We start from the raw sequence: 144179 nt of genomic DNA, 5'->3' as shown, positions 1-144179 counted from the left end.
ATACTGACACACTCCCGGGGTCCCTCTGCAAATACTGACAAACCCCCGGCGACCCTATGCAAATATTGACACACTCCCGGGTCCCTCCTTAAATACTGACACATGCCTGTGGACCCTCTGTAAATAATGACACACTCCTGGGGACACTCTAATTACTGACACACTCCCAAGGTACCCCTGTAAATACTGACACACTCCCTGGGACCCTCTGTAAATACTGACACAATCCTGTGGACACTCTAATTACTGACACATTCCCAAGGTCCCCCTGTAAATACTGACACACTCCCCGGGACCCTCTGTAAATACTGACACAATCCCGTGGACACTCTAATTACTGACACACTCCCAAGGTCCCCCTGTAAATACTGACACACTCCCTGGGACACTCTGTAAATAATGACACACTCCCCGGGACACCCTATAAATACTGACACACTCCCCTGGACACTCTGTAAATACTGACAGACTCCCGGGGACACTCTAATTACTGACACACTCCCAAGGCCCCTCCTGTAAATACTGACACACTCCCCTGGACACTGTATATAATGACACACTCCCCTGGACCCTCTGTAAATACTGACACACTCCCGTGGACACCCTGTAAATACTGACACACTTCCGGTTTGCAATGCTTTCTTCTCAGTCTGTCAGCATCATCTGACAAACATTACATCATAGAATGCTGGAATGATACAGCACAGAAGGAGGCGATTCGACCCATCGGGCCTGTGCTGGATCTTTGAAAGCGCTGTCCCGTTAATTCCACTCACCTGCTCTTCCTGCATAGATCTTGAAATCATATCCAATCAAACATTTATCCAATTGCCTTTTGAAAGTTACTATTGAATCTGCTTCCACCGCTCTTCCAGGCAGCACATTCCAGATCACAACAACTCGCTGTGCAGAAAAATGTTTCGTCATGTCGCCTCTGGTTCTGTTTTTTCCAATCAACTTAAATCTGGGTCCTCTGGTTACTGACCCTTCAGCCACTGGAATCAGTTTCTCCTCATTCACTCTATCGAAACCAGTCATGATTTTGAACTACTCTATCAAATCTCCCATAATTCTCTGTGCTCTAAGCAGACACATCCCAGCATCTCCAGTCCCTCCACATAACTGAATTCCCTCATCCATGGCACAATTCTGCTTCTGCCCGATTCCATTACCAAAAAATTCCCTCTCAGCATCACTTCAACACAGACAGCTTACTGACACGGGAGGGATTCAACCTGTAAATATTATACCGCTTGAAGTGTATGTACCCGTCTACCTTTAAGGGAACTATTGAATGTAACCGTTCACCTTTAAGGGAACTACTTTAGGTGTGGCACTATTTGTTTGGCTTCTGTATACTGTAATACCGATAGTGACCACACCAGTATATAAGTGTTGTGGCAGGATTGCTGGGGCAGATTCGCCCTGACCTTCGAATAGTAAAGACCTGTTTGTTACTCCTGAAGTCTGTGTCGTTATTAACCGTACAACCCACAGACTTTACAGTGGCGACGAGTCCGATCGTACCCTGTGGCAAGACTACCAAAGCAACGAAGAGCGTCGAAGAGAGGCAACCGCCCTCGTCGTGCTGCTGAAAGAAAACACGAGGCTGCAGCAGGAGGAAGGAGGAAGACTTTAGCAATAAAAGCTTCCATCTGCAACAGGCACTGACTACCCTTCTACCACGGTGCGGAGTGAGCCGATCAGCTGGAAACAAGGCGGCCGCAGAGACTGTGAGTAGGGGAAGGTGTAGAGCACATCCGGAGGATAAGGGCTATGCACTCGACCACGGTCGAGGGGGAACGGAGCCAGTCAGAAAGTCGGGTCCAACGGCGTCGTGAGACAGTCAGACCTCGATCGGCGGGAAAAGCCGGGCAGTGACCGCAGCCATGAAGCGCTGAGACTGGGAGTAGGCGCGGGAAGAGAAACCCAGCTGCAGCCGGGGAGGGAAACACCGGTCTGCGAGAGGGCTGGGAGGCGAACAGGAACCGTGCGGGTGGGAGAGAGAGACAGAGCCGAGCAAGGGGAGAGTGACTGTGCGAGAGCCAGTCCAGCGGCTGAGCTGTTCTCCACCAACGGGGTACCCAGAGCCAGTAGAACTGAACGTGCGGGAGAGGGAGAGACAGAGCCGAGCAAGGGGAGAGAGACTGTGCGAGAGCCAGTCCAGCGGCTGAACTGTTCTCCACCAACGGGGTACCCAGGGCCGGTAGAACTGAATGTGCGGGAGAGAGAGCGACAGAGCCAGGTACGGAGAGAGAGACTGCGCGAGAGCCAGTCCAGCGGCTGAACTGTCCTCCGTTAACGGGGTGTACCCAGCGCCGGTAGAGCCGTGCGGGCGGGAGGAAAAGACAGAGCCGAGTAAGGGGAGCTGTGCGAGAGCCAGCCAGCGGCTGAACCTGTCCGCTGTGGGGAAAGCGTACCCCTTCCACCAGGAAGAAACGCGGGAAGCCGCCATTAGGCGGAGGAGACGACAGAAGCGGGAAACCGCCATTGAAGTGGGCGGGGAGAGAACGGAAGAGCGGGAAACCGCCACTTTCGCGGGAAAACCGCCATCTTAACGGACATACCGCCATTGAAGTGAGCGGGGAGAGAAGGAAAGAGCGGGAAACCGCCGATTTCGCGGGAAAACCGCCATCTTAGAAATAAACAAATAAATAAGAATACTTAAAGAAATACTGGTGCTGCTCCCAAGGGAAGAAAGATGCCTAAGTGAGGGAATATTAAAGACTTTAATTCTGAAATAGAAGACTGGGCCACGTACGTGGAAAGCATAGAGATCTATTGTGAAGCCAAAAAAATAGAGGAAGATGACAAGGCGATAACATTGCTAAACTCGATGGGGGCAAAAACATACGGGCTCTTGAAGCATCTAATAGCACCAGATAAACCAGCGGATCAGACCTTCAAAGAGATTGTGGCTGTGCTGAAGGACCAATTGAACCCCACACCGTTGATGCTGGCTGAACGATTCAAATTCTACGCAAGAACGCAGAGGAAAGACGAAAGCAATGCGGTGTACTTGGTCGAACTGCGTAGGCTAGCGAAATACTGCCAGTTCGGAGGGAATCTGACAGGAGCACTGCGGGACAAGTTGTATTGCGGATTGTCCAAAGAAGGGATGCAGAAGCGACTACTGGAAGAGAACGGCCTCACACTGGACAGGGCTGTCTTTATAGCTGCATTGCACGAAGCCGCAGTGAAAGGAACGGCGGAAATGCAACTAAAGGCGGCAGCACTAGGGGTGGACCAAATTACTTTAAGCACAACAAAATGCTACCGTTGTGGGAAGACAACGCATGACCAGAATCAATGCTGGTTTAAGAACCAAGAGTGTAGGAAATGTGGCAAACTGGGTCACATCGCGAAGGTATGCCGGTCAGGGAAGAAGACCAACAATCAAAGGAAGCCACCACAAGAAAAGTACGACAAGGTACACAAGGCGGCTGAGAAGAGTTCAGACGAACAGAATTCAGACTCAGACCCAAACAACCAGGAGCTGGGTTGTCTGAGAATCCACAATGTGGGCAAAGAAACGGATCTACAAACCATCTGGGTCATACTAAAAATAGCTGGAGTCCAAGTAAGGATGGAGCTGGACACTGGATCAGCTCATTAATCATCAACCGAAGGGACTACCACCGGCTATTCTCTCACATACCTTTAAGAAATATCAAGTTCGTATTACAGACATACACGGGGCATAACGTATACCCCATGGGGAAAATAAGAGTCAAGGTGAGAGATGGGGTAAAGAACACCCAAGAATGAACTTGTACGTATTACCTGAAGGAGGACCACCACTTCTAGGACGGGAGTGGATTAAGAAAATAGATATGGAATGGCACTACCTAAAAGCCATAATGAGGGAGGACTCGGTGCAAGCTATCAGCTCAGATTCTGAAATGGATGACGATAAGACCAATTCAAATATGGAAGACAAGGCTAAAAGGGACTTGCCGACGATGGGGAAGGAAACGAAGACATGCAGAAGGACTTATGTTACCAAGAAGAATAAAGCTGCAGAGCAGAACTCCAGGTTGACAGAGAATTCTGAGCCTGTTCAAGCAAAGGATTCATCCACGACGGAAGAACACCGAGTTCGGACTCAAACTTATGTCAAAGTACGACAACAATTAGAACAGTTGAGTGACCGTCTCGTGCAAGAGATGAAAAATATGGAAAAGTTCTGGGACACCGAATGGGATAACCTGGAAAGACAACAGAGACAGCTAGAATATTTACAGAACGAACCAAAGGAAGAGGAATCTTCAGGAAGCCAGGATTCTATCCCAGTTCATCTCTACGACTCGTTGCAAGCAGAGTGTAACAAGTTGAAAGAACAGTATGAACAGGCCCAGACTACAATCCTGGAAGGGGTTAACTCGGCAACCTCCGAAAAGCTAGTTTTAGTGAAAGCATCTGAACAGCTAAAGGTTGAACATGAGCGAGAATTACAAAGGCTGCAGGAAATGTTTGATGAGCTCCAGGCCAAGACAGACTCATCGGTAGAGATTCCATCCATCGATGAAAAATTAGAGGTGGAAGACATAGCAGAACATGAAATTCAAGATGTCCAAGAACTCATTAAATTATTGAAGGCAACCCAGGACAAATATGAGGCGGCAATGGCCGAGGTTCAACAACTTGAAGAACATATTCAGCTAGGAATCCGGGCATTGGAAGGAAAGGCAACTGGAAGGATCACAGAGACTGTAGGAATGGCCCCTGAACAGGAGTTAGAGAACATCAAGGCGCATCTTCTTCGAGCGCTTAAAACCAAAGTACCGGAGGAAAGGAAGGTGAAAACATTGGAGGGAAAGGTGGATGAAGTGGAGAAGACTCTAATCCACAGTGTCCCCATAGAAGAGTTAACGGCCAGCCAACTCTTACACACGCTGAGGGACAAGACTCCAAAATGGGAACACGAGTTTCAGGGTTCAAAGGGAAAGAATTCGGAGCTTCCAAAAGTCACGAAGATAGCTGAGGGGGCAACACAGCTTTTACAAGGATGCCAAAAGTACGCTGAATTGCGTCAAGGGGAACAGAAGGGGGTGGAAACAGATACTCCAGTAAAAGGATTAAATAGCCTGACAACGAAATCCCCGATGGAAGGGAAGGTATTGAACTCACAAATGAGGCCAGTAGTGAAGGAATGGCAGACATCCCCGGAAGAGCGGAATGAATATGAATGTTTGAAGAAGTCTTTTCAAGAAAGATGGTTAGGGAAGGAACCACCGTCGGCTAACGTCCAGATGGATAAGAAGGAAGTAGAAGGGCCTCTCACTGGCCTAACTCAGACGACCCCGAATATTACCATGACCTGTTGAGTGACACTGAATATTACGAGGATCTGGTCTGCTCAGTTTGTGATGAATACTCCCAAAGTGCTGAAATCCGGATGAAGCACTTAAGGTCTAAGGAACATAGAGAGTTGGTGGCGCTACAGCTGGCAGCCGAGAAAGGAGCTCCGAGAGTGTCAAAAAGGCAGAAAAGGAAAAGAAGAAGCAGAAGATAATAACTGTCTAAAATATTAGCACTTCTACCATCTCAGGCGGGACACTCCGAAAGGAACTAAATTAGTTGAAAAACTGGAAAATATCAAGACAGCCAGTTGGTTGTAAAAGTCCGCACTGCTGGTTCAACAGGACGAAAGTTCAAGCTGTTACGTCAAGAAAAAGGCTATGGAGGAGTCACGCTAGCCATGTGAACTGGCTACACCAAAGAGATGTTGCTTGGAACGAGTCAAGATCAGAGACTGAATCTATGAACTGTTTCCGCAGAGACTGAACCTGTGAACTGTTCCCACCAAGATTATATCTGTAAATTGTTTTATATGACATTGACTCCACCGAGATTATATCTGTAATTTGTTTTATAGGAAGTTGAAGATATGTATGTTTAACGGGGACTCTGTAAGTAATAAGCTAAAAAGGGAGGATTGTAGTGTATGTACCCGTCTACCCTTAAGGGAACTATTGAATGTAACCATTCACCTTTAAGAGAACTACTTTAGGTGTGGCACTATTTGTTTGGCTTCTGTATAATGTAATACCGATAGTGACCACACCAGTATATAAGTGTTGTGGCAGGATTGCTGGGGCAGATTCGCCCTGACCTTCGAATAGTAAAGACCTCTTTGTTTGTTACTCCTGAAGTCTGTGTCGTTATTAACCGTACAACCCACAGACTTTACACCGCTAACACTCAGTGCCCATTAAAGTTCCAGCCTTGTTGATGCTTGATATATATTTTCAATACAGAGACCATAGCAGTCACTTTACTGCCCCAGTGTTAATGGGTGAGCAGCAGTCAGTGTCTGGGACATTGATATTCGGTCAGCGGCCTCACAGTGCCCGGTGTCCTGTTTCCACAAACACTCTCCCAGTAAGGCCCCATCTGGAGTAACTGTGTTCAGTTCTGGGCCCCGCTCCTCAGGAAGGAGATATTGGCCTTGGAGGGAGTGCAGCGCAGATTCACCAGAATGATACCGGGTCTAAAAGGGTTAAATTATGAGGACAGGTTGTATGGACTATGTTGGAACTCCCTTGTGTATAGAAGGTTAAGGAGTGAACGAATTGCAGTGTTTCAGATGATTAATGAATAGATATGGTAGATAGAGGGAAACTGTTTTCTCTGGTGGGGTGAGTCCAGAACAAGGGGCAAAATCCTTACCATTAGAGCTCGGCTGTTCAGTGGTGCTGTCAGGAAGCACTTCTTCACACAAAGGGTAGTGGAAATCGGGAATACTATCTCCCCCAAAACGCTGTTGAGGCTGGGGGTCAATTAAAAGTTTGAATACTGAGATTGATATATTTTGTTATTGTGTAAGTGTATTAAGCTTACTGAAACAAGGCAGCTAAAAGGAATTAAGGTGCAGACCAGCCATGATCTGATTGAATGCTGGAGCAGGCCTGAGGGCTGAATTCCCTCTTACTGTTCCTATATTTCCATGTTTTTATGACCCAGAAATCCTCTCCATCTCTCCTCACTCGAGTTTGCATTTGTTGTAAAATGAGCAGCGCTGAGCTTCAGCAGATCTTAACGGTGATTTTGATCTGGACATTTCATTGTTCTCAGTCTCTGAGCAGCCTCTGAAAAACAACAAGCTCTCACCTTTTGAAGGCTGAGATTATCTTGCCTACGACACACAGCGTACAACATTCAAATCCGTTAGACACAGGGGATGGAAAGATCAGGCAGACTCAGAGTGACAGTTGGTCCAGATTGGCAGCGAGTAACTTCCTGGTATGCTGGAATTAACCCATGGGGATTCACAGATTCGTCAACGGGGGGAGAATGGAGATTGATGAAACTATCGGGGAACAGCGCTTAACATGAGCTGGTTGGAAGTGAGATGGGAAGTCAGTCAGCTCTTTTAATGCAGACTGTAACACTGAGCAATCAGGTGCGATAAAAAGATTGAGATCACTGAGGGTACGGTGGTATAGTGGTTATATCGCTGGAATAATGATCCCGAGAACGATAGTTCAAATCCCCCCCCGGAAGTTTGAGAATTTGAATTCAAGTTTAAAAATCTGGGTATGAAAAGCCCGGTATCAGTGAATGTGGCTGACACATGGAGTGGGTTTATCCTGTGAATATTGTCTCGCTAACACTCAGTGTTCATTAATGTTCAAATAGACATGGGGGGCATGTGTTACTGATTTAGGTGGGATTTGTCTCTGATATGGGAACGATTTGTGTACATGGATCCCTGAATCACTTGGCTCCACCACAGTTCCTAGATTCTCACCATTTAGAAGATATTCTGATCTTTCTTTCTCAGGTCTGGAGTGGATGAACTCACACGTTCATGCGCAGTGAGTGTTAGAAAGAGCAGCAGTCAGGGTCTGGGACATTGATATCTGGCCAGGGGCCTCACAGTGTCGCGTTTCCTGGTTACACAAACACTCTCCCAGCTCTCGCTCTCTCTCTTCACTCTAGTTTGCATATGTTGCGAAATTATCTCCTGTGCTCTTTAAAAGACCTTTTCCGTGCTTCTGATGTGAACAAGCTATTGTTCTCAGTCTGTCAACATCATCTGACAAACATTACATCACAGGATCATCGAATCATACAACACAGAATGAGGCCATTTGGCCCACCGTGGCTGTTCCGGCTCTTTGAAAGGGCTGTCCAATTAATCCCACTCCCCTGCTCTTTCCACATAGACCTGTAAATCATATCCCGTCTAAAATGTATCCAATTCCCTTTTTAAATTTCCTATTGCATTTGCTTCCAGTGCCCTTTCAGGCAGTGCATTCCAGATCACAACAATTCGCTGTGTAACAAATAGTTTTTCTTCATATCACCTCTGATTCTTTTGCCAATCACCTTAAATCTGTGTCCTCTGTCCACTGACCGTTCTGCCACTGGAAACAGCTTATCCTTATTTACTCTATCAAAGCGATTTATGGTTTTGAACACCTCAATCAAATTTCCTCGTAATCTTCTCTGCTCTAAGTAGAACAACCCCAGCTTCTCCAGTCTGTCAACAGAACTGAAGTACCTCATTCCCGGTGCCAGTCTAATAAATCTCCTCTGCACCCTCTCCAAGGCCTTGACAACCTGCCTACAATGTGCTGCCCAGAATTGGACGCAATGCTCCAGCTGAGGCCTAACCTGTGTTTATAAAGTTTTAGCGATAACTTCCTCTGTGCCGCTATTAATAAAGCTCAGGATCCGGAATGCTTTTTTCACAGCCTTCTCAACTTGTCCTTCCAAGATTTGTGTACATAAACCACAGGACTCTTTGTTGCTGCATCACCTTTAACATTGCACCATGTTGTTCACATTGCCTCTCCTCATGCCTCCTACCAAAATGCATCACCTCACAACAAACGCCCACTTTTTACAGGCTGACATTGCCTTACTCTCTGATGTGTAAAGAAAACAAAGATGGCTCCCCTTCCATTTGCCTCTCTGGATGATTCTGCCTCTGCCCGTTTCTATGAACCTTTAATGACCCTCAGCTTCACCTCAACACTGATAGATTACTGACACGGGAGGGATTCAAACTGAAAATATTCTCTCGCTAACACTCAGTGTCCATTAAAGTTACAGCACTGGCGATGCTTGACTTTCAATGTAAATACAGAGACCATCGCAGTCCCGTTTCTGCCCCAGTGTAAGCGGAATAGAGGCAGCAGCGGGATAACCTTGGTGGCCCTGGTAATAAAATACCTGGACTGAGGCAGGAGCTGGTTAATCTAGGCAGCCCTGGGAATAAAATTCCCGGACTGAGGTGGGAGCCATGAAACCAGGCGGCCCTGCGAAGGAAATTCCTGGACTGAGGCGGGAGCTGTGAAACCAGGCGGCCCTGGGAATGAATTTCCTGGACTGAGGCAGGAAAAGTGTATTTAACCTGTGCTGTACCTGCCCTGGGAGTGTTTGATGGGGATAGTGTAGAGGGAACTTTACTCTGTATCTAACCCGTGCTGTACCAGCCCTGGGAGTGTTTGGTGGGACAGTGCAGAGGGAACTTCTCTATGTATTAAACTGTGCTGTACCAGCCCTGGGAGTGTTTGGTGGGACAGTGTAGACGGAGCTTTACTCTGTATCTAACCCGTGCTGTACCTGCCCTGGGAGTGTTTGATGTGACATTGTAGAGGGAGCTTTGCTCTGTATCTAACCCCGTGCTGTACCTGACCTGGGAGTGTTTGATGGCACAGTGTAGAGGGAGCTTTACTCTGTATCTAACCCGTGCTGTACCTGCCCATGAGTGTTTGATGGGGCAGTGCAGAGGGAACTTTACTCTGTATTAACCAGTGCTGTACCTGCCCTGGGAGTGTTTGATGGGACAGTGTAGAGGGAGCTTTACTCTGCATCTAACCCGTGCTGTACCTGCTCTAGGAGTGTTTGGTTGGACAGTGTAGATGGAACTTTACTCCATATTAACCAGTGCTGGACCTGCCCTGGGGGTGTTTGATGGGAAAGTGTAGAGGGAGCTTTACTCTGTAACCAACACATGATGGACCTGACCTGGGAGTGTTGGATGGGAAAGTGTAGAGGGAGCTTTACTCTGTATCGAACCTGTGCTATACCAGCCCTGGGAGTGTTTGATGGGACAGTGTCGAGAGAGCTTTACTCTGTATCTTACCCGTGCTGTATGTGATCTGGGACTGTTTAATGGGACAGTATAGAGGGAGCTTTACTCTGTAAATTATCCCTGCTGTATCTGTCCTGGGAATGTATAATGGGATTGTGTAGAGGGAGCTTTTCTCTGTATCTTACCCCTTCTCTATCTGTCCTGGGAGTGCTTGATGGGACAATGTAGAGGGACCTTTACTCTGTATCTAACCCGTGCTGTCGCTGGCCTGCGAGTATTTGATGGGACTGTGTAGAGGGACTTTTACTCTGTGCCTAACCCGCGTACCTGCCCTGGTGTGTTTGAAGAGGCAGAGAAAAGAGAGCTTTACTCTGTATCTAACCCATGCTGTCCCTGCCCTGGGAGCACTTGATGGGACTGTGTAGAGGGACTTTTACTCTGTACCTAACCCGCGTACCTGCCCTGGTGTGTTTGAAGAGGCAGTGTAAAGAGAGCTTTACTCTGTATCTAACCCATGCTGTACCAGCCCTGGGAGTGTTTGATGGGACAGTGTAGAGCGAGCTTTACTCTGTATCTAACCCCGTGCTGTACCTGCCCTGGAAATGTTTGATGGGACAGTGTAGAGGGAGCTTTACTCTATTTCTAACCCAGACTGTACATGCCCTGGGAGTGTTTGATGGGACAGTGTAGAGGGAGCTTTACTCTGTATCTAACCCGTGCTGTACTTGCCCTGGGCGTGTTTGATGGGACAGTGTAGAGGGAGCTTTACTCTGTATCTAACCCATGCTGTACCTGCCCTGGGAGTGTTTGATGGGACAGTGTAGAGGGAGCTTTACTCTCTATCTAACCCGTTCTTTACCTGCCCTGGGAGTGTATGATGGGAAAGTTTTGAGGGTGCTTTACTCTGTATTAAGCAGGGCTGTACCTACTCTGGGAGTGTTTGATGGGGCTGTGTAGGCGGAGTTTTACCCTGTATCTAAACCGTGCTTTACCTGCCCTGGGAGTGTTTAATTGTACAGTGTAAATGGTGGTTTACTCTATAACTTCCTTCCAATCATTTCTCCCTCATATACTTATCTAGCTTCCCGTAAAATGCACCTATGCTATTTGCCACAACTAATCCATTTGGGAGCCAGTTCCACATTCTAACCAGTCTCTGGATGAAGATGTTTCTCCTTATTGGATTTATTAGTGACTATCTTATATTGATGAATATTAAATAATCTAACCACTGTACCTGCCCTGGGAGTGTTTGTGGAGACAGAGAAGAGAGAGATTTACCCTATAGCTAACTCGTAGTGTCCCTGCCTTGGGAGTCTTTGATGCGACAGTGTAGAGGGAGATTTACTCTGCAGCTAACACATTCAGCACCTGCCCTGGGAGTGTTTGATGCAACTGTGTAGAGGGAGATTTACTCTGTAGCTATCTCGTTCAGTACCTGCCCTGGCAGTGTTTGATGGGACAGTGTAGAGGGAGATTTACTTTGTATCTAACCCGTGCAGTCCCTGCCCTGGGAGTGTTTGGAGGGCCAGTGTAGAGGCAGCTTTACTTTGTATCTAACCCATATTGTAATGCCCTGGGAGTGTTTGATGGGACAGTGTAGAGGAAGCTTTATTCCGTATCCAACCCGTGCTCTACCTGCTTTGGTGTGCTTCACCGGACAGTGTAGAGGAAGCTATATTCTCCATCTAACCAGTGACGTATCTGCCCGGGGAGTGTTTCATGGGACCGTGCAGAGGGACCTTTACTCTGTATCCAACCCGTGCTGTCCCTGGCCTGCAAGTATTTGATGGGATATTGTAGAGGGAGTTTTACTCTGTATCTAACCTGTGCTGTACCTGCCCTGGGAGTGTTTGAATGGACATTGTAGAGGGAGTTTTACTCTGTACCTAACCCATGTACCTGCCCTGGGAGTGTTTGAAGAGGCTGTGTAAAGAGAGCTTTACTCTGTATCTAACCCTTGCTGTACCTGCCCTGGGAGTGTTTGAATGGACAGTGTAGAGGGAGCTTTACTCTGTATCTAACCCATGCTCTACCTGCCCTGGGAGTGTTTGAATGGACAGTGTAGAGGGAGCTTTACTCTGTACTAACCCATTCTGTACCTGCCCTGGGATTGCATGACGGGACAATTTAGAGGGTGCTTTACTCTGTATTAAGCAGGGCTGTACCTACTCTGAGAGTGTTTGATGGGGCTGTGTAGGCGGAGTTTTACTTTGTATCTAAACCGGGCTTTACCTGCACTGGGTGTGCATGACGGGACAGTTTAGAGGGTGCTTTACTCTGTATTAAGCAGGGCTGTACCGACTCTGGGAGTGTTCGATGGGGCTGTGTAGACGGAGTTTTACCCTGTATCTAAACCGGTCTTTACCTGCCCTGGGAGTGTTTAATTGTACAGTGTAAAGGGAGGTTCACTCTATAACTTCCTTCTAATCATTTCTCCCTCGTATACTTATCTAGCTTCCCGTAAAATGCATCTATGCTACATGCCACATCTAATCCATGTGGGAGCCAGTTCCACATTCTAACCAGTCTCTGGATGAAGATGTTTCTCCTGAATACCTTATTGGATTTATTAGTGACTATCTTATATTGATGAATCTTGAACAATTTAACCACTGTACCTGCCCTGGGAATGTTTGTGGAGACAGAGAAGAGAGAGATTTACCCTATAGCTAACTCGTAGTATCCCTGCCTTGGGAGTCTTGGATGCGACAGTGTAGAGGGAGATTTACTCTGTAGCTAACACATTCAGCACCTGCCCTGGGAGTGTTTGATGGGACAGTGTAGAGGGAGCTTTACGCTGTATCTAACCCGTACTGTACCTGCCCTGGGAATGTTTGATGGGACAGTGTAGATGGGGCTTTACACTGTATCTAACCCGTGCTGTACCTGCACTGGGAGTGTTTGATGGGACAGTGTAGAGGGAGCTTTACGCTGTATCTAGCCCGTGCTGTACCTGCCCTGGGAGTGTTTGATGGGACAGTGTATAGGGAGCTTTACGCTGTATCTAACCCGTGCTGTACATGCACTGGGAGTGTTTGATGGGACAGTGTAGAGGGAGCTTTACTCTGTATCTAACCCGTGCTGTACTTGCCCTGGGAGTGTTTGATGGGACAGTGTAGAGGGGGCTTTACGCTGTATCTAACCCGTGCTGTACCTGCCCTGGGCGTGTTTGATGGGACAGTGTAGAGGGGGCTATACTCTGTATCTAACCCGTGCTGTACCTGCCCTGGGAGTGTTTGATGGGACAGTGTAGAGGGAGCTTTACGCTGTATCTAGCCTGTGCTGTACCTGCACTGGGCGTGTTTGATGCGACAGTGTATAGGGAGCTTAACGCTATATCTAGCCCGTAATGTACCTGCCCTGGGAATGTTTGATGGGACAGTGTAGAGGGGGCTTTACGCTGTATCTTACCCGTGCTGTACCTGCACTGGGAATGTTTGATGGGACAGTGTAGAGGGGGCTTTACGCTGTATCTAACCCGTGCTGTACCTGCACTGGGAGTGTTTGATGGGACAGTGTAGAGGGAGCTTTACGCTGTATCTAACCCGTGCTGTACCTGCCCTGGGAATGTTTGATGGGACAATGTAGAGGGAGCTTTACGCTGTATCTAACCCGTGCTGTACCTGCCCTGGGAATGTTTGATGGGACAATGTAGAGGGAGCTTTACGCTGTATCTAACCCGTGCTGTACCTGCCCCGGGAGTGTTTGATGGGACAGTGTAGAGGGAGCTTTACGCTGTCTCTAACCCGTGCTGTACCTGCCCTGGGAGTGTTTGATGGGACAGTGTAGAGGGAGCTTTACGCTGTATCTAGCCCGTGCTGTACCTGCACTGGGAATGTTTGATGGGACAGTGTACAGGGAGCTTTACGCTGTATCTAACCCATGCTGTACCTGCCCTGGGAGTGTTTGATTGGACAGTGTAGAGGGGGCTTTGCACTGTATCTAACCCGGACTGTACCTGCCCTGGGAGTGTTTGATGGGACAGTATAGAGGGGGCTTTACTCTCTATCTAACCCGTGCTCTCCCTGCCCTGGGAGTGTTTGATGGGACAGTGTAGAGGCAGCTTTACGCTCTATCTAGCCCGTGCTGTACCTGCCCTGGGAGTGTTTGATGCGACAGTGTATAGGGGGCTTTACTCTGTATCTAACCCTTGCTGTACCTGCCCTTGGAGTGTTTGATGGGACAGTGTACATAAGAACATAAGGAATAGGAACAGGAGTAGGCCAATCGGCCCCTCGAGCCTGCTCCACCATTCAATAAGATCATGGCTGATCTGATCCTAACCTCAAATCTTCTATCACTCTGCATCCACCCGAACCCATGTGATCTCCCGGGAGAGGCGAACAACCAGATAAAGACCCAATTGCCAATTTGGGAGAAAAAAATCTGGGAAATTCCTCTCCGACCCATCTAGGCGATCGAAATTCTTCCAGGAGATCACTCTGTCCCTATATTTTCTACAGTACTTACCTTCTGTAAAGGCGATCTCCACCCCAGCCAGGAACAGGAATAAAACCATCTCCTGAAATCTAACAGAATTAGAACACAGTAGGAGCAGAACAAGGCTACACGGCCCCTGGGCCCACTCCACTACCCACAGGGCCATGACCATTCCGAAACCAGACTCATGTCCAATTTCCTGCCCGCTCCCCGTAATCCTTAATTCACTTTACTTCTAGGAAACTATCTATTTCTGTTTTAAATTTATTTAATGATGTAGCTTCCACAGCTTTCTGGGGCAGCAAATTCCACAAACCTACCACCCTCTGAGTGAAGAAGTTTCTCCTCATCTCAGTTTTGAATGAGCAGCCCCTTATTTTAAGATTATGCCCCCTAGTTCTAGTTTCACCCATCATTGGGAACATGCTCACCGCATCCACCCGATCAAGCCCCTTCACAATCTTATATGTTTCAATAAGATCGCCTCTCATTCTTCTGAACTCCAATGAGTAGAGTCCCAATCTACTCAACCTCTCCTCATATGACCACCCCCTCATCCCCGGGATTAACCGAGTGAACCTTCTTTGTACTGACTCGAGAGCAAGTGTGTCTTTTCTTAAGTATGGACACCAAAACTGTATGCAGTATTCCAGGTGCGGCCTCACCAATACCTTGTACAACTGCAGCAATACCTCCCTGTTTTTATATTCCAACCCCCTAGCAATAAAAGCCAACATTCCATTGGCTTTCTTAATCACTTGCTTCACCTGCACACTAACTTTTTGAGTTTCGTGCACCAGGACCCCCAGATCCCTTTGTACTACAGTACTTTCCAGTTTCTTGCCATTAAGATAATAACTTGCTCTATGATTTTTCCTGCCAAAGTGCATAACCTCACACTTTCCAGTATTGTATTCCATCTGCCAAATCTCTGCCCACTTACTTAGCCTGTCTATGTCCCTTTGCAGGTTTTTTATGTCCTCCTCACTCACTACTTTCCGTCCCATCTTTGTATCATCTGCAAACTTTGATATGTTACACTCGGTCCCCTCCGCCAAATCGTTAATATAGATTGTAAAGAGTTGGGGACCCAGCACTGACCCCTGCGGAACACCACTAGTTACTGGTTGCCAATCTGAGAACGAACCATTTATCCCAACTCTCTGCTTTCTGTTAGAGAGCCAATCCTCCACCCACGCCAGAATATTACCCCCAATCCCGTGATTTTTTATCTTGAGCAATAATCTTTTGTGTGGCACCTTGTCAAATGCCTTTTGGAAGTCTAAATACACTACGTCCACTGGTTCCCCTTTATCCACCCTGTATGTTACTTCCTCAAAAAACTCAAGCAAATTTGTTAAACATGACTTCCCCTTCATGAAACCATGCTGAGTTTGCCCTATTAAATTATGTTTATTCAAATGTCCCGTTACTGTCTCCTTAATAATGGACTCTAACATTTTACCAACCACAGATGTTAGGCTAACAGGTCTATAGTTTCCAGCCTTCTGCCTACTACCCTTTTTAAATAAGGGTGTTACATTAGCAGTTTTCCAATCTGCCGGGGCCTTTGCTGAGTCCAGTGAGTTTTGGAAAATTATTACCAATGCATCCACAATCCCTACCGCTACTTCCCTCAAGACCCTGGGATGCAAGCCATCAGGTCCAGGGGATTTATCCGCCTTGAGTCCCATTATTTTACCAAGTACCACTTCCTTAGTGATTTTAATTGTATTTAGTTCCTCCCCCCCTAGAGCCCCCTGTTTGTCCAGTGTTGGGATATTCTTAGTGTCCTCTACTGTAAAGACTGATACAAAATAATTGTTCAGTGTTTTTGCCATCTCCATGTTTCCCACCATTAATTTCCCGGTCTCATCCTCTAAGGGACCAACATTTACTTTAGCCACCCTTTTGCTTTTTATATAACTATAGAAACTTTTACTGTCTGTTTTTATATTTTTTGCTAATTTACTTTCATAATCTATCTTCCCTTTCTTAATCAATCTTTTTGTTATTTTTTGCTGTCTTTTAAAGACTTCCCAATCTTCCATCCTCCCACTAGATTTGGCTACCTTATATGCCCTTGTTTTTAGTCGGATACTATCCTTAATTACTTTACTTAGCCACGGATGGCTATCTTTTCTTTTACACCCTTTTTTCCTCAGTGGAATATATTTTTTTTGGAATAACTCCTTAAATGTACACCACTGGTCATGTACCGTCTTACCCTTTAATCTATTTTCCCAGTCCACTCTAATTAATTCCGCTCTCATACCTTCATAGTCTCCTTTATTCAAGCTCAGCACGCTTGTTTGAGATCCAACCTTCTCACCCTCTAATTGAATATGGAACTCAACCATGTTATGGTCACTCATTCCAAGGGGATCCTTGTAGAGGGGGCTTTACGCTGTATCTAACCCGTGCTGTACCTGCACTGGAAATGTTTGATGGGACAGTGTAGAGGGAGCTTTACGCTGTATCTAACCCTTGCTGTACCTGCACTTGGAGTGTTTGTTGGGACAGTGTAGAGGGGGCTTTACGCTGTATCTAACCCCGTGCTGTACCTGCACTGGGAATGTTTGATGGGACAGTGTAGAGGGAGCTTTACGCTGTATCTAACCCGTGCTGTACCTGCACTGGGAATGTTTGATGGGACAGTGTATTGGGAGATTTACTCTGTGTTGTATCCTGAAAGTGGGCCTGGTGTTGTGCCAGGTCGACACTTAACCTTTTGCCCCTCAGAGCAGACTAAATGATATCCAAAGTCGATGCTTAGCTTTGGTACAGATGACAGACTTCGAGTGAAGGCAGATTCAAAACGTTCTTTATTCACAGGTCTGGGGAGAACCTTCTGAGACCTCTCTCAGAACCGACTCCACCGGTTCCCTAGCAACAATCACAGTTATACAAAAATCAAACCCCTGCCCTAGGGGCGGGGGCAAATCTTATCAGCATATACAGAGCTTTAGCTAAATGGCAATTATAAACCATTACATTTCATCTTCTTGCCGCCCACAAATCCCACATTTCTGTTATCCTCCTGTCACCTCCTGTGACTGTGGGCCTCATCTTAATTGCTTTACAACCATCCATTTGCCCGTAGCCAGGTAGTTTGCTTGTTATATGTTTTCTTAAGATAACAGTCCTCGCTAAGTCTGTTCAAAGCACAGGCTTTTGGCCGCGTCTCAGGTTACTTCTGCAAAGCAAGCACATTCTGATTAGTCACACCATACTTTGAAGAATGGAACCCTGTTGTGATTTACATCAAACTAATTCTTAGGTGCGTTATCTCGCATATGTGTTGCCTCACCTGGCCGAACAGGCATCCTCCCCAATCTTCCCATGAGTTGTTCTGCAGTTTAATTTCTCAGCATTTGAAGTCAATTAATCATGTTTTAAAGCTTAGCTGGGTAAATGCAATATACAGACCTCTATATCGTTTAACTCAGGGTATGGTATATCCCATTATCTCCACCTTGTACATTGGTGCTACATTATACATATTCTAACATAAAAACTAAGGTATAATAGTAATTTGTTTACTTCAGCCCCCCCTTATGGCCCATTGGTCACTTTGACCCAATATGGCCAATATGCTACAGTTTAAGATTGTATTCTATGAGTACCGTCGCCCTAGTGGTACCAAGCCAGGGTGTCTAGTACTCATACTTCCACAATCCTAAACACAGTTTTCATTATAATTCTCCTCACGCCCTACCCCTTGTTTGTTGGTGGTTAGCAACAGTGTTTCCTTCTCTCCTTCCTTCGTTATTCATTTGGTTATGGCCTGTGCTAGGTTGTGGTTCTTTCGCCATCGGCAATATCCACAAAGTAAGAACAAAAGGATCATTAATACGGCGCCTTGCACCACTACGAACACGTGTGACATGCTCCTTATCCAGGGGTGTATATCGACATTTAGCCCCCAATTCCAGATGTTATTGTACCAGGGATTTTCCACGTGCCATAACTTCTTCCAAGCTTCCTCTTCTTCTAACTTAGGAATTGCCTTGGGCTCTGGTATGACATAAGCATCAACCTCTTTATTAAGTACCATACTATCAATTGACCATGTTTTCGTTTCCTGCGGTCTTGGTGGGTGTATATATTGATGTCCTATCTGTGTGATAATTTTGGATCAAAACAAAGTTTGGTTGGGGAATGGGACAAATGAGATCTTGATATTCATATTTCTGTTCAGTCGTGGTGACACAACATGTCCCGTTGTTCCTTGGTGCTCCCCTTGTCTGGTGTATCCCCCTTGGGTGTATCTCAAGGGTGCAATTGGTGGTTTTTGTGAATCTGCACTCGGCTGTGTCTCCCTCGGTGGGGGGGCGGGTGTGGTGTGCACGTCCATGTCCTTCCCTTGTGGTGGTACCCATCTATTACCACCCTCCTTATGGTTCCATTCTTCTGGTTATTGTCTTCATCCCTTTCCCAAAGTGCCTTGATAAGGACATCATGATATTTAACCCGACTCTCCCTTTGTATCGCTCCTATATTAATCACGTCGTATAGGGGCTGTCCCTCTTCTGGGAATTGTGGGATGGCCAGTACAAAGCCAATCATCTTAGCCCATGGGGTCAGACAATTGCCTGCCCGGTATACTTGTTCCATTTTACGCCCCTTACATAGGCTTTTATTTGTGTCAATCCAAGGTTCCAGGTCCTCATTAGTAATCCAATCAGGGATCTGTCCATTATTTATTTGCCTCATGTTATGCTGAGCATTCGACAATAGCCATGAGCCATACATGGCACATACTAGTTCCTTATGGGTTTGGCGAGAAGCATTGTTAAGTCGATCAATAACTGTATTGATTGTTTCTGCATGGGGGGCTACTACCTCTTCCACCCCCAACAATTGCATTATTGTTTGTTTTCCTGCCGGTGCCAATTGCTGGCTATTTCCAGTGGCTTGTTTTAGTAACTTCTTTATTTTTGCTTGTAGTTCTTCTACTCCTTCGTTTACTCCTTCTATGTCCAAGCTATTAACTGTTTCTAACCCGGCCGCATACCCTGCTCTGGACATTTCCAATACTCCCCGTTTCTTACATCTTTGTGAGAGAGATTTTCCCTGTGGACCCTCTAATTGTTTTACCCACAGGGAGTTCCATATTTGTTTTGTATGATTGTTACACATCGTGGGCATCTCTAGAGTACTCATATTAATGGCGACCTTAATAATTCTATGTGTTACCCTAAAGTGCACCTCATCTTGTGTTTTCCTTGTTATTAAACCCCCGGGTGCCCCTTTTCCCATTGGTGGGCAAGTTAGTGCAGTGAGGGTGTTTTTATGCTTGCTGCTTTTCCTTTGTAACCCTATCCCCTCCTTCCTTTCCCTGATTTCCATCTGTAATATTTGTCCTCAACTAGATCCCTTTTTGCGTTCTGCATTATAAAATCCAATCATTCCCCTTCGTTTTTTTACCTATTTTGGGCCAGCTTAGTGTATTCGAACTCTGCCCCAGATATGGGATCCCGATATAATTTGGTGTAACCTCAACTGCCTTATTGAATCCGAATCCTGTGTCCTAGAAATTCAGTATAGCCACTTTTGGGGCGGTAAAGTCGGGCGGGCGCTAAAGTTTGCGCCCGCCGGAAAGTGGAGGCCACTTTGCCGATATTCAGTAGCTTTGGCCAAGGAGTTTGCTCGAGCGCTAAAACTGGCGTTGCACCCCTATCTTTAGGCGCTAAGCCGGCAGAGCAGACTGATACCGCCGAGGCCGGGCGCAGCGCAGGTGCGGTCATGTTTTGATTGACAGCAGACACCCTGGCGCCGGCCAGCTCTTAAAGGGGGAAGGGTCGATTGGTCTGCTGCCACGCCCTGGATACTGCAGCCCTCCAGCTAGGCCTAAACACTGCTGCTGGAGAGAAATAGCACCAGCAACGATGCAGAGGGCCCGTGAGCGAGCGCAGCGCTTCTCTGCCCATGATTTGAAGGTGCTGCTTAGGGGTTTGGAGAAGAGAAGAGATATCTTGTGCCCGGACAGTGGCAAGAAGGCTCCCAAGAGGCTGTACAGGCGAGCCTGGAGGGAAATCGCCCAGAGGGTCACAGCCACCTGCGATGTCCCCAGGACTGGTGACCAATGCCGGAAAAAGTTTAACGACCTCACTCGGTTGGTCAGGGTGAGTACCCTTTCCATTGTCCTCCTCATCCTTGCATGTGCACCTCACATTATGGGCAAAGGGACCTCAAAGGCCTAATGGCCATCCCTCCTCCAGCAGCTATGGCACTGGCATGAACATCAATAGCAATTTCTGCACTTTACACACTGGCCAAGCTATTCGACCATGGGAGGCAGTGCACACAATAACAGGGCACCACACTGGCCAAGCTATTCCACCATGGGAGGCAGTGCACACAACAACAGGGCACCACACTGGCCAAGCTATTCGACCATGGGAGGCAGTGCACACAACAACAGGGCACCACACTGGCCAAGCTATTCGACCATGGGAGGCAGTGCACACAACAACAGGGCACCACACTGTACTTAGAGGCCGTCCTTTCTCTTGCAGGCCAAGCTGGCCCAGAACCTGAAGAGCCGGACTGTCACCGGGGGAGGCCGTGCCCAGTTCCAGGAGCTCAGTGACCTGGAGGAGCGCGTGGGTCGACTCATGGGTGCCCGGGTGATTGGCCCCGTTGCAATTGGAGATGCCGACCCTGTGCTGGGCCCCAATGGTAAGGACATGAGCATTTGGACATCTCTCGTTCCCCTTGTGCTTCAGATCTACATCCTTTGCCACTGTCCGACCAATGCGCATAATGCCACCACTCATGCCTCCCTCGCTGACGCCCTGTCCTCACTCTAAAGCTACTCTTGTGCCTTCCTGCTTTCAGCTGGTGAGGAGGAGGTCCCTGAGGCTGTGAGTGTCAGTCCGTCGGAAGAGGAGGATGACGAGGAGCAAGAGGAAGGCGGCACATCAAGGGAACCCTCATCCGCACCAGGGGATGGCAATGGAGGGGACACATCTTGCCTGGAGGAGAGCCAGGGGGAAGTGTTGCAGGGGGGTGTAGCTCCTGTGCCCAGTGGCGTCCAGCCACGCGGGAAGGGTCGGGCAGCACGGCTGCCTTCTCCCCAGAGGGGGGAAGTGTTGCAGGGGAGTGTAGCTCCTGTGCCCAGTGGCATCCTGCCACGCGGGAAGGGTCGGCCAGCTCGGCGGCCTTCTCCCCAGAGGGAGAGTCCGGCCTGCAGTCCGGAGACGGTCCTCGCCCAGGAGGTGCGCCTCCTTGATCAAATGTCCACGGACTCGGATCGTCGGCACACCGAGTTCATGGGGGTTGTGGGACGGTTGCCTGAGGCCATTGAGTCCCTGGCTCATAGTGTGGCCGATTTCGGGGCCTCACATGCCAGGGGTTTAGAAGAACTCGCGGCAGCACAGGCCAGGGGTCACGAACAATTCGGGACAGCACAGGTCAGGGGTCACGAAGAATTCAGGGCATCACAGGACGCGAGTCGGGCCGATTTCAGGGCAGCACAGGCAGCGAGTGCAGAGTTGATGAGTGGTGCCGTGCAGTAACTGGCTGGTCTGATGCGGGCACAGACCAGGGCAGTACGGGCACTCACTGCTGCCACACTCACTGTGTCACGCACGCATCGCCAGTGCACCCGCCGCGCTGCTGCAGCACAGCGGTCTGGGCTTCACCAGATTGCTGCGCTTGCTGCAGTGCCAGCCCAGCCGACTGCCAGTGTCTCTGGCGACCAGCGAGCGCCTGGCATCAGCCAGCTTGCCCCCATTGCTGCAGCCGCCACTGCCACTCCCACAGCAAAGCTGCGACGAGCTGCTGGAGAGACTGATGCTGCCCAGCCACAGCTGCAGCAGTCAGCAGCCGGCCCCTCCAGGGCCGGAGCTCGTCTAGGCCGACCCCCAAGGGCATCTGCCGTCACGCATTGTGCCTCTCAGGAGCCTTCCCCCAGCCTTGCAACACCCACGGGTCCCAGGTTGAGGCGGAGCAGCAGGTCGGCCAGGGGCCGGAAAAGCCTGGACAAGGACTCGCCCTCTCGGCACACAAAGTAGAGTGTGTTGCCAAATGTTTTATTATATGGGGGTGTTTGTGTTCTATATGGGGGGGGGGGTTATATTGGTAAGGCCGAAGATGAAGGCAAATGTTTTTTTATATGGGGGTGTTTGTGTTCTATATGGGGGGGGGTTTATATTGGTAAGGCCGAAGATGAAGACAAATGTTTTTTTATATGGGGGTGTATGTGTTCTGTATGGGGGGGTTTGTCTTGGTAAGGCCGAGGATGAAGGTCATTTGGATGGACAAGTTTTGTTATTCCTCCCCAGGTTGTGGGAGTGAGATATGTTTTTGACTGTTTTTTGGGGGTCTTGTCTGTTTTTGGGTTTCATGTGGGAAAGGCCCTGAGTTTGTTAAATAAAGCTTTTTATTTATTCAGCTTGTCCATGTGTGATGTTTCAAGTGGTTGTTGCGTTAACCGGCTGAGGGCTTGCGGAGCGGCTGCATTCAGGTGCGTTCATTGCCACAAGCCATTCCCTGACAGGGGGCCTAGAAGTGTCGTTCAATAAGCCGCCGACGGACGGCCCTTGGACCTTGTGGCTCCCTCCTGGGCTGGTACTCCTCCTCCTCCTCCTCCTCCTCCTCATGGTCCTCCTGCTCATCCTCCTGAGGTGGTGGTCCAACGTGAGGTGGCAGTGCCTGAGTCCTGCGGATAGCCAGGTTGTGCAGCATGCAGCAAACGACGACGAACTGGGAGACTCTATCCGGCGAATACTGTAGAGGTCCACCGGAATGATCCAGGCAGCGGAACCGTTGCTTGAGGACGCCAATCATTTGCTCTATGATGTTCCTTGTGGCTTGATGGCTTTCATTGTATGCCTCCTCAGCCGGGGTCCTGGGCGCGCGGAGCGGGGTCATGAGCCATGTACACAAAGGATAGCCTTTGTCCCCAATAGGCCATCCTCTTGGGGGAGGCTGTGCCTGGAACATGTCAGCCACAGTAGTCTGGCGCAGGATAAATGCATCGTGGCTGCTTCCTGGAAAGCGGGCATTAACAGCTAGGATGCGCTGCCTGTGGTCACACACCAGCTGTACATTGAGGGAATGGTAGCCCTTCCGGTTGCGGTAATCCTCGGCTTTGTCGATAGGTGCCCGCATAGCCACATGCATGCAGTCAATGGCGCCCTGCACCATGGGGAAGTCGGCGACCCTCGCAAATCCGACTGCACGCTGCTCCTGCCTCTCTAGGGCCATGGGGAAGGAGATGAATTGGTGTCTCCTTGTGAAAAGGGCATCGGTGACCTGCCAGATGCAGCGATGCATGGCAAACTGGGAGATGTTCGCTATATCCCCAGCAGCGGCTTGGAAGGAGCCGCTTGCATAAAAGTTCAGAGCCACCGTGACCTTCACTTCCACCGACAGAGACGTCCTGCACATCAGCTGTGGACGCAGATCTCTGTGAAGCAGCTGGCAGGTCTCTGCAACCACCTCCCTTCTGAAGCACAGCCTCTTAACACAATGCGCAGCAGTCATGGTGAGATAGGACACCTGCTGGCGGTATTCCCTGAGTGGGTAAGGCCTACGTTGCCGACGCCTGATGGCCCCTCTGCGTCTAGGCATGGCTGCCCCTCTCACACAGCGTCTGCGAGCCCTTAGCACATAATGCTGGAACTGAGGGTTGGAACCCCATGCGGCCCCCATAATATACTTGCAAACAGTGAAATCACAATGAGACAAATTTGCAAGCTCTGGCCAGAAGCCAAAAATACCTCTCCTATGTTGGCCCAATTCAGTAAGGTCTCTTCCTTGGTTTCTGTCCAGAAATCCGTAGCACTAAAGTTATTGCAGCAAAATGGCTGCCATTTTTAGTTCAGCCTAAGTGCACTTTAATTAGAGCTCCCCGAGGCCCGCAGGGCCTCTGCTGCGTTCCACTTCACAGTTCTTAACAGCGCCACGCCCACATTGGGCGGGCGCCACTGAAGTTCCGGTTTGGGGCGCACAAACGGCGTTGCACGACGAAATGACGTCATAAGCTGCGCGCGCAGCTGAGCGCGCGCAAACACTTTGCGCCGGCACTAAATGTCAACTGAAGTTGGGCGTAGGCGCAGATCAGTCTGCCCCCGGGCGCTAAGTGCCTAGCGCTCGAAATCTACCCATCTTATGGCGCTAACTGCTGGCGAACGCAACTGAATTTCTAGGCCTGTATCTACAAAATATCCCTTTCCTACTTGAAACTTCGGGGTTATTTGAACATTGTCCTCAGTACATAGGCATTCTATTTTAACCCTTCGCCCTCCGTGACCCGGAAAATCAAAGTCCCGTTAGCTGTACTTTCGTATTCGCAATAATCACAGTACACAGTCATATCACATCCGTTTCCCGAAGCCACCCCCCGTTCTAATGGCGGCGTATTTTTGGTGAGCATCTTGATTCCATTCTGGATGATGATTATGTTTGAAGTCGGGTCGATACCAAAGAGCATAAGAAGTCTCATTTCAGACTCAGGGCATATATTTAACCATAAACTCCCGAGTTGCTCGCGCCTCCCACTAGTCTCAGCGCTTGTACTTAGCCATAGAATCGCGATAAGAGCGCGAATGATGCTCCACTTAATTTTTCTATGTTGTTATCATTCCTGTAAAGATAAATAAAGGGGGCCAGTCGTCACCAGCCAATTAGAATTATGCCATTCTTATCCATTCTTTCCGTTCAAACTGCTGTACGTCTTCTTCATTTCTTGGTCTGTGGCTCTGTCTCCAGACATACCTGAGGATGCAAACTATGGCATATAACATTATCATCATACACAGCCCTATCATTGATACATGTAGAAACTCCCCTTCCCATTCTTTATATCTTCTAGCATACTCCTCACTCTCCTCAAAAGGCACCATCTCTGGCTTACTCATTGTCTTTGTTATATATTTTTAACTGAGTCCAGTGCTTCCATCTTCCTTTACCCTTCCGGACTCATCTATACAAGCGCATGTGTCACTGTTCATCAATACCTCGTAGGCTCCTGACCAGCTGGGTGCTAGCCCTGGTTTGGCTAGTATTATTTTTGCCATCACCTTGCTACCTATTGCTGGGACCTCCTTCTGGTCGTCCCGTGTATCCTGTTCTAGATCCCGTATAATCTGTTGCTCTTTGGCCTCATGTCTGAGAGCGTGTAATTGCAGACTCAATAGTTTAAAAAGTCTCCTAATTCTATCCTTCAGGGGCCCTACATCCTCAGCCCGGTCGTGACTCCTTCCGGCAGTGTCATTGCTTGTCCGGTCATTAGTTCGAAAGGTGTCAGCCCCGTGGTTCTATTCGGAGTTGCTCTAAGTCTCATCAGTATACTTGGGAGTAACTCTGCCCATCCCTTCCCCGTGTCTTCTATTGCTTTAGCTAAGGATAATTTCAGAGTCTGGTTCATTCTTTCCACCATCCCTGAACTCGGAGGGTGGTATGGTATGTGGAACCTTTGTCTGATACCTAATAATGCACATGTTTCCTTTATAACCTTCCCTGTAAAGTGTGTTCCCTGGTCTGAATTAATCTGCAGCGTGACCCCCCATCGTGGTACTACCTCCTCTGCCATTATTCGTGCTACGGTTGTTCCCGTGAAATCTCTAGTGGCGAATGCTTCAACCCATCCTGTGAATTGATCTATTATTACCAAACAGTGCATTTTCCCCTTTGATTTCGGTAGAGGTCCAGTAAAGTCTATCTGCACCTTCTCCCATGGGCCTCTTGGTCTCGGCTGATGTCCCCACTTTACCTTGACAGGTTTCCCTATGTTATACTGTTCACATATGGGGCAGTGTCTACAGAATCTGTCCACAGCTTGTTTCATTCCGGGCCACCACCAGCATCGCTGGAGCTTGTTGAACATATTGGATATGCCGGTGTGTTGCCTACCATGGTACATTATCCTTAATTCCTGTTGTATACAGCCTGGTGCACATATCTGCTGCTCTTTCCTCCATATTCCCCCGCTCTTTCTCCTGCTCCCCCTCGTTCCCATAGCTGCTTCTGCTCCTGGGGTACTTCCTTATGTAATTTGGATATATCTATATCTTCTGGCAATGCAGCTATAGCAGCTATGTCTATCTGTGTTTCTGGTTCGGTGCTGCTCTTGTTTGCTGCTGCAATCTGTTACTCTACCACTATTCCGGCTGCACGATCGGCGGCGCTGTTTCCCCTTTCTGTGGGGGAGTTCCCCCTCTGGTGGGCTTTTACCTTCACTACAGCTGTTTCAGTGGGTAGCCCCGAGGCGGCGACCAATTCCTTTACTAATTCCTCATGCTGTATGGGTTTGCCACCTGAGGCAATATACCCCCCTCTACTCCAAGCTGCCATATAATCATGTACTATGCCAAAGGCACAGCGACTATCGGTATAGATATTCACCCGTTTCCCTGCTGCCAATTTTAATGCTTCTGTCAATGCTGTCAACTCGGCGACCTGTGCTGAACCTGGTAATCTTCCTTCCCTCTGGATGGTGCCATCTCCGGTCACCACGGCCCAACCTGTTCCTGGTGTTCCATTAACATATTTACGGGACCCATCCACATATAGCTCTAGGTCTGCCTGTGTCAATAGTAATTCCCTGATTCTGTCTACATATTCTGATTCTTCCTCACTGGTGCAACAGTGTTCCTCTCCCTCCATTCCCATCATAGCTGCGGGGTTCTGGCTCATGTCTCTAACTATCTGTATGGATTTATCTTTAGGCAACAGGACAGCCTCCCAAGCAGCCTTCCGGCCGTTTGAGATGGTTTTTAATCGTCCGGTGTTTAACAATTGCACTAGGGTGTGTTGTGTATGTAACACAATATCCCCTGCCATTACTACAGGTTCACTCACTTTGACTGCCATCTGTGCGCAATCAATCGCGGCAACGCATCTTGGCATACCGGCTACTATTGGGGATCTCCGTGTCGAATAGTAGGCGACGGGTCTCATGTAATCCCCATGCTTTTGTGCTACCACTGCACTGTAATGTCCCCCGTGATTGTGGCAGAAGATATGATATGGCCTCCCAAGGCTGGTGCGGCAGTCAGTCCCTTTTTTAATTTAGTGAGGGCTTCCGCCTGTAACTCTGTCCATTCAATGGGTTCTTCTGCAGCTTTTCCCCCTTTGGTCTGTTCATACAGAGGTGCAGCTAGTTGTGAGAATCCTTCAATAAAGTTTCTGCTATAATTAAATAGTCCCATTACTTGTCGCACTCCCCTTATATTCACAGGTTTGGGCATATCATTTATAGCCCACTTTCGATCCTCTGGCATGGCTCTCTTGCCCATGCTGATGTTATATCCCAGATAGGTGACCTCTGATTTTGCTACTTGAGCTTTGGTGGGCTTTACTTTAAAGCCTGCATCCCGACGAGCTTTCAGAATTTTAGACAAGGCTTTAACATGCCCCTGAGTGTTTGTGGAAGCTATGAGTAGATTGTCGACATATTGCAACACAGTGCTGCCGCCCTCCTCTAATTCTCCTTCCTCCAGGTCCTTGGCCATGTGTCGCTGGAATATCGCTGGGCTATTATGGAACCCTTGAGCGACCCTCGTCCAAGTATATTGTTTCCCATCTAGTGTGAAAGCAAATTTCTCTTGCGAGTCTTTGTCCAATGGTATGGACCAGAATCCATTCACAATGTCTAATACAGTAAAAATGTTGTGTTCAGGCTTTAGTCCATTAAAAATTTGTAGCAGGGCTTGCTACTATCGTGTATTCCTTTGGGGTCATCTTATTTAGTTCTGTATAATCTATTGTCAGTCGAAATTATGCATCTGGTTTCCTTACTGGCCATACCGGGGAATTCGTTTCAGATATAGTTTCTGGTAAGATTCCCTGTTTGGTTAATTCCAACACTATGTCCCGTATTGCTGCTTTGACTTCCTCCTTTAAAGGATATTGTTTATGTGGGCGATGCATTGGTCCTGGTATTTTCACCAGGGGGGTTTGGACTAATCCACAATCGTGTTTATGTTTTGTCCACACCCCAATATACTCTTTGCATGGGATTGCCCATGATCCCTCCTTATCCCATTCTGGGTCTCTAACTTTAGTTGCCCCTACTCGATCTGCTTTGTTTCCCGGGGCTGCCTGTTTGTTTGACTTATAATCTGGTGGCCAGTACACTTCATTCGCTTTAGGGTCGACTAAAGCTCCTACTTCTCGCAGTATGTCTATCCCTAGGATTGTTCCTTCGGTATTCTCGCATACCCACAACTGTATAGGGATTATTATACATCCAATTTCTAGTAAAACTGTTTCGCTCTTATAAGCCCTGATTTTTCGTCCACCGATTCCTGCTACATTAATTGAAAGTTTCGTTTGGGACAAGGGTAAGTCTGTCAATGAGATTGTGGCTCCTGTGTCTATTAACATTTTGCACTGCCGGCCCCCTACCAATGCGTTAACAAACATCCTTGGATCCCCCTCCCATTTTCCCCGAGGGCCGCTACCTTTCATTTAATATTCAACTTCTTCATCATGTCTCTCATTTGCCTCACATTGCAAGCGTCGCCTTCTTCCCCGTCCTCTGAATCAGACCCATGCCGCCTCTCACTTCGGGTATTTTTCCAGTTACTATATTCCCTAAGCTCCCTTTCTTCCCTATCACTTTGTCGCTGTCTTTCCCTATCTCTGTCTCTATCCCTTTCCTCCTGTTCCTCTCTTTCTTCCCTCATCCATCTTTTAAAATCCTCTCTTCGCCCGTCTCCTCCTGGCTGTCCTCTTTGGGGTCCCCGCTTTGGTTTGGCCCCTGGTTTTCCCTTCCTTCCCCTTTCTTCCAGCAGTCTATTCTCTTATGTCCTGGCTTGTTACAATTATAGCAAATTAGTTTTGTATCCGATGCTGATCTGGCAGCCCTTCTCTGCTTCTGTTTGCATTCTTTAACGAAATGTCCCTCCTCTCTGCAAGTATAACAGCTCGTTATTCCCACTGTTTCCTCCTGTTCCCCCAATTCCTCTGCAGCAGCTATCTTAGCCTTTTGCATGTTATCCACTTCTGTCGCCCACCAATTAAATCCTCATAGTTGTTCATTGTAACAACTCCTAATCGTATGGCTGCCTGATGTGCGGGACCCAGTCCGGCTTCAAATGACTGCAGGAAACATTGGTTCTCTGTGGTGGGGTTTCGGATGCCGGAACATCCCACAAACCTTTCCCATTTCTGTTTACTATAGTCTACGGCAGATTCCCCCTTCTCCTGAGTTATATTGGTTATGGCTGCCTAATTTACCGGGGCCTGTCCCATAACCTCTTCCACTGCTCGCTTGAATAACTGGTCGTTTTGGTCTGACTGTTGCGGGGTGAGATTACAATCCAGGCACCAAGTTCCCTCCCTGAAATTCACGGGCAATTGGTCCCAACGGTCATCCGAAATTTTTGCTCGCACCAACTGGTTTACATTTTTATTGTGTAAACTATGACTGATCCTCAATTCCCTCATCTTTTGCCAAAATGGGTAGTTGTTCCCCCGATGTTGCAGCTGGGGCAATTGACCCACCAGCATTTGTCTCTCTAATGGTTTGAAGGGCTGGGAGGTGGTTCGAATTATCTGGGGTCTTGCCGGAACTGCGGGGACCGCTGGAATTTCCGGTTTTCCTCCTACCGCGGGGATCATGGCGGTACCGGGAATCTCTGGGTGTCCTGGGATTACTTCAGTTTTTACCGGGGCCACTTTTACCGTGCGGTCCACCGGATTATAGGGTGGTGGGAAATTATTTTCTTCTGGCCAAGGCAGTGGCTCCGGCCAGTCCCTTTCCTTACTGTCTCCTGCTGTTTCCTCTTCTAACCCACCCCCATCTATATTACCTTTTCCCAGTAGGTTTGGGGAGAGGGACCTACTGCTGGAACTGGCTGCTGCCACCAGGTGTCCCTTTCCTCCTGGTTTGGGAGTTGTAACATCTTTCTCTTCCCTTTCTCCCTTTTCCTTCTGTTTCAACTCATTACATAGTTTCTGGTAACAAGCGAAAACTACCATTCCCCCTTTCCCCCCTTTGTCTTTGGTTTGCCCTCTCCACCAAGCCCGTTGGCTCTCTGCACTGTTTTCGGGATCCCATCCTTTCTTTTTCATATTTTTGATAAGTGTTCGATTCTTGTCCGCTAAATAGCGGGTGACGGAGCCGGGATCTCCCCAAGGGGACGGTCCCTTCTCCTGTATCTCTGCATTCGCTTTAGGCATTCTATATAGCTTCCGACTTACTGCTCAATGGTTCTTATATTACCCTGTCACTCACTCACACACACTTATTTTGTGCACACTCGTTCGTCACGGGGTCACGATCCTGTGGTGTTTCGTTACCTACACCTACTTGGTCCTGGCCGTAAAGTGGGACTACGTCCTCTTAATTCGGGCACAGGCTAGGCGTTTAGGATAGACAACCACCCTTGTCCATGTTGGTCACCCCATGACTCCCAAGGATCCGCTATTCATAGGAGTTACCGCCCACTTAACCACCTCTTTACCCTAGGGGCCTTGCCGTCGTAACGGCTCTGAGGATTTGGTTTGCCGCCTCCCGGCTTCCTCGTAGGTCTTTATAGCCCAGTTATCTGCCTCTCTGTCCTAGAGGCTTTGCCACCTTCCGGCTCACCAGACCGCACCCCCTTTCTCGAGTCTGTCTCTGCCAACTTTAGTTCTTTTAATCACAGCCTTACCGGATCACACAGTACATTCTGAGCTTTCTAATTTATGGGTGGTAATATAAAACGTACTCACCCTTCTTAGCTGGTCGTTCCTGTGGACCGGTCAGAGTCTGTGATCCTGTTCGTGACGCCAATTGTTCTATCCTGAAAAGTGGACCTGGTGTTGTGCCAGGTCAATACTTAACCCTTTCCCCCTCCGAGTGAACTAAGTGATATACAAAGTCGACGCTTAGCTTTGGTACAGATGACAGACTTCGAGTGAAGGATGGTTCAAAAGGGTCTTTATTCACAGGCCTGGGGAGAACCTTCTGAGACCCCTCTCAGATCTGACTCCACCGATTCCCTAGCAACAATCACAGTTATACAAAAATCAAAACCCTGCCCTAGGGGCGGGGATAAAGCTTATCAGCATATACAGAGTTATAGCTAAATGCCAATTATAAACCATGACATTTCATCTTCTTGGCCCACAAATCCCACATTTCTGTTGTCAGTTGGTCCCGTCACCTCCTGTGACTGTGGGCCTCATCTTAATTGCTCTACAACCATCCATTTGCCCATAGCCAGGTGGTTTTGCTTGTTAGATGTTCTCTTAAGGTAACAGTCCTCGTTAAGGCGTGCAAAGCACAGACTTTTGGCCTCATCATGGGTTACCTCTGCAAAGCAAGCACATTCTGATTAGTCCCACCATACTTTGAAGAATGGAAACAGGTTGTGATTTACAACAAACAAATTCTTAGGTGCGTTATCTCGCATATGCGTTGCCTCGGCTGGCCAAACAGACAACCTCCTGAACCTTCCCATGAGTTGTTCTGCAGGTTAATCTCTCAGCATTTGATGTCAATTAATCATGTTTTAAAACTTAGCTAGGTGAATGCAATATACAGACCTCTATATCGTTTAATTCAGGGTAGGGATTAGCCCATTATCTCCACCTTGTACATTGGTGCTGCATTATACATATTCTAACATAAAAACTAAATTATACATATTCTAACATAAAAACTAATGTATAATAGTAATTTGGCTACTTCAATTTACGAGGGAGAATGAATAGGTGGACATTGGAAAATGAGACTGGTAATGAGACAAGTGCATTTAAAACAAAAGGAGATGTATTAAGTAAATGAATCAAACTGAAAGACGTGAACAACCCTGGTCTGTTTGGATTGCATCCACGCATTTTAAAATAATCTAGGGAAGAGATAGTACAGGCATTAATACACATATTTTATAATTCGTTAGAAAATGGTTTAGTGCCAGACGACTGGCGGACAGCTAACATAATACCGAAATTTAAGAAGGGGGATGGGACCGTACATGTTCATTGATTTATAGACCAGTCAGCTTAACATCAGTGGTAGGAAAAATCATTGAATTCCTTTTAAAGGAGAAAAGAGAAGGACATCTAGAAACCATAAATATAGTAATTAATAGTCAGCATGGATTTCAAAAGGGAAAGTCTTGCTTGATCAACCTCGTTGAATTTTTTGAAGAGGTAACAGTGGGTAGACAAGGGTAATGTGATAGATGTAATTTACCTACATTTTCTAAAAGGGTTTAGATAAGTTCATAGAGAAATAGTATCATAGAGTCATAACGGCACAGAAGCAGGCCATTCGGCCCATCGAGTCAGCGCCAGCTCTCTGCAGAGTAATCCAGCCAACCCCATTCCCCCGCTCTATCCCCGCAGCCCTGCAAGTTTATTTCCCTCAAGTGCCTATCCAGTCTCCCCTTGAAAACATTGAGTGTCTCCGCTTCCACCACTTCCGTCTGCAGCGAGTTCCAGGTCCTCACCACTCGCAGTATAAAAATGTTCTTCCTCAAATTACCCCGTAACTCTTCCCCAAAACCTTAAATCTCTGTCCCCGACTCCTTGTACCATTAAAAGTGGGGACAGCCTTTCCACATCCAGCCTACCCAAACCCGTCATAATCTGGTGCACCTGTATGAAAACAGCCCTCAACCTCCTTTGCTCTAATGAAAACAAATCCAGCTTCTCCAACTTGTCCTTGTAGCTAAGATCCCCCAATCCCGGAACCATTCTGGTAAATCTCCTCTGCACCCTCTCAAGGGCCTTCACTTCATTCCTAAAGTGTGGTGATTAAAACTGGATGCAATATTCCAGTTGTGGCCTAACCAGCACTTTATAAATGTTCAGCATAACTTCTCTACTTTTGTAGTCAATACCTCTAATTATGAAGCCCAAGATCCCATATGCTTTGCTAACCACTCCCTCAATAGCTCCGGCCATTTCCAGGGACCTATGCACATTAATCGCAGGTCCCTCTGTCACTATAATATAGTTCTGCCTATGTAGAGGACTGAATGTCAGAAGTGGATTTCGAACCCCAGGGAGCCTGCGATCTGAATGTACAACCTTTGCCCGCATGGCCATCCTGTAGACTAATAAATAAGGTCAAAGGCGGCGGAGTCAGGCGAAAATTAGCAGAAAGGATAGCTAGTATTATGTCCGTGTATAATTGAGACACGGATTGCAGGAGTTGATTATAACAAGTCTTTACTAAATGGAGACAACCTGGAAACTGAAACTACAGAAGCCTGCTAGGGTCTTTTATACAGGGGTGGTCACTGCCGGTACTGCAGTCTGAGACCAGTTATTCCCTTAAAGGTACTTACACAACAATTCCTCCCCTTTTAGATAAACATTCATTTAACAACTAAATAATAACTAATTACAATTACAATTACGGTTGCTAGATACATTGGTTGAAGTTAAGCAATTATAAGTTCAGTCTTTGAGGAGGCTTCCTGATTCTGTCTGGATAATGCCTCTTTGGGATATCAGGTTCTTCTGGCAAGGTTGAGTCGGGATCAATGTCGTTGTTTGGTTAGTCTGCTTCCAATATCACCGATTCTGCGGTAGATGCAATTGGTACTCTGGTTTCATCGCCAGGTGTATCAGATCGTGGTGTGGAGTTGACGTTTTCCAGTGACTCTAGAATCTGGTCAGCATGGCGTTTTACAATGCTCTCCCCAACGTCCACTGTATACATTAGAGGTCCTTGCCGTGTACAGATCGTTCCTGGCTGCCATTTCTCTGTGCGGTAGTCCCGGGCCAAAACTGGTTGACCTATCTTAAAACTCCTGGTCGGCCTATCATTCATATTCTGAAACTGCCTGTTCTCCACATCTCTTCTGATGTTTGGCTAAACCAAATCCAAGCGGCATCGTAGTCTTCGATTGAAGAACATCATGGCTGGAGTTTGGTTGGTAACCGCATGTGTCACATTCCGGTAGGCAAACAAGAAGTTATCCACCTTGTGTTGTAGGGGTATGTCTTCATTACACATTGCCTTGATAGCCTTCTTGAATGTTTGAACAAACCTCTCGGCCAATCCATTAGTGGCTGGATGACATGGGGCAGATGTGTAATGCTTAACACCATTGTTCTTTAAGAACCTCCGGAACTCTTCAGTCACAAACTGTTGTCCATTGTCAGAGCAAATCTATTCAGGCAGTCCATTCCTGGCGAATATGGTTCGTAAGACTGTGTTAGTTTTTTCTGTGGTGGTTGAGGATATTTTTATTACCACTGGCTACTTTGAATGTGCATCCACCGCAATTAAAAACATCGAGTTCATAAAGGGACCAGCAAAGACAATGTGCACCCTTTGCCATTGAGATGAGGGCCACTCCCATGGATGTAGAGGGGCTTGTGGTGGGGCGTTTTGGACCTTCTGGTATCCTGTACAGCTCTTGGCCATCTCTTCGATTTCTCTATCGATTCCTGGCCACCACACAAACGCTCTGGCTAAGTTCTTCATTTTTACCCCTCCCAGATGACCCTCATGAAGCTGATTGAGCACTTTATCCTTCAATTTAGGTGGAATTACTACTCTGGATCCACACATCAAGGTTCCTCTGCACACTGACAGCTGTGCTCTTCTCGGCGAGAATGCTGGCAGCAGTGGTTCGCCATGTGCTGGCCATCCCTTCACCGTTAAATCGTAGACCCAGGAGAGTGTCGGGTCATTTCGTGTTTCCTTTTCTATGTTTGCATTCGTCACAGGGTGACATTCGACTATAGTCGAGTGGAATAACTCCACTGGATCCACTTCCAGTTCTTCTTCCACCGTCGGCAATGGTAGGTGCGACAATCCATCAGCATTCCCATGCTGTTTAGTTCCTTTGTACTCGATGCCATATTGGTGTGCCCCTAGGAAAAAGGCACACCTCTGTAGCCGTCATTATCGGTACGCCCTTCTGAGTGTTGAAAATGGAGTTGAGAGGTTGATGATCAGTTAGTAGAGCAAATTTCTGACCGTGCAGGTAATGATTGAACTTCTTCACCCCCCACACAAGGCTGAGGGCCTCTCTGTCAATCTGGGCGTAGTTACGCTCGGCTGAAGTTAACGAGCGTGACGCAAAAGCTATCGGCCTCTCTGAACCATCAAGGAATTTATGTGACAGTACGGCCCCAATGCCGCAGGGAGACGCATCACATGCCAGTCTTATCGGTAGTGATGGGTTGAAGTGAGCCAATACTTCTCTTGAAGTGATTAGGTCCTTACTCTTCTGAAAGGCCCGCTTACATTCATCGCTCCATTTCCATGCTACTCCCGTTTGTAGTAGGGCATTCAGTGGATGCAGAATTGTGGACAAATTCGGCAAAAACTTATGGTAGTAATTCACCAATCTGAGGAATGACCTCAGTTGCGACACATTTTCAGGCGCTGGAGCCTTAACTACCGCTTCAATTTTGTCAGGGGACTTATGCAACCCCTCTTCATCAATCACGTGGCCACAATACGATATCCGTTTCTTAAAAAACTCGCACCTGGGGCGATTGGCTCATAGCCCATGTTCACGTAGTCTAGTCAGCACCTGCTCTAGGTTGGCCAGGTGTTCACTGTCACCTTCACCTGTCACTAGGATGTCGTCCAAGTAACACTGAGTCCCCGGAATCCCTTGCAGGACTGGTTCCATCACTCTTTGCCATATTGCCGGAGCTGATGCTACTCCGAATACCAGTAGATTATACTGGTAAAGACCTTTGTGAGTGTTTATCGTGAGATACTTCCTAGAGGATCCTTCAACCTCCATCTGCAAATATGCCTGTGCTAGGTTAATTTTTGTAAAACGCTTCCCTGCAGATAGTGAGGCGAAGATATCTTCTATCCTTGGAAGAGGATATTGTACTGTGTGAAGGACTGGGTTCACTGTCACCTTGAAGTCCCCACAGATGCGAACCTTCCTTGGCTCCTCAGACTTATTATTTAACGGTTTCTTCATGACAGGAACGATGGCTGTCACCCACTCGCTCCAGTCTACCTTAGATAACACGCCTGCATTCTCCAGATTCTCCAGCTCTGCCTCGACGGCTGGGCGAATTCCATATGGTACCGGTCTTGCTTTGAAAAACTTGGGAATTGCAATCTCTTCTATTTTTATTGAGGCGGCTACGCCTTTAAGAGTGCCCAGTTCTTGTTGAAATACCTCTTTAGCGTCAGCTAAGATTGTTGACAATCGTCCAGGAGTGACGTCGTCATCCTTTTTACCAGCCACCGTCAGTGCCTGAATGGAGTGCCAGTCTAAACTTATCTTTCTGATCCATTCACGTGCCAATAATGGTGGTACACCATCTTGCAGAATGTAGAGATACAACTTCCGTATTTTCTTGCCGTTGTATTCGACAGGCACCCTTATTTTTCCTCTGAGTTATACTTTTTGCCCCGTATATATCCTCAAGACAATGGATGTCTCTCTCAAGGGTATGTATGAGAATAGCCGCTCATAGTCTCGTCGATTCATGATGGTTAGAGCTGATCCTGTATCCAATTCCATTTTGACTTGGGACCCTGCTATCGTGAGGGTGACCCAAATGGTTCGGTGATCCTCTTTTGCGATTACGTTGTGAAGTTTGAGACAGCTTAGTCTCTTGTTCCCGGATTCACTATCGTTCATCTGGTCTTCGGAACTACTGTCCGTCATCTTTTGTACTTTCCTGTACGGTTCCTTAGTAGCCTTTTTGTTGTCATTGGTCTTCTTCCCAGACCTGCAAACTCGTGCAATGTGTCCCATCTTTGCGCATTGCCTGCATATTGTGTCCTTGGACCAGCAGTCCTTCTGGTCATGGTTTGTTCTGCCGCAGCGATAACATTTTGCAAATCCCCGTGTCATTTCGTGGGTGCCGTATTCCTGTGGCTTTTGTTGTATTTCCGCAGCTCCCCTTGCTGCTGCTTCGTACGATACTGCCACACTGAAAGCCTTATCTAGCGTCAGCTCTTTCTCTGAGAGTAACCTCTTCTGGGTTCCTTCACTCAGGAGTCCACAGACAAATTTGTCCCGTAAGGTATCTGCCAGTCCTGCTCCGAACTGGCAGTGCTTTGATGGCTTGCGTAGTTCCGTAAGGTAATCAGCATTGCTCTCATTTTTATGCTGATTTCTCCTGTGGAATTTAAATCTTTCTGCTATCAGCAGCGGTGTAGGATTTAGGTGTTTCTGTAGGATAGCAGCAATTTCGTTAAAACTCGTCGCCTTCGGTTTGGCTGGAGTAATCAGGTCCCGCAATAGGCCGTACGTTCTTTTGCCCATTAAATTTAGCAATACCGATGTCTTTTTCTCATCGACTATTTTGTTTGCCTCGCAATATACCTCGAATCTTTCCACATACGTGGTCCAGTCTTCTATTGCATTATTGAAGGCAGTGATATCGCCAGTCTTTGGCATCTTGAAAATCTAAGATGGCGCCTCCCGCACTTTTCCTTCGTCCCCGATGGATCAAAATGGTGCCTCCCGCGCTTTTCCTTCTTCCCTACCGAGTTAAGATGGCGCCTCCCGCGCTTTCCCGCCGCTGCTGCTGCTGCCAACGCTGTTGCTGGTGATTATATTTATTTTACTATCCTGTAATGGCGACGCCCTATGGTCTTCGTGCCTCCCTGATCGCTGCTGCCAACGCCGCTCTCCGAGGTATTTTTATTTTTCTATCGCGCTTCAATATTTGCTCCGTTAATTGAAGAACCATTCCCGTCATGGAGCGGACCATTTGGGACACTTCCCTCCCTCTTCTTAGGTCCGAATGCTGCCCGGCTTCGAAGCACCAGCCGCGCCCTGTGTGCTCCACCCTCTCTCTCTCTCTTTGCTTCCCGACTCGCTGCCCAGCCCCGTTGCAGAGCCACCCGATCGAGCTCTAGCCCGCCGCAGCCCAGGAAGGATCAGTGCACTTCCTGCCACCAGCTCGATTAGCTGGGAAACCACAGACTGGAGAACCAAGCCTGGCTCTCGAGAGTCTCTCCTGCAACTTTTCAATCCGATGATTTGGAAGGCGGTTGCCCACGGTCGACGCCCGTTTCTCGAGTTTCTTTGGATTATTTATTTTTTTTCTTCTGGCTTTGACCTTCAATAACGTCGTCTGAGGTGCTGCGGAGTTGCAGGTAAGTTTGTTTCTTACTCGTCACCAGTATTATGTCCGTGTATAATTGAGACACGGACTGCAGGAGTTGATTATAGCAAGTCTTCACTGAATGGAGACAACCTGGAAACTGAAACTACAGAAGCCTGCTAGGGCCTTTTATACAGGGGTGGTCACTGCCGGTACTGCAGTCTGAGACCAGTTATTCCCTTAAAGGTACATACAAAACAGCTAGCTGGGTTGAAGACAGAAAGCAGAGAGTAGATGTAAAAGTAACTATTCACAGTGCCAGAAGGTGGGGTGTAGTGTTTCACAATGATCAGTGCTGGGATCACTGCTGTTCACAACTTACATTAACAATTTAGACTTTGGAACCAGAAACACAATTTCTAAATTTGTGGATGACACCAAATTGGGGTGGAGAAGAATTACTGAGGAGGACTGCAACAAATTACAGGAGTCCATTAATCAACTTGCAGAATGGGCATATAATTGGCAAATGAAGTTCAACACAGATAAATGTGAGGTATTACATTTTGGTAGGAAGAATAGGGTGGTCACCTATTACTTGGAGGGTGCGAGTTTAGGTGTGGTAGAGGACCAAATGAATCTCGGAGTCCAAGTAAACAAATCACTAAAAGTTCCGTCACAGGTTAGCAAGGCCATAATAAAAGCAAACCAAGCACTAGAGCATAACATAAGAAGAAAAGGAATAGGAGCAGGAGTAGGCCATTTGGCCCTTCGAGCCTGCTCCGACATTCAATAAGATCGTGGCTAATCTTCTACCTTATCTCAATTTCCTGCATTCTCCCCATATCCCTTGATTCCCTTAACATTCAAAAATATATCGATCTCTGCCTTGAATAAACTCAACGACTGAGCCACTCTCTCTCTCTTTGTCTACTGCGTGCTTCCCCGCGACTGTCTCCCTGCATCTATGCCCCATCATCTGTCTTCACGTCTGCCACTCTCCCATCTGACGGCAGAGCTTGTCTCTGTCTCTCTCTCTCTCTCTGTCTTCCCTGACAGGCTTCCCCGTTCTGTTTCCAGGTCTGTCTCTCTCATCCATCTCTCTCTTATTCTATCTCACCCCATCTCTGTCACCATCATCTGCCTCACTTTCTGTCTCCACCAGGTCTGTCTCTCTCTGTCTCTCCCCACGTCTGTCTACCATCTGTCTCCATCCTTCTGCCTTCCCTGTCCAGCTCTCTTTCACTGTGAATCCTGTCGTCTGTCTCCCCAGATTGTCTCCCCACCATCTCTGATTCTGTCTCCGTATCTGTCTCCCTGCCTGCTTACCTTCTTTCTCACACTCTCTTTATCTATCCCCTGGCCCAGTTGTCTCCCCATTTAACTCCCATGTCTGTCTCTTTCTCAGTCACCTGCATTATTCTCTCTCTCTCTCTGTCTTCCCCGTCTTTCTCCTCAACTTTCTCCCAGTCTGTCTCCCCCATCCGTCTCCCCGCTATCTGTCTCACAAGCTGTCTCTCTATCTTTTTCACCCCATCTCACTCTCACTCTATGTCCCTCCAGTCTGTCTCCCCGTCTGACTCACACTGCCTTTCTCTTTATCTGTCTCCATTTTTTGTTTCTCTCTCTCTCTCTGTCACACCCGACTGTCTCCCCATGTTTCCCCACGTCTCCCTCTCTCACTCTCTCCCCACCATGCTCCCTGCTTCCCGCCGCTTCAGTATATCCCCATTTATCACCACCAGTCTCCCTGCCCCGTCCATATCAATCCGCCCACTGGTCTGTCTCTCACTCTATCGGTCTCTTCCCCATCAGCAAACCACGTCTGTCTCTGTCTCTCTATCTGAGTCTCCCGCGACTGTCTGCACATTCTGTCTCTTTCTGTCTCTCCCTCTTTCTCACGTCTTCTGTCAGCCCAGCTTCAGTCTCCCCTGCCAGTCTGTCTCTCCTTCTGTCAATCCAGCATCTGTCACCCCATCTAAGTTCCTGTCTGTCTATCTCATTCTGTCTCAATCCAGTCTGGTCTATTTCTGTCTCCCTGTCAGTCTCTTCACTCTCTCTTTGTCTCACTTCCGTCATTCTCTCCCTTCTGCCTCCTCCCGTCTGCTTGCACAATCTTTCTCCCTGTGTCACCTACCATTTGTGGTCGCCCAGACTGTCTTCATCTGTCTCTCACCCCCATCGGTCTGTCTCTCCCACCGAGCCTGGGGCTGTTGCTCTCTCTCTAACTCCCACCATCTTTCTCTCTATCTGTCTCCCACAGCTTACAACACTGGCAGCTACCCGACAATGTCGAAAACTGCCCAGGTGTGTCCTGTCCACAAAAAGCATGACAAATCCAAACCTGCCAATTACTGCCCCATCATTCTACTCTCAATCATTCAAAGTGATGGAAGGTCTCATCGATAGTGCTAGGAAGTAGCACTTACTCACCAATAACCTGCTCACCGACGCTCAGTTTAGGTACCGACAGGTCCACTCGGTTCCAGGCCTCATTTCAGCCTAAGTACAAATGTGGACAAAGGAGTTGAATTCCAGCGGTGAGGTGAGAGTGACTACCCCTGAAATCAACGTCGCACTTGACTGAGTGTGGCATCAAGGAGCACCAGTAAACATGAAGTCAATGGGATTCGGGAAGAAAAATCTTCCCTTGCTGGAGTCATAACTAGCACAAAGGAAGATGGTTGTGGTGGTTGGAGGTCAATCATCACAGCCTCAGGACATCACTGCAGGAGTTCCTCATGGCAGTGTCCTAGGCCAAACCATCTTCAGCTGTGAAGGTGTAATAGGGTTCGTGCGAAATTGCTGTGCTTAAGAAAAACAGTTCTTGAAACCATATCAATCTAAAACAGTTTTTGAAACTACATCAATCTAAAACAACATTGTGTGCAAATTATGTATATGAACAGCCACCCCCGGACAATTGAATAATGTGTAACCTTTAAATTGATTGGATCTCCGAGGAGATGTGGCAGCTAAAGGGTGTGTATAAACATGTGGGCCTAGAAATTCAGTATAGCCACTTTTGGGGCGGTAAAGTCGGGCGGCCGCTAAAGATTGCGCCCGCCGGAAAGTGGAGGGCAGTTCACCGAAATTCATTAGCTTTGGCCAAGGAGTTTGCTCGAGCGCTAAAACTGGCGATGCACGGCTATCCTTAGGCGCTAAGCCGGCGGTGCAGACTGATACCGCCTGATTGACAGCAGACACTCTGGCGCCGGCCAGCTCTTAAAGGGGGAAGGGTCGACTTGGTCTGCTGCCATGCCCTGGATACTGCAGCCCTCCAGCTAGGCCTAAACACTGCTGCTGGAGAGAAATAGCGCCAGGAAGGATGCAGAGGGCCCGTGAGCGAGCGCAGCACTTCTCTGGCCATGATTTAAAGGTGCTGGTTAGGGCTTTGGAGAAGAGAAGCCATATCTTGTTCCCGGACAGTGGCAAGAAGCCTCCCAACAGGGTGTACAGGAGAGCCTGGAGGGATATCGCCCAGAGGGTCACAGCCACCTGCGATGTCCCCCGGACTGTTGTCCAATGCCGGAAAAAGTTTAACGACCTCACTCGGATTGTCAGGGTGAGTACCCTTTCCAGTGTCCTCCTCATCCTTGCATGTGCACCTCACATTATGGGCAAAGGGACCTCAAAGGCCTAATAGCCAGCCCTCATCCAGCAGCTATGGCACTGGCATGAACAGCAATTGCACTTTCTGCACTTTACACACTGGCTAAGCTATTCGACCATGGGAGGCAGTGCACACAACAACAGGGCACCACACTGGCCAAGCTATTCGACCATGGGAGGCAGTGCACACAACAACAGGGCACCACACTGTACTTAGAGGCCGTCCTTTCTCTTGCAGGCCAAGCTGGCCCAGAGTCTGAAGAGCCGGACTGTCACCGGGGGAGGCCATCCCCAGTTCCAGCAGCTCAGTGACCTGGAGGAGCACGTGGGTCGACTCATGGGTGCCCGGGTGATTGGCCCCATTGCAATTGGAGATGCCGATCCTGTGCTGGGCCCCAATGGTAAGGACATGACCTTTTGGACCTCTCTCGTTCCCCTTGCGCTTCAGATCTACATCCTTTGCCACTGTCCGACAAATGCGCAGAATGCCAGCACTCATGCCTCCCTCGCTGATGCCCTCTCCTCACTCTAAAGCTACTCTTGTGCCTTCCTGCTTTCAGCTGGTGAGGAAGAGGTCCCTGAAGCTGCCAGTGAGAGTCCCTCGGAAGAGGAGGACGAGGAGGAGCAAGAGGAAGGCGGCCCATCGGGGGAACCCTCATCCGCACCAGGGAATGGCAACGGAGGGGACACGCCTTCCCTGGAGGAGAGCCAGGGGGAAGCGTTGCAGGGGGTGTAGCTCCTGTGCCCAGTGGCGTCCAGCCATGCGGGAAGGGTCGGGCAGCACGGCTGCCTTCTCCCCAGAGGGGGGAAGTGATGCAGGGGAGTGTAGCTCCTGTGCCCAGTGGCGTCCAGCCACGCGGGAAGGGTCGGGCAGCAAGGCTGCCTTCTCCCCAGAGGGGGGAAGTGTTGCAGCGGAGTGTAGCTCCTGTGCCCAGTGGCGTCCAGCCACGCGGGAATGGTCGGGCAGCACGGCTGCCTTCTCCCCAGAGGGGGGAAGTGTTGCAGGGGAGTGTAGCTCCTGTGCCCAGTGGCGTCCAGCCACGCGGGAAGGGTCGGGCAGCTCGGCTGCCTTCTCCCCAGAGGGGGGAAGTGTTGCAGGGTAGTGTAGTTGCCGGGCCCAATGGCGTGCAGCCACGCAGGAAGGGTTGGGCAGCTCGGCTGCCTTCTCCCCAGAGGGGGGAAGTGTTGCAGGGGAGTCTAGTTGCTGGGCCCAGTGGCGTGCAGCCATGCAGGAAGGGTCGGGCAGCTCGGCGGCCTTCTCCCCAGAGGGAGAGTCCGGCCTCCAGTCCGGAGACGGCCCTCGCCCAGGAGGTGCGCCTCCTTGACCAAATATCCGTGGACTCGGATCGTCGGCACACCGAGTTCATGGGGGTTGTTGCACGGTTGCCTGAGGCCATTGAGTCCCTGGCTCATAGTGTGTCCGATTTCGGGGCCTCACAGGCCAGGGGTTTCGAACAACTCGTGGCAGCACAGGCCAGGGGTCTCGAACAATTAGGGGCATCACAGGACGCGAGTCGGGCCAAATTGAGGGCAGCACAGGACGCGAGTCGGGCTGAATTCAGGGCAGCACAGGACGCGAGTCGGGATGAATTCAGGGCAGCACAGGCAGCGAGTGGACAGTTGATCAGTGGTGCCGTGCAGTCACTGGCTGGTCTGATGCGGGCACAGACCAGGGCAGTACGGGCACTCACTGCTGCCACACTCGCTGTGCCAGGCAGGCATCGCCAGGGCACCCGCCGCGCTGCAGCAGCACAGCGGTCTGGCCTTCACCAGATTGCTGCACTTGCTGCAGTGCCAGCCCGGCCGAGTGCCAGTGTCTCAGGTGAGCAGCGAGCACCTGGCATCAGCCAGCTTGCCCCCATTGCTGCAGCCGCCACTGCCACTCCCCCAGCGAAGCTGCGACGAGCTGCTGGAGGGACTGATGCTGCCCAGCCACAGCTGCAGCAGTCAGCAGCCGGCAGCCGGCCCCTCGAGGGCCAGAGTTCGTCTAGGCCGACCCCCAAGGGCATCTGCCGACACGCAATGTGCCCCTCAGGAGCCTTCCCCCAGCCTTGCAGCACCCACAGGGCCCAGGTTGAGGCAGAGCAGCAGGTCGGCCAGGGGCCGGAAAAGCCTGGACAAGGACTTGCCCTCTCGGCACACAAAGTAGAGTGTGTTGGCAAATGTTTTTTTATATGGGGGTGGTTGTGTTGTCTATGGGGGGGTTCTTTTGGTAAGGCTGAGGATGAAGGCCATTTGGATGGACAAGTTTTGTTATTCCTCCCCAGGTTGTGGGAGTGAGATATGTTTTTGACTGTTTTTTGGGGGTGTTGTCTGTTTTTGGGTTTCATGTGGGAAGGGCCCTGAGTTTGTTCAATAAAGCATTTTCTTTATTCAGCTTGTCCATGTGTGATGTTTCAAGTGGTTGTTGCATTAACCGGCTGAGGGCTTGCGGAGCGGCTGCATTCATGTGCCTTCATTGCCACAAGCCATCCCCACACAGGGGGCCTAGAAGTGTCGTTCAATAAGCCGCCGACGGACGGCCCTTGCACCTTGTGGCTCCCTCCTGGGCTGGTACTCCTCCTCCTCCTCCTCCTCCTCCTCATGGTCCTCCTGCTCGTCCTCCTGAGGTGGTGGTCCAACGTTAGGTGGCAGTTCCTGAGTCCTGCGGATAGCCAGGTTGTGCAGCATGCAGCAAACGACGACGAACTGGGAGACTTATCCGGCGAATACTGCAGAGATCCGCCGGAGCGATCTAGGCAGCGGAACCGTTGCTTGAGGATGCCAATCGTTTGCTCTATGATGTTCCTTGTGGCTTGATGGCTTTCATTGTATGCCTCCTCAGCCGGGGTCCTGGGTGCGCGGAGCGGGGTCATGAGCCATGTACACAAAGAATAGCCTTTGTCCCCAATAAGCCATCCTCTTGGGGGAGGCTGTGCCTGGAACATGTCAGCCACAGTAGTCTGGCGCAGGATAAATGCATCGTGGCTGCTGCCTGGAAAGCGGGCATTGACAGCTAGGATACGCTGCCTGTGGTCACACACCAGCTGTACATTGAGGGAATGGTAGCCCTTCCGGTTGTGGTAATCTTCAGCATTGTCGATAGGTGCCCGCAAAGCCACATGCGTGCAGTCAATGGCGCCCTGCACCATGGGGAAGTTGGCGATCCTCGCAAATCCGACTGCACGCTGCTCCTGCCTCTCTATGGTCATGGGGAAGGAGATGAATTGGTGTCTCCTTGTGAAAAGGGCATCGGTGACCTGCCGGAAGCAGCGATGCATGGCGAACTGGGAGATGTTAGATATGTCCCCAGCAGCGGCTTGGAAGGTGCCGCTTGCATAAAAGTTCAGAGCCACCGTGACCTTCATTTCCACCGACAGAGACGTCCTGCACATCAGCTGTGGACGCAGATCTCTGTGAAGCAGCTGGCAGATCTCTGCAAACACCTCCCTTCTGAAGCACAGCCTCTTAACACACTGCGCGGCAGTCATGGTGAGATAGGACACCTGCTGGCGGTATTCCCTGAGTGGGTAAGGCCTACGTTGCCGATGCCTGATGCCCCCTCTGCTTCTAGGCATGGCTGCCCCTCTCACACAGCGTCTGCGAGCCCTTCGCACATAATGCTGGAACTGAGGGTTGGAACCCCATGCAGCCCCCATAATATACTTGGAAACAATGAAATCACAATGAGGCAAATTTCCAAGCTCTGGCCAGAAGCCAAAACTACCTCTCCTATGTTGGGCCAAATCAGTAAGGTCTCTTCCTTGGTCTCTGTCCAGAAATCCGTTGCAGAAAAGTCATTGCAGCAAAATGGCTGGCCTTTATAGTTCAGTGTAAGTGCCCTTTAATTAGCGCTCCCCGAGGCCCGCAGGGCCTCTGCTGCGTTCCAGATCACAGTTCTTAACACCGCCACGCCCCCATTGGGCGGGCATGACTGAAGTTCCGGTTTGGGGTGCACAAAGGGCGTTGCACAACGAAATGACGTCATAAGTTGCGCGCGCAGCTGAGCGCGCGCATACACTTTGCGCCGGCGCTAAATGTCTACTGAAGTTGGGCGTAGGCGCAGATCATCCTGCACCCGGGCGCTAAGTGCCTAGCGCTCGAGATCTACCCCTCCTAAGGTGCTAACGGCTGGCAAACGCAACTAAATTTCTAGGCCGTGATCTCTGCGGTCCCGCAGATGATTGAATTATGTGTAAGTGGTGACAAGTGACGTCTGCGGCCCCGCAGATGATTGAATTATGTGGAAGTGGTGACATGTGACCTCTGTGGATGGAAGGAATAAACACTGAACATTCGAAGCATTCGGGTGAGCCAACCATGCACGAGCGGCCGGAGCTCTAAGTTGTCTCCCTGATCAGCCCAATTTGTTTGTCTGTAACTGTTGGTCAATCAAAACTGTTCATAGGTGTGTAGGAAACCGTTGGAATCTTAATAAACTGTTTGATTCTTTACCCTTGACAGGCTAGTGTGCGAAATTAACTGAAGTGATATTTTTCACCACAACAAGCTGTTACATCAATGACCTTCCCTCCAACATAAGGTCATAAGTGGGGACGTTCGCTGATGACTGCACAGTGTCGAGTATCATTTTACAACTCTTCAGATGTTGAAGCAGTCCATTCCCGCATGCAACAAGACCTGGACATCATTCAGGCTTGGGCTGATAAACTGCAGGTAACATTCGCGACACACAAATAACAGGCAATGACTACCTCCAACAAGGGCAGCACGGTGGCATAGTGGTTAGCACTGTTGCCTCACAGCGCCAGGGACCCAGGTTCGAATCCGGCCTCGGGCGACTGTCTGTGTGGAGTTTGCACATTCTCCCCGTGTTTGCGTGGGTTTACTCCGGGTGCTCCGGTTTCCTCCCACAGTCCAAAGATGTGCAGGTTAGGTTGATTGGCTATGATAAATTGACCCTTAGTTTTAGGGGGAGTAAATACGTGGGGTTACGGGGATAGGGTGGGATATGTGTTGGTGTAGGGATTACGGGGTTTGGGTGGGATATGTGTCGGTGCAGGCTCGATGGGCCGAAATGGCCTCTATCTGCACTGTGGGGTTTCTGTGATTCTGTGATTCTGTGAAAAGTGAGTTTAACCACCATCCCTTCTAGAATGCTGAAGAGAAAAGATGAGGAAACAGTGCAGGAAACTGATTGGGGTAAGGATAACCAGATTCTGTCAGGAAGGGGCACTGCATACAAACAAAAGAATGCACTAATAATAGGGTCCAGGTTAGAATAAATGGTAATAAGACAAATAGGGCAATAATAAAAAAAAAGTAAAAATGTTAAAAAGACCAAGCTAAGGGAATTGTATCTCAATGCACGAAGCACACCTAATAAGGTAGATGAATTAACAGCGCAAATAGATGTAAATGTATATGATACCATTGCGATTACCGAGACATGGCTGCAGGGTGACTGAGGCTGGGAGCTGAATACCCAAGGATATTCAATATTTAGGAAGAACAGGAAAAAAGGAAAAGGAGGTGGGGTGGCGTTGTTAGTAAAGGACCGGTGAGCAGTCGGCAGCAGCAGCGAGGAGGCAGATACAAATCCGGCGAATTCCACAAGAACAGCAAAATGAAGGAGTGATGTCACAGGACTGCAGGAAAGAATCCGAGAGTGGGTGCAGCCAAACAACAACAACTGCGAAACCGCTAAATTGATGTCACAACCAGGGAAGGAGCTGATTGGTAAGAAGGACCTGTTGAGTCTTTCTACAGTCCAGTCTTTAAAGTAAAAGTAAGGTCTCTAGTTCAAGAGTAAGTAGTTTTTCAAGGGAAGTCAGGATACTAATGTATATAATATTCTTTAATTTAAAGGAAGTAAAGGGATTAAATTAAGGGTATGATATGGCAGGGCAGCTCGGCAGCATGGAGTGGTCCTCCTGTGCTATGTGGGAAGTCAGGGACACTTTCGGTGTCCAGGGTGAACACATACGCAGGAAGTGTCTCCAGCTGCAGCTACTCGAAATCCATGTTTCGGAGCTGGAGCTGCGGCTGGAGTCACTGTGGCACATCCGCGAAGCTGAGATCTTTGTTGATAGCACTTTTAACGAGGTGGTCACACCGCAGTTAAAGAGTGCAAAGGCAGACAGGGAATGGGTGACCGCCAGACAGAGTAAAAGAACTAGGAAGGTAGTTCAGGAGTCCCCTGGTTCCATCACCCTCTCCAACAGGTTTTTTGTTTTGTATACTGCTGGGCGAGATGGTTTCTCAGGGGAATGCAGCACGAGCCAAGTCCGTGGCACTACACATGGCTCAGCTGCACAGAAGGGGCAGAAAAAGAGTGGGAGAGCAATAGTGATAGGGGACTCTATCATAGGGGGAACAGATAAACGTTTCTGTGGCCGCAGACGTGACTCCAAGATGATATGTTGCCTCCCTGGTGCCAGGGTCAAGGATGTCACTGAACAGCGGCAGGGCATTCTGAAGGGGGAGAGTGGTCAGTCAGAGGTCGTGGTTCATATTGGTACCAACGACATAGGTAGAAAGAGGGATGAGGTGCTGCAGCAAGAATTTAGGGAGCTAGGTAGCAGATTTAAAAGCAGGACCTCAAAAGTTGTAAATTCTGGATTATTCCCGGTGCCACATGCTAGTGAGTATAGGAATAGCAGGATAGTGCAGATGAATGTGTGGTGAAAGATTTGGTGCAGGAGGGCTGGTTTTCGTTTCCTGGATCATTGGGTCTTCTTCTGTGGAAGGTGGAAACTGTACTAGTTGGCCGGCTTTAATCTGACCCGGAACGGGACCAACATCCTTGCAGGGAGGTTTACTAATACTGTTGCAGTGGTGGTTTAAACTAACCTGGCAATGGGATGGGATACCGTGTGGAGCTATAGTAGAGGGTGATGCACAGTCAAACATATAGGAAACAACGTGTCAGCCTGGATGGCAGTGCAAATATCTAACGGCACAAGCAAGTATAGCAAGGTTGGATGGCATTTATTTTAATGCAAGGATTCTTGCGAGTAAGGCAGAGGAATTGAACGTGTTGATAAATTAATGGGAGTAAGATATTTTTGCTATCACAGAGACATGGTTGAGGGAGGGGCAGGACTGGTAGCTCAACATTCTGGAGTGTAGAATTTTCAGGTGAGACAGAGGGGTGTGTAAAAGAGGAGGGGGTGTCGCAAAATTAATCAAGGCGTCAATTACTGCTGTAAGGAGGGATGATATCTTAGCAGTTTCATCTAATGAGGCCATATGGGTAGAACGTAAAAAAAAAAGTCGGCAAGCACTTTGCTGGGAGTGTACTATAGGCCGCCAAACAGTCAAGGAATAGATATGTATGCAAATCTCAGAGAAGTGTAGAAATAATAGGGTAATAATAGTAGGGGATTTCAAATTCCCCAATATTAACTGGGGTAGTCAGAGTGTGAAAGGCTTAGAGGCTGTGGAATTCTTAAAGTGCATCCAGGAGAGCTTTTTGTGCCAGCATGTAGAAAGTCCTACAAGAGAGAGGGTGGTACTGGACTTAATTATAGTGAATGTAGCCGGGCAAGTGGTAGATGTGTCAGTAGGAGAGCATTTTGGTGACAGTGACCATAATGCGGTGAGATTTAATGTAGTCATGAAAAAGTACATTGATTCACCGGAAATAAAGGTTCTAAATTGGGGGAAGGCCAATTTTAATAGGATAAGGCAGGATCAGGCCAAAATGGACCGAGATCAGCTACTTGGAGGAATATCCACATCAGAGCAGCGGGAGTCTTTCAGAAAGGAAATAGAGAGAGAACAACGCCAATATGTTCCCGTAAAGGTCAAGGGTGGGACCAACAAACCCAGGGAAACCTGGATGACAATGGCTATACAAGAATGGATTAGGAAAAAGGGAAGCTTTTGGCAGATACAAAGGACTAAAAACAGTGGATGCCCTAGCGGAGTATAGAAATTGAAGGGCGGTACTTAAAAAAGAAATTAGGAGAGCGAATATGGGGCATGAAAAAACACTGGTGGGCAAAATAATGGAAAATCCCAAGGTGTGTATAAGTATATTAAGGGCAAGAGGATAACCAGGGAAAGAGTAGTGCCCATTAGGGACCAAAGTGGCAATCTGTGTGTAGACCTGGTAGATGCAGGTGAGGTTTTAAACGAATATTTTACATCTGTGATCACTATGGAGAAGGACAATGTAGGCATAGAAATCAGGCAGGGGGATTGTGATATACTTGAACAAATTAGTATAGAGAGGGAGGAGGTACTAGCGGTTTTATTGGGCTTAAAAGTGGATAAATCCCCAGGTCCAGACGAGATGTACCCCAGGCTGCTGTGTGAGGAAAGGGAGGAGATTGCAGGGGCTCTGACACAAATTTTCAGAACCTCTCTGGCCACACGGGACAGGCCAGAGGATTGGAGGACAGCCAACGTAGTACCATTACTCAACAAGGGTAGCGGGGAAAATCCAGGTTATTACAGGCCAGTGAGCCTAAAATCAGTGGTAGGGAAATTATTGGAAAAAATTCTGAGGGACAGAATTATTCTCCACTTGGAGAGGCAAGGATTAATCAAGGAAAGTCAGCATGGCTTTGATAGGAGGAGATCATGTCTAACCAATCTGAATGAATATTTCGAGGGGGTGACTAGATGTGTGGTTGAGGATAGTGCAGTTGATGTAGTCCACATGGACATCAGTAACACAATTGCAAAGTCCCGCATGGGAGACTGGTCAAGAAGTTAAGAGCCCATGGGATCCAGGGGAATTTGGCACATGGGATACAAAATTGACTTAGTTGCAAACGGCAGAGAGTGATGGTCAAAGGTTGTTTTTGTGACTGGAAGCATGTGTCCAGTGGTGTGACACAGAGTTCTGTGTTGGGTCCTTTGCTATTTGTAGTGTGCATTAATGATTTAGAAATGAATGTAGGAGGTATGATCAGTAAGTTTGCAGATGACACGAAAATTGATGGAGTGATTAATAGTGAGGAGGGAAGCCTCAGTCTACAGGACGATATAGACAGGTTGTTCAAATGGGCAGAAAAGTGGCAAATGGAATTTAACCCTGAAAAGTGTAAGGTGATGGATTTTGGGAGGACTAACTAAGCAAGGGAATACACATTGCATGGTAGGACCCTAAGAAGGACAGAAAATCAGAGCGACCTTGGTGTGCATGTACATAGATCCCTGAAGGCAGATAACGTGGTTAAAAAGGCATATGGGATACTTGCCTTCATTAGCCGAGGCATAGTGTATAAGAGCAGGGAGGTTATGATGGAGTTGTACAAAATGCACGTTAGGCCACAGCTGGAATACTGTGTGCAGTTCTGGTCGCCACACTATAGGAAGGGTGTGATTGCTTTGGAGAGGGTGCAGAGGAGATTAACCAGGATGTTACCTGGGCTGGAGCTCTTCAGCTATGAAGAGAGACTGGACAGGCTGGGGTTGTTTTGCATAGAGCAGAGAAGGCTGAGGGGGGACAAATTTATGAGGGGCATAGATAGTGTAGATAGAAAGGAACTTTTCCCCTTAGTAGAGGGGTCAATAACCAGGGGACATAGATTCAAGGTAAGGGACAGGAGGTTTAGAGGGGATTTGAGGAAAAAGTTTTTCAACTAGAGGGTGTTTGGAATCTGGAAATCACTGCCTGAAAGGGTGGTAAAGGCAGGAACCATCACAACATGCAAGAAGCATTTAGATGAGCACTTGAAACGAAATAGAATACAAGGCTACGGAACAAATGCTGGAAAATGGAATTTGAATAGACAGGGCTTGATGGCCGGCGTGCTAACGATGGGCCGAAGGGCCTCTTTCTGTACTGTAAAACTCTATGATTCCAGCACTCTATGCCTATGAAATCAGAGCAATAGGGAGAAAGGATATTGGCTCAGACAATCAAGATGTAGAATCAGTCTGGGTGGAGCTAAGAAGCACCAAAGGGCAGAATATATGTGTGGGAGTTGTATATATGCCTTCAAACAGTAGTAGTAACGTAGATGATGGCATCATACAGGAAATTAGAGATGCATGTAACACGGGTACTACAGTAATCATGGGTGACTTTAATGTACATATAGACTGGCCAACACAAATTAGCAATAATACTGTGGAGGATGAATTCCTGGACTGTGAACGAGATGGTTTTTTAGACCAGTACATTGAGGAGCCAACTAGGGAACAGGCTATCCTAGATTGGGTTCTGTGTAATGAGAAGGGGTTAATTCATAATCTTGCTGTGCGGGGGCCTTTAGGGAAGAGTGACCATAACATGAAGAATTCTTCAGTAAGATGGAAAGTGAAGACGTCCAATTAGAAACTAGGGTCCTAAATCTAAACAAAGGAAACTACGAACATTTGAGGAGTGAGTTGGCTATGATAGATTGGGGAGCTTCATTAAAAGCCAAGAGGATGGATAGGCAATGGCTAACACTTAAGGAACAGAATGCATGAAATGTAACAGTTATGCATTCCTTTCTGGTGCAAAAACACAAAAGGATAAACGGTGAAATCATGGCCAATAAAATATATTTAGTGTAGTATTAGAACCAAAGTTGAGTCATATAAAGTTGCCAGAAACAGTGGCAAGCCTGAGGATTGGGAGCAGTATAGAGTTCAGCAAAAAAGGACCAAGAGATTGGTTAAGCGGGGAAAAATAGAGCATGAGAGTAAACTTGCAAGGAACATAAAAGCAGACTGTAAAGGCTTCCAGACAAGAAAAAGATTAGTGAAGAAATATGTAGGTCACTTACAGTCAGAAAGGGGAGAATTTATAATGGAGAACCAGGAGATGGTGAACAATTAATCAAGTACTTTGTTTCTGTCTTCATGGAAGCAGACACAAATACTTTCCTAGAAATGCTAGGGAACCAAGGGTCTAGTGAGAAGGAGGGTTTAAAGGAAATTATTATTAGTAATAAAAAGTGCTGGAGAAATTAATGGGCCTGAATGCTGATAAATCACCAGGGCCTGATAATCTGCATCCCAGAGTACTAGAAGAGGTAGACATGGAAATAATGGATGCATTGGTTGTCATCATCCAAAATTCTATAGATTATGGAACAGTTCCTGCAGATTGGAGGGTGATAAATGTAACCCCACTATTTATAAAAGGAGAGAGAAAACAGGGAACTACAGACCGGTTAGCATAAAATCAGTAGTAGGGCAAATGCAAGAGTCTATTATAAAGGATGTGCTGAAAGGACACTTAGAAAATCTCAACGGGATTAGACAAAGTCAACATGGATTTATGAAAGGGAAATCGTGTTTGACAAACCAACTGGAGTTTTTGAGGTTGTAACTGGTAAAATAGATAAGCGATAACCAGTGGATGTGGTGTGTTTGGATTTTGAGAAGGCCTTTGATAAAGTCCCACATAAGAGGATAGTGTGCAAAATTAAAGCACCAGTGATTGGGGGTAATATACTGGCATGGATTGAATACTGGTTAACAGACAGGTAACAGAGAGTAAGAATAAATGGGTGTTTGCGGGGAGGCAGGCGGTGACTGGTAGGATACCGCGGGGATTACTGCTTGCGCCTCAGCTATTCACAATATATATCAATGATTTGGATGAGGCAACCAAATGTATCATTTCCACGTTCGCTGACGACACGTAACTAGGTGGGATTGTGACTTGTGAGGAGGATGCAAAGAGGCTTCAAGTCGATATAGACAAGTTGAGTGAGTGGGCAAATACATGGCAGAACGTGGATAAATGTGAATTTATTTAAATGGTGATAGATTGGGAAATGTTGATGTACAAAGGGTCATGGGTATCCTTGTACACCAGTCACTGAAAGCAACCATGCAGGTGCAGCAAGCAGTAATGAACGCAAATTTTATGTTGGCCTTCAGTGGAAGATGATTTGAGTACAGGAGCAAGGATGTTTTCTGCAGTTATTCAGGGCCTTGGTGTGACCACACCTGGAGTGCTGTGTGGAGTTTTGGTCGCCTTACCTAATAAAGGTTAAACTAGCAATAGAGGGAGTGCAGCAAAGGTTCACCAGACTGCTTCCTGGAATGGTAGGACTGTTGTATGAAGAGAGATTGGGTCAACTAGGCCTGTATTCACTAGAGTTTACAAGAATGAGAGGGTTCTCATTGGAACATACAAACTTCTGACAGGGCTAGACAGACTGAATGCAGGGAGGATGCTTGCCTTTGCTTGGGTGTCTAAATATAGGGGTCATAGTCTTAGGATATGGGATTAGGACATTTAGGACTGAGATCAGGAGAAATTTCTTCACTCAGAGGGTGGTGAACCTGTGGAATTCTCTACCACAGAAGGCTGTGGAGCCCAAGTCAATGAGTATATTTAAGAAGGAGATAGATAGATTTCTAGACACAAAAGGCATCAAGGTGTATGGGGAGACAGTGAGAATACGGTATTGTGATAGAGGATCAGCCATGATCATATTGAATGGTGGAGCAGGCTCAATGGGCCGAATGGTCTATTCCTGTTACAATTTTTCTATTCCCTCTTTCTATTGACATTCAACGACATTACTTTCGTCGAATCCCCCACCATCAACATCCTGGGGGTTCACCATTGGCCACAAACTGAAATGGACCAGCCACATAAATACTGTGGCAACAGGGGCAGGTCAGGGGCTATGTATTCTGCGTCGAATGTCTCACCTCCTGACTCGCCAAACCTTTCCACTATCTACAAGACACAAGTAAGGAGTGTGATGGTATAATTTCCACTTGCCTGGATGAGTGCAGTTCCAGCAACACTCAAGAAGCTGGACCCCATCCAGTACAAAGGAGCCCGCTTGCTTGGCACCACATCCACCATCTTAAACATTCACTCCCTCCAACACTGGTGTACAGTGGATGCCGTGTGTACCATCTAAAAGATACACTGCAGCAACTCACCAAGGCTTCTTCGCAGCACCTTCAAAATCTGCGAAATCTTCCACCTAGAAGGACAAGGGCAGCAGACGCTTGGGAACACCACCAACTCCAAGTTCCCCTCCAATGGAACACCATCCTGACTTAGAAGTATATCGCCGTTCCTTCATTGCCGCAGGGTTTAAATCCTTGAACTCGCTCACTAACAGCACTTTGGGAGTATCTTCAAAACACGGACTGCAGCGATTGAAGAAGCCGGCTCACCACAACCTTCACAAGGGCAATTAGTGATGGGCAATAAATGCTGGAATACCAGCAATGCCCAAGTCCCAGGAACGAATAAAGCTATTTTTTCATGACACTCGATTGAAATCCCATGAATAAGGCGGGATCAGTGAAATCCACGCTGTCGAGGGAATGACATTCCTGGATTGAGGCGGGAGCAGTGTTTTCTACGCTGTCCAGGGGATGAAATTCCTGCATTGTGGCAGGAGCGGTGTAATCTACGCTGCCCAGGGGATGAAATTCCTGTATTGAGGTGGGAGCGGTGTAATCTACGCTGTCCAGGGGATGAAATTCCTGTATTGAGGTGGGAGCGGTGTAATCTACGCTGTCCAGGGGATGAAATTCCTGCATTGAGGTGGGAGCGGTGTAATCTACGCTGTCCAGGGGATGAAATTCCTGCATTGATGTGGGAGCGGTGTAATCTACACTGTCCAGGGGATGAAATTCCGGCATTGAGGTGGGAGCGGTGTAATCTATGTTGTCCAGGGGATGAAATTCCTGCATTGTGGCGGGAGCAGTGTAATCTACGTTGTCCAGGGGATGAAATTCCTGCAATGTGGCGGTAGCAGTGTAATCTAGGCCGTCCAGGGGATGAAATTCCTGCATTGTGGCGGGAGCAGTGTAATCTACGTAGTCCAGGGGATGATATTCCTGTGTTGAAGCGGGAGCAGTGTAATCCAGGCCATCCAGGGAATTAAATATTTGGATGCAGAATGGAGTAATTTAATCTGGACTGCGGTGGGAGATTTGTAATGTAGGCGGACGTGGGAATGTAAGCCCTTGATTGATGCGGCAGCACTATGATCTAGGCTGCCATTTGAATGCAATTCCGGGACTGAGGCATCGGCCGTGTAATCTTTCAAGCCCTGGGAATACAATTCCTGGATTGTGGTGGGAGCAGTGTAATCTAGTTGGCCGTGAAAATGATAATCCTCGACTGAATAGGAGCAATGGAATCGAGGCATCCCTGGAAAAGAGTTTCTCAGATGGAGGCACGTGCAGTGCAACCTAGGCATCACGGGAAGGAAATACCTGGACTGAGGAAGTAGCAGTGTAATCTCCATGATTCTGGGAGTGGAATTCCTGAATTGAGCCGAGAGCAATGTAATCGATGCGGCCGTAGGGATCAAATTAATGAAATGAGACGGGAGCAGTGAAATCTACTATGCACTGGAAATTAAATTGCTGGAGTGAGTGGGGAGCAATGTAATCTAGGTGGCCCTGGGAATGGTATTCGTGGACTGAGGCGTGAGCAGTGAAAAATAGGCCGTCCATGGAATTACATTCCAGGAATGAGTCGGTAGTGATGCACTATCAATTGCTACAAAAGACTGGAGATTGAGTAAGTAATAAACAGGCTTTTATTACCAAAGAACAGAGCATGCCTCTTGGGGTTGCCTGGTATCCAAAAGGGCCGGAGGCTTCTGAGCAGCGACCTTTATACCCAGCCATGAGGGTGGAGCCAGGGGCGGAGTCAGCTGAGGCATGCACAGACAAGTACAACAATACTAACAACAGTGGTTTACCACATTCACCCCTTGTTTAGAATTGAGTCCGGCGGGGTGAAGTGCACTAAAAATTCGTGTACTGAAGTCTATCAGGAGGCCTTGTAAGCCGTCCTGAGCGTCGCAGCAGCGGCGGTGATGGTGCAGCATCCAACGGTGAACCCGGTGTCTCGTTCAGAGGAGGTGTAGCAGGTGGCGGACCCTGGGGCTGCTGCATGCCGTCTACAGGGGTCAGAGCATGGGTAATGGGAGGTAGCGATGGTGGTCTCTCAGAGGCACCCGAAGGTGCGAGGTCTCGTGCGGGGACTGTGTCCTGGGGGTAGGCAGGAGTAGCGGTGGGTGGCGAAGAGGGTGTTTCAGGAGCACCTGCAGGTGCGAGGTCTCGAATGGAGACTGTGTCCTCCCGCCCGTCCGGGTACACCACGTAAGCATACTGCGGGTTAGCGTGGAGGAGGCTCACCCTCTCGACCAGGGGGTCCGCCTTATGGGTCCTCACGTGCTTCCGCAGTAGGACGGGACCTGGAGAAGTCAGCCATGTTGGTAGCGAAATCCCCGACGTGGACTTCCTGGGGAAGGAGAACATTCTCTCGTGAGGAGTGGCATTGGTGGGTGTACAGAGCAGCGACCGAATGGAATGGAGCGCCGCAGGGAGGACCTCCTGCCAGCGGGAGGTCGGAAGGCCCTTAGATTTTAAGTTTAAAAGGACTGCCTTCCAGACTGTCGCATTCTCCCTTTCCACCTGGCCGTTACCCCGGGGGTTGTAGCTGGTGGTCCTGCTTGTAGCAATGCCTCTCGCGAGCAGGTACTGCCGAAGTTCGTCGCTCATAAAAGATGAGCCCCTGTTGCTATGGATATAGCTAGGGAAACCGAACAAGGCGAAGAGGTCATTCAGACATTTAATGACCGTGGTACTGGTCATGTCCGAGCAAGGGATGGCAAACGGGAAACGGGAGTACTCATCAATTATATTGAGGAAGTACACATTGCGGTCAGAGGAGGGGAGGGGCCCTTTAAAATCGATGCTCAGCCGCTCGAAGGGGCGCGTGGCTTTGATCAGGCTCGCTCTGTCTGGCCTATAAAAATGCGGCTTGCACTCGGCACAGATCTGGCAGTTCCTGGTCATGGTCCTGACCTCCTCGATGGAGTAGGGCAGGTTACGGGATTTGATAAAATGGAAGAACCTGGTGACCCCCGGGTGGCAGAGGTCATTGTGGAGGGTCTGTAGCCTATCAACCTGCGCGTTGGCGCACGTACCACGTGATAGGGCATCTGGGGGCTCATTGAGTTTCCCGGGCCGGTACAAGATATCGTAATTGTAGGTGGAGAGTTCGATTCTCCACCTTAAGATCTTGTCATTCTTGATTTTGCCCCGCTGCTTATTATGAAACATAAAAGCCACTGAACGCTGGTCAGTGAGCAGGGTAAATCGTTTTCCGGCCAGGTAATGCCGCCAATGTCGCACGGCTTCCACAATGGCCTGGGCCTCCTTTTCGACAGAGGAGTGTCGAATCTCGGGGCCCTGGAGGGTCCTTGAGAAAAAGGCCACGGGTCTCCCCGCCTGGTTAAGGGTTGCAGCTAGGGCAAAGTCGGATGCATCGCTCTCCACTTGAAAAGGAAGGGACTCATCCACAGCGTGCATTGTGGCCTTCGCAATGTCTCCTTTTATGAGAGTGAAGGCTGCACAGGCCTCTGCTGTCAGGGGGAAGGAGGCGGACTTGATGAGGGGTCGGGCTTTATCTGCATAGTTGGGCACCCACTGCGCATAGTAAGAGATAAACCCCAGGCATCTCTTCAGTGCTTTCTGGCAGTGGGGGAGGGGGAGCTCCATAAGGGGGTGCATTCTATCGGGGTCTGGGCCGATTACTCCGTTCTCCACTACGCAGCCAAGAATAGCAAGGCGCGTAGTACGAAACATACATTTGTCTTTGTTGTATGTGAGATTCAGCCGCTGGGCCGTCCGGAGGAATTTCTCTAGATTAACGTCGTGGTCCTGCTGGTCATGGCCGCAGATGGTGACGTTGTCTAGATATGGGAAAGTGGCCTGGAGCGCGTTCTGGTCAACCATCCGGTCCATCTCCCGTTGGAAGACAGAAACTCCGTTGGTGACGCCGAAGGGAACTCTGAGAAAGTGATAGAGCCGACCGTCAGCTTCAAAAGCTGTGTACTGGCGGTCCTCAGCCCTGATGGGGAGCTGGTGGTATGCCGACTTCAGATCAATCGTCGAGAACACCCGGTATTGTGCTATCTGATTGACCATGTCAGATATGCGGGGGAGTGGATATGCATCCAGCTGGGTGTAGCAGTTGATCGTCTGGCTGTAGTCAATAACTAGGCGCTGTTTGCCGCCAGCCTTCACCACCACCACTTGTGCTCGCCATGGGCTATTGCTGCTCTCGATAATCCCTTCCTTCAGGAGTCTCGCTACCTCGGATTTAATGAAACCCCTATCCCCGGCACTGTAACGCCTACTTTTGGTAGCGATGGGCTTACAGTCGCGGGTGAGGTTAGCGAACAAGGAGGGGGGGGAGACTTTACGGGTGGAGAGGCTGCAAATGGCGCGCGGCGGGCGATTTAAAAACTGCTGGCTGCAGACTGTGAGAGGGGGGAGGGGTCCACCATACGCTAAAGTGACACTCTTAAGGTGGCACTGAAAATCCAACCCCAGTAGGACGGCAGCGCAGAGATGGGGCAGGACCAGAAGTTTAAAATTTTTGTATTCAGTACCCCGCACTGAAAGAGTCACCATACAGTAGCCACCGACGTCCGCTGACTGGGCTTTGGAAGCCATAGAGATGCGATGACGCGTCGGCAGGACCGGGAGAGAGTAACTGCGCACCGTGTCGGGGTGTATAAAACTCTCCGTGCTCCCGCTGTCAAAAAGGCAGGTAGTGGCGCAGCCGTTTACCGTAATGTCCATCATGGACCTGGACAGTTGATGCGGGAGAGATTGATCCAGCGTCACGGAAGCCAGCGTATGTTCAAGCGTGTCGATGCGGTCGTCCGATGAGGCGGTGGTGGAGTCCGGGTCCCCCGTAACCAAAGTCGGAGGCGTCCAAGATGGCGGACAAAATGGCGGCGCCCACGGTCCCCACGCGGCTGGGGGAGCCCAAGATGGCGGACAAGATGGCTGCGCCCACGGTTCGCACGCAGCGCTGCTGGCGTTAGCGGTCTTCCCTTTGCAGGCGCTAACGTAGTGACCTTTCTTCCCGCAGCCGGAGCAGGTAGCATTCTTCGCGGGGCAGCGTGCTCTAGGGTGTTTAGCTTGGCCACAAAAATAGCATTTTTGTGCCTTGGACATCGCTGCAGCAGTTGGAGGTGGCGGTCCCATGGCCCAAGATTGCGGCGTCCACGGCGCGGGGCGATGAGGGGAGAAAGCGTCCATATTTCTGTGGGCCGCGTCGAGCGAGAGCGCGAGGGACACTGCCTTTGTCAGGTCTATTTCACCCTTCTCCAGCAGCCTCTGCCGGGAGTAGTCGGACCTTAGACCCGCAACGAAAGCGTCTCGTATCAGTCCCTCCGCATGTGCCGCGGCCGATACTTCCTTGCAGTCGCAGCCGCGTCCGAGTACCCGCAGTGCCCGTAGGAAGGCTTCCACCGATTCCCTGGGCTGCTGTCTGCGAGATCTTAAAAGGTGCCTGGCATAGACCGTGTTAACCGGGCGTGCATACTGCCCTTTCAGTAGGTCGATAGCCGCCGCGTAGGTCGTCGCATCTTGGATTAAAGTATAGACTTGGTGGCTCACCTTCGAGGCCAGGATTTTCAGTTTATTTTCATCAAGAGTCACGGTCGAGGCTTCCAGATACGCCTCAAAGCAACGCAGCCATTGTGCGAATTTAGTCGACAAACCCGCTTCTTGGGGGTCTAGGTCCAGGCATGTTGGTCTGAGGGCTCGCAGCAGCGCCTGCTGCTCAGCGTTTTGCGCCATCGGTTGATCAGCATCCGCAGCCAACATTTAACTTTGGTAATAAAATTGATGCACTATCAATTGCTACAAAAGACTGGAGATTGAGTAAGTAATAAACAGGCTTTTATTACCAAAGAACAGAGCATGCCTCTTGGGGTTGCCTGGTATCCAAAAGGGCCGGAGGCTTCTGAGCAGCGACCTTTATACCCAGCCATGAGGGTGGAGCCAGGGGCGGAGTCAGCTGAGGCATGCACAGACAAGTACAACAATACTAACAACAGTGGTTTACCACAGGTAGCACTGTAATCTATGTGAGACTCGGGATTAAATTCCTGGCTGAGGTGGGAGCAGTGTAATACACGCGGTCCTCAGACTGCAATTCCTGGACTGAGGCGGGAGCAATGTAATACACGGGGTCCTCAGATTGCAATTCCTGGACAGAGGCGGGAGCAGTGTAATACACGGGGTCCTCAGACTGCAATTCCTGGACTGAGGTGGGAGCAGTGTAATACACGGGGTCCTCAGACTGCATTTCCTGGACTGAGGCGGGAGCAGTGTAATACACGGGGTCCTCAGGCTGCAATTCCTGGACTGAGGCGGGAGAAGTGTAATACGCGGGGTCCTCAGACTGCATTTCCTGGACTGAGGCGGGAGCAGTGTAATACACGGGGTCCTCAGACTGCAATTCGTGGACTGAGGTGGGAGCAGTGTAATACACGAGGTCCTCAGACTGCATTTCCTGGACTGAGGCGGGAGCAGTGTAATACACGGGGTCCTCAGGCTGCAATTCCTGGACTGAGGCGGGAGCAGTGTAATACGCGGGGTCCTCAGACTGCAATTCCTGGACTGAGGAGGGAGCAGTGTAATACACGGGGTCCTCAGACTGCAATTCCTGGACTGAGGCGGGAGCAGTGTAATACACGGGGTCCTCAGACTGCAATTCCTGGACTGAGGCGGGAGCAGTGTAATACACACGGTCCTCAGACTGCAATTCCTGGACTGAGGCGGGAGCACTGTAATACACGGGGTCCTCAGACTACAATTCCTGGACTGAGGCGGGAGCAGGGTAATACACGGGGTCCTCAGACTGCAATTCCTGGACTGAGGTGGGAGCAGTGTAATACACGCGGTCCTCAGACTGCAATTCCTGGACTGAGGCGGGAGCAGTGTAATACACGGGGTCCTCAGACTGCAATTCCTGGACTGAGGCGGGAGCAGTGTAATACACGGGGCCCTCAGACTGCAATTCCTGGACTGAGGCGGGAGCAGTGTAATACACGGTGTCCTCAGACTGCAATTCCTGGACAGAGGCGGGAGCAGTGTAATACACGGGGTCCTCAGACTGCAATTCCTGGACTGAGGTAGGAGCAGTGTAATACACGGGGTCCTCAGACTGCAATTCCTGGACTGAGGCGGGTGCAGTGTAATACACGGGGTCCTCAGACTGCAATTCCTGGACTGAGGCGGGAGCAGTGTAATACACGCGGTCCTCAGACTGCAATTCCTGGACTGAGGTGGGAGCAGTGTAATACACGGGGTCCTCAGACTGCAATTCCTGGACTGAGGCAGGAGCAGTGTAATACACACGGTCCTGAGACTGCAATTCCTGGACTGAGGCGGGAGCAGTGTAATACACGCGGTCCTCAGACTGCAATTCCTGGACTGAGGCGGGAGCTGTGTAATACACACGGTCCTCAGACTGCAATTCCTGGACTGAGGCGGGAGCAGTGTAATACACGGGGCCCTCAGACTGCAATTCCTGGACTGAGATGGGAGCAGTGTAATACACGCGGTCCTCAGACTGCAATTCCTGGACTGAGGCGGGAGCAGTGTAATACACGCGGTCCTCAGACTGCAATTCCTGGACTGAGGCGGGAGCTGTGTAATACACGGGGTCCTCAGACTGCAATTCCTGGACTGAGGCGGGAGCAGTGTAATACACGGGGTCCTCAGACTGCAATTCCTGGACTGAGGCGGGAGCAGTGTAATACACGGGGTCCTCAGACTGCAATTCCTGGACTGAGGCGGGAGCAGTGTAATACACGGGGTCCTCAGACTGCAATTCCTGGACTGAGGCGGGAGCAGTGTAATACACACGGTCCTCAGACTGCAATTCCTGGACTGATGCGGGAGCAGTGTAATACACGGGGTCCTCAGACTGCAATTCCTGGACTGAGGCGGGAGCAGTGTAATACACACGGTCCTCAGACTGCAATTCCTGGACTGAGGCGGGAGCAGGGTAATACACGGAGTCCTCAGACTGCAATTCCTGGACTGAGGCGGGAGCAGTGTAATACACGCAGTCCTCAGACTGCAATTCCTGGACTGAGGCGGTAGCAATGTAATACACGGGGTCCTCAGACTGCAATTCCTGGACTGAGGCGGGAGCAGTGTAATACACGGTGTCCTCAGCCTGCAATTCCTGGACTGAGGCGGGAGCAGTGTAATACACGCGGTCCTCAGACTGCAATTCCTGGACTGAGGCGGGAGCAATGTAAAACACGGGGTCCTCAGACTGCAATTCCTGGACTGAGGCGGGAGCAGTGTAATACACGGTGTCCTCAGACTGCAATTCCTGGACTGAGGCGGGAGCAGTGTAATACACGCGGTCCTCAGACTGCAATTCCTGGACTGAAGCGGGAGCAGTGTAATACATGGTGTCCTCAGCCTGCAATTCCTGGACTGAGGCGGGAACAGTGTAATACACACGGTCCTCAGGCTGCAATTCCTGGACTGAGGCGGGAGCAGTGTCATCCACACAGTCCTCAGACTGAAATTCCCGGACTGACGCGGGAGCAGTGTAATACACGGGGTCCTCAGACTGCAATTCCTGGACTGAGGCGGGAGCAGTGTAATACACGGGGTCCTCAGACTGCAATTCATGGACTGATGCGGGAGCAGTGTAATACACGGGGTCCTCAGACTGCAATTCCTGGACTGAGACGGGAACAGTGTAATACACGGTGTCCTCAGACTGCAATTCATGTACTGATGCGGGAGCAGTGTAATACACGGGGTCCTCAGGCTGCAATTCCTGGACTGAGGCGGGAGCAGTGTAATACACGCGGTCCTCACACTGCAATTCCTGGACTGAGGCGGGAGCAGTGTAATACACGCGGTCCTCAGACTGCAATTCCTGGACTGAGGTGGGAGCAGTGTAATACACGGGGTCCTCAGACTGCAATTCCTGGACTGAGGCGGGAGCAGTGTAATACACGCGTTCCTCACACTGCAATTCCTGGACTGAGGCGGGAGCAGATTAATACACGGGGTCCTCAGACTGCAATTCCTGGACTGAGGCGGGAGCAGTGTAATACACGGGGTCCTCAGACTGCAATTCCTGGACTGAGGTGGGAGCAGTGTAATACACGGGGTCCTCAGGCTGCAATCCCTGGACGGAGGCGGGAGCAGTGTAATACACGGGGTCCTCAGACTGCAATTCCTGGACTGAGGCGGGAGCAGTGTAATACACGGGGTCATCAGACTGCAATTCATGTACTGAGGCGGGAGCAGTGTAATACACGCGGTCCTCAGACTGCAATTCCTGGACTGAGGCGGGAGCAGTGTAATACACGGGGTCCACAGATTGCAATTCCTGGACTGAGGTGGGAGCAGTGTAATACACGCGGTCCTCAGACTGCAATTCCTGGACTGAGGCGGGAGCAGTGTAATTCACGGGGTCCTCAGACTGCAATTCCTGGACTGAGGCGGGAGCAATGTAATACACGGGGTCCTCAGACTGCAATTCCTGGACTGAGGCGGGAGCAGTGTAATACACGGGGTCCTCAGACTGCAATCCCTGGACTGAGGCGGGAGCAGTGTAATACACGGGGTCCTCAGACTGCAATTCCTGGACTGGGGCGGGAGCAGTGTAATACACGGGGTCCTCAGACTGCAATCCCTGGACTGAGGCGGGAGCAGTGTAATACACGGGGTCCTCAGACTGCAATCCCTAGACTGAGGCGGGAGCAGTGTAATACACGGGGTCTTCAGACTGCAATTCCTGGACTGAGGCGGGAGCAGTTTAATACACGGGGTCTTCAGACTGCAATTCCTGGACTGAGGCGGGAGCAGTTTAATACACGGGGTCTTCAGACTGCAATTCCTGGACTGAGGTGGGAGCAGTGTAATACACGGGGTCCTCAGACTGCAATTCCTGGACTGAGGCGGGAGCAGTGTAATACACGGGGTCCTCAGACTGCAATTCCTGGACTGAGGCGGGAGCAGTGTAATACACGGGGTCCTCAGACTGCAATTCCTGGACTGAGGCGGGAGCAGTGTAATACACGTGGTCCTCAGGCTGCAATTCCTGGACTGAGGCGGGAGCAGTGTAATACACGGGGTCCTCAGACTGCAATTCCTGGACTGAGGTGGGAGCAGTGTAATACACGGGGTCCTCAGACTGCAATTCCTGGACTGAGGCGGGAGCAGTTTAATACACGGGGTCCTCAGACTGCAATTCCTGGACTGAGGCGGGAGCAGTGTAATACACGTGGTCCTCAGACTGCAATTCCTGGACTGAGGTGGGAGCAGTGTAATACACGGGGTCCTCAGACTGCAATTCATGGACTGAGGCGGGAGCAGTGTAATACATGGGGTCCTCAGACTGCAATTCCTGGACTGAGGCGGGAGCAGTGTAATACACGGGGTCCTCAGACTGCAATTCCTGGACTGAGGCGGGAGCTGTGTAATACACACGGTCCTCAGACTGCAATTCCTGGACTGAGGCGGGAGCAGTGTAATGCACGGGGTCATCAGACTGCAATTCCTGGACTGAGGCGGGAGCAGTGTAATACACGGGGTCCTCAGACTGCAATTCCTGGACTGAGGCGGGAGCAGTGTAATACACGCGGTCCTCACACTGCAATTCCTGGACTGAGGCGGGAGCAGATTAATACACGGGGTCCTCAGACTGCAATTCCTGGACTGAGGCGGGAGCAGTGTAATACACGGGGTCCTCAGACTGCAATTCCTGGACTGAGGTGGGAGCAGTGTAATACACGGGGTCCTCAGGCTGCAATCCCTGGACTGAGGCGGGAGCAGTGTAATACACGGGGTCCTCAGACTGCAATTCCTGGACTGAGGCGGGAGCAGTGTAATACACGGGGTCATCAGACTGCAATTCATGTACTGAGGCGGGAGCAGTGTAATACACGCGGTCCTCAGACTGCAATTCCTGGACTGAGGCGGGAGCAGTGTAATACACGGGGTCCACAGATTGCAATTCCTGGACTGAGGTGGGAGCAGTGTAATACACGCGGTCCTCAGACTGCAATTCCTGGACTGAGGCGGGAGCAGTGTAATACACGGGGTCCTCAGACTGCAATTACTGGACTGAGGCGGGAGCAGTGTAATACACGGGGTCCTCAGACTGCAATACCTGGACTGAGGCGGGAGCAGTGTAATACACGCGGTCCTCAGACTGCAATTCCTGGACTGGGGCGGGAGCAGTGTAATACACGGGGTCCTCAGACTGCAATTCCTGGACTGAGGCGGGAGCAGTGTAATACACGGGGTCCTCAGACTGCAATTCCTGGACTGAGGCGGGAGCAGTGTAATACACGTGGTCCTCAGACTGCAATTCCTGGACTGAGGTGGGAGCAGTGTAATACACGGGGTCCTCAGACTGCAATTCCTGGACTGAGGCGGGAGCAGTGTAATACACGGGGTCCTCAGACTGCAATTCCTGGACTGAGGCGGGAGCAGTGTAATACACGTGGTCCTCAGACTGCAATTCCTGGACTGAGGTGGGAGCAGTGTATTGCACGGGGTCCTCAGACTGCAATTCCTGGACTGAGGCGGGAGCAGTGTAATACACGGGGTCCTCAGACTGCAATTCCTGGACTGAGGCGGGAGCAGTGTAATACACGGGGTCCTCAGACTGCAATTCATGGACTGAGGCGGGAGCAGTGTAATACACGGGGTCCTCAGACTGCAATTCCTGGACTGAGGCGGGAGCAGTGTAATACACGGGGTCCTCAGGCTGCAATTCCTGGACTGAGGCGGGAGCAGTGTAATACACGGTGTCCTCAGACTGCAATTCCAGGACTGAGGCGGGAGCAGTGTAATACACGGGGTCCTCAGGCTGCAATTCCTGGACTGAGGCGGGAGCAGTGTAATACACGGGGTCCTCAGACTGCAATTCCTGGACTGATCCGGGAGCAGTGTAATACACGCGGTCCTCACACTGCAATTCCTGGACTGAGGCGGGAGCAGTTTAATACACGGGGTCCTCAGACTGAAATTCCTGGACTGAGGCGGGAGCAGTGTAATACACGGGGTCCTCAGACTGCAATTCCTGGACTGAGGTGGGAGCAGTGTAATACACGGGGTCCTCAGGCTGCAATTCCTGGACTGAGGCGGGAGCAGTGTAATACACGGGGTCCTCAGACTGCAATTCCTGGACTGAGGCGGGAGCAGTGTAATACACGGGGTCATCAGACTGCAATTCCTGTACTGAGGCGGGAGCAGTGTAATACACGGGGTCCTCAGACTGCAATTCCTGGACTGAGGCGGGAGCAGTGTAATACACGGGGTCCTCAGACTGCAATTCCTGGACTGAGGTGGGAGCAGTGTAATACACGCGGTCCTCAGATTGCAATTCCTGGACTGAGGAGGGAGCAGTGTAATACACGGGGTCCTCAGACTGCAATTCCTGGACTGAGGCAGGAGCAGTGTAATACACGGGGTCCTCAGACTGCAATTCCTGGACTGAGGTGGGAGCAGTGTAATACACGGGGTCCTCAGACTGCAATTCCTGGACTGAGGCGGGAGCAGTGTAATACACGGGGTCCTGAGACTGCAATTCCTGGACTGAGGCGGGAGCAGTGTAATACACGGGGTCCTCAGGCTGCAATTCGTGGACTGAGGCGGGAGCAGTGTAATACACGGGGTCCTCAGACTGCAATTCCTGGACTGAGGCGGGAGCAGTGTAATACACGCGGTCCTCAGACTGCAATTCCTGGACTGAGGCGGGAGCAGTGTAATACACGGGGTCCTCAGACTGCAATTCCTGGACTGAGGCGGGAGCAGTGTAATACACGGGGTCCTCAGACTGCAATTCGTGGACTGAGGCGGGAGCAGTGTAATACAAGGGGTCCTCAGACTGCAATTCCTGGACTGAGGCGGGAGCAGTGTAATACACGGGGTCCTCAGACTGCAATTCGTGGACTGAGGCGGGAGCAGTGTAATACACGGGGTCCTCAGACTGCAATTCCTGGACTGAGGTGGGAGCAGTGTAATACACGGGGTCCTCATACTGCAATTTCTGGACTGAGGCGGGTGCAGTGTAATACACGCGGTCCTCAGACTGCAATTCCTGGACTGAGGCGGGAGCACTGTAATTCCCACGGTCCTCAGACTGCAATTCCTGGACTGAGGCGGGAGCAGTGTAATACACGGGGTCCTCAGACTGCAATTCCTGGACTGAGGCGGGAGCAGTGTAATACACGAAGTCCTCAGACTGCAATTCCTGGACTGAGGCGGGTGCAGTGTAATACACGCGGTCCTCAGACTGCAATTCCTGGACTGAGGCGGGAGCAGTGTAATACACGAGATCCTCAGACTGCAATTCGTGGACTGAGGCGGGAGCAGTGTAATACACATGGTCCGCAGACTGCAATTCCTGGACTGAGGTGGGAGCAGTGTAATACACGGGGTCCTCAGACTGCAATTCCTGGACTGAGGCGGGAGCAGTGTAAAACATGGGGTCCTCAGACTGCAATTCCTGGACTGAGGCGGGAGCAGTGTAATACACAGGGTCATCAGACTTCAATTCCTGGACTTAGGTGGGAGCAGTCTAATACACGGGGTCCTCAGACTGCAATTCCTGGACTGAGGCGGGAGCAGTGTAATACACGGGGTCCTCAGACTGCAATTCATGGACTGATGCGGGAGCAGTGTAATACACGGGGTCCTCAGACTGCAATTCCTGGACTGAGGCGGGAGCAGTGTAATACACGGGGTCCTCAGACTGCAATTCCTGGACTGAGGTGGGAGCAGTGTATTACACGGGGTCCTCAGACTGCAATTCATGGACTGATGCGGGAGTAGTGTAATACACGGTGTCCTCAGACTGCAATTCCTGGACTGAGGCGGGAGCAGTGTAATACACGGGGTCCTCAGGCTGCAATTCCTGGACTGAGGCGGGAGCAGTGTAATACACGCGGTCCTCAGACTGCAATTCCTGGACTGAGGTGGGAGCAGTGTAATACATGGGGTCCTCAGACTGCAATTCCTGGACTGAGGCGGGAGCAGTGTAATACACGGGGTCCTCAGACTGCAATTCCCGGACTGACGCGGGAGCAGTGTAATACACGAGGTCCTCAGACTGCAATTCCTGGACTGAGGCGGGAGCAGTGTAATACACGCGGTCCTCACACTGCAATTACTGGACTGAGGCGGGAGCAGTTAAATACACGGGGTCCTCAGACTGCAATTCCTGGACTGAGGCGGGAGCAGTGTAATACACGGGGTCCTCAGACTGCAATTCCTGGACTGAGGCGGGAGCAGTGTAATACACGGGGTCCTCAGACTGCAATTCCTGGACTGAGGCGGGAGCAGTGTAATACACGGTGTCCTCAGGCTGCAATTCCTGGACTGAGGCGGGAGCAGTGTAATACACGGGGTCCTCAGACTGCAATTCCTGGACTGAGGCGGGAGCAGTGTAATACACACGGTCCTCAGAATGAAATTCATGGACTGAGGCAGGAGCAGTGTAATACACGGGGTCCTCAGACTGCAATTCCTGGACTGAGGCGGGAGCAGTGTAATATACACGGTCCTCAGACTGCAATTCCTGGACTGAGGTGGGAGCAGTGTAATACACGGGGTCCTCAGACTGCAATTCCTGGACTGAGGCGGGAGCAGTGTAATACACGGGGTCCTCAGACTGCAATTCCTGGACTGAGGTGGGAGCAGTGTAATACACGGGGTCCTCAGACTGCAATTCCTGGACTGAGGCGGGAGCAGTGTAATACACGGGGTCCTGAGACTGCAATTCCTGGACTGAGGCGGGAGCAGTGTAATACACGGGGTCCTCAGGCTGCAATTCCTGGACTGAGGCGGGAGCAGTGTAATACACGGGGTCCTCAGACTGCAATTCCTGGACTGAGGCGGGAGCAGTGTAATACACGCGGTCCTCAGACTGCAATTCCTGGACTGAGGCGGGAGCAGTGTAAAACACGGGGTCCTCAGACTGCAATTCCTGGACTGAGGCAGGAGCAGTGTAATACACGGAGTCCTCAGACTGAAATTCCCAGACTGAGGCAGGAGCAGTGTAATACACGGGGTCCTCAGACTGCAATTCCTGGACTGAGGCGGGAGCAGTGTAATTCACGGGGTCCTCAGACTGCACTTCGTGGACTGAGGCGGGAGCAGTGTAATACACGGGGTCCTCAGACTGCAATTCCTGGACTGAGGTGGGAGCAGTGTAATACACGGGGTCATCAGACTGCAATTTCTGGACCGAGGCGGGAGCAGTGTAATACACAGGGTCCTCAGACTGCAATTCCCGGACTGAGGCGGGAGCAGTGTAATACACGCGGTCCTCAGACTGCAATTCCTGGACTGAGGCGGGAGCAGTGTAATACACGGGGTCCTCAGCCTGCAATTCCTGGACTGAGGCGGGAGCACTGTAATTCCCACGGTCCTCAGACTGCAATTCCTGGACTGAGGCGGGAGCAGTGTAATACACGGGGTCCTCAGACTGCAATTCCTGGACTGAGGCGGGAGCAGTGTAATACACGAGGTCCTCAGACTGCAATTCCTGGACTGAGGCGGGTGCAGTGTAATACACGCGGTCCTCAGACTGCAATTCCTGGACTGAGGAGGGAGCAGTGTAATACACGAGGTCCTCAGACTGCAATTCCTGGACTGAGGCGGGAGCAGTGTAATACACATGGTCCGCAGACTGCAATTCCTGGACTGAGGTGGGAGCAGTGTAATACACGGGGTCCTCAGACTGCAATTCCTGGACTGAGGCGGGAGCAGTGTAAAACATGGGGTCCTCAGACTGCAATTCCTGGACTGAAGCGGGAGCAGTGTAATACACAAGGTCCTCAGACTGCAATTCCTGGACTGAGACGGGAGCAGTGTAATAGACGGGGTCCTCAGACTGCAATTCCTGGACTGAGGCGGGAGCAGTGTAATACACGCGGTCCTCAGACTGCAATTCCTGGACTTAGGTGGGAGCAGTGTAATACACGCGGTCCTGAGACTGCAATTCCTGGACTGAGGTGGGAGCAGTGTAATGCACACGGTCCTCAGACTGCAATTCCTGGCTGAGGTGGGAGCAGTGTAATACACGGGGTCCTCAGACTGCAATTCCTGGACTGAGGCGGGAGCAGTGTAATACACGGAGTCCTCAGACTGCAATTCCTGGACTGAGGCAGGAGCAGTGTAATACACGCGGTCCTCAGACTGCAATTCCTGGACTGAGGCGGGAGCAGTGTAATACACGTTGTCCTCAGACTGCAATTCCTGGACTGAGGCAGGAGCAGTGTAACACACGCGGTCCTCAGACTGCAATTCCTGGACTGAGGCGGGAGCAGTGTAATACACGGGTCCTCAGACTGCAATTCCTGGACTGAGGCGGGAGCAGTGTAATACACTGGGTCCTCAGACTGCAATTCCTGGACAGAGGCGGGAGCACTGTAATTCCCAAGGTCCTCAGACTGCAATTCCTGGACCGAGGCGGGAGCAGTGTAATACACGCGGTCCTCAGACTGCAATTCCTGGACTGAAGCGGGAGCAGTGTAATACACGGTGTCCTCAGACTGCAATTCCTGGACTGAGGCGGGAGCAGTGTAATACACGGGGTCCTCAGACTGCAATTCCTGGACTGAGGTGGGAACAGTGTAATACACTGGGTCCTCAGACTGCAATTCCTGGACTGAGGCGGGAGCAGTGTAATACACGCGGTCCTCAGACTGCAATTCCTGGAATGAGGCAGGAGCAGTGTAATACACGGGGTCCTCAGACTGCAATTCCTGGACTGAGGCGGGAGCAGTGTAATACACGGGGTCCTCAGACTGCAATTCCTGGACTGAGGCGGGAGCAGTGTAATACACACGGTCCTCAGACTGCAATTCCTGGACTGAGGCGGGAGCAGTGTAATACACGCGGTCCTCAGACTGCAATTCCTGGAATGAGGCAGGAGCAGTGTAATACACGGGGTCCTCAGACTGCAATTCCTGGACTGAGGTAGGAGCAGTGTAATACACGGTGTCCTCAGACTGCAATTAATCCGTGGTCAGGGACAGGACGGTGTGACTACGAGTGAGGAAGGTACAGGGATCCAGGATGTAGTGTTGAAGGAGACGCAGCCCTTGTTCTTGTCCAGCAGGATCGAGGTTCTTACTCCCTGTGAGGGCGGGAGCGGGGACTGCAGGGAGGATGAGCAACCTGGCCACAGCACCGTGGTACAGGGGGCCATTCAAGTGGAGGGAGTAAAAGAAATGTTGTAGTGGTAGGGGATAGTATCATTAGGGGGATAGATAGGGTTCTCTGCAGTCAAGAGCGGGAGTCCCGAAGGCTGTGTTGCCTGCCTGGTGCCAGGGTTAAGGACATCTCTTCTGGGCTGGAAAGAAACTTGCAGTGGGAGGGGGAGGATCCAGTTGTCGTGGTCCATGTTGGTACAAACGACGTAGATAGGACAAGGAAGACGGTTCTGTTAAAGGAGTATGAGCAGCTAGGGGTCAAATTAAAAAACAGAACCTCAAGGGTAATAATCTCTGGGTTATTACCTGAGCCACGAGCGAATTTGGCTAGGATAAATAAAATTAAAGAGTTAAATGCGTGGCTCAAAGACTGGTGTGGGAGAAATGGGTTTTGCTTCTTGGGACACTGGCACCAGTACTGGGACAGGAGGGAGCTGTTCTGTTGGGACGGACTCCACTTGGCCAGTGCTGGGACTAGAGTCCTGGCGAATCATATAACTAGGGCTGTAGAGAGGGCTTTAAACTAATTAGTTGGGGGGAGGTTTCTAGAGAGCAAATAATAGAAATGACAACAGAGAAGGTCATAGACTTAGGTAGCAGTGGGGGAATTAAAAAACAGAATGTGTCAGGAAGGGACAGAAGGTATGGAGTAAATAGTAAAGTACTAAAAAGGGAAAAAACAGGAACTAAGTGTTACAAAACATATTTGAAAGTTCTTTATCTGAATGCACGTAGCATTCGTAACAAAATGAATGAGTTAACGGCACAAATAATGACATATGGGTATGATCTTGTGGCCATTACAGAAACATGGCTGCAGGGTGACCATGACTGGGAATTAAACATACCAGGTTATTTAACAATCAGGAAGGACAGGCAGGAAGGGAGAGGAGGTGGGGTGGCTATGTTAATAAAGGAAGGAATCACTATAATACAGAGAAATGATATTGGGTCAAAGGAGCAGGATAGTGAAACAGTTTGGGTGGAGGTAAGGAATAACAAGGGGAAAAAAACACTAGTGGGTGTAGTCTATAGGCCTCCGAACAGTTGCAACTCTGTTGGACGGAGTATTAATCAGGAAATAGTTGAGGCTTGTAATAAGGGAACAGCTATAATTATGAGGGATTTTAATTATCATATTAACTGGACAAATCAAATTGGGCAGAGCAGCCTTGAGGAAGAGTTCATTGAGTGTATTAGGGATGGGTTTCTTGAGCAGTATGTAACTGAAACGACCAGGGGGCAAGCAACCTTAGATTTGGTCCTGTGTAATGAGACAGGATTAATTAAAAATGTCCTAGTAAAGGATCCCCTTGGAATGAGTGACCATAACATGGTTGAGTTCCATATTCAATTAGAGGGTGAGAAGGTTGGATCTCAAATAAGCGTGCTGAGCTTGAATAAAGGAGACTATGAAGGTATGAGAGCGGAATTAATTAGAGTGGACTGGGAAAATAGATTAAAGGGTAAGACGGTACATGACCAGTGGTGTACATTTAAGGAGTTATTTTACAACTTCCAAAAAAAATATATTCCACTGAGGAAAAAAGGGTGTAAAAGAAAAGATAGCCATCCGTGGCTAAGTAAAGTAATTAAGGATAGTATCCGACTAAAAACAAGGGCATATAAGGTAGCCAAATCTAGTGGGAGGATGGAAGATTGGGAAGTCTTTAAAAGACAGCAAAAAATAACAAAAAGATTGATTAAGAAAGGGAAGATAGATTATGAAATTAAATTAGCAAAAAATATAAAAACAGACAGTAAAAGTTTCTATAGTTATATAAAAAGAAAAAGGGTGGCTAAAGTAAATGTTGGTCTCTTAGAGGATGAGACCGGGAAATTAATGGTGGGAAACATGGAGATGGCAAAAACACTGAACAATTATTTTGTATCAGTCTTTACAGTAGAGGACACTAAGAATATCCCAACACTGGACAAACAGGGGGCTCTAGGGGGGGGAGGAACTAAATACGATTAAAATCACTAAGGAAGTGGTACTTGGTAAAATAATGGGACTCAAGGCGGATAAATCCCCTGGACCTGATGGCTTGCATCCCAGGGTCTTGAGGGAAGTAGCGGTAGGGATTGTGGATGCATTGGTAATAATTTTCCAAAACTCACTGGACTCAGCAAAGGTCCCAGCAGATTGGAAAACTGCTAATGTAACACCCTTATTTAAAAAGGGTAGTAGGCAGAAGGCTGGAAACTATAGACCTGTTAGCCTAACATCTGTGGTTGGTAAAATGTTAGAGTCCATTATTAAGGAGACAGTAATGGGACATTTGGATAAACATAATTTAATAGGGCAAACTCAGCATGGTTTCATGAAGGGGAAGTCATGTTTAACAAATTTGCTTGAGTTTTTTGAGGAAGTAACATACAGGGTGGATAAAGGGGAACCAGTGGACGTAGTGTATTTAGACTTCCAAAAGGCATTTGACAAGGTGCCACACGAAAGATTATTGCTCAAGATAAAAAATCACGGGATTGGGGGTAATATTCTGGCGTGGGTGGAGGATTGGCTCTCTAACAGAAAGCAGAGAGTTGGGATAAATGGTTCGTTCTCAGATTGGCAACCAGTAACTAGTGGTGTTCCGCAGGGGTCAGTGCTGGGTCCCCAACTCTTTACAATCTATATTAACGATTTGGAGGAGGGGACCAAGTGTAACATATCAAAGTTTGCAGATGATACAAAGATGGGAGGGAAAGTAGTGAGTGAGGAGGACATAAAAAACCTGCAAAGGGACATAGACAGGCTAAGTAAGTGGGCAGAGATTTGGCAGATGGAATACAATACTGGAAAGTGTGAGGTTATGCACTTTGGCAGGAAAAATCATAGAGCAAGTTATTATCTTAATGGCAAGAAACTGGAAAGTACTGTAGTACAAAGGGATCTGGGGGTCCTGGTGCACGAAACTCAAAAAGTTAGTATGCAGGTGCAGCAAATGATTAAGAAGGCCAATGGAATGTTGGCTTTTATTGCTAGCGGGTTGGAATATAAAAACAGGGCGGTATTGCTGCAGTTGTACAAGGTATTGGTGAGGCCGCACCTGGAATACTGCATACAGTTTTGGTGTCCATACTTAAGAAAAGACATACTTGCTCTCGAGTCAGTACAAAGAAGGTTCACTCGGTTAATCCCGGGGATGAGGGGGTGGTCATATGAGGAGAGGTTGAGTAGATTGGGACTCTACTCATTGGAGTTCAGAAGAATGAGAGGCGATCTTATTGAAACATATAAGATTGTGAAGGGGCTTGATCGGGTGGATGCGGTGAGGATGTTCCCAATGATGGGTGAAACTAGAACTAGGGGGCATAATCTTAAAATAAGGGGCTGCTCATTCAAAACTGAGATGAGGAGAAACTTCTTCACTCAGAGGGTGGTAGGTTTGTGGAATTTGCTGCCCCAGAAAGCTGTGGAAGCTACATCATTAAATAAATTTAAAACAGAAATAGATAGTTTCCTAGAAGTAAAGGGAATAAAGGGTTACGGGGAGCGGGCAGGAAATTGGACATGAGTCTGGGTTCGGAATGGTCATGGCCCTGTGGGTAGTGGAGCGGGCCCAGGGGCCGTGTAGACTTGTTCTGCTCCTACTGTGTTCTAATTCTGTTAGATTTCAGGAGATGGTTTTATTCCTGTTCCTGGCTGGGGTGGAGATCGCCTTTACAGAAGGTAAGTACTGTAGAAAATATAGGGACAGAGTGATCTCCTGGAAGAATTTCGATCGCCTAGATGGGTCGGAGAGGAATTTCCCAGATTTTTTTCTCCCAAATTGGCCATTGGGTCTTTAACTGGTTTTTCGCCTCTCCCGGGAGATCACATGGGTTCGGGTGGATGCAGAGTGATAGAAGATTTGAGGTTAGGATCAGATCAGCCATGATCTTATTGAATGGTGGAGCAGGCTCGAGGGGCCGATTGGCCTACTCCTGCTCCTATTTCTTATGTTCTTATGTTCTTATTCCTGGACTGAGGCGGGAGCAGTGTAATACACTCGGTCCTCAGACTGCAATTCCTGGACTGAGGCGGGAGCAGTGTAATACACTCGGTCCTCAGACTGCAATTCCTAGACTGAGGCGGGAGCAGTGTAATACACGCGGTCCTCAGACTGCAATTCCTGGCTGAGGCGGGAGCAGTGTAATACACGGGGTCCTCAGACAGCAATTCCTGGCTAAGGTGGGAGCAGTGTAATACACGAGGTCCTCAGACTGCAATTCCTGGACTGAGGCGGGAGCAGTGTAATACACGGGGTCCTCAGACTGCAATTCCTGGACTGAGGTGGGAGCAGTGTAACATTGGCAGCCCTGGGCATTACATTGTTTGACTGAAGCAATAACAGTATAAAATGGTCGACCCTAGAATTGCATTTCCTGGACTGAGGCATGAGCAGTGTAATCTTGCCTGCCAAGGGAATGATATTCCCGTTTTGAGACTGGAGCTAAGTAAACTGGTCTGCCGTAGGGATGTAATTCCTGAACTGAGGCGGGAGCAGTGTAATCTTGGTGGCCCTGCAATTAATTCCCTGATTGAGGCGGGGGAAGTGAAATCCAGGCGGTCATGGACTGAAAATCTTAGTCAGAATCAGGTGCAGACTAACCTTGGCCTCCCTGGAAGGAAATACTTGGACTGAGGCATAAGCAAGCTAATCTAGGTGGTCCAGGGAATTAAATTCCTGGACTGAGGCCGGGCCATTATAATCTTGCCTGCCCTGGGAATTAAAGTGCTGCACTGAGGGAGGGGCAGTGTAATCTCGGTGGCCCTGGGAATAGAATTCTTGGATTTAGGTTGGCACAGTGTAATTTAGGGGTCCCTGGATATGAAATTCCTGAGCTGAGGTGGGAGCCGCGTAATCAATAAGGCCCAGCGATTGAATTTTCAGGATTTTGATGGGAGCAGTGTAATCTAGGTGTCACTGGTTGTGAAAGTCCTGAGCTGAGGCGGGTGCAGTGTAATCTAGGTGTCCCTGGTTGTGAAATTCCTGAGCTGAGGAAGGAGCAGTGTAATAAAGGTGTCCCTGGTTGTGAAATTCCTGATCTGAGGCGGGAGCAGTGTAATCTATGTGTCGCTGGTTGTGAAATTCCTGAGCTGAGGTGGGAGCAGTGTAATCTAGGTGTCCCTGGTTGTGAAATTCCTGAGCTGAGTTGGGAGCAGTGTAATCTAGGTGTCGTTGGTTGTGAAGTTCCTGAGCTGAGGCGGGAGCAGTGTAATCTAGCTGTCGCTGGTTGTGAAAATCCTGAGCTGAGGCGGGAGCAGTGTAATCTAGGTGTCGCTGGTTGTGAAAATCCTGAGCTGAGGCGGGAGCAGTGTAATCTAGGTGTCGCTGGTTGTGAAAATCCTGAGCTGAGGCGGGAGCAGTGTAATCTAGGTGTCGCTGGTTGTGAAAATCCTGAGCTGCGGCGGGAGCAGTGTAATCTAGGTGGCCCTGGTTGTGAAATTCCTGAGCTGAGGCAGGAGCAGTGTAATCTAGGTGTCGCTGGTTGTGAAATTCCTGAGCTGAGGCGGGAGCAGTGTAATCTAGGTGTCCCTGGTTGTGAAATTCCTGAGCTGAGGCGGGAGCAGTGTAATCTAGGTGTCCCTGGTTGTGAAATTCCTGAGCTGAGGTGGGGGCAGTGTAATCTAGGTGTCGCTGGTTGTGAAAATCCTGAGCTGAGGCGGGAGCAGTGTAATCTAGGTGTCGCTGGTTGTGAAATTCCTGAGCTGAGGTGGGGGCAGTGTAATCTAGGTGTCCCTGGTTGTGAAAATCCTGAGCTGAGGCGGGAGCAGTGTAATCTAGGTGTCCCTGGTTGTGAAATTCCTGAGCTGAGGTGGGGGCAGTGTAATCTAGGTGTCGCTGGTTGTGAAAATCCTGAGCTGAGGCGGGAGCAGTGTAATCTAGGTGTCGCTGGTTGTGAAATTCCTGAGCTGAGGTGGGGGCAGTGTAATCTAGGTGTCCTTGGTTGTGAAAATCCTGAGCTGAGGCGGGAGCAGTGTAATCTAGGTGTCGCTGGTTGTGAAATTCCTGAGCTGCGGCGGGAGCAGTGTAATCTAGGTGTCGCTGGTTGTGAAATTCCTGAGCTGAGGCGGGAGCAGTGTAATCTAGGTGTCCCTGGTTGTGAAATTCCTGAGCTGAGGCGGGAGCAGTGTAATCTAGGTGTAACTGGTTGTGAAATTCCTGAGCTGAGGTGGGAGCAGTGTAATCTAGGTGTCCCTGGTTGTGAAATTCCTGAGCTGAGGTGGGGGCAGTGTAATCTAGGTGTCGTTGGTTGTGAAATTCCTGAGCTGCGGCGGGAGCAGTGTAATCTAGGTGTCGCTGGTTGTGAAATTCCTGAGCTGAGGCGGGAGCAGTGTAATCTATGTGTCGCTGGTTGTGAAATTCCTGAGCTGAGTTGGGAGCAGTGTAATCTAGGTGGCCCTGGTTGTGAAATTCCTGAGCTGAGTTGGGAGCAGTGTAATCTAGGTGTCGCTGGTTGTGAAATTCCTGAGCTGAGGCGGGAGCAGTGTAATCTAGGTGTCGCTGGTTGTGAAATTCCTGAGCTGAGGCGGGAGCAGTGTAATCTAGGTGTCCCTGGTTGTGAAATTCTGCAGCTGAGGCGGGAGCAGTGTAATCTATGTGTCGCTGGTTGTGAAATTCCTGAGCTGAGGCGGGAGCAGTGTAATCTAGGTGTCCCTGGTTGTGAAATTCTGGAGCTGAGGCTGGAGCAGTGTAATCTAGGTGTCGCTGGTTGTGAAATTCCTGAGCTGAGGCGGGAGCAGTGTAATCTATGTGTCACTGGGTATGACATTCCTGGAATGAGGAAGAAGCATTTTGTGCATGCAGCCCTGGGAATGGAACTCATGGGCTGAGGCGGGAGCAGTCTAATCAAGGTCTCGCTGGAAGGAAACATTTGTAATGAGGCGGGAATAGTGCAATGTGGGCTTCGCTGGGAATAAAATTCCTGGACTGAGGTGGGAGCACTGCAAACTTGGTGACCGTCGCAATGAATGTCAAGGAATGCGGCGTGAGGGATGTAATCTAGGCAGCCGAAGGAATGGAATTACTGAACTGAGGCGGGAGCAGTGTAATCTAGTTGGCCTGTGAATGCCTTTCCTGGACTGAGGCCTCAACAGTGCAATCTAGGCTTAGCTGGGAATGACATTCCTCAACTGAGGGAGCAGCAGTTAAATGTAAGTGGCCCTGGTGATGACATTCCTGAAATGAGGCGCGGGCATTGCAATCTTGCTGAACCTGGGAATTAAATTATTTTTCTAAAGCGGGGACAGCGTAATGTAGGCGGCCCTGGGAATAAAATGTCTGAAATAAGAAGGGAGCTGTTTAAGGTGGGCAACCCTGGGAATGAAATTACTGGATTGAAGCGGGAACAGCTCAATTTAGGCTGCCCTGGGAATGCCTTTCCTGGACTGAGGCCTCAACAGTGCAATCTAGGCTTAGCTGGGAATGACGTTCCTCAACTGAGGGAGGAGCAGTTAAATGTAGGTGGCCCTGGTGATGACATTCCTGAAATGAATTGCAATCTTGCTTAACCTGCGAATTAAATTATTTTTCTAATGCGGGAACAGCTTAATGACCCTGGGAATAAAATGCCTGAAATAAGAAGGGAGCTGTTTAAGGTGGGCGACCCTGGGAATGAAATTACTGGATTGAAGCGGGAACAGCGCAAATTAGGCTGCCCTGGGGAAGAAATCCTGGACTGAGGTTGGAACAGTGCAATTTAGGCTGCACTAGGGGTGAAATTCCTGGACTGAGTTTGGAACCGTGCAATTTAGGCTGCACTAGGGGTGAAATTCCTGGACTGAGGTTGGAACCGTGCAATTTAGGCTGCACTAGGGATAAAATTCCTGGACTGAGGTGGAACAGTGCAATTTAGGCTGCCCTACGGATGAAATTCCTGGACTGAGTTGGAACAGTGCAATGTAGGCTGCCCTGGGGATGAAATTCCTGGACTGAAGCATTAGCAGTGTATTCGAGGCAGCCCTGGGAATGAACTTCCTTGTCTGGGGTGGGAGAGTGAATTCAAGGCTGCCTGTGAAGGAAATTTCTGAACTCAGGGAGGAGCATTATAATATAGGCAGCTCTCGGAATTAAATTCTTGGATTGACACGGGAGCAGACTTATCCGGGCTGCCGAGGGAATTATGTGCGCGGACAGAGGTGGGCGCAGTGTAATTAAGGCAGACCAGGAAATGGAATTTCTGGACTAAGGCAGGAGCGGTGAAATCTGCATGACATTCAGGCCTGGCCTGATAAGTAGCAAGTAACATTCGCACCACACAAGGGCCAGGCAATGGCTATCACCAACAAGAAAGTGTTTAACCAGAGCAACTTGACATTCAACAGAATTACCATCGCCGAATCCCCCACCATCAATATCCTGAGGTTTCAGCATTTACCAGAAACTTTACTGGACCAGCCACATAAATACTGTGGCTACAACAGCGGTCATAGGCTGGGTATTCTGCGAGAACTGTCTCACCCCTTGACCCCCCAAAGCCTTCCCACCATCTGCAAGGCACAAGTCATGTATATGATGAAAAATTCTACACTTTGCTGGGTGAGGGCAGCTTCATCAACACTCAAGAAGCTCGACACCAGACAGAATAAAGCAGCCCATATAACTGCCACCCCATCCAACATTTTAAGCATTCCTTCCCTCCACCACCGGCGCACCGTGGCTGCAGTGTCTATCAAGTACAAGATGCCCTTCAGCAACTTGCCAAGGCTTCTTCGACAGCACCTCCCAAACCTGCGACCTCTTCCCCTGAGAAGGACAAGAGCAGTAGGCTCATGGGAGCAATAACTAGGGCTGTAGAGAGGGCTTTAAACTAATTAGTGAGGGGGAAATTTTAAGAGAGCGAAAAATATAAATGACAGCGGAGAAGGCAATATAGCAAGGTAGCAGAGGGGGAATTAAAAACCAGAGCGTGTCAGGAAGGGACAGAATGTATAATGATAAAGGTAAAGTAGTAAAAGGGGTAAAAGCAGGAATAAATTGTAAGTAAACATGTTTTAAAGTTCTTTATCTGAATGCACGCAGCATTCGTAACAAAATTGATGAGTTGACGGTGCAAATAACTACACATGGGTATGATCTGGTGGCCATTAGAGAAACATGGCTGCAAGATAATCATGATTGGGAACTAAACATACAAGGGTATTTGACAATTAGGAAGGACAGACAGGAAGGAAAGGGAGGTGGGGTTGCTATGTTAATCAAGGATGGAATCACTGCAATAGTCAGAAATGATATTGGGTCAAAGGATTAGGAGAGTGAAACAGTTTGGGTGGAGATAAGGAATAATAAGGGGAACAAGTCACTAGTGGGCGTAGTCTATAGGCCTCCTAACAGTTGCAACTCTGTTGGTCGGAGTATAAATCAGGAAATAGTTGGGGCTTGTTGTTGTGTATGTACCTTTAAGAGAGTAACTGATCTCAGACTGCAGTACCGGCAGTGACCGCCCCTGTATAAAAGGCGCTAGAGAGCCTCTGTTGGTTAGATTCGCTTATGCCTTTCACCAGTAAACATCTCTTTGTTTCTCTCCTGCTAGTCCGTGTCTCAAACATTCACGGACTTAACACTGGCGACAAGTTAGAAACGAACTTACCTGCAACTCAGCAGCAGCTCCGACGACGTGTTGAAGGTCGGAGCCAGATAAAAAAAAAAAGGCCATTGAAACTCGAGAAACGTGCGTCGACCGTCAATCATCGATTTCAAAACTTGCAGGAGAGACTGCCCAGAGCCAGGCTGGGTTCCTCGGTCCGTGGTTTCCCAGCTAATCGGGCTGGTGGCAGGTAGTGCTCTGATCCTTCCTGGGCTGCGGCGGGCTGAAGCTCGATCGGGTGGCCTTTCAACAGGGCCGGGCAGCGAGTCGGGAAGCAATGAGAGAGAGAGAGAGGGTGGAGCATACAAGGCATGGCCGGTGTTTCGAAGCTGGGCAGCGTTCGGACCTCAGAAGAGGGAGGGAAGTGTTCCAGAGGGTCCGCTCCATGACGGGAAGATAATAAAAGAAAATGAATTAATATTTAACGCGCAGGAAACCGTGGAAAGCAGCGCTAACAACAGCAGGGAAGAAGGAAAAGCGCGGGAGGCGCCATTTTGTTAAATCGGAGAAGAAGGCAAAGCACGGGAGGCGCCATTTTAGATTTGCAAGATGCCGAAGACTGGCTGTATCACTGCTTTTGATAATACATTAGAGGACTGGACCACGTATGTGGAAAGAGTCGAGGTATATTTCGAGGCAAATGAAATAGCGGAGGGAAAAAATGCATCAACATTGCTAAACGTAATGGGCGCTGGAATGTACGGCCTATTGCGGGATCTGATTACTCCAGCCAAACCGATGGTGAAGAGTTTTAACGAAATTGTTGCTGTTCTACAGGAGCACTTAAACCCTGCACCGCTGTTGATAGCAGAAAGATTTAAATTCCACAGGAGAACTCAGTACAAAGATGAGAGCAATGCTGAGTATCTTACGGAGCTACGCAAGCTATCAAAGCACTGCCAGTTCGGAGCAGGACTGGCAGATACACTACGGGACAAATTTGTCTGTGGACTCCTGAGTGAAGGAACACAGAAGAAGTTACTCACAGAAAAAGAGCTGACGCTAGATAAGGCTTTCAGCGTGGCAGTATCGTATGAAGCAGCAGCCAGGGCAGCTGCAGAAATTCAACAAAATCCACAGGAATACGGCACCCACGAAATGACATGGGGATTTGGAAAAAGGTTATCGCTGCGGCAGAACTAACCATGACCAGAAGGACTGCTGGTCCAAAGACAAAATATGCAGACGATGCGGGAAGATTGGACACATTGCACGAGTTTGTAGGTCTGGGAAGAAGACCAGCGACAACAAAAAGTCTACTAAGGAACCGTACAAGAATGTACTAAAGATGACGGACAGTAGTTCCGAAGACCAGATGAGCGATAGTGAATCCGAGAACAGGAGATTAAGCTGTCTCAAATTTCACAATGTAATCGCAAAAGAGGATCACCGAACCATTTGGGTCACCCTCACGATAGCAGGGTCCCAAGTTAAAATGGAATTGGATACAGGATCAGCGCTAACCATCATGAATCGACGAGACTATGAGCGGCTATTTTCACACATACCCTTGAGAGAGACATCCATCGTCTTGTTGACGTATACAGGGCAAAAAGTATACCCCAGAGGAAAAATAAGGGTGCCTGTCGAATACAATGGCAAGAAAATACAGAAATTGTATCTCTACATACTGCCAAATGGTGGACCACCGTTATTGGGATGGGAATGGATCAGGAAGATAAACTTAGATTGGCATTCCATTCATGCAATGACGGTGGATGGTAAAAAAGATGAAGACGTCACTCCTGGACGATTGTCAACAATCTTAGCTAACGCCAAAGAGGTATTTCAACAAGAACTGGGCACGCTTAAAGGCGTAACCGCCTCATTAAAAATAGAAGAGAATGCAGTTCCCAAGGTTTTCAAAGCGAGACCGGTACCATATGAAATTCGTCCAGCCGTCGAGGCAGAGCTGGAGAATCTGGAGAAGGCGGGCGTGTTGTCTTAGGTCGACTGGAGCGAGTGGGCGACACCCATCGTTCCTGTCATGAAGAAAATGTTAAGCAATATGTCCGGAGAGCCAAGGAAGATTCGCATCTGTGGGGATTTCAAGGTGACGGTGAACCCTATCCTTCACACAGTACAATATCCTCTTCCAAGGATAGAAGACATCTTCGCCTCACTGTCTGGAGGGAAGCGTTTTACAAAAATTGACCTAGCACAAGCATATTTGCAGATGGATGTTGAAGAATCCGCTAGAAAGTATCTCATGATAAACACTCACAAAGGTCTTTACCAGTATCATCGATTGGTATTCGGAGTAGCATCGGCTCCGGCGATATGGCAAAGAGCGATGGAACAAGTCCTGCAAGGGATTCCGGGGACTCAGTGTTACTTGGACGACATCCTTGTAACAGTTGAAGATGACAGTGAACACCTTAACAACCTAGAACAGGTGCTCACTAGACTACGGGAACATGGGCTGCGAGCCAACCGCCCCAAGTGCGAATTTTTTAAGAAACAGGTATCGTATTGTGGCCACGTGATTGATGAAGAGGGATTATATAAGTCCCCTGACAAAATTGAAGCGGTTGTTAAGGCCCCAGCGCCTGAAAATGTGTCGCAACTGAGGTCATTCCTCGAGTTGGTGAATTACTATCATAAGTTTTTGCCGAATTTGTCGACAATTCTGCATCCACTGAACACGTTGCTACGAACGGGGGTAGCATGGAAATGGAGCGATGATTGTAAACGTGCTTTTCAGAAGAGTAAGGACTTAATCACTTCGAAGGAAGTATTGGCTCACTACAACCCAGCACTGCCAATCAGGCTGGCATGTGATGCGTCTCCCTACGGCATTGGGGCAGTACTGTCACATAAATTCCTTGATGGGTTGGAGAGGCCGATAGCTATTGCGTCACGCTCGTTAACTTCTGCCGAGCGTAACTACGCCCAGATTGACAGAGAGGCCCTCAGCCTAGTGTGGGGAGTGAAGAAGTTCAATCACTATGTGCACGGTCAAAAATTTACTCTACTAACCGATCATCAACCTCTTGTCTCCATTTTCAACCCTCAGAAGGGCGTACCGATAATGACAGCACAATGGCTGCAGAGATGGTCCCTTTTCCTAGGGGCACACCAATATTACATCGAGTACAAAGGAACTAAACAGCATGGAAATGCTGATGGATTGTCACGTCTACCGTTGCCGACGGTGGAAGAAGAATACCTTGCAGTGGATCCAATGGAGATATTCCACTCGACCATAGTCGAATGTCTCCCTGTGACGAATGCAAACATAGAAAAGGAAACACGGAATGACCCGACACTATTACGGGTCTATGATTTAACGGTGAAGGGATGGCCAACACATGGCGTGCCACTGCTGCCAGCATTCTCGCCAAGAAGAGAACACCTGTCAGTGTGCAGAGGAACCTTGATGTGTGGATCCAGAGTAGTAATTCCACCTAAGTTGATGGATAGAGTGCTCAATGAGCTTCATGAGGGTCATCTGGGTGGGGTAAAAATGAAGAGCTTAGCCAGAGCGTTTGTGTGGTGGCCGGGAATCGATAGAGAAATTGAAGAGATGACCAAGAGCTGTGCAGGATGCCAGAAGGTCCAAAACGCCCCACCACAAGCTCCTCTGCATCCATGGGAGTGGCCCTCACCTCCATGGCAAAGGGTGCACGTTGATTTTGCTGGTCCCTTCATGGACTCGATGTTTTTAATTGCAGTGGATGCACATTCAAAGTGGCCAGAGGTAATAAAAATGGCCTCAACCACCACGGAAAAAACTATCGCAGTTTTACAAACCATATTCGCCAGGAACGGGCTGCCTGAACAGATTTGCTCTGACAATGGACCACAGTTTGTGTCTGAAGAGTTCCGGAGGTTCTTAAAGAACAATGGTGTTAAGCATTACACATCTGCTCCATATCATCCAGCCACTAATGGATTGGCCGAGAGGTTTGTCCAAACATTCAAGAAGGCTATCAAGGCAATGTGTAATGAAGATATACCCCTACAACACAAGGTGGACAACTTCTTGTTTGCCTACCGGAATGCGACACATGCGGTTACCAACCAAACTCCAGCCATGATGTTCTTCAATCGAAGACTACGATGCCGCTTGGATTTGGTTAAGCCAAACGTCCGAAGAGATGCGGAGAACAGGCAGTTTTAGAATATGAATGAAAGGCCGACCAGGAGTTTTAAGGTAGGTCAACCAGTTTTGGCCCGGGACTACCACACTGAGAAATGGCAGCCAGGAACGATTTGTACACGACAAGGACCTCTCATATATACCGTGGATGTTGGGGAGAGCATTGCAAGACGCCATGCTGACCAGATTCTAGAGTCACTGGAAAACGTCAACTCCACACCACGATCTGATACACCTGGTAATGAAATCGACGTTCCAATTGCAGCTACCGCAGAACCGGTAATATTGGAAGCAGAGGAAACAAACGACGACATAGATTCCGGCTCAACATTGCCAGCAGAACCTGATACTCCAAAGAGGCGTTATCCAGACAGAATTAGGAAGCCTCCTCAAAGACGGAACTTATAATTGCTTAAACTTAACCAATGTATCTAGCAACAGTAATTGTGATTGTAATTCGTTATCATTAGTTGTTAAATGAATGTTATGTACTGTTTATCTAAAAGGGGAGGAATTGTTGTGTATGTACCTTTAAGAGAATAATTGGTCTCAGACTGCAGTACCGGCAGTGACCACCCCTGTATAAAAGGTGCTAGAGAGCCTCTGTTGGTTAGATTCGTTTATGCCTTTCACCAGTAAACATCTCTTTGTTTCTCTCCTGCTAGTCCGTTTCTCAATCATTCACGGACTTAACACTTGTAATAAGGGAACAGCTATAATCATGGGGAATTTTAACTTTCTTATTGACTGGACTAATCAAATTGTGCATGGCAGCATTGAGGTAGAGTTCATAGAGTGTATTAGGAACGGGTTCCTTTAGCAGTATCTAACTGAACCAACCAGGGGGCAGGCAATCTTAGATCTAGTCCTGTGTAATGAGACAGGATTAATAAAAAATGTCCTATAAAGGATCCCCTTGGAATGAATGGCCATAATATGGTTGAATTCCAAATTCAGTTTGAGGGTGAGAGAGTTGGACCTCAAACCAGCGTACGAAGCTTAAATAAAGGAGACTATGAAGGTATGAGAGTAGAATTGACTAAAGTGGACTGGGAAAACAGATTAAAGTGTAAGATGGTACAAGAGCAGTGGTCTACATTCAAGGAGATATTTCACATCTTTCAAGATAAATATATTCCACTGAGGGGAAAGGGGAGTAAAAGAAAAGACAGCCATCCGTGGCTTAGTAAAGTAATAAAGGATAGTATTCGACTGAAAACAAGGGCATATAAATTAGCCAAATCTAGTGGGAGGAGAGAAGATTGGGAAGCATTTAAAAGCCAGCAAACAATAACTAAAAGATTAATTAAGAAAGGGAAGATAGATTATGAAAGTAAACTAGCAAAAAATATAAAAACAGATAGCAAGATTTTCTACAGCTATATAAAAAGAAAAAGGGTGGCAAAAGTGAACGTTGGTCACTTAGAGGATGGGACCGGGAAACTAGTGGTGGGGAACATGGAGATGGCAAAGACGCTGAACAAATATTTTGTATCAATCTTTACAGTAGAGGACACTAAAAATATCCCAACACTGGACAAACAGGGGGCAATTGGGGGGGAGGAGCTAAACACGATTAAAATCACAAAACAGATGGCACTCAGTAAAATAATGGGACTTAAGGCGGATAAATCCGCCAGACCTGATGGCCTACATCCTAGGGTCTTGAGAAAAGTTGCGGTAGGGATTGTGGGTGCATTGTTGATCATTTTCCAGAACTCCCTGGACTCAGGAATGGTCCCGGCAGATTGGAAAACTGCTAATGTAACACCCTTATTTAAGAAGGGAAGTAGACAAAAAGCTGGAAACTATAGACCAGTTAGCCTAACATCTGTGGTTGGCAAAATGTTGGAGTCCATTATTTAGGAAACAGTATCAGAGCATTTGGATAAACATAATTTAATAGGACAGAGTCAGCATGGTTTTACGAAGGGGAAGTCATGTTTGACAAATTTGCTCGAATTCTTTGAGGATGTAACATACAGGGTGGATAAAGAGGAACCAGTGGATGTAGTGTATTTGGGCTTCCAAAAGGCATTTGACAAGGTTCCACACAAAAGATCACTGATCAAGATAAAAAATCACGGGATTGGGGGTAATATACTGGCATGGGTGGAAGATTGGCTATCTAATAGAAAACATGGTTTTACGAAGGGGAAGTCATGCTTGACAAATTTGCTCGAATTCTTTGAGGATGTAACATACAGGGTGGATAACGGTGAACCAGTGGATGTAGTGTATTTGGACTTCCAAAAGGCATTTGACAAGGTTCCACACAAAAGATTACTGATCAAGATAAAAAATCACGGGATTGGGGGTAACATACTGGCATGGGTGGAAGATTGGCTATCTAACAGAAAACAAAGAGTTGGGATAAGTGGTTCGTTCTCGGGCTGGCAATCAGTAACTAGTGGTGTCCCACAGGGATCAGTGCTGGGACCCCAACTCTCTACAATCTATATTAATGATTTGGAGGAAGGGACCGAGTGCAAGATATTCAAGTTTGCCGACGATACAAAGATGGGAGGGAAAGCAGTGAGTGAGGAGGACATAAAAAACCTGCAAAAGGACATAGACAGGCTAAGTGAGTGGGCTGAGATTTGGCAGATGCAATATAATGTTGGAAAGTGTGAGTTTATGCACTTTGGCAGAAAAAATCAAAGAGCAAGTTATTATCTGAATGGAGAGAAACTGCAAAGTGCTACAGTACAAAGGGATCTGGGGGTCCTGGTACATGAAACACAAAAAGTTAGTATGCAGGTGCAGCAGGTGATCGGGAAGGCCAATGGAATCTTGGCTTTTATTGCAAGGGGGTGGAGTATAAAAACAGGGAAGTCTTGCTGCAGTTATACAGGGTATTGGTGAGGCCACACCTGGAATACTGCATGCAGTTTTGGTTTCCATATTTAAGAAATGATATACTTGCTCTCGAGGCGGTTCAGAGAAGGTTCACTCGGTTGATTGCAGAGATGAGGGGGTTGACGTATGAGGAAAGGTTGAATAGGTTGGGACTCTACTCATTGGAGTTCAGAAGAATGAGAGGCGATCTTATCGAAACATATAAGATTGTGAGGGGGCTTTATCGGGTGGATGCGGTGAGGATGTTTCCACTGATGGGTGAGACTAGAACTAGGGGGCATAATCTTAGAATAAGGGGCTGCCCTTTCAAAACTGAGATGAGGAGAAACTTCTTCACTCAGAGGGTAGTAAATATATGGAAATTGCTACCCCAGAGAGCTGTGGAAGCTGCAACATTAAATAAATTTAAAATGGAGATAGACATTGTCCTTGCAGATAAGGGAATTAGGGGTTACGGGGAGAGGGCAGGGAAGTGGACGTGAGTCTAGATTCAGATCAACCATGATCCTATTGAATGGCGGAGCAGGCCCGAGTGGCCATATGGCCTACTCCTGCTCCTATTTCATATGTTCTTATCACCTCCAAGCTCCCCTCCAAGGCACACACCATTCTTACTTGGAAATATATCATCGTTCATTCATCGCCACTGGGTAAAATTCCTGGAACTCACTCTCTAACAGCATTGTGGTAGTCCGTTCAATACATGGACTGCAGTAGTTCAAGAAGGTGGCTCACCACCACCTTCTCCTGGGAAATTAGGAATGGGCAATAAATGCAGGCGTTGTCAGCGAAGACCATATCCCATGAACAAATTAAACAAAATCTTAGTGAGCCTCGGATGAAATTCTTGGATAGATGCGGAAGCAGTTTGACCCACTCCGCCTATGGTTTGAAGTTCATGGACAGAGACAGGAGCAATGTAAACTAGGTGGCCCAGAGAATACAATTCCTGGACTCAGATAGGAACAGTGTAATATGGCATCCCTGTCAATGAAAATTCCAGATTGAGGCGGGGGAGTGGAAATCTAGGCGGTCCAGGGAACCTAATTCCTGGACTAATGGATGGTGAATGTAATCAATCCGGCCCTCTAATTCGAATGAGGTGTGAGTAGAGCAATCTGCGTGGACATGTGAATTTAATGCCTAGACTGAGGGAGGAACAGTGCAATCCAGGTGGAACTGCGAATGAAATACCTGGAGAGTGCCATCAGCAGTTTAATCTTGGTGGCCCTGGGAATTAAATTCCTGGACTGAGGGAGGAACAGTGTAACCTAATCTGCTCTGGGAATGAAATTGCTGGACTGAGGGAGGAGCAGCAAATCTTGGTAATCTGGGAATAAAATTCCTGGACTGAGGCGAGAGCAGTATTCACTAGGCAGCCCTACGATTCATTTTCCTGAAGTGAGGCGGGAGCAGTGAAATCAGTACGCCCCTGGGAATATAATCCATGGACTGAGGGAGGAGCAGTGTAATGCAGGTGGCTCTGGGAATGTCATTACTGGACTGAGGCTGGAGCAGTGTAATCTAAGCAGCACTGGGAACGAGAATTCCTGGACTGAGATGGAAGCAGATTACTGCAGGTTGCCCTTGCCATGGAATTAATGGTTTGAGGCGGGATCAGTGTATTCTAGGCTGTCCTGGGAAATAAATTCATGGTCTGTTGCGGGAGCAAAGCAATATAGGATGCAACTAGATTTACATTACCGGATTGAGGCCGGATTAGTGTAATCTAGACAGACCTGGGAATGCAATTTCTGGACTGAGGCGGGAGCAGTGCAATCTGGACGAGATTCAGGATGGGCTGATAAGGGACAAGTTAAATTTGCAACACACAAGTGCCAGGCAATGATTTTCACACAAAAGAGAGAGCCTAACAACCGCCCCTAGATAGTCAACAGCATTACCATCGCCGAATCCCCCACCAGCAAAATCCTGGATACCACCATTGACCAGAAACACAACTGGACCAGCTTCATAAATACTATGGCTGCAAGAACAGGTCAGATGCTGAGTTTTCTGCGTCGAGTGACTCACCTTTTGATTCACCAGAGCCTTCCGCCATCGACAAGGCACAAGTAAGGAGTGTGCTGGAATACTCTGCAGTTGCCTGGATGAGTGTAGCATCAACAACACTCAATAGGCTCGACACCATCCTGGACATAGTAGACCGTTTGGTTGGCACCCCACCATAAACATTCACTCCCTCCACCTTCGGCGTACCGTGGCTGCAGTGTGTACCATGTACAAGATGTACTGCAGCAACTTGCCAAGGCTTCTTCAACAACACCTCTGGAACACTCGACCTCTACCACCTGGAAGGACTAGGGCAGCAGGCTCATGGTAACACCTTCACCTCCAAATTCCCCTCAACACCATCCTGAATTGGAAATATATCGCCGTTCCTTCATTGTCGATAGGTCAAAATCCTGGAACTCCCTTTCTAACAGCACTGTGGGAGTACTTTCACCACACTGACTGCAGCGGTTCAATAAGGCGGCTCACCACCACGGTCTCATGGACAATTAGGTATGGGCAATATATGCTGGCATTGCCAGCGATACCCAAATCCCAGGATCAAATAAAATAAATCTTAGTGACCCTGGAATTGAAATTCCAGGATTACGGCGGGAGCAGCGAAATCTACACTGTCCAGGGGATGAAATTTCTGGATAGAGGCAGGAGTAGTGTAATATAGTCAGCCCTATGGTTGAAATTGCTTGACTCAGGCAGGAGCAGTGAAAAATAGACTGTTCATGGAATTACATTTCTGGATTCAAATGTGAAATGTATAATCTGGGCGGCCTTGAGACTGAAATAACTGGAATGAGGCGGGAGCAGTGTAAAGTAGGCTGCCCTGGGAATTGAATTCCTTGATTGACGAGGTTCCTGTGTAATCTTGGCGGCCCAGAGAATTAAGCTCCTGGATTGAAGTGGGAGCAGTGAATTCTAGCTAGTCCAGAGAACAAAATTCCTGAACTCAGATAGGAGCAGTATATGTAGGCCTCCTACATTATTGGACTGAGGCGGGGACAGTGTAATCTAGGCAGTGCAAGGGATTTAAAATGCTGGACTGAAGCAAAAGCAGAGTAATCTAGGCGGCCCAGGGAATAACATTCTTGGACTGAGGAGGACGCAATGTATTCTAGCCAGCCCTCGGAATGGAATTACTGAACTGAGGTGGGAGCTGTGTAATCTAGCCAGCCTGGGAATGACATTCCTGTACTGAGGAAGCAACAATGCAATCCCGGCGGTCCAGGGAATAAATGTCCTGGACTGAAGCCGGAACAGTGGAAACGCGTCAGCCCAGTGAACACCATTCCTGGACTCAGGCCAGTGTGTCATGTGTGATTACAATCTTTCCATCACTGTGTCCATCTCTAAGTTCCTGCCGTTTAGGAATATTTATTGATGGTGACTATTTTTGCCTTGTTAGTCTGGGTTTGAATACATCAGATAACAAGATTAGGGGAATCCAGCCTCCTCTCTTCTTTTATTCATATTGTTTCTGTCACTTTCTCCTCTTTTGTTCACTGGTTGTGTTTAATTCAGGAAGAGAAACTCCATTCTCTTTGATCAATCTCGGTATTTTATGCTCGGCTGAAATATTCCACATTCGGTCACTTTTAATTTAAAACTGTGTACAACATGCTAACCTAGGTTGTGTTGCAATAACGTGTTGATTTGACATTGGGTCACTGAGTGTGTTTGTTCAATGTCTGTAATTAATGCTATTTACAGTGAGGCCTAATTATATCACTCAGGGATTTTGCTCTGCTATAAAGAAGGAGCTCCCTTCACTGTCTCACCTCACACAGTCAGCGCGCTGCCTCCAGCATAAAGACCACCAGCGACTCACAGACTGGAAGATATGGCTGTGCCACCTCCACTGCCCCCTCCGCCTCCCCCGCCCCTTCCTGATAATTGGCTTGAAAATGTGCGGATAGCTAACTTATTTAATGAAATACAAAAGATTTACTACCCAATCCTCGCTACTGTTGGGGTTCCGAGTAAGTTCAATGACCAGTTATGAATTCCATAAACCATGTTACACTGTAATATTATTCTTGCTATTTACAGTGTGATTTTATTCATTAATGATTTTCTGTGCTTGCATTTCTTGCATCATCTAAATCGTTTAAATGCAAGTCTTTCTTTTTATCAATGTTAATGCATGAGTTGTTGTATAAAAATACTCGGATTGCCTCGCTACAGTTGGTGCTCCTGTTAAGACCCTATATCTAATAATTAATTCTCTTAGTTATGTTTAACAGATTTAATGTTCTTATAATTTCCTCCCCCACCCCGGCAGCCCTCGCTGCTGTTGGTGCCCCTGGTAAATCTCTGTATGCAGCTTTCAATTCTGTAAATAATGCTTAACTGTATTTCTCTCCTTCTTTCCATGTTCCTTGTCATTCCCCATGCTTTCCGCGCTGCTGTCCGCTATTGATTCTGAACGTGATACGGTGTTACCGAGTTTGCAATATTCTATGTTCATTTCAAGCAATGATATTGAACCCAGACTCTTTATTTAACGAATTTCCATCTGCTATCCACACTGAACATTCCTAACAGATAAGAAAAATGTTTTCTTGGATTAGGAAACTTTTCACGTAATGGCAAAGGTCTTCGACCTGAAACGTTAACTCTGTTTCTCTCTCTCCACAGGTGCTGCCTCACTTGCTGAGTATTTGCAACAGTTTCTGCTTTCATTTCAGATTTCCAGTATCCACAGTATTTTGCTTTTATTTTCGATTAATGATCGGAATGACTATTTAAACAGAGTCACAGGAAGAAAATCCTGGCAGGTCATATTCATATCTTTAAATGTGTGAAATATCCGCTAATCATTCAGTTCCAGTCACTGTCTCTTTTTCCACCAGCTCCAGTTCAGCATTCGTGGCACTGCTTCAGGTAGTTGGAACAGGATTACAAGGATAATTTACATTCTCATAAAATGTTCTTTAGCCAGATTTCAATACAGTAACGTGCAATCTTTGTTTTGAATTTACAATTAAGTCACATACCCGTCTGGCACAGTTCAGTGGATCTCTCAGTGAGACCCAGTGTGGTTCTCTATTGCCTCCTGATGTACTTCAGGATTAACAATCCCAGCTGAGGATAAGACAATCCTTTGATATTTTGTCCTCTAATATTCTCTGCACAAGGTTGGAAATGTACAAGGATAATTCTCTTCAATTTGTGTTCAGGTACTTTACAAAATCGTTCAGCAGCACTTTGCCTGTTGGATTATTCGTCTGAATTCGATGTTGTTAAATACATTTACTGAGGCATTTATTGCCAATGATAACTATGTATTGCAATTCAGAATCCAATTTTTTGCAATGTTATTTTGAAAATCTTCCTTTCAATGAGCTACAATTTGCGTATTTCAAGAAAAATGCGGTAAACTCAATCCTCAAAGCAAGTCTGACAGCCTAGTTGTCTTTATAACTGCAGTTCATTTGTATTTATCTTAACATGGTCGTATTACATCCGTACATTTTAAATAGAATTGACTGTAATTATTGCATGCCAAGTTTGCAGTTTCTGTGGCATTCATTTACTGTTCTATATATAAAGGATATTCAAACCAAGATCAGGAATCCAAGCGGGATTTCCGAAACCCGAACACAGGGCACAGAAGCGAACTGCACTGCTCAAATTGCTGACTGGTCCTGGGACACGGAGTTCTGTAAGAGTAAAATAACATAGGAACATAGGAAGAGGTGTAACGCATTTAGCCCCTCAAGCCTGTTTCGGCATTTAATGAGATCATGGCTGATCTGCGACCTAACTCCTTATACACGACTTTGCCCCATATCCCCAAATATCCTTGGTTAACACAAATCTATCAATCTCAGCCTTAAAATTGACAATTGATCTAGCATCAACTTCAGTTTTGTGGAAGAGAGTTCCAAACTTCTACCAACCTTTGTGTGTAGAAGTGTTTCCTAATTTCACTCCTGAAAGGTCTGGCTCTAATTTCTAGACGGTGCTCCCTAGTCCTAGAATCCCCAACCAGGGAAAAGAGTCTCTGCCTATCTACCAATCTGTTCATCTTAATAACTTGAAAACTTCGATCAGATCACCCCTTAACCTTCTAGATTCTAAGGAATTCAATCGTAATTTGTGTAATTTCTCCCCATAACTTAACCCTTGGAGTCCGGGTGTCATTCTGGTAAACCTACGCTGCACTTCCTCCAAGGCCAATATATCCTCCCTAAGCTGTGGTGCCCAGAAATGCTCACACTACTCCAGGTGTGATCTAACCAGGGCTTTGTATAGATGCAGCATAACCTCTGCCCACTTGTGTTCTCGGGCTTTAGATATAAAGGCCAGCATTCAATTAATGTTTTTGATTATTTTTTGTACCTGTCGATGATATTTTAATGATCTATGTAGATGCTCCCCTGCCTCATTTGAGCGCCACTCGTTTTAGCTTCTCACCATTTAGAAAGTACCCTGTTCGATCCTTATCATGTACAAATTGGAAAACCTGACATTTGAATTCGTTAAAACCCATTTGCCACATTTTTGCCCATTCACTGAATCTATCGATATCCCTTTGTAATTTCATGCTTTCATCAATACTGCCTACATTGCTGCCTAACTTTGTGTCATCCGCAAATTTGGATATATGACGTTCTATGCCATCATCTACGTCGTTAATAAAAACTGTGAATAGTTGAGGCCCTATCTGGTCCTGGGAATGTGTCACACTTTAGAGTCATTATTTTATTTGTTACTATTTATTTATTGACAATTTTATTGAGTCCCAGTCTCTGATACAATATTAGTTTCCTTGGGATTTCCGGCATGCTTCTTCCTCTACAGTAAATACTGAAACAAAGTCTGTTTTCAACATGTCCGCCATTTCCTTATCATTGACAATATCACAACTTTCAGTTATGAAGGGTTCAAATTTACTCCTGACCACCCGATCTTCATAATATAATTGTAAAATTTATGTGTGTCGATTTTGATACCCCTTACAAGTTTCTTTTCATAATCCCTTTTGTAGCTCTTAGTAACTGTTTTGTGACCGTTTGCTGTTCTTTGTATCTTTCAAATTCGCCAGGATCTGTGCTACATTTTGCATTTATATAGGCTTTGTCATTTATTTCCATGCTGTCCCTTACCTCTTTAGTCGTCCAGGGCTGTTTATTACAAATAGAGCTCTTGCCCCTCAGGGGTATAGACTGTTTCTGTATTAGCTGAAATTATTTTTTGGACATCCCCACTGATTGTCTGTTGTTTTACCCATTAACAGTTTTGCCAGTTTACTGTGGACAGTCTCTGCCTCATCCCGTTGAAGTCAGCCTTACCTAAACCTAGAAACCTAGTAGCGGTTTTGCGTATCTCTTCATTGAACTCGATCATGTTCTGATCACTATTAGAAAAATGTTTCATTAGGCTATTAAGTAAATCTGGCTCATTACTCATTAATAAATCTAACATGGAATGCCCCTTGTTGGTTAAGAACCTATTGCTACAGAACACTATCCTGGACACACTCAATAAATTCACTACATTTCTGAAATGTGCTAATCTGCTTTTCCCAATCTATTCCTGACATACTCTAGTCCTTTGCATCCCTGGTACCTCACCTGATGCTTTATATATGCTGAGCTAAAGGTAGATCTATCATTTCATCTCATAGTGAGCAAACAGCTGTTACTTTTATGTATGTATTTATTTCATTTCATTTATTGATTAATTATTCAGACAATAAAGATTTACAGATTCAAAGGTAATATAATTAGATTATATCAATGATTGTCGGTAATTAGATTCAGATTTCACCCCGAATTCCATTAAAATGCTGCTTTTGCTGCCAGCCTGATGTAAATCTTCACTGTTTATTACCTTCCGCAGTTAACTTAGTGACCATTGTGATCCTGTCTCGGGGAAAGTGCGGTCTCTCCACATGTGTCACTCACTACCTGGTGGCCATGGCAGCGGTGGATCTACTGGTCATTATCATCGACCTGATATTGAGGCAGATTCCAATTACTTTTAAGAAACGATTTGCTCCTGTGTATTCTATCCCCGTGTGTAATATCCACGCCGTCCTGCTTTATGCAGTCACAGACTGTTCTGTCTGGTTCACTGTCACTTTCACCTTTGATCGTTTTGTGGCAATTTGTTGCCAGAAGCTGAAAACTAAATATTGCACTAAGAAAACGGCTGCTGTGGTTCTAGGAACAGTGACTGTGCTGAGCTGTTTAAAGAACGTTTTCTGGTATTTTATGTTGACAGATGAATATGCGCTAGAGAACACCCCCTGGTTCTGTGATGTAACACTCGAGGTTCAGTTTTCACCGGCCTGGGGGGCAATCGAGTTCCTTCATCATATTCTCACCCCGGGGGTCCCATTTGTTCTGATTCTGCTGCTCAATGCTGTCACCGTCAGACACATTTTAGTGTCCAGCAGAGCCCGCAGGAGACTCCGGGGTCCCAGCAGTGGGGAGCGTCCCAGAGACCCAGAGATGGAGAGCCGAAGGAAATCCATCATTTTACTGTTTGCTATTTCGTGCAATTTCATCCTGTTATGGTCTGTGATTATGGTCTATTCTATATATAACCGGGTGTGGCGATTGGTTGATTATGTTGTATCTCTACCTATATATTTTCCAGGTTTGGGACAAATGCTCCAGCTACTGAGTTGCTGCACAAACACTTGCATTTATGCCGTGACACAGACTAGGTTCAGACAGCAGTTGAAAAATGTGTTGGAATATCCCTTTACTTTAATTGTAAAACTCATTAAAGAATGAGATGAACTGAAGAAGTTCCTGCATCAGAACGTAACCCCATCTCATATTCTGTCCAACCCAGTCTAACCGCAGGGCCAGTGATATATGTTAGTATTAGCACACTCACTGATACACTGTCTGCATCATAACCCAGCGGCTGAGACATCCTATGAAATGTAAAACACTGCCACTGACCTCAGAAATATTAGCACACTGAAAGTGGTAACTGGTTTATATTAACACACTCACTGGAACACTCTGATCATACTGTTATACTGCCAAACGCTGATAGTAATCAACAAAATACTCCCCCAGATCCGCTGCTCATATTTACAATGAAACCCCCGGTAAATATTAACCCAGTCCATGTTCAAATATTAACTGAATCACAGAACACCGCACAAATATGAAAATACCGGCAGAGACATTCTTTGTGCAATGACATTCTCCAACACAACCACAATAAATATAAACACAAGCATAGAGACACATTTTTCATTGTATTACACTGTCATCGGTTTCCTGTGGAAAAATCTCACCCACTCTCTCGCCTGGCATGCCCCACATCACTCTTTCTCTCACACTCTATGTCTGCAATTGTAACATTTACTGCTGCATCAAAATTCCACAATGTACTGCTGCCCTCCCCATTGTAGCATTTACTGCCGCCTCCCAATTCCACAAAGTACTGCTGCCCTCCCCATTGAACCATTTACTGCTGCCTCCCAATTCCACAATGTACTGCTGCCCTCCCCAATTGTACCATTAACTGCCACCTCCCAATTCCACAATGTACTGCTGCCCTCCCCAATTGTACCATTTACTGCCACCTCCCAATTCCACAATGTACTGCTGCCCTCCCCAATTGTACCATTTACTGCCACCTCCCAATTCCACAATGTACTGCTGCCCTCCCCAATTGTACCATTTACTGCCACCTCCCAATTCCACAATGTACTGCTGCCCTCCCCAATTGTACCATTTACTGCCGCCTCCCAATTCCACAAAGTACTGCTGCCCTCCCCAATTGTACCATTTACTGCTGCCTCCCAATTCCACAATGTACTGCTGTCCACCCCATTGTACCATTTACTGCCGCCTCCCAATTCCACAAAGTACTGCTGCCCTCCCCAATTGAACCATTTACTGCCACCTCCCAATTCCACAATGTACTGCTGCCCTCCCCAATTGTACCATTTACTGCCGCCTCCCAATTCCACAATGTACTGCTGCCCTCCCCAATTGTACCATTTACTGCCGCCTCCCAATTCCACAAAGTACTGCTGCCCTCCCCAATTGTACCATTTACTGCCGCCTCCCAATTCCACAAAGTACTGCTGCCCTCCCCAATTGTACCATTTACTGCCACCTCCCAATTCCACAATGTACTGCTGCCCTCCCCAATTGTACCATTTACTGCCGCCTCCCAATTCCACAAAGTACTGCTGCCCTCCCCAATTGTACCATTTACTGCCGCCTCCCAATTCCACAATGTACTGCTGCCCTCCCCATTGAACCATTTACTGCTGCCTCCCAATTCCACAATGTACTGCTGCCCTCCCCAATTGTACCATTTACTGCTGCCTCCCAATTCCACAATGTACTGCTGCCCTCCCCAATTGTACCATTAACTGCCACCTCCCAATTCCACAATGTACTGCTGCCCTCCCCAATTGTACCATTTACTGCCACCTCCCAATTCCACAATGTCCTGCTGCCCTCCCCATTGAACCATTTACTGCTGCCTCCCAATTCCACAATGTACTGCTGTCCTCCCCAATTGTACCATTTACTGCCGCCTCCCAATTCCACAATGTACTGCTGCCCTCCCCATTGTACATTTACTGCTTCCTCCCAATTCCACAATGTGCGGATGCCCTCCGCAATTGTAACTTTTAAAGCTGCTTCCAAATTCCACAATGTATTGCTGCCCTCAATAATTGTACCATTTACTGCCACCTACGAACTCCACAATATACTGCTGCCCTTTCCAAATGTACTATTTACTGCCACCTCCCAATTCCTCAATGTACTCCTGCCCTCTATAATTTGACAATGTACTGCTGCCCCCCAATTCCACAATGTACTGCTGACATTCCCAAATTGTAACATTTACTGTCGCCTCCCAATTCCACAATATTCTGCTGCCCTCCCCAATTATACCATTTACTGCTGCCTCCAAATTTCATAATGTCCTGCTGACCTCCACATTTGTACCATTTACTGCCACCTCCCAATTCCACAATTTACTGATGCACTCCGCAAATGTAAAATTTACTGATGCCTCCCATTTCCACAAAGTACTGCTGCCCTCCCCAATTGTACCATTTACTGCTGCTTCCCAATTCCACAAAGTACTGCTGCCCTCCCCAATTGTACCATTTACTGCTTCCTCCCAATTTCACAATGAACTATGCAAAAGTTTGTCACTAACCCCCGCCTGCTTCACGACAAAATGCAAGAAGTGATCCTGACCAACGGTTCCAGCACAGACTCAATTCACGTCCGAACTGTGGTCATGGAAGGCTATGTCATCGCACCGACGTTTTTCTCGATTTTCCTTTCTGCAACCCTCCATCTCACCCTCAGTAAGCTCCCCACTGGATCGGAAAAATTTTACAGAACAAACGGGAAACTGTTCAACCTCCATCACCTCCAGTCCAAATCAAAGGTCGTCCCATTCTCTGTCATCGAATTACAGTATGCAGATGACGCTTGCGTCTGCGCTCACTCGGAGGTCGATCTCCAAACCATCATCAGCACCTTTATTGAAGCATACGAGAGCATGGGCATTACACTAAACATCTGAAAGACAAAGGTCCTCTACCAACCTGCCCCTGCCACACATTACTGCCCCTGATTATTAAAATCCACGAAAAGGCCTTGGACAACTTGGACCACTTTCCATACCTCGGCAGCCTACTGTCAACAAGGGCAGATTTCGACGACAAATACCAACACTGCCTTCAGTGTGCCAGTGCAGCATTTGTTCACCTGAGGAAGAGAGTGTTTGAAGACCAGGACCTCAAAGCTGGCACTGAGCTCATGGTCTACACAACAGCAGTGATACCCACGCTGCTGTATGCCTCAGAGACATGGACCATGTACAGCAGGCACCTCAAAACACTGCAGAGGTAACATCAACGCTGCCTTTGCAAGATCCTGCAAATCCATTGGCAGGATAGGTGCACCAACGGCAGTCTTATTGCTCAGGCCAACATCTCCAGCATCGCAGCTTAGACCACGCTCAATCAGCTCAGATGGACGGGTCACATCATCCGCATGCCCAAAACGAGACACCCAAATCAAGCATTCTGCTCAGAGCTCTGGCACGGCAAGAGAGCCCAGGTGGTTGATGAAACGCTTCAAGGACACCCTCAATGCTTCCTTGAAAACATGTAACATCCACACCGACAACTGGGAATCCCTGGCCCAAGACCACACAAAGTGGAGGACAAGCATCCACGAAGTCAGCGAACACCTCGAGTCTGTTCACCGGGAGCAAGCGAAGCCAAGCGCAGCAGCACAATGAGCGCACGTCAACCCAAGCACCCCTACCACCCACCCCTTCCACCAACGTCTGCCCCACCTGTGACAGAGACTGTACGTCCCTGAAGTGCCAAATAACTGCCTGAATCCATCAGGTTACAACTTAAAACTAAAGGCATTTATAACGTAAGAATCTTGGCATCAAGTTAACACAGGGCAACCATCGTTCATCACCGACCCAGCCCTTATGAGTAAAACCCAGCTCTTATTAATAAGACTCACACCAATCAGGAGGATCCATAAAGACAGAGCTAGGGAGCAACATTATTGGCTACACCTGTAAAACATTTACAGACATTAACAAGTACTACAACAGACAATCCAGAACACAGAGTTATTTCATCACATTCACCCCCTGCTATAGATTCAATCTGTCAGGATGTCTGATAGTCCTCTGGGAATGACGTAACTCTTGCCAAGGCTTATCCCGGAGTACCAACTCCAGTTCATCCGAAGTCCCAGAATCATCAGTGTTTTCCACACTGAGGGTTTGTGTCTCTAAAGGTCCAATACCATGATTAAAATCTCTACTCTCAGAGTCAAACTCTTTTTGAACTCCAGCAGGTGCAAGATCTTTAATAGAGACCGTATCCTCTTGCCCATCCGGATGTTGAATGTACGCATACTGGGGATTAACATGGAGGAGTTGTACTTCCTCCACCAGTGGATCAGTCTTGTGGCCTGTCACATGTCTGCACAACAACACAGGGCCCGTGGTCATCAACCATGTTGGTAACGATACTCCATTAGTAGCTTTTCTTGGAAAGCTAAGCATCCTTTCATGAGGGGTGGCATTCGTCGCTGTACACAAAAGAGACCTTATGGAATGCACCACGTCTGGCAGGACATCCTGCCAACGAGAGGTCGGCAGGCCTTGTGACTTCAGAGACAATACGATAGCCTTCCACACTGTCGCATTTTCTTTCTCGACCTGCCCATTACCACGATGATTATAGCTGGTAGTTCTACTCGTTGCAATTCCTTTCGATAGCAAAAACTGTCGCAATTCTTCACTCATAAAGGAAGAACCCCGATCACTATGTATATAGTTAGGCATGCCAAACAAAGAAAACAGTTGGGAGATGCATTTAATTACAACAGCACTGGTCACATCCGAACAGGGGATAACAAAAGGGAACCGAGAGTACTCGTCTATAATATTAAGAAAATAGACATTACGGTCGCTCGATGGAAGAGGACCTTTAAAATCGAGGCTCAAATGTTCAAATGGTCGAGTTGCTTTAATAAGATGAGCTGGCTCGGACGGCTTATAGAAGCGGGGTTTGCATTCAGCACAAACACGACAGGTTCTGGTCATTGTCCGGACCTCCTCAATAGAGTAGGGTAGATTGTGGGACTTAATGAAGTGTTTCATTCTGGTAACCCCAGGGTGGCAGAGTGCATCGTGGAGACTTTGAAGCTTATCTATACCTAGAGTAGCACATACTCCTCGATCCATCTCCCGTTGGAAGACGGATTCCCCATTCGTCACTCCAAAGGGCACCCTAAGAAATTGATACAGGCGTCCTTTAGCTTCGAAGGCCGTATAAGGTCGGTCTTCTATTTTGATAGGGAGTTGATGGTAGGCAGACTTTAAATCGATGGTGGAGAACACGCGATACTAAGCTATCTGGTTCACCATCTCAGAAATACGAGGCAAAGGATAGGCGTCCAATTGGGTATACAAGTTTATAGTCTGGCTATAATCGACCACAAGTCTTTTCTTTTCATTAGTTTTAACCACCACCACCTGGGCACGCCATGGCTATTACTGTGTTCGATGATTCCCTCCCGTTGATGCCTTTCCACTTCCTCTTTTATAAATGTTTTATCTTCTGAACTATACAGTCGACTGTTAGTCACTATAGGTCTACAATTAGGAGCAAGATTCATGAACAAAGAAGGTGGACTTACTTTTAAAGTAGAAAGGCCGCAGACTGTGAGTGGAGGCTGAGACCCACCATATTAAGGGTAACGCTCTCATGCTGATACTGGAAGTCCAAGCCAAAAATTAAGTTCACACACAACTGAGGTAATATAAGAAGTTTAAAGTCTTTATACTCCGTATCCTTAATGGTCAATGTGACTTTACAATATCCAGTTACCTCCGAAGTAAGGGACTTGGAGGCCATCACAATTTCACTTCGAGTAGGATACACCTTCAATGAACAGGAGTTAACAAGGTTGGGATGTTTAAAACTTTCAGTACTGCCACAGTCTATCAAACACCCAGTAGGACGACCATTAATCTTAATGTCCATCATAGATTTCGACAAGGAACACGGTATGGTCTGGCCAACCGTAACCGAGGCTAGAGCAAAACGATAGGTGGCAGCAGAGAAGACATCAGCTACAGGATTACCCTTACACACTTTACTAAAATGTCCCCGTTTCTTACATTTAAAACAAGTAACCTCTCTGGCTGGGCATCTTTGCCTGGAGTGTTTAGATTGGCCACAAAAATAACACTTAGACCCATGGGATACAGCCACAGCAGTAGGATTAAGTGGAGGCACCATTGGCATTATGGATGCCTCCATACTCGGAACACACGAGTCTGAAAGAGACGCTTGGGCTGATGCATACACTTCCACATTCTTCTGGGCTACATCTAATGATCGAGCCGTAACAACGACTGTTTTTAAAACTAACGAGTCATTCACGAGGAGTCTCTGTCTAACATAATTAGATCGAAGGCCAGATATGAAAGAATCGTGGATGGTTTCTTCCTGATACAATATGGCAGAGACAGCCTTGTAGTTGCAATCCTTATCCAAAGCCTTAAGATCCTGCAGAAAATCATCCAGGGATTCCTCGGGTAATTGCCTGCGAGTAGACAAAAGATACCTGGCGTATACTTCATTAACCAACTTAAGGTACTGGGCCTTAAGAGCTGCAAGGGCCTCTTCATATGTAGTAATGTCTTCAAATATAGAGTAAGTCTGATGACTTACCAAGTTGGTTAAAAGACCCAACTTGTTAACCGTCGGATCGATCGATGCGATGAAGTATTCAAAACATCGAAGCCAATGCGTAAATTTCTTCGATGCATCTGTGGAATGGGGATCGATATCCAGACGCTCTGGTTTCAAAAATCAATCCATCTTCCAAAGTTGTTACTTAATAAAATTGATGTGCCGAATAACTGCCTGAATCCATGAGGTTGAAACTTAAAACAAGTACAACAACAGACAATCCAGAACACAGAGTTATTTCATCACATTCACCCCCTGCTATAGATTCCGTCTGTCAGGAGGTCTAATAGTCCTCTGGGAATGACGTAACTCTTGCCAAGGCTCCTCCCGGAGTTCCAACTCCGGTTCATCCGAATTCCCAGAATCATCAGTGTTTTCCACACTGAGAGTTTGTGTCTCTGAATGTCCAATACCACGACTGAAAACTCTACTCTCAGAGTCGAACTCTTTTCGAGCTCCAGCAGGTGCAAGATCTTTAATAGGGACCGTATCCTCTCGCCCATCTGGATATTGAATGTACGCATACTGAGCATTAGCATGAAGGAGTTGTACTTCCTCCACCAATGGATCAGTCTTGTGGCCTCCTCATGCCTGCGCAACAGCACAGGGCCCGTGGCCGTCAACCATGTGGGTAACGATACTCCATTAGTAGCTTTTCTTGGAAAGCCAAACATCCTTTCATGAGGTGTGGCTTTCGTCGCTGTACACAAAAGAGACCTTATGGAATGCACCACATCTGGCCGGACATCCTGCCAGCGAGAAGTCCGCAGGCCTCGTGATTTCAGCGACAATGCGATAGCCTTCCACACTCGCATTTTCTTTCTCGACCTGCCCATTACCACGAGGGTTATAGCTGGTAGTTCTGCTCGTTGCAATTCCTTTCGATAGCAAAAACTGTCGCAATTCTTCGCTCATAAAGGAAGAACCCCTATCACTATGTATATAGATAGGCATGCCAAACAATGAAAACAGTTGGCAGAGGCATTTAATTACAACAGCACTGGTCACATCCGGACAGGGGATAACAAAAGGGAACCGAGAGTACTCGTCTATAATATTAAGAAAATAGACATTACAGCCGCTCGATGGAAGGGGACCTTTAAAATCGAGACTCAAACGCTCAAATGGTCGAGTTGCTTTAATAAGATGAGTTGGCTCGGACGGCTTATAGAAGCGGGGTTTGCATTCAGCACAAACACGACAGGTTCTGGTCATTGTCCGGACCTCCTCAATAGAGTAGGGTAGATTATGGGACTTAATGAAGTGGTTCATTCTGGTAACCCCAGGGTGGCAGAGTGCATCATGGAGACATTGAAGCTTATCTATACCTAGACTAGCACATACTCCTCGTGACAAAGCATGCAATGGCTCATTAAATACTCCAAACCTGTACTGAATATCATAGTCGTATGTTGACAGTTCTATTCGCCATCTTTAAATCTTATCATTTTTGATCTTGCCTCTCTGCTTAGTATTGAACATAAAGGCCACAGATCGCAGATCAGTAATAAGCATAAAACGTCGGCCAGCGAGATAATGTATCCAATACCTGACAGTTCAAAGCTGTGCAGAGGCGTGGAATCCTCTCCATGCTTGGGATAATTTTGATTACATTGTATAACTAAGATTGCATCATTTTGTAATATGTTATAATGTAACAAGCACGGTGGCATAGTGGTTAGCACTGTTGCCTCACAGCGCCAGAGACCCGGTTTCGAATCTGGCCTCGGGCAACTGTCTGTGTGGAGTTTGCACATTCTCCCCGTGTTTGCGTGGGTTTTCTCCGGGTGCTCCGGTTTCCTCCCACAGTCCAAAGATGTGCGGGTTAGGTTGATTGGCTATGATAAATTGACCCTTTGTGTTAGGGGGATTAAATACGTGGGGTTACAGGGATAGGGTGGGATATGTGTTGGTGCAGGGGTTATGGGGATCGGGTGGGATATGTGTCGGTGCAGGCTCGATGGGCCGAAATGGCCTCTATCTGCACTGTGGGGTTTCTGTGATTCTGTGAACAAGTGGTGCAGGGGTATGAGACCCCTTGTTGTAACATTTTGTAATTGATGTATCTGTAGATGTCTACTGTACCATGGTTTTTCTCGAATTTGAGGGGAATAGATGGGTCGGGGCATCAGTGGTAGGTAGCCATAGGCAAATACAGGGGATGATTGTTTGTCGGGGGTCAGAAAGTTTTGCTCACTTTCTTCAAGGGGGTACTACAACAAGTTGGAAGTATCCAAAGGGCAGAGTGTAGGGGTTCGCAAAATCCCTCAGCCCCAGAGATACTGGAGATATTAATCTTCATCATGGACGAAGACTCATGGGCCTAGAAATTCAGTTGGCTGCGCCAGCCGTTAGCGCCTTAGGAGGAGCAGATCTGCGCCTCGCCCCAACTTCAGTAGACATTTAGCACCGGCGCAAAGTCTTTGCGCGCGCTCATCTGCGCGCGCAGATCATGACGTCATTTCGTCGTGCAACGCCCTTTGTGCGCCCGGAACCGGAACTTCACTCGCGCCGCCCCATTGTGTGCCGGGCGGCCCTAACGACTGTTGAGTGGAATGGTACACAGCCGAGGCGGGCCGCGGGGTGCACAAATTAAAGGGCACTTACCTTGCACTATAAAGGGCAGCCATTTTGCAGCATTCACTCTTGTGCAACGGATCTTTGGAGAGAGACCAAGGAAGAGAGCTTACTGCTTTGGCCCAACACTAGGACAGGTATTTTTGGCTTCAGGCCAGAGCTCTGCAATTATCTTTGCCTTCATTGAGATCTCAGTGTTTGCCAGCATATTATGGGGGCTGCATTGGGTGCCAACGCTGAGTTTCAGCATTATGTCGGAAGGGCTTACAGACGCCGTGAGAGAGTGGCAGCCCTGGCTAGATGCAGAGGGGGCAACAGGCGTCGCCAAGTGAGGCCTTACCCACCCAGGGTATACCGCCAGCAGTTCTCTTATCTCAACATGTTTGCCACGCAGTGTGTTAGGAGGCTGCGATTCAGAAGGGAGGTGGTTGCAGACATCTGCCAGCTGCTTCACAGAGATCTGCGTCCACAGCTGATGGCAGGACGTCTCTGTCGGTGGCAGTGAAGGTGACGGTGGCTCTCAACTTCTATGCCACCGGCTCCTTCCAATCCGCTACTGGGGACATCGCTAACATCTCCCAGTTCGCCGTGCATTGCTGCATCTGCCAGGTGACCAATGCACTTTTCAGAAGGAGACGTCAATTCATCTCCTTCCCCATGACCCTGGACAAGCAGCAGCAGCGTGCAGTGGGATTTGCAAGAATAGCGGGCTTCCCCATGGTGCAGGGCGCCATTGACTGCACGCATGTGGCTTTGCGGGCACCTCTGGAGCATGCCGAGGATTACTGCAACCGGAAGGGCTACCATTCCCTCAACGTACAGCTGGTGTGCGACCACAGGCAGCGCATCCTAGCTGTCAATGCCCGCTTTCCAGGCAGCAGCCACGATGCCTTTATCCTGCGACAGACAACTGTGGCTGACATGTTCCAGGCACAGCCTCACCCAAGAGGATGGCTTATCGGGGACAAAGGCTATCCTTTGCGTACCTGGCTGATGACCCCGCTCCGCACGCCCACGACCCCTGCTGAAGAGGCATACAACGAGAGCCATCAAGCGACCAGGAACCTCATCGAACAAAAAATTGGCATCCTGAAGCAATGGTTCCGCTGTCTGGATCGCTCCGGGGGAGCCCTCCAGTATTCGCAGGAGCGAGTCTCCCAATTCGTCGTCGTTTGCTGTATGCTGCACAACCTGGCTATCCGCAGGAATCAGGCACTGCCACCTCACGTTAGACCACCACCTCAGGAGGAGGAGCAGGAGGAGCATGAGGAGGAGGAGGTGGAGGAGTACCAGACCAGGAGTGCGGCAGAAGGTCCAAGGGCCGCCCGTCGGCGGCTTATTGAACATCACTTCTCGGCCCCCTGTCAGGGGATGGCTTGTGCCAATGAAAGAACATGATTGCAGCTGCTCCGCAAGCCCTCAGCCGGTTAAGGCAACAAACACTTCAAAGATCAAACATGGACAATGTGAATAAATAAAATGGTTTATTGTACAAACTCAAGGCCCTTCCCACATGAAAACCAAAAACACACGAAACCCCCAAAAAACACTTACACACATGACTCACTCCCACAACCTGGGGCGGATTAACAAAATATGTAAACAAAAATGGCCTTCATCCTCGGCCTTCACAAAACACCCATTCCAAAAAACAAAACATTTGGACACACCCTCTACTTTGTGGCCCGCGAGGGCGATGCCTTCTGCAAACGTTGGCGGCCCCTGCATGCCCTGCTGCTCCTCCTCAAAGTGAGGCCAGTGGCTGCTGCAAGGCTGGGGGAAGGCTCCTGAGCGGCACATGTCGTGACGGCAGATGCCCTTTGGGGTCGACCTAGACGAGGTCTGGCACTCGAGGGGCCGGCTGGTGAATGCTGCAGCTGCGGCTGGGCAGCATCAGTCGCTGCAGCAGCTCATGGCAGCTCCACTGGGGGAGTGGCAGTGGCGGCTGGAGGAATGGGGGCAAGCTAATAGATGGCAGGTGCTCGCTGGTCACCTGAGACACTGGCACTTGCCCGGGCCAGCACTGCAGCATGTGCAGCAATCTGCCGAGGGACAGACCGCTGTGCTGCTGCAGCGCACCGGGTGCCCTGGCGATGCCTGGCTGACACAGCGAGTGTGGCAGCAGTGAGTGCCCGTGTTGCCCTGTTCTGTGACCGCATCAGAGCAGCCAGTGACTGCACGGCACCACTGAACACCTGGCCAGTCGCTGCCTGAGCTGCCGCGAATTCCACCAAACTGGTGGCCTGTGAGGCCCTGAATTCGGTCACACTCCGAGACAGGGATTCGATGGCCTCAGGCATCCGTGCCACTACCCCCATGAGCTCCGTGTGCCAGCACTCCGAGTCCGTGGACATGTCCTCGGGGCGGCGCATCTCCACGGCGTTGACCATCTCTGGACTGGAGGCCGGACTCTCCCTCTGGGGAGAAGGCCGCCGAGCTGGCCGACCCTTCCTGCATTGCTGGACGCCGCTGGGCCCAGCAATTGGACTCCCCTCTGACCCTTCCCCCCTCTGGGGAGAAGGCCGCTGAGCTTCCACCCCCCTCCCGCATTTCTGCAGGCCGCTGGTCCCAGGAGCTACACTCCCCTCCGACACTTCCCCCAGGCTCCCCTCCAGGGAAGACGTCTCCCCTACATTGGCATGGCTTGCCGCGGCTGAGGGTTCCCCTGATGGGCCGCCTTCCTCTTGCTCCTCCTCCTCCTCCTCTTCTGAGGGGCTGTCACTGGCAACTTCAGGGACCTCCTCCTCACCATCTGAAAGCAGGAAGGCACAAGAGTAGCTTTAGAGTGAGGAGAGGGCGTCAGCGAGGGATGCATGAGTGGTGGCATTTAGCGCATTGGTCGGACAGTGGCAAAAGATGTAGATCTGATGCACAAGTGGGACGAGAGAGGTCCAAAAGTTGATGTCCTTACCATTGGTGCCCAGAACAGGGTCGGCATCTCCAGATGCAACGGGGCCAATCACCCGGGCACCCATGATGCGCTCCACGCGCTGTTGCAGCTCGGTGAGCGGCTGGATCTGGGGTCTGCCTCCCCCGGTCTCAGTCCGGCTCCTCTTATTATTGGCCAGCTTTGCCTGCAAGAGAAAGGACGGCCTCTAAGTACAGTGTGTAACCCTGACCTTGTGTGCACTGCCTCCCATGGTGGAATAGCCTGGCCAGTGTGTAGCCCTGATCTTTTGTGCACTGCCTCCCATGGTGGAATATCCTGGCCAGTGTGTAGCCCTGATCTTGTGTGCACTGCCTCTCATGGTGGAATAGCCTGGCCTGTGTGTAGCCCTGATCTTGTGTGCACTGCCTACCATGGTGGAATATCCTGGCCAGTGTGTAGCCCTGATCTTGTGTGCACTGCCTCCCATGGTGGAATAGCCTGGCCAGTGTGTAGCCCTGATCTTGTGTGCACTGCCTCCCATGGTGGAATAATCTGGCCAGTGTGTTAAGTGCACAATGTGCAATTGATGTTCATGACTGTCCCATAGCTGCTGCATGAGGGCTGGCCATTAGGGCTTTCAGGGCCCTTTGCCCATAATGTGAGGTGCACATGCAAGGATGAGGAGGACACTGGAAAGGGTACTCACTCTGACAATCCTGGTGCGGTCATTTAGCTTTTTGCAGCATTGCACAGAGCTCCTGGGGACCTCACTGTTGGATGTCACCCTGGTGGCGACATGCCTCCAGGCTTTCCGGTAGACGCGGGCCGCCGGCTTCTTCCCATTGTCCGGAAACAAAATATGGCGTCTCTTCTCCACAGCGCCAACCAGCACCCTCAGATCATGCTCTGAGAAGCGCTGTGCTCGTTCACGGGGCTTCTCCATCCTTTCAGGCGCTATTTGGGTCCAGCAGCAGTGTTCAGGCCTAGCTGGAGGGCTGCCGTGTCCAGGGCGTGGCAGCAGACCAACTCGACCCTTCCCCCTTAAGAGCTGGCCGGCACCAGGGTGTCTGCTGTCAATCAAGAAATGGCCACACCTGCGCTGCGCCCGGCCTCGGCGGTATCGCTCAGCACCTCCGGCTTAGCGCCTAAAGAGAGCTGTGCATCGCCAGTTTTAGCGCTCGAGCAAACTCTTAGGGCGAAGCTATTGAATATCGGTGAAGTGGCCTCGAATTTGTGCCGGGCGCAAATTTTAGCGGCCGCCCGATTTTCCCGCCCCAAAAAATGAATTTCTAGGCCATGGAATTTAAATTGCCGCTGGGTTAGACAATGTTTTGAACATACCCAGAATCACAGGGGGGGGGGGCTGCGTTGGGTTTGGCAGCACGTGGACAACACCGGAATCGAGGAACTTCGTGGAAAAATTCACACACTTTAAGACAGCACATTTTATTAATAATTTGTACCCTTGAGTTGTGTAAATTGCAAAGGTTTAAAAATGACCATCAGAACAGCATGGCCAAGGACAATAGGGCTTGGAAAACAGCTCGTGTAGGTCTGTGAAAAGTGGGAGGATCAAGCAGTGGCAGTCAGATTCTGGCAATCAAAAACAGGGAGTTTTCCTTCCCTACAGAGGCAATGTTTGTTTACAGGAAACTGCTACCTTGTTGACATAATGGATGAAACCACGTGAGACTGCAGTTTCAGTGACCACAATGAATGGGTTTCTGTTTACACAGTAATCCAACTCCATTCAAAGCCCAGCACACAATGAGAACACACTGAAACTATGGAAAAGACACTCAAACTGAGAAAGGGAACAGTTTAAGAATTAATGGGTTTGAATCACCCATTCCAGACAATGGGAGCAGTGTGGCCACTGGGAAATAGCCCGTTTGAATCACCCAATCATGGCCTTCCTCTTGTGTATTCGAACTTTTCGGCGTGAATTTGCACACAGACCTTTTCAGCACCAAACAGCAGGAGCTCACAGTATATAAAGATAGCTTCTCAGAAGCTTCTCTCTCTCTTATTCCTTGGACTGCAGGTGAGCTCTACTCTCTCTGGAACATAGGTGAGCAGGTTTCCGATTCCTCAGCAAGGCAATCTAGTAAGGAGTTAGAGAGCTGGTAATTTAAGGGAAATTGCTAAGATTGTAAGACTTACATTGTAGCCATTTATCCCTCGTCTTTGCCGTCTGCCTTCCCCGTTAAGCAATTTTACATTGATCGTGTGGTGTAATTTTCTTTAGTTAATAAAGTTTGATTTTCTCGCATCCAGACCATTTTGTCCGTTTTAATATATCATTAATTATAAGTTCCTCCAGTCAGAACTGGAAGGTGGGTTTTAGCGATTCGAAACCGCTGTCTGGAAATTGGTTTACAGTGCACTGCAAAAGCTGTCTGACCAGGTAAATTACCGTCAACCAGGTAAAAGATTGGAATTGGTCACGTGCAGGCAAAGGCTGCTGACGAGGTAAATTACCATGAACCAGGTAAAAGATGCCCCCCTACAATACCCTCGCATTTCTTGTGTCATCCTTGATTCACTGCAACCGCTCCAGTGCCTCTATATTTCTTTTTATAATTTGGTGACCACAACTACACGCAGTCCTCCAAGTGTGGTCTAACCAAGATTTGATACAGATTCAGCATAATATTCCTACATTTCAGTTCTATCCGTCTAGAAATAATTGCTAGTGCTTGGTTTGCTGATATCTGTGCCAATTTGTTCTACTGTCATTATGTTATCCCTAATAAGAGCAGCTACTCCTGCTCCCCCTTTCCTCTCCCTATCTTTTCTAAATAAGTTTTACCTGCAATGTTAAATTCCCAGTCCTGTTTATCTGCAGCCATGACTCAGTAATCCCTACTTTGTCTGGTTCCTCACAATGCATGATTACCTTCAGCTCCCCTGTCTTATTATGGACACTGTGTGCATTGATATACAGACAGGTTAACTCATTTTAATAGGATTTCCACTCAATTTATGCTTAACCATCCTTTTAGACTACTGTTCCATAACTATTTATTCCATTGCCATCAGTTTCCTCCCTCACTTTTATTCATTCTTATGCTCTCTTTTTCTGTTTTCTTTATATTTAGGCTGCTTACGTTTGTTGTAGATGTCTCCTCCAATGATACTAGTTTAAATCCTTTGCCACCTTCTTATTTACCCTTTCTGCAAGGACGCGGGCCACATTCCGGTTCAGGTGGAGCCGGTACCCTCGGTACAGGTCCTTCCTGTCCCAGAACTGGTACCAGTGTCCAATGAAAAGAACCCCTCTTTCCCAAACCAGCCCTTTCGCCACGTGTTAATTCTCCTGATCTTACTTCTTCTATGCCAATTTGCACGTGGCTTTGGCAGTAATTCAGAGATGATTGCCATCGAGTTACGGCTTTTTAATTTAGATCCTAACTCCTGACACTCTTTCGGTAGGACTGCCTACCTGCTCCTACTTATTTTACTTGTTACAACATGGACCACGACAACTGGATTTACCTCTTCCCTGTCCAATTTCCTCTCCAGCTGCCGTAAAATATCGCTTACCGTGGCACCGGGTAGGCAACACGCCCTTTGGGATTTTCGTTCTTGGCTGCAGAGGACGCTATCTATCCCCCTAATTATAGCATCCCCTATCAATACCACATTTCTATTCAGCTCTTCACACACACCCGCCTCCTCTGAGCCACGGTGCCTTGGTCTGCATTGTGGCTCTCCTCCCTGCAGTTTTTCTCCTTGTCCTCACAGGGAGTACAGCGTACATGTTGGACAGGACCAGTGTCTGTGGAACCTCCTGCTCAACCTCTCCTAAATCCCCACTACCCGCCTCCCTAATAGTCACACCCTCCCTATCCTGAATCTGTGATTTCCTCTGGGGTGTGACGGTATTGTCTTTAAAACTGTCCAGAAATTCTACCCCCTCCCTTATGTGTTTGAGTGTCTTCAACTCACACTCCAGCTAAATGATTCTGAGCCGAATTCTATTATTGATAAGGGAGGGAATTAGCTTGACGATATTTTATCTCCAGCAGTGCCAATTAAAATTTCAGCTTACAGAATCATTGCCTAATAATGACACAGGTGCATGGCAGATGCAGTATAATGTGGATAAATATGAGGTTATCCACTTTGGTGGCAAAAACAGGAAGATAGACTATTATCTGAATGGCAATAGTTTGGGAGAAGGGGAATTAGAAAGCGACCTGGGTGTCCTTGTGCACCACCCGCTGAAGGTAAGCATGCAGGTGCAGCAGGTGGTTAAGAAGTCAAAATGTATGTTGGCCTTCATAGCGAGAGGACTCGAGTACAGGAGCAAGGATGTTTTGCTGCAGTTGTACAGGGCCTTGGTGAGACCACACCTTGAGTATTGTGTGCAGTTTTGGTCGCCTTATCTGAGGTAGGATGTTCTTGCCATGGAGAGAGTGCAGCGAAGATTCACAAGACTGATACCTGGGATGGCAGGAATGACGTATGAAGAGAGATTGGGTCGATTGGGCTTATATTCGCTAGAGTTTAGAAGAATGAGAGGGGATCTCATTGAAACTTATAATATTCTAACAGGACTAGACAGACTAGATGCAGGAAGGATGTTCCTGATGGCGGGGGACTCCAGAACCAGGGGTCACAGTCTAAGGATAAGGGGTAAGCCATTTAGGACAGGGATGAGGAGGAATTTCTTCACCCAGAATGTGGTGAACCTGTGGAATTCTCTACCACAGAAGGCAGTTGAGGCCAATTCATTAAATATAATCAAGAAGGAGTTGGATATATTTCTTAAGGCTAAAGCAATCAAGGGATATGGGGAGAAAGCAGGGACAGGGTAGTAAATTTGGATGACCAGTCAGGATCTCATTAAAAGGCGGAACAGGATCGAAGGGCCGAATGGCCTACTCCTGCTCCTATCTTCTATGTTTCTATATTACTCATATGGAAGAGATTAATGCTGTAACTTTTTTCTATATCACTCTCTACCCATATTCCCCTTCCTCCTCCTAAACCCATTTCTTTTCTTATCCGCCCTGGGAAAAAAAGCTCTCTCAATACCTTACCACTGCACTTTCAAATTCCCAGCTATCTCACATTTGACCAAATATTCTCCACGACATCTCTGCAGCTACTGGCTTATTAAATCAAGCTCTCTACACCCAATTATACCCTTGTCCTGTCTAAATTCATTACACTCTCTCAACCGAGTCATTCCCCCTGCTATTCCCCTCATCTCAGCTTCCTTAAGTCCATGGGACGCAGATTTTAATATCTGTGGTGGACAACTGGTATAATCATCCATCACCAGATTTCATTAGATCCTATAAAGCTCTATCGGGTCCTGCTCTCCTCCACTAAAACCGCCCACTATCATAAGATCATCCAGGATGGCAGAAAAAACACCAGCCTTCCCTTCTCCACCACGTACCGCCTTCTCCATCTGTGCTGCCTTTCTTTAGGAATTTATGTTAATTTTCCAGTTAATTCAGGGGTTTGAGTAATTTGGGTCGATTTCCATTGTGTGCCGCCACCTAGTGGATATTTGGTACCTAGCAACTGCAGTAAAGCGCAGTAAAGCGCATTAAAGCGCAGTAAAGTGCAGCAAAGCACAGTAAAGTGCAGTAAAGCAAAGTATAGTGCAGTAAAGTAAACTACTGTATATCACAGACCTGTAGCCACACATGGTCTGGGAAGTTATATTCTTGTCACGCTCCAGCCTTGGACACTATTTGTCTGTAAGTACTTGAAAATGTTATAGTTGATTAGTGTACACTATATTTTGCAGAAAATGTTTAGTTTGTAACTTTTCTCTGTAAGCAAACTTACACAGCTAGCCGTGAAGTGCTCGCTCTCTGTCTAGCTGGTTAACTTGTAGCTGTATTTTGATGCACTATGTACAGGGCTAATTTAAAGAGAATGCCTTTCAGTTTGCTAAATGTATATTCACAGTAAGCTGTGTTTCCACGTGTTTTGGTAAGTTACATGCGAAATGTACTGTGTTGATCAGGCGTACCTCAATTTTTGTATGCATATCAGTTATGTGCTTGTATACTAATGTGTGCTTCCATTCCTGTATTGTATTTCAGTTTCACAATAAGAATCTTTCAGTAAAGTTTACACGAAAAGTCAAGCCTTGTGATTTTTATGGGAAGATATCAAGTTGTTAGCTATCCGTCTAGCTCTGCATAGGAACGCGCTGCAAGGGCAGAATAGTGAAAAGACAACAGCACAGCGGGCTCAAGCACAAGAAGATACCACTCAGCTACCAGGAGTCTACGCTCAGGAAGACAATATACCATAGAGGACGTCGACTAGCCAACTGAGTAGCATGAGCCTCTTCGAGCAAATGATGCCAAGTCACAATCCTCTAAAGCATCCTTTAGATCATCTTGGCAGTCCAGCAGACCGTCATCAGCTACAGCTTCTGCAGCCGCCAAAGCACATGCCAAGGCAAAAGCTGCCCAGGCTCAATTGTCCTTCGCTGAAAAAGAAGCTAGTGTGATGAAGCAGAGAGCTGACCTGGACGCCAGTCTCCACATTCTCCAAAGCCAGAGAGCTGCCGCTGCTGCTGAAGCTGAAGCTGCAGCTTATGAAGAAGGTGAGGAGAACGAAGGCGGGGAGCACAGCCATGAAGCATATGTTCTAGAACAGCCCCTCAATCCAGTGCAATGTACAAGTGAGTATGTCCAACAACACTCCAAATTGTTCTTCAAGAAAACATCCAGGTATCTCGATGCAGAAGTAGCTACTCACCACAGTAACAAACAGCTTGTTTTCGGAGACACTGAGCTTAAAAGAGAAGAAACAAGTAAGACTTACCTGCAGAGACCTCCACAGCACTCGGCCAATCCAGTCAAGCAGTCCTCACCCGAGCCACAAGGTGCACAAGACCTCGCTAGGTACCTCTTCCGCCGAGAATTGTTAAGTTCAGGTCTTCCAGAATTTGATGACCGTCCTGAAAAGTATTGGTCATGGAAAGTGTCCTTCCTGAGTACCACCAAGGACTTGAATCTGTCAGCCAGAGAAGAATTGATTTGATGACAAAGTGGCTCGGAGCTGTGTCGTCAGAACAGGCGAGGAGAATTCGCTCAGCGCACATCCGCAATCCCACAGCAGGCCTCAACCTGGTTTGGCAACGTCTCGAAGACTGTTATGGGACACCAGAAGTCATTGAACATGCACTGCTTTAGAAGATTGAGGACTTTCCGAAGCTAACCAACAAAGATAATGTCCAGCTTCGAGAACTGGGTGACATTCTCCTCGAACTGGAGTGTGCTAACGGAGAAGTTTACCTGACAGGCCTCTCGTATTTGGATACAGCTCGTCGTGTAAACCCAATAGTGGAAAAGCTCCCCTACAACCTTCAAGAGAACTGGATAGCTAAGGGATCCAAGTTCAAGGAGGACTACGGAGTGGCATTTCCCCCCTTCTCTCTCTTCTCCAGTTTCGTCCAACAAAAGGCAAAGGTGAGGAATGATCCAAGTTTCACTTTCCCCACCTCCAGCAGTAACGCTCCTTCGAGAACAGAGAAACCCACAAAGTACAGCAACAAAGCCTCTGTGAGCGTGCACAAAACAGATGTTCCAGCCGAACACTCAGTCCACCAATCCAGTTCTGCTGGAAATAAAGTGGATGACCCAGATCGTCAGTGTCCAATACACAAGAAGCCCCACCCACTCAAAAAGTGTCGAAGCTTTAGAGGCAAGCCTATTGATGAGCGCAAATCATACCTGAAAGAGAATCTCATCTGCTTCAGGTGTTCTGGGTCGGGCTATGCACATGGCAAAAGACTGCAAGGCAACAATCAAGTGCTTCGAGTGCAACAGTGAAAAACACATCGCAGCCCTGCATCCAGGCCCTCCTCCTTCGACCACCGAGAGTGCTGCGGTTGACAAAGAGGATAGCGGGGAGCAAAGCGAAAGCACATCTTTTCAGTCACTTCCAAGTGTACAGAGGTTTGTGGAAATGCAAGCAGCCCACGCTCATGCTCCAAAATCTGCTTGGTTAAAGCATATCCTGCAGGGAGAAAGCAGAAGGCAATCAAGATGTACGCAGTGCTTGATGAGCAAAATAACAAGTCTCTAGCGAAGACAGAATTCTTCAATCTCTTTGAAGTCAAGGCCAGCGCAGCTCTGTACACGCTAAAAACTTGTTCAGGGACAACAGAGACTGCGGGTAGGAGAGTTGGCAACTTTATGATCGAGTCCATGGATGAGAAAATACAGCTTCCCCTCCCCACCTTAATTGAGTGTGACATGATGCCAGATGATAGGACGGAAATTCCTTCCCCAGAGGTCGCAAGCCAACAGCCCCACCTACAGCCAGTTGCCAACAAGATTCCAGCTGTGGACCCGGACGCTCCAATCCTCCTGCTCTTGGGAAGAGACATCTTAAGGGTGCACAAGGTGCGTGAGCAAATCAACGGGCCCCACAATGCTCCTTATTTGCAGCGGCTTGACCTGGGATGGGTTCTCGTGGGTGGAGTTTGCCTGGGAACAGTCCACAAACCAGCGGATGTCAACGTATATAAAGCAAACGTGTTGCACAACGGCCGCACATCCTCTCTCAGCCCATGCCCAAACAGGATCCAGGTAAAGGAAGACTACGATGGCATGACGCAGCATCATAGGTCAACCTCCTCTGCCTGTGAGGAAGAGGCAGGCCTCATTGTGAGCAACGACAGCCTAGGATGCTCAGTGTTTGAAAGGTCCAAGGATGATGACAAACCGACACTACCCATAGATGACAAAGCTTTCCTAACCATCAGTGCCCTGAGGAGGTTTTTATTAATCCGTGGTCCAGCCAAACTTCTCCGCTCCGACAGAGGGACTAACTTCGTGGGTGCATGTAAGGAGTTGGACATCCACACGGACGATGCAGCGGTAAGAAGCTACCTCCAAAAGAAAGGATGCACGTTGGTGTTTAACCCCCCGCATTCATCCCACATGGGTGGCTCATGGGAGAGGCTCATCGGTGTTGCCAGGCGTATTCTGGATGCTATGCTGCTTCGGACGGGACCTACTCATCTCACACATGATGTCTTGAGCACTCTCATGGCTGAAGTCATGGCGATCATGAATGCAGGACCCCTGGTGCCGGTGTCCACCGACCCAGACATGCCTGCAGTCCTCACCCCAGCGATGCTCCTGACTCAAAAGATGAGTGCTATTTCAGCCCCCTCTGGAAACTTCGATAGGGCTGAGCTGCACGGGAAGCAGTGGAAGCAAGTCCAGTGTCTTGCAGACACTTTATGGAAGAGATGGAGAGGAGAGTATTTGTCAACCCTACAGAGCCGTAGGAAATGGACAGAAGACAAGCCAAATGTCAAAGTGGGAGATGTTGTCTTGCTGAAAGGCAGCCAAGCACACAGAAATGAATGGCCAGTGGGACTGGTTGTCAAAACTCTGCCGAGCAGGGACAAGAGGGTCCGCAAGGTGGAGGTGAAGATTGTCAAGGAGGGTACTGTCAAAGTGTTTCTGAGGCCAGTCTCAGAGATCGTAGTCCTCCTTTCTGAAGAAACCTAGAGAAAGGATTCTGAGTATGTTTGCAGCCAAAGGACGTTTTCTTCAGGTTTATTTTGTATCTGTAGTGGTACAATGGAATTGTAACAAGCGGGGAGTGTGCTGCCTTTCTTTAGGAATTTATGTTAGTTTTGCAGTTAATTCAGGGGTTTGAGTAATTTTGAGTCGATTTCCATTGTGTGCCGCCACCTAGTGGATATTTGGTACCTAGCAACTGCAGTAAAGCGAAGTAAAGCGCAGTAAAGTGCAGCAAAGCACAGTAAAGTGCAGTAAAGCACAGTAAAGTGCAGTAAAGTAAACTACTGTATATCACAGACCTGCAGCCACACATGGTCTGGGAAGTTATATTCTTGTCACACTCCAGCCTTGGACACTATTTGTCTGTAAGTACTTGAGAATGTTATAGATGATTAGTGTACACTATATTTTGCAGAAAATGTTTAGTTTGTAACTTTTCTCTGTAAGCAAACTTACACAGCTAGCTGTGAAGTGCTCGCTCTCTGTCTAGCTGGTTAACTTGTAGCTGTATTTTGATGCACTATGTACAGGGCTAATTTAAAGAGAATGCCTTTCAGTTTGCTAAATGCATATTCACAGTAAGCTGTGTTTCCACGTGTTTTGCTAAGTTACATGCCAAATGTACTGTGTTGCTCAGGCGTACCTAAATTTGTGTATGCTTATCAGTTATGTGCTTGTATACTAATGTGTGCTTCCATTTCTGTATTGTATTTCAGTTTCACAATAAGAATCTTTCAGTAAAGTTTACAAGAAAAGTCAAGCCTTGTGATTTTTATGGGAAGATATCAAGTTGTTAGCTACCCTTCTAGCTCTGCATAGGAACGCGCTGCAAGGGCAGAATACCAACCATCCTCTCCTGCCTCCTCCCTCCTCACCTCGAACAATAAGTGTGAGCAGCTCATGGACTTGTTTGTTAAAAAAATCGACAACATCAGTTCAAATGCTTCTGCTATTAATTCCTTCTCTTCCCTTATCCGACGGGATCTTACTACCTCTCCATTAACCCCTGCCCTAATCCTAATTTTACATATTTCACGAATTTCCCTCCAATCTCCCCTGATGCCCTGTCTGAGCTCATCTTGTCAATGAGACCGACCTCCTGCTCACTCGACCCTATTTCTTCTAAATTGCTGACAAGCCAAATTTCTTTCCCGACTCCAAAGTTAGCGGATATTGTTAACTGTTCTCTCTCCTCTGGTATTGTGGCCCTTTCCAGAAAATCTGTTGTCATCACCCCTCACATCAAAACAAACACTTGACCCCACTGTCCTTGCAAATTATCGCCCCATCTCATAACCCCCTTTCCTCTCCAAAATTCTTGAACGTGTTGTCGCCTCCCAAATCCATGCCCATCTTTCTCAGAACTCCTTGTTTGAATCCCTCCAATTAGCTTTCTACCCTTGCCACAGTACTGAAACTATACTTACCAAGGTCACAAATTAAATCCTAATTGTCTCCGACAAAGTTAATCTACCACTTCTCGCCTGCAGCCTTTGACATGGTTGACAACAAATCTCTGCTCCAAGGCCTCTCCACTGTCGTCCAGCTGGGTGGGACTGCACTCGCCTTGGTTTCATTCATATCTTTCTACACATTATCATAGAATCAGCTGCAATGGCTTCTCTTCCCGATCCTGCACTGTCACCTCTGCAGTCCTCCAATGATCTATACTTAGCAACCTGGTATTTCCCATCAACATTCTGTTCCACAAGGATCTAGCTTTGGCCACCTCCTATTTCTCTTCTACATGCTTTCCAGCAAGGATCTATCCTTGGCAACCTCCTATTTCGCATCTACACGCTGTCCGACAAGGATCTATACTTGGCCCCCTACTATTTCTCATCTATATGCTGTCGCACAAGGATCTATACTTGGCAACTTCCTATTCCTCATCTACACGCTCTCCGACTAGGATCTATCCTTAGCAACCACCTATTTCCCATCTACACGCTGTCCCACAAGGATCTATCCTTGGCCCCATCATTTTTCTCATCCACATGCTGTACCACAAGGATCTATCCTTGGCAAACTTTTATTTCTCATCTACACGCTGACCCACAAGGATCTATCCTTGGCAACATGCTATTTCCCATGTACACGCTGTCCCACAAGGATCAATCCTTGGCCCCCTCCTATTTCTCATCCACATGCTGTACCACAAGGATCTATCCTTGGCAACCTTCTATGTCTCATCTACACGCTGTCCCACAAGGATCTATCTTTCGCAACCTCTTATTTCTCAACTACACGCTGTCCCACAAGGATCTATACTTGGCCCCCTCCTATTTCTCATCTACATGCTGTCCCACAAGGATCTATACTTAGCAACCTCCGATTCCTCATCTACACGCTGTCTGACAAGGATCTATCCTTGGCAACCTACTATTTCCCATCTACAAGCTGTCCCACAAGGATCTATCCTTGGCCCCCTCCTATTTCTAATCTACATGCTGTCCCACAAGAATCTATCCTTGGTCCCTCCTATTTCTCATCTACATGCTGTCCCACAAGCATCTATCCTTGGCAACCTGCTATTTCTCATCTACATGCAGTCCCACAAGGATCTATTCTATGCAACATCCTATTTCACATCGACATGCTGTCCCACAAGGATCTATCCTTGGCAACCTACTATTTCACATCTACAAGCTGTCCCACAAGGATCTATCCTTGGCCCCCTCCTATTTCTAATCTACATGCTGTCCCACAAGGATCTATCCTTGGTCCCTCCTATTTCTCATCTACACGCTGTCCCACAAGCATCTATCTTTGGCAACCTGCTATTTCTCATCTACATGCAGTCCCACAAGGATCTATTCTATGCAACATCCTATTTCACATCTACATGTTGTCCCACAAGGACCTATCCTTGGCAACCTCCTATTTCGCATCTACATGCTGTCCGACAGGGATCGATACTTCCCCCCTCCTATTTCTCATCTGCATGCTGTCACAAAAGGATCTATCCTTGGAATCCTCCTATTTCTCATCTACATGCTGTCCCACAAGGATCTCTTCTTGGCAGCCTCCTCTTTCTCATCTACATGCTGGCCCACAACGATCTATCCTTGGCCCCCTACTTTTTCTCATCTACATGCAGTCCCACAAGGATCTATCCTTGGCAACCTCCTATTTCTCATCTACATGCTGTCCCACAAGGATCTATACATGGAATCCTCCTATTTCTCATCTATATGCTGTCCCACAAGGATCTCTTCTTGGCAGCCTCCTCTTTCTCATCTACATGCAGTCCCACAAGGATCTATCCTTGGCAGCCTCCTATTTCTCATCTACATGCTGTCCCACAAGGATCTATCCTTGGAATCCTCCTATTTCTCATCTATATGCTGTCCCACAAGGATCTCTTCTTGGCAGCCTGCTCTTTCTCATCTAAGTGCAGTCCCACAAGGATCTATCCTTGCCCCCCTACTACTTCTCATCTACATGCTGTCCCACAAGGATCTATACTTGACCCCCTCCTTTTTCTCCTCCACATGCTGTACCACAAGGATCTATCCTTGGCAACCTTCTATTTCTCATCTACACGCTGCCCAACAAGGATCTATCCTTGGCAACCTGCTACTTCCCATGTACACGCTGTCCCACAAGGATCAGTCCTTGGCCCCCTCCTATTTCTCATTCACATGCTGTACCACAAGGATCTATCCTTGGCAACCTTCTATTTCTCATCTACACGCTGTCCCACAAGGATCTATCCTTCGCAACCTCCTGTTTCTCAACTACACGCTGTCCCACAAGGATCTATACTTGGCAACCTCCGATTCCTCATCTACACGCTGTCTGACAAGGATCTATCCTTGGCAACCTACTATTTCCCATCTACAAGCTGTCCCACAAGGATCTATCCTTGGCCCCCTCCTATTTCTAATCTACATGCTGTCCCACAAGGATCTATCCTTGGTCCCTCCTATTTCTCATCTACATGCTGTCCCACAAGCATCTATCCTTGGCAACCTGCTATTTCTCATCTACATGCAGTCCCACAAGGATCTATTCTATGCAACATCCTATTTCACATCTACATGTTGTCCCACAAGGATCTATCCTTGGCAACCTACTATTTCCCATCTAAAAGCTGTCCCACAAGGATCTATCCTTGGCCCCCTACTATTTCTCATCTACATGCTGTCACAAAAGGATCTAACCTTGGAATCATCCCATTTCTCATCTACATGCTGTCCCACAAGGATCTCTTCTTGGCAGCCTCCTCTTTCTCATCTACATGCAGTCCCACAACGATCTATCCTTGGCCCTCTACTATTTCTCATCTACATGCTGTCCCATAAGGATCTATCCTTGGCAACCTCCTATTTCTCATCTACATGCTGTCCCACAAGGATCTATACTTGGAATCCCCCTATTTCTCATCTATATGCTGTCCCACAAGGATCTCTTCTTGGCCCCCTACTATTTCTCATCTACATGCAGTCCCACAGGGATCTATCCTTGGCAGCCTCCTATTTCTCATCTGCATGCAGCCCCACAAGGATCTATCCTTGGCCCCCTACTATTTCTCATCTACATGCTGTCCCACAAGGATCTATCCTTGGCCCCCTACTATTTCTCATCTGCATGCAGCCCCACAAGAATCTATCCTTGGCCCCCTACTATTTCTCATCTACATGCTGTCCCACAAGGACCTATCCTTGGAATCCTCCTATTTCTCATCTATATGCTGTCCCACAAGGATCTCTTCTTGGCAGTCTCCTCTTTCTCATCTACGTGCAGTCCCACAAGGATCTATCCTTGGCCCCCTACTATTTCTCATCTACATGCTGTCCCACAAGGATCTATCCTTGGCCCCCTACTCTTTCTCGGCTACATGCTGTCCCACAAGGATCTATATTGGCAACCTCCTATTTCTCATCTACACGCTTACCGACAAGGATCTATTCTTGGCAACCTCCTAATTCCCATCTACATGCTGTCTTATGAGGATCTGTCCTTGGCAACCTCCTATTTCTCATGTACATGCTAACCCACAAGGAGCTATACTTGTCAGCCTCCTATTTCTCATCAACATGCTGTCCCACAAGGAGCTATACTTGCCAACCTCGTATTTCTCATCTACACGCTGTCCCTCAAGGATCTGTACTTGTCAACCTCCTATTTCTCATCTACACGTTGTCCCACAAGGATCGATCCTTGGCAACGTCCTATTTCTCATCTACATGCTGTCCCACGAGGATCTATCCTTGGCATCCTCCTATTTCTCATCTACATGCTGTCCCACAAGGATCTATCCTTGGAATCCTCCTATTTCTCATCTAGACGCTGTCACTCAAGGATCTATCCTTGTCCCCCTCCTATCCCTCATCTACATGCTCTCCCTAAGGATCTATTCTTGCCCCCCTCCTATTTCTCATGTACATTCTGTCCCACAAGGATATATCTTTGGCAACCTCATATTTCTGATCTACATGCTGTCCCACAAGGAGCAATCCTTGGCAACATCCTATTTCTCATCTACATGCTGTCCCACAAGGAGCTATCCTTGGCAACCTCCTATTTCTCATCCACACGCTTCCCTTCGGTGACATCATCCGACAACACAAAGGTGAGTTTTCACATTTACGCTGTTGATACCCAGCTCTACCCCGTCACAAGCTCTCTTGAACCCTCCACCACCTCTATACTATCAGACTGATTGTCCGACCTCCAGCACTGGAAGAATATAAATTTCCTCCAATTAAATATCAGAAAGGCCGAAGACATTGACTTCGGTTCACTGCATAAACTCTGTTCCCTTTACAATGATTCTATCTTGCTCCCCGTCAACTCTCTAAGGCTGACCATGTCTGCTACGCAACCTTGCTGTCATATTTGATTTCGAATTGAGCTTCCTGCATCCTCAAAAGCAAAATACTGCGGCTGCTGGAAATCTGAAATTAAAACCGAAAATGCTGGAAGTACTCAGCAAGACAGGCAGCATCTGTGGAGAGAGAGTCAGAGGTAACCTTTCAGGTCGATGACCCTTCGTCAGAACTGTAAAAAGCTGGAGATGGAATAGGTTTCTAAGCAAGTGTAGGGGCAGGGAAAGAGGTGAGGGGAGGTCTGTGATAGGATGGAAGCCAAGAGAGATTAAGAGACAAGAGGGATGATGGTGCAAGGCAAAAGGAGATGGTAATGGGAGAAGTTAAGAAAGAAAAGATAGCTCTAGATGAAGTGCAAATGGCGATGGCAGAATGAGAGACAGCTGCCATGTGAGAGAGAGTATATAAAATGGAAAAAAGAGGTTATGGCCTGAAATTGTTGAATTCGATGCTGATTCCAGAAGTCTGTAAACTGCCTAATCGAAAGATGAGGTGCTGTTCCTCGAGCTTATGTTGAGCTTCATTCGATCACTGTAAGAGGCCGAGGACGGAGAGGTCAGAGTGGGAGTGGAGCGGAGAATTAAAGTGACAGGGCCACCAAAAGCTCGGGGGTCACCCTACGGACTGAAGAGGTGTTCAGCAAAGCAGCAGCCCAACCTGTGTTTGGTCTCCCCGATGTAGAGGCGACCGCATCATGAGCAGCGAATACAGTGTAATAAACTGCAAGAAGTACAAGTAAATCGCTGTTTCACCTGGAAGGAGTGTTTGGGGCGCTGGACAGTGGGAAGGGAAGATGTAAAAGGGCATGTGTTGCATCTCCTGCACTTGCAAGTGAAGGTGCTGGATGACGGGGAAGGGGTGTTGGGGTGATGGTGGAGTAGACCAGTGTGTCGCAGACCAAAGTTCCTACTCCCTATAAGTTCTATCATGAAGACCGCCCAGTTCCACCTTAGTAACATCGCCCATCTCTGCATTTGTCTCAAATTACCTGCTGCCAAATCTCCCGTCCACGCTTGTCTCACCTCTAGAATAAATTATTCCAACACACTCCTGGCTGGCCTCCCTAGTACCGCGCTCCATAAACAGGAGGTCCTCTAAAACTTTGCCACACGTGTCCAACCTCATAGCAAGTCGCACTCGCCCATCTTCTCTGTGTTTGCTCACTGTTAAAGAATGCCTTGACTTTAAAATTCTCATCCTTGTTTTCAAATCCCTCCATGGTCTCACCACTCCTTTTCTCTGCAATCTCCTCCAACCCTTTAATCCACCTCGTGCTCTGCACTCCGCCTATTCTGGTCTTTTGAACATCCCAATTTTAATTGGCTCCAGAATTGGCGGTCTTGCCTTCAACTGCCTTATGTCCTAAGCTCCGGATTTCCCTCCCTAAATCTCTGCATTTCTATTTCCTCCTTTATGATGCTTCTAAAAAATCTACAACATTTACCAAGCTATTGATCAGCTGCCCTAACATCTCCTTAAACGGCTCAGTGTCAATTGTTTTTTTTTCGATAACACTTCTCTGAAGCATCTTGGGACTTGTTATTACATTAAAGGCACGATATAAATGTAAGTTGTTGTTCTCTTGTTTTTTTGGAACAGTTGAGAGGGAGTTTCACTCCGCATATGACGCGAGCTGCAACTGATATTATCTCATCTCCGTTGATTGTTATTTACCGGGTTTTACCATACTCTCTCATCTTTAGTAATACCATTTCTATTCTTCCCTTGTTTGTGTGGACATTGTACCAGGAGCTTTATCCATTATCTCCCATGATGTTCCCCTCCAATTATTGCTACGATGGTCACAGCCCTTGATCCCCCTGATGATCACTTCACTTATTGCCACTGATGTCCTTCTTGTTGCGGGGAACAGACTGGTTTCAGAACACAGAATACTTGTAATATCCCTGCCTCACCCCAACACCAATACCTCAAACTGCCTCTCACTGCCAAAGCAGGAGGGAGACACACTGCCTGTTATCAAAAGAAGGGAGACTTCAGGGTGTATAAGGCGAGAGATGGACAATGGAGGGGGGAGCGGTGGCCATTGAATAATGGGACCTGACCTTTGGAAGATTGGAGGAAGCATTCATATGGGGTTATTTTGGATGTCTGTGCTCCATGTCTGGAATCTCAGAACATGGGAGTGGGGTCGGAGATGGGGCTTATTGTACAACCTGTGTTCATGCCCAGTGAGACTGCACACCAGGAGCAGAGCCTGGTCAATGTGACCCAGTGACACCATGATTGGGAGGTACTCCAGCCTCTTTGTGACATCGTTCCTGGCTGCTGTGTGATTGGCTCTTCGCTCCTGTGTGATGTCACCTGGTGACAAGTCCCCACCCCTGGTTACGGCCCATCAGTGGGATGTCAGTGTGGGAGGAGCTGGAGTGACAGCTGATACTGGGATTGAGGTTAGTTCCAATAAACAGGGCAAAGGGCAGAAAAGAAAAAAATCATATTGAGGTAAGTAATTCAAATACAGTCATTAATTACAAATATATTCAAATTAAATATTATCACAATGACAAAAACATCCCAATTTTATTCCAGGTCCATATTCTGCGATTAAAATGAATCATTTCTCTATTGACAGTCTCTGGGAGTGAGCAATATCTCAGGAAGCTGGAGAGAGAGGAGTCGAATCATTGCCTCACTCACTGGGACTGTAGAAATGTCGCAGGCTTCACAGAGCAGGTCCGGTGGGACCGAGCCCCTCCAGTGTCGGAGATGGGATAAAATGGGATGCCTCATCAATGATTGGAAAGGTGAGCAACATTACTGAGCATCCCATTAGTCCACGATGTTGCCGAGGTGAGAGTCACTGGGAGCTGATCCAGATCTGCCATCAGGCTCGGACTTTGATTTGGGAATTTGAGTGGAGCTTTACTAGTAGATAAAGCTTGTCAATACCTCACTTGTGAGTGTTTGAAACTTACAGGTAGAGGGATCTTCATTCTGTATTCACCCCATGCTGTACCTGAACTGGTTGTGCTTCCTTAGGTTGTGTCAAGTGAGCTGTGCACTGCATTGAACACAAGCTGTACCTGCTCTGCGCGTGTTTGATGGGGCAGTGTACAGAGAGCTTTACTCTGTATCTAACCCGTGCTGTACCTGCCCTGGGAGTGATTGGTGGGACAGTGTAGAGGGAGCTTTACTCTGTATCTAACCCGTGCTGTACCTGATCTGTGTGTGCTTGATGGGGCAGTGTAGAGGGAGCTTTACTCTCTATCTAACCCATGCTGTACCTGATCTGTGTGTGCTTGATGGGGCAGTGTAGAGGAAGCTTTACTCTGTATCTAACACGTGCTGTATCTGATCTGTGTGTGATTGATGGGACAGTGTAGAGGAAGCTTTACTCGAACTAACCCGTGCTGTACATGCCCTGGGAGTGTTTGATGGGGACAGTGTAGAGGAAGCTTTACTCTGTATATAACCCGTGCTGTACCTGCCCTGGGAGTGTTTGATGGGACAATGTAGAGGAAGCTTTACTCTGTATCTAACCCGTACTGTACCTACCCTGGGAGTGTTTGATGGGACAGTGTAGAGGGAGCTTTACTCTGTATCTAACTCGTGCTGTACCTTCCCTGGGAATGTTTGATGGGGACAGTGTAGAGGAAGCTTTACTCTGTATATAACCCGTGTTGTACCTGCCCTGGGAGTGTTTGATGGGACAGTGTAGAGTGAGCTTTATTCTGTATCTAACCCGTGCTGTACCTGCCCTGGGAGTGTTTGATGGGTCAGTGTAGAGTGAGCTTTACTCTGTATCTAACCCGTGCTGTACCTGCCCTGGGAGTGTTTGTTGGGACAGTGTAGAGTGAGCTTTACTCTGTATCTAACCCGTACTGTACCTTCCCTGGGAGTGTTTGATGGGACAGTGTAGAGGGAGCTTTACTCTGTATCTAACCTGTGCTGTACCTGCCCTGGGAGTGTTTGATGGGACAGTGTAGAGTGAGCTTTATTCTGTATCTAACCCGTGCTGTACCTGCCCTGGGAGTGTTTGATGGGACAGTGTAGAGTGAGCTTTACTCTGTATCTAACTCGTACTGTACCTTCCCTGGGAATGTTTGATGGGACAGTGTAGAGTGAGCTTTACTCTAACTAACCCGTGCTGTACTTGCCCTGGGTGTGTTTAATTTGAAGGTGAAATAGCAGTTCCACTCACTTTACACTCCTGTTCTGTAACGCTTTTTATTCCCTGGACAATTTGCATACGGTAACCAACACACAGGAGGATAAAGTTGTAGTTAATTGTTAAATTGGAGATGATAAGCAATAAATAGGGAAATAAAGTTGCAGTAAATTGTAATATTGGAAATGATAAACTATAAACAGGGGAATCAATTTACAATTAAATATCAAATAGGACATGATAAGAATAGGTTAAGGAATTGGGAAGCAGCAGTAAATGTAGAGGGCAGCAGTACATTGTGGAATTGGGAGGCAGCAGTAAATGGTGCAATTGGGGAGGGCAGCAGTACATTGTGGAATTGGGAGGCAGCAGTAAATGGTACAATGGGGGAGGGCAGCAGTACATTGTGGAATTGGGAGGTGGCAGTAAATGGTACAATGGGGGAGGGCAACAGTATATTGTGGAATTGGGAGGTGGCAGTAAATGGTACAATTGGGGAGGGCAGCAGTACATTGTGGAATTGGGAGGTGGCAGTAAATGGTACAATGGGGAGGGCAGCAGTACATTGTGGAATTGGGAGGTGGCAGTAAATGGTACAATGGGGGAGGGCAACAGTATATTGTGGAATTGGGAGGTGGCAGTAAATGGTACAAATGGGGAGGGCAGCAGTACATTGTGGAATTGGGAGGTGGCAGTAAATGGTACAATGGGGAGGGCAGCAGGACATTGTGGAATTGGGAGGTGGCAGTAAATGGTATAATTGGGGAGGGCAGCAGTACATTGTGGAATTGGGAGGTGGCAGTAAATGGTACAATTGGGGAGGGCAGCAGTACATTGTGGAATTGGGAGGCAGCAGTAAATGGTGCAATTGGGGAGGGCAGCAGTACATTGTGGAATTGGGAGGCAGCAGTAAATGGTACAATTGGGGAGGGCAGCAGTACATTGTGGAATTGGGAGGTGGCAGTAAATGGTACAATGGGGAGGGCAGCAGTACATTGTGGAATTGGGAGGCAGCAGTAAATGGTACAATTGGGGAGGGCAGCAGCACATTGTGGAATTGGGAGGTGGCAGTAAATGGTACAATGGGGGAGGGCAGCAGTACATTGTGGAATTGGGAGGTGGCAGTAAATGGTACAATTGGGGAGGGCAGCAGTACATTGTGGAATTGGGAGGTGGCAGTAAATGGTACAATGGGGGAGAGCAGCTGTACATTGTGGAATTGGGAGGTGGCAGTAAATGGTACAATGGGGAGGGCAGCAGTACATTGTGGAATTGGGAGGTGGCAGTAAATGGTACAATTGGGGAGGGCAGCAGTACATTGTGGAATTGGGAGGCAGCAGTAAATGGTACAATTGGGGAGGGCAGCAGCACATTGTGGAATTGGGAGGTGGCAGTAAATGGTACAATTGGGGAGGGCAGCAGTATATTGTGGAATTGGGAGGCAGCAGTAAATGGTACAATTGGGGAGGGCAGCAGTACATTGTGGAATTGGGAGGTGGCAGTAAATGGTACAATTGGGGAGGGCAGCAGTACATTGTGGAATTGGGAGGAAGCAGTATATTGTATCAATGTAGAGGGCCGCAGTACATTGTGGAATTGGGAGGTGGCAGTAGATGGTACAATTGGGGAGGGCAGCAGTACATTGTGGAATTGGGAGGTGGCAGTAAATGGTACAATTGGGGAGGGCAGCAGTACATTGTGGAATTGGGAGGAAGCAGTAGATGGTACAATTGGGGAGGGCAGCAGTACATTGTGGAATTGGGAGCTGGCAGCAGTAAATGGTACAATTGGGGAGGGCAGCAGTACATTGTGGAATTGGGATGCGGCAGTAAATGGTACAATTGGGGAGGGCAGCAGTACATTGTGGAATTGGGAGGTGGCAGTAAATGGTACAATTGGGGAGGGCAGCAGTACATTGTGGAATTGGGAGGCAGCAGGAAATGGTACAACTGCGGACATAGAGAGAGAGAGAAAGAGTGATGTGGGGCATGCCAGGCGAGAGTGGGTGAGATTTCTGCACAGGACATCGATGACAGTGTGTTACAAAAAAATGTTTCTCTCTGCTTATGTTTATATTTATTGTGGTTGTGTTGGAGAATGTCATTGCACAAAGAATGTCTCTGCCGGTATTTTCATGTGTGCGTGGTGTTCTGTGATTCAGTTAATATTTGAACATGGACTGGGTTAATATTTACAGGGGGTTTCTTTCCCCTCGTTGTAAATATGAGCACCGGGCCTGGTGGAGTATTTTGTTGCTTACTATCAGCGTTTGGCAGTATAACAGTACGATCAGAGTGTGTCAGTGTGTGTGTTAATATAAACCTGTAAGCACTTTCAGTGTGTTAATATTTCTGAGGTCAGTGGCAGTGTTTTACATTCCATAGGATGTCTCAGCCGCTGGGTTATGATGTAGACAGTGTGTCAGTGAGTGTGCTAATACTATCATATATCACTGGCCCCGCGGTTAGACTGGGTCGGACAGAATATGAGGTGGGGTTACGTTCTGATGCAGGAACTTCTTCATTATTTCTCATCCTTTAATGAGTTTTACAATTAAAGTAAAGGGATATTTCACCACATTTTTCAACTGCTGTCTGAACCTAGTCTGTGTCACGGCATAAATGCAAGTGTTTGTGCAGCAACTCAGTAGCTGGAGCATTTGTCCCAAATCTGGAAGATATATAGGTAAAGATACAACATAATCAACCAATCGCCACACCCGGTTATATACAGAATACACCATAATCACGGACCATAACAGGATGAAATTGCACGAAATAGCAAACAGTAAAATGATGGATTTCATTCGGCTCTCCATCTCTGGGTCTCTGGGACTCTCCCCACTGCTGGGACCCCAGAGTCTCCTGCGGGCTCTGCTGGCCACTAAAATGTGTCTGACTGTGACAGCATTGAGCAGCAGAATCAGAACAAATGGGACCCCTGGGGTGAGAATATAATGAAGGAACTCGATTGCCCCCCAGGCCGGTGAAAACTGAACATCGATTGTTACACCACAGAACCAGGGGGTGTTCACTAGCCCATATTCATCTGTCAACATAAAATACCAGAAAACGTTCTTTGAACAGCTCAACACAGTCACGGTTCCTAGAACCACAGCAGCTGATTTCTTGGTGCAATATTTCATTTTCAGCTTCTGGCAACAAATTGCCACAAAACGATCAAAGGTGAAAGTGACGGTGAACCAGACAGAACAGTCTGTGACTGCATAAAGCAGGACGGCGTGGATATTACAGACCGGGATTAAAAGCACAGGAGCAAATGGTTTCTTAAAAGTCATCGGAATCTGCCTCAATATCAGGTCGATGATATCGACCAGTAGATCCGCCGCTGCCATGGCCACCAGGTAGTGAGTGACACATGTGGAGAGACCACACTTTCCCCGAGACAGGATCACAATGGTCACTAAGTTAACTGCGGAAGGGAAATATACAGTGAAGATTTACATCAGGCTGGCAGCAAAAGCAGCATTTTAATAGAATTCGGGGTGAAATCTGCAACTAATTACCGACAATCATTGATATAATCTAATTATATAACCTTTGAAGCTGTGAATCTTTATTGTCAGAATAATCTATATATATAAATCGGTCGATCTGTCTGTCTGTCATCGCGTGTGCGTCTGTCGAGCTATGCGCACGAAAGTTACAGGGTGTACCTACGCACGCGTTACCTCCAAAGAAAGCTTACTCTTCCGAGATGGTTTTAAGCATATTTACGTTTCGGCCGGGCTAAAATCGCGCCCGTGGTATCCGAAAAACCTTAACATTCCGCTCATTAGCATCTCATTATCCGCTCATTAGCGACAGAGTGACCTCGAGCTCGACCAATCGTACGCCGGGTTGCTGGCGTGTGCCGCCGGGCCAATCGGTGTGTGTGTGGGCGGGCCTTATCGTTTTGAACCGAGGTGAGCAGCCGCCATCTTGCTTCCATTGTTTTTCCAACTTTCTGCGTCTTTCTTTTCAAATATACATTTCCAGCAAAATAAAATTGAATTTATTAAATTGTTTTAAAATAAATCACTCATTTGTAAATATGTTATCTAACATGAAGATTCTTTTTCCTACCTTTCCCCGTTTTTTTCATATACCTGAAAGCCTGGGCCTTTCTTGCCCAGCCAGGCCTGAGCTAGGTAATTGGGATGCTGCTAAGCTCCTCACGCCCCTCCCCGCCCCCGGTGTCACGTTACCCAGGGCAATGGCGTCAGCCACGAGGGTCATGGTGCGCGCGCAGCAGGAGCAGGTGAGACTCTGTTCCATGCTCGGCTCGGGCGGGGGCCGGGGCTCTCGAGAGTGCGGTTCTCGGCCTTGGTGAGCGGGAAAGGTTACCCCGGCAACGGGAGTGCAGGGCGGCTGGGGCTTGGAGAGCGGGGCTCTAGGGAGTGCGGGGCGGGCTCGGAGAGCGAGGTGGGGCGGGGCGGCTGGGGCTTCGAGAGCGGGGCTCTCAAGAGTGCGGGGCGGGGCGGCAGGGTTACCCCGGCAACCGGGCGTGGCCGTCTCTCAGCCTCAAGCCCTCCCTTCCTCCCTCCCCCCCTTCCCCTCCCTTCCCCACTCCGCCCCCGCCCTCCCTTCCCCCCCCGCCCCACCGCCCGCCCCCCACCCCACCCCGCCCCTCCCCCGCCGCGCCCCCCACCGCTCCCCCCCCGCCCCCCTCCCACCCCCCTTCACCCCTCCCTTCCCCCTCCCCCCCTCCCTTCCCCCTCCCCCCTCCCTTCCCCCTCCCCTCGCCACCCCTCCCCCCCGCCCTCTCTTCCCCCCACCCGCGCGCTCTCTCTCTTCCCCCCAGTCGCTCTCTCTCTACCCCCCAGTCGCTCTCTCTCTTCCCCCCCAGTCGCGCGCTCTCTCACTCTCACTCTCTCTCTCTCTCTCTCTCTCTCCCCTCCCCCCCCCAGTTGAGCTCTCTCTCTCTCTCTTCCAACAACAACATGCCCTCGAAAAAGCCTCGGCACCACCGGGCACTTCAGCTAGTTAATCAATAAATGAAATGAAATAAATACATACATAAAAGTAACAGATGTTTGCTCACTGAGAGATGAAATGATAGATCTACCTTTAGCCCAGCATATATAAAGCACCAGCTGAGGTACCAGGGATGCAAAGGACCAGAATATGTCAGGAATAGGTTGGGAAAATCAGACTAGCACATTTCAGAAAGGTAGTGAATTTATTGAGTGTGTCCGGGATAGTGTTCTGTAACAATAGTTTCTTAACCAACAAGTGGCATTCCATGTTAGATTTATTCATGAGTAATGAGCCAGATTTACTTAATAGCCTAATGGAACATTTTTCTAACAGTGATCAGAACATGATCGAGTTCAATGAAGAGAAACGCAAAACCGCTGCTAGGATTCTAGGTTTAGGTAAGGCTGACTTCAACGGGATGACGCAGAGACTGTCCACAGTAAACTGGCAAAACTGTTAATGGGTAAAACAACAGACAATCAGTGGGGATGTCCAAAAAATAATTTCAGCTAATACAGAAACAGTCTATACCCCTGAGGGGCAAGAGCTCTATTTGTAATAAACAGCCCTGGACGACTAAAGAGGTAAGGGACAGCATGGAAATAAATGACAAAGCCTATAAAAATGCAAAATGTAGCACAGATCCTGGCGAATGGGAAAGATACAAAGATCAGCAAACGGTCACAAAACAGATATTAAGAGCTACTAAAGGGATTATGAAAAGAAACTTGTAAGGGATATCAAAATCGACACACATAATTTTACAATTATATTATGAAGATCGGGTGGTCAGGAGTAAATTTGAACCCTTCATAACTGAAAGTTGTGATATTGTCAATGATAAGGAAATGGCGGACATGTTGAAAACAGACTTTATTTCAGCATTTACTGTAGAGGAAGAAGCATGCTGGAAATCCCAAGGAAACTAATATTGTATCAGAGACTGAGGCTCAATAAAATTAATGTCAATAAATAAATAGTAACAAATCAAATAATGACTCTAAAGTGTGACACAGTCCCAGGACCAGATAGGGCCTCAACTATTCACAGTTTTTATTAACAACGTAGATGATGGCATAGAACGTCATATATCCAAATTTGCGGATGACACAAAGTTAGGCAGCAATGTGGGCAGTATTGATGAAGGCATGAAATTACAAAGGAATATCGATAGATTCAGTGAATGGGCAAAAATGTGGCACATGGATTTTAACGTATTCAAATGTGAGGTTTTCCAATTTGTACATGAAAATGATAGAACAGGGTACTTTCTAAATGGTGAGAAGCTAAAAAGTGTGGTGCTCCAATGAGGCAGGGGAGCATCTAAATAGATCATTAAAATATCATCGACAGGTACAGAAAATAATCAAAAACACTAATTGAATGCTGGATGTTATATCTAAAGCCCGAGAACACAAGTGGGTAGAGGTTATGCTGCATCTATACAAAGCCCTGGTTAGATCACACCTGGAGTAGTGTGAGCTTTTCTGGGCACCACACCTTAGGGAGGATATATTGGGCTTGGAGGAAGTGCAGGGTAGGTTTACCAGAATGACACATGGACTCCAAGGGTTAAGTTATGGGGAGAAATTATACAAATTACGATTGAATTCCTTAGAATTTAGAAGGTTAAGAGGTGATCTGATCGAAGTATTCAAGATATTAAGATGAACAGATTGGTAGATAGGCAGAGACTATTTTCCCTGGTTGGGGATTCTAGGACTAGGGAGCACCGTCTAGAAATTAGAGCCAGATCTTTCAGGAGTGAAATTAGGAAACACTTCTACACACAATGGGTGGTCGAATATTGGAACTCTCTTCCGCAAAACTGAAGTTGATGCTAGATCAATAGACAATTTTAAGGCTGAGATTGATAGATTTGTGTTAACCAAGGATATTTGGGGATACAGGGCAAAGTCGTGTATATGGAGTTAGGTCGCAGATCAGCCATGATCTCATTAAATGCCGAAACAGGCTTGAGGGGCTAAATGGGTTACTCCTCTTCCTATGTTCCTATGTTATTTTACTCTTACAGAACTCCGTGTCCCGGGGCCAGTCAGCAATTTGAGCAGTGCAGTTCGCTTCTGTGCCCTGTGTTCGTGATTTGGAAATCACGCTTGGATTCCTGATCTTGGTTTGAATATCCTTTATATATAGAAAAGTAAATGAATGCCACAGCAACAGACAGAAACGGCAACCTTGGCATGCAATAATTACAGTCAATTCTATTTAAAATGTACGGATGTAATACGACCATGTTAAGATAAATACAAATGAACTGCAGTTACAAAGACAACTAGGCTGTCAGACTTGCTTTGAGGATTGAGTATACCGCATTTTTCTTGAAATATGCAAATTGTAGCTCATTGAAAGGAAGATTTTCCAAATAACATTGCAAAAAATGGATTCTGAATTGCAATACATAGTTATCATTGGCAATAAATGCCTCAGTAAATGTATTTAGCAACATCGAATTCAGACGAATAATCTAACAGGCAAAATGCTGCTGAATGCCTTTGTGAAGTACCTGAACACAAACTGAAGAGAATTATCCTTGTACATTTCACATGTTGGTTTCCAATCTTGTGCAGAGAATATTAGAGGAGATAATATCAAAGGATTGCCTTATCCTCAGCTGGGATTGTTTATCCTGAAGTACATCAGGAGGCAATAGAGAACCACACTGGGTCTCACGGAGAGATCCACTGAACTGTGCCAGACGGGTATGTGACTTAATTGTAAATTCAAAACAAAGATTGCACGTTAATGTATTGAAATCTGGCTAAAGAACATTTTATGAGAATGTAAATTATCCTTTTAATCCTGTTCCAACTACCTGAAGCAGAGCCACTAATGCTGAACTGGAGCTGGTGGAATAGGAGACAGTGACTGGAACTGAATGATTAGCAGTTATTTCACACAGTTAAAGATATGAATATGACCTGCCAGGATTTTGTTCCTGTGACTCTGTTTAAATAATAATTCCGATCATTAATCGAAAATAAAAGCAAAATACTGCGGATACTGGAAATCTGAAATGAAAGCAGAAACTGTTGTAAATACTCAGCAAGTGAGGCAGCACCTGTGGAGAGAGAGAAACAGAGTTAACGTTTCAGGTCGAAGACCTTTGCCATTAGGTGAAAAGTTTCCTAAACCAAGAAAACATTTTTCTTTTCTGTTAGGAATGTTCAGTGTGGATAGCAGACGGAAATTCGTTAAATAAAGTGTCTGGGTTCAATGTCATTGCTTGAAATGAACATAGAATATTGCAAACTCGGTAACACCATATCACGTTCAGAATCAATAGCGGACAGCAGCGCGGAAAGCATGGGGAATGACAAGGAACATGGAAAGAAGGAGAGAAATACAGTTAAGCATTATTTACAGAATTGAAAGCTGCATACAGAGATTTACCAGGGACACAAACAGCAGCGAGGGCTGCTGGGGTGGGGGAGGAAATTATAAGAACATTAAATCTGTTAAACATAACTAACAGAATTAATTATTAGATATAGAGTCTTAACAGGAGCACCAACTGTAGCGAGGCAATTCGAGTATTTTTATACAACAACTCATGTATTAACACTGATAAAAAGAAAGACTTGCATTTATACGATTTAGATGATGCAAGAAATGCAAGCACAGAAAATCATTAATGAATAAAATCACACTGTAAATAGCAAGAATAAAATTACAGTGTAACATGGTTTATGGAATTCATAACTGGTCATTGAACTTACTCGGAACACCAACAACAGTGAGGATGGGGTAGTAAATCTTTCGTATTTCATTAAATAAGTTAGCTATCCGCACATTTTCAAGCCAATTATCAGGAAGGGGCGGGGGAGGCGGAGGGGGAGGGGGAGGTGGCACTGCCATGTCTTCCCGTCTGTGAGTCGCTGGTGGTCTTTGTGCTGGAGGCAGCGCGCTGACTGTGTGAGGTCACACTGTGAAGGGAGCTCCTTATTTATAGCAGAGAAAAATCCCCGAGTGACATCATTAGGCCCCACTGTAAATAGCATTAATTACAGACATTGAAAAAACAGACTCATTGAACCAATGTCAAATCAACACATTATTGCAACACAACCTAGGTTAGCATGTTGTACAGTTTTAAATTAAAAGTGACCGAATGCGGAATATTTCAGCCGAGCATAAGATACCGAGATTGATCAAAGAGAATGCAGTTTCTCTTCCTGTATTAAACACAACCAGTGAACAAAACAGGAGAAAGTGACAGAAACAATATGAATAAAAGAAGAGAGGAGGCTGGATTCCCCCAATCCTGTTATCTGATGTATTCAAACCCAGACTAACAAGGTAAAAATAGTCACCATCAATAAATATTCCTAAACGGCAGGACCTTAGAGATGGACACAGTGATGGAAAGATTGTAATCACACATGACACACTGGCCTGAGTCCAGGAATGGTGTTCACTGGGCTGACGCGTTTCCACTGTTCCGGCTTCAGTCCAGGACATTTATTCCCTGGACCGCCGGGATTACATTGTTGCTGCCTCAGTCCAGGAATGTCATTCCCAGGCTGGCTAGATTACACAGCTCCCACCTCAGTTCAGTAATTCCATTCCGAGGGCTGGCTAGAATACATTGCGTCCTCCTCAGTCCAAGAATGTTATTCCCTGGGCCGCCTAGATTACTCTGCTTTTGCTTCAGTCCAGCATTTTAAATCCCTTGCACTGCCTAGATTACACTGTCCCTGCCTCAGTCCAATAATGTAGGAGGCCTACATATACTGCTTCTGTCTGAGTTCAGGAATTTTGTTCTCTGGACTAGCTAGATTTCACTGCTCCCACTTCAATCCAGAAGCTTAATTCTCTGGGCCGCCAAGATTACACAGAAACCTCGTCAATCAAGGAATTCAATTCCCAGGGCAGCCTACATTGCACTGCTCCCGCCTGACTCCAGTTATTTCAGTCTCAAGGCCGCCCAGATTATACATTTCACATTTGAATCCAGAAATGTAATTCCATGAACAGCCTAGTTTTCACTGCTCCTGCCTGAGTCAAGCAATTTCAACCATAGGGCTGACTATATTACACTATTCCTGCCTCTATCCAGAAATGTAATCCCCTGGACAGAATAGATTTCGCTGCTCCCGCCGTAATCCTGGAATTTCAATTCCAGGGTCACTAAGATTTATTTTATTTGTTCCTAGGATTTGGGTATCGCTGGCAAGGCCAGCATATATTGCCCATACCTAATTGTCCATGAGACCGTGGTGGTGAGCCGCCTTATTGAAACGCTGCAGACAGTGTCGTGAAAGTACTCCCACAGTGCTGTTAGAAAGGGAGTTCCAGGATTTTGACCTATCGACAATGAGGGAACGGCAATATATTTCCAATTCAGGATGGTTTTGAGGGGAATTTGGAGGTGATGGTGTTACCATGAGCCTGCTGCCCTAGTCCTTCCAGGTGGTAGAGGTCGAGTGTTCCAGAGGTGTTGTTGAAGAAGCCTTGGCAAGTTGCTGCAGTACATCTTGTACATGGTGCACACTGCAGCCACGGTACGCCGAAGGTGGAGGGAGTGAATGTTTATGGTGGGGTGCCAATCAAGCGGTCTACTTTTTCCTGGATGGTGTCGAGTTTATTGAGTGTTGTTGTTTCTCAACTCATCCAGGCAACTGCAGAGTATTCCGTCACACTCCTTACTTGTGCCTTGTCGATGGCAGAAGGCTCTGGTGATTCAAAAGATGAGTCACTCGACGCAGAAAACTCAGCATCTGACCTGTTCTTGCAGCCATAGTATTTATGAAGCTGGTCCAGTTGTGTTTCTGGTCAATGGTGGTATCCAGGATTTTGATGGTGGGGGATTCGGCGATGGTAATGCTGTTGACTATCGAGGGGCGGTTGTTAGGCTCTCTCTTTTGTGTGAAAATCATTGCCTGGCACTTGTGTGTTGCAAATGTAACTTGTCCCTTATCAGCCCAAGCCTGAATCTCGTCCAGATTGCACTGCTCCCGCCTCAGTCCAGGAATTGCATTCCCAGGTCTGTCTAGATTACACTGCTCCGGCCTCAATCCAGTAATGTAAATCTAGTTGCATCCTATACTGCTTTGCTCCTGCAACAGACCATGAATTTATTTCCCAGGCAGCCTTGATTACACTGATCCCGCCTCAATCCATTAATTCCATGGCAAGGGCAACCTACAGTAATCTGCTTCCATCTCAGTCCAGGAATTCTCATTCCCAGTGCCGCTTAGATTACACTGCTCCAGCCTCAGTCCAGTAATGACATTCCCAGAGCCACCTGCATTACACTGCCCCTCCCTCAGTCCATGGATTATATTCCCAGGGGCGTACTGATTTCACTGCTCCCACCTCAGTTCAGGAAAATCAATCGTAGGGCCGCCTAGAGAACACTGCTCCCGCCTCAGTCCAGGAATTTTATTCCCAGATTACCAAGATTTGCTGCTCCTCACTCAGTCCAGCAATTTCGTTCCCAGAGCAGACTAGATTACACTGTTCCTCCCTCAGTCCAGGAATTTAATTCCCAGGGCCGCCAAGATTAAACTGCTGATGGCACTCTCCAGGTATTTCATTTGCAGGTCCGCCTGGATTACACTGTTCCTCCCTCAGTCTAGGCATTTAATTCACATGTCCACGCAGATTGCTCTACTCACACCTCAATCGAATCATAGGGCCGGATGGATTACATTCATCGTCCATTAGTCCAGGAATTAGGTTCCCTGGACCGCCTAGATTTTCACTTCCCCGCCTCAATCCGGAATTTTCATTGACAGGGAAGCCATATTACACTGTTCCTATCTGAGTCCAGGAAGTGTATTCTCTGGGCCACCTAGTTTACATTGCTCCTGACTCTGTCCATGAACTTCAATCCATAGGCGGAGTGGGTCAAACTGCTGCCGTGTCTATCCAAGAATTTCCTCCCAGGCTCACTAAGATTTTGTTTTATTTGTTCATGGGATATGGTCTTCGCTGACAACGCCTGCATTTATTGCCCATTCCTAATTTCCCTGGAGAAGGTGGTGGTGAACCACCTTCTTGAACTACTGCAGTCCATGTGATGAACGGACTCCCACAATGCTTTTAGAGAGTGAGTTCCAGGAATTTGACCCAGCGGCGATGAATGAACGGCGATATATTTCCAAGTAAGAATGGTGTGTGCCTTGGAGGGGAGCTTGGAGGTGATGGTGCACCCATGAGCCTACTGCCCTTGTCCTTCTCGGGGGAAGAGGTCACGGGTTTGGGAGGTGCTGTCGAAGAAGCCTTGGCAAGTTGCTGAAGGGCATCTTGTATATGATAGACACTGCAGCCGTGGTGCACCATCGGTGGAGGGAAGGAATGCTTAAGATGTTGGATGGGGTGGCAGTCACATGGGCTGCCTTGTTCTGTCTGGTGTTTAGCTTCTTGAGTGTTGATGGAGCTGCCCTCACACAGCACAAGGTAGAATTTTTCATCATACGCATGACTTGTGCCTTGTAGATGGTGGAATGGCTTTGGACTGTCAAGGGGTGAGACAGTTCTCGCAGAATACCCAGCCTATGACCGCTGTTTTAGCCACATTATTTATGCAGCTGGTCCAGTAAAGTTTCTGGTAAATGATGAAACCCCAGGGTACTGATGCTGGGGGAATCGGCGATGGTAATTCCGTTGAATGTCAAGTTGCTGTGGTTAAACGCTTTCTTGTTGGTGATAGCCATTGCCTCGCCCTTGTGTGGTGCGAATGTTACTTCCTACTTATCAGGCCAGGCCTGAATCTCATGCAGATTACACCGCTCCCGCCTTAGTCCAGGAATTCCATTTCCTGGTCTGCCTTAATTACACTGCTCCCGCCTCTGTCCGGGCACATAATTCCCTCGGCCGCCCGGATAAGACTGCTCCCGTGTCAATCCAGGAATTTAATTCCGAGAGCTGCCTATAATATAATGCTCCTCCCTGAGTTCAGAAATTTCATTCACAGGCAGCCTTGAATTCACTCTCCCACCCCAGTCCAGGAATTTCATTCCCAGGGCTGCCTCGAATACACCGCTACTGCTTCAGTCCAGGAATTTCATCCGCAGGGCAACCGACATTGCACTGTTCCAACTCAGTCCAGGAATTTCATCCGTAGGGCAGCCTAAATTGCACTGTTCCAACCTCAGTCCAGGAATTTCATCCCTAGTGCAGTCTAAATTGCACAGTTCCAACCTTAGTCCAGGAATTTCATCCCTAGTGCAGCCTAAATTGCACTGTTCCAACCTCAGTCCAGGAATTTCATCCCTAGTGCACCCTAAATTGCACTGTTCCAACCTCAGTCCAGGAATTTCATCCCCAGGGCAGCCTAAATTGTGCTGTTCCCGCTTCAATCCGGTAATTTCATTCCCAGGATCGCCCACCTTAATCATCTCCCTTTTTATTTCAGACATTTTATTCCCAGGGCTGCCTACATTATGCTATTCCCACTTTAGAAAAATATTTTAATTCCCAGGTTCAGCAAGATTGCAATGCCCGCGCTTCATTTCAGGAATGTCATCACCAGGGCCACCTACATTTAACTGCTCCTCCCTCAGTTGAGGAATGTCATTCCCAGCTAAGCCTAGATTGCACTGTTGAGTCCTCAGTCCAGGAAAGGCATTCCCAGGCCGACAAGATTACACTGCTCCCGCCTCAGTTCAGTAATACCATTCCTTGGGCTGCCTAGATTACATTCCTCACGCTGCAATCCTCGACATTCATTGACACGGTCACCAAGTTTGCAGTGCTCCCACCTCAGTCCAGGAATTCTATTCCCAGCGAAGCCTACATTGCACTACTCCCGCCTCAGTACAAGTGCTTCCTTCTAGGGAGGTCTAGATTGGACTGCTCCCGCCTCAGTCCACGAAATCCATTCCCATGGCTGCATACATAAAATGCTTCTCCCTCAGTCCAGGAATTTCATAACCCAGTGACACATTGTTTACACTAGGAGTGGGCCTTTGGCGTAGCGGTAGCATCCCCGCCGCTGGGCCAGAAGGCGTAGGGTTTTGAACCCTGCTCCAGACAGTCCCGGCAAGTGGAGTCGGAGCTCCAGGCTCTAAATTCAGGGTTGACGTCCAGCGGGATACTTGCGCCCATGGGTGTGGGTGGCCCCCCCATCATATGGGTTGTGGGAGCCCGTAAAACCCTCCAGCCATAGGACTAACCACCTTAATGGCTAGTACGAATATGGTTATGGTCACGGAAGGAGCGTTAATCGCGGCCAGAAATCCTTCCACCACTTCATACAGTTCCCCTAAAGGGAACAGTGTGAAGACACGTACGATGACGATAGATTACACTGCTCCCGCCTCAGCTCAGGAATTTCACAACCAGCGACACCTAGATTACACTGTTCCCGCCTCAGCTCAGGAATTTCACAACCAGCGACACCTAGATTACACTGCTCCCGCCTCAGCTCAGGATTTTCACAACCAACGACACCTAGATTACACTGCTCCCGCCTCAGCTCAGGAATTTCACAACCAGTGACACTTAGATTACACTGCTCCCGCCTCAGCTCAGGAATTTCACAACCAGTGACACCTAGATTACACTGCTCCCTCCTCAGCTCAGGAATTTCACAACCAGCGACACCTAGATTACACTGCTCCCTCCTCAGCTCAGGAACTTCACAACCAGGGACACCTGGATTACACTGCTCCCTCCTCAGCTCAGGAACTTCACAACCAGGGACACCTAGATTACACTGCTCCCACCTCAGCTCAGGAATTTCACAACCAGGGACACCTAGATTATACTGCTCCCACCTCAGCTCAGGAATTTCACAAACAGCGACACCTAGATTACACTGCTCCCTCCTCAGCTCAGGAATTTCACAACCAGCGACACCTAGATTACACTGCTCCCTCCTCAGCTCAGGAATTTCACAACCAGCAACACCTAGATTACACTGCTCCCGCCTTGCTTAGGAATTTCACAACCAGGGACACCTAGATTACACTGCTCCCGCCTCAGCTCAGGAATTTCACAACCAGCGACACCTAGATTACACTGCTCCCACCTCAGCTCAGGAATTTCACAACCAGGGACATCTAGATTACACTGCTCCCGCCTCAGCTCAGGAATTTCACAACCAGGGACATCTAGATTACACTGCTCCCACCTCAGCTCAGGAATTTCACAACCAGGGACATCTAGATTACACTGCTCCCGCCTCAGCTCAGGAATTTCACAACCAGGGACATCTAGATTACACTGCTCCCACCTCAGCTCAGGAATATCACAACCAGCGACACCTAGATTACACTGCTCCCGCCTCAGCTTAGGAATTTCACAGCCAGCGACACCTAGATTACACTGCTCCCGCCTCAGCTCAGGAATTTCACAACCAGGGACACCTACATTACACTGCTCCCGCCTCAGCTTAGGAATTTCACAGCCAGGGACACCTAGATTACACTGCTCCCGCCTCAGCTCAGGAATATCACAGCCAGGGACACCTACATTACACTGCTCCCGCCTCAGCTCAGGAATATCACAGCCAGGGACACCTACA

Source organism: Somniosus microcephalus, unplaced genomic scaffold (genome assembly GCF_052327205.1).
Source record: "Somniosus microcephalus isolate GS21.2 unplaced genomic scaffold, FLI_Smic_1.0 unresolved_chr3, whole genome shotgun sequence".
NCBI classification, from domain to species: Eukaryota; Metazoa; Chordata; class Chondrichthyes; order Squaliformes; family Somniosidae; genus Somniosus; species Somniosus microcephalus.
Note: the sequence above shows the minus strand (reverse complement) of the source record.